Source organism: Rhinolophus sinicus, chromosome 2, assembly GCF_057876585.1.
Source record: "Rhinolophus sinicus isolate RSI-liver-muscle chromosome 2, RSI-T2T, whole genome shotgun sequence".
Taxonomy (NCBI): domain Eukaryota; kingdom Metazoa; phylum Chordata; class Mammalia; order Chiroptera; family Rhinolophidae; genus Rhinolophus; species Rhinolophus sinicus.
In genome coordinates, this window is record NC_142502.1 from 144,515,220 (window position 1) to 144,634,636 (window position 119,417).

At 42.8% G+C, this 119,417-nt stretch overlaps 3 protein-coding genes and 1 long non-coding RNA gene across 6 annotated transcripts; 2 read left to right on the forward strand and 2 right to left on the reverse strand.

The window, feature by feature from the left end:
• The first annotated feature begins 6,857 nt into the window (after positions 1-6,857).
• Positions 6,858-35,012, forward strand: RAB1A (RAB1A, member RAS oncogene family). Its single transcript, XM_019718073.3, has 6 exons — positions 6,858-7,085; positions 21,650-21,722; positions 26,065-26,160; positions 31,447-31,542; positions 32,818-32,949; positions 33,198-35,012. The coding sequence occupies exons 1-6, from the start codon at positions 7,063-7,065 to the stop codon at positions 33,393-33,395; spliced, it is 618 nt and encodes a 205-aa protein (XP_019573632.2). The 5' UTR covers positions 6,858-7,062; the 3' UTR covers positions 33,396-35,012.
• Positions 34,854-62,317, reverse strand: CEP68 (centrosomal protein 68). 2 transcript variants are annotated; one of them, XM_074332067.2, is made up of 9 exons: positions 62,171-62,317; positions 60,185-60,280; positions 49,636-50,013; positions 46,544-48,058; positions 44,996-45,118; positions 42,578-42,674; positions 39,205-39,377; positions 38,234-38,303; positions 34,854-36,172 (listed from the first exon to the last, which is right to left on the reverse strand). In XM_074332067.2, exons 3-8 carry the CDS (start codon positions 49,975-49,977, stop codon positions 38,280-38,282), a joined length of 2,274 nt encoding a protein of 757 aa, XP_074188168.2. In that variant the 5' UTR covers positions 49,978-50,013; positions 60,185-60,280; positions 62,171-62,317; the 3' UTR covers positions 34,854-36,172; positions 38,234-38,279. The 2 variants fall into 2 exon arrangements, with proteins under 2 accessions (XP_074188168.2, XP_074188169.2); XM_074332068.2 differs by lacking the exon at positions 60,185-60,280 and having other exon boundaries at positions 62,171-62,313.
• A 141-nt stretch (positions 62,318-62,458) lies between these two features.
• On the forward strand, positions 62,459-104,453 carry LOC148758929 (uncharacterized). Its single transcript, XR_016020446.1, has 2 exons — positions 62,459-62,849; positions 102,432-104,453. It is a non-coding gene; the product is annotated as an uncharacterized LOC148758929 (long non-coding RNA).
• On the reverse strand, positions 88,403-114,741 carry SLC1A4 (solute carrier family 1 member 4). Of its 2 annotated transcripts, XM_019718060.3 has the most exons (8): positions 113,893-114,735; positions 103,778-103,820; positions 101,937-101,999; positions 99,807-99,973; positions 95,179-95,412; positions 93,736-93,930; positions 93,272-93,406; positions 88,403-91,324 (listed from the first exon to the last, which is right to left on the reverse strand). In XM_019718060.3, exons 1-8 carry the CDS (start codon positions 114,417-114,419, stop codon positions 91,090-91,092), a joined length of 1,599 nt encoding a protein of 532 aa, XP_019573619.2. In that variant the 5' UTR covers positions 114,420-114,735; the 3' UTR covers positions 88,403-91,089. The 2 variants fall into 2 exon arrangements, with proteins under 2 accessions (XP_019573619.2, XP_074188167.1); XM_074332066.2 differs by lacking the exon at positions 95,179-95,412 and having other exon boundaries at positions 113,893-114,741.
• Between the last annotated feature and the right edge of the window lie 4,676 nt (positions 114,742-119,417).

Below are 119,417 nucleotides of genomic sequence, written 5' to 3' on the forward strand. Positions count from 1 at the left end.
ATATTAGAATACAAATTACAAGAGGACTTACTTTTTTATAAGGCTTATCTAGAAACTTCACTCAGTCAGCATTTACTCAGCACTGAAAACATCCTAGGCACTGTGTAAAGTGCTTTGAGATATAGGAATAATTTTTAAAAGGCACTTTAAAAGCCTCCTGAACATATTCCATTATGGAGAAAGATGACCAATGACCAGTGTGTTCAGTGTAATGGACTATTTAATATATGTGTTGATTTCACAAGCAAATCAAATACTAGATATGCATAGAATGTCTATTTTGGGCTAGGCCCCGGAGACACAAAGAAGTATACAATCCTCCACAAGCATACATGGAAGGGTAACTAACAACTCTCAGGCCAACAGAGTGCTGAGGGGTTCAGGACTGTGGCAGTAGAAGTTCAGAGGAGAAGGGGATCTTCCCACTCAGCGCTTAGGAAACACTTCATGGAGAGAAAGGGGGCCTTAAACTGCATCTGTCAAATGGGTAGACTTGGAGGAACGAAGAAAGGAGGTGTATGTCAGGGCTACACGCCAGGGAAGGAGGCAAGGGCAGAGGTAGCTGACAGTGTTGGGGCCTCCTCCAGGACAGGCACTCCTACAAGCATTGCCTTTGTCCAATCATCTCAGAAAATGTGGAGGATAATGATGGAAATGAGGTCCCTCCGCTCTCATGGGTGTGAGTATTACACTTACAATGATGAGAAACCAATAGAAGATGTTAGGGAAGAAACTGCTGGACTGAGTATAATCAAATGTGGTTCAGCTCTTGCTTCCTAGTGGATTTCTGGGAGAGAGTAGGATCCAGTGACTGAGTCCAAAAGCCCTCTTGATTGAGGCTGTAGGAGGTATGCTCTGAAACAGGTCCAGATTGGCTAGCTCAGCCCTTTCTCGCCCTGAGCCCAGGATATCTGGAAGGGTTCTGAGACCTATTTAGAAAATTATCAATCTGATTTTGACACACCTGTTGCCCTGCCCTGCTGATTGCTGAACACTGGGTGGCCTTGGCAGCACCCTGACCTCACAGGAATATTTCACACTGGGGACACATCCATGGGAGGTGGAAGTCAGGGAACTAGGCATCAGACAGAAGTTCTTTTCAGAGGATTGAAGACCTAGAGTTTGATATCTATGGCAGACATAGTACACTTTAGCCAATCCCTTTCTTTGCCCTTTTTACCTGCTGGCCATGCCTGGATGGATAGGAACTTTTTATCTGTTATGCTTCACTGCATTTTTCCTCTTTCTGGGAAGATGGACTGAACTTTACTTTTGGGTGAGGAAAAAAAAAAAGTAAGTAATCCTAGGGCTTACTAATAAGGCAATTGTTGCCTGAGGACCCAATCAATAAATATGTTAGATATTTATTAGGTACAAAGCGGTGTGTTAAGTGCTGTTGGGAAAGGGTACAGAGTTTGATAAGGTATGCTCCCTGCCCTCAAGGAGCTTATCGTCTAGCTGAAAAAATAACACATACATAAAAATTTATAATAGTATGTAGTGCTGTCCAGGAGAACCTTCTTCAGTGCCACGATGGAAACATTCTATAATGTTCATTGTCACAGGTGGCTGTTGAGCACTGGAAATGTGGGCAGTGCAACTGGAGAACTGAACTGAATTTTTAACTTAATTAATTTAAATAGCCATACGTGGATCATGGCTTCTGAGTTGAACAGCTTTGTATGAAGCATTACAGGAGCACTAAAAAAGAACTGAGGTAAAAACGAGGACAGAGATCGCCCACTTTAGGTTTGTTGTGGACAGGGAAGGCTCCCAGGAAGGGGTGTGATTAGAGCTAGGTCGTAGGAATGTGTAGGATTCGCATAAGGGAATAAGAAGAAAATAGTACTAGCTTTCGGGAATTTTCAGAGTACAGTTGGGGGTACCAGAGAGTAAATATTGAACAGAGTAGAGTCTTCTTCTGGTTTTCATTTCATCTCTTGTATTAAAAAGATGGTTTTGGGTTTGCTTAGAAAATTATCTCTATTTTTTTTTAATGTTTTTATCTTATTTATTTATTTATTTATTTCCCCCCCTCCTTCGCTCCGCCCCCCATCCCCCCCCAACTCGAGGTCAAGCCATTGTTCTCAGTCGAATTGTGGAGGGTACAACTCACTGGCCCATGTGGGAATTGAACCTGCGACCTTTGGTGTTGTGAGCACAGTGCTCCAACCACCTGAGCCACCCAGCAGCCCAAAATTCCCTCTATTTAGTGCTCTCTTGACACTTCCTTTCCAGGAGCCTGAGCAAATAATCTGAAGGCTAATGGGAAAAGCACTAGAATGGGAGTCAGGTGACAAGGGTTCTACTCCTGCTGTGTCATTAACTCATCCACAGGGCTTCGCTTCCTTGTCTAAAAAGAATCAATGATTCTTTAGTAAATGTTCCCCAAGGTTCTGTCTTGTACCAGTGTCCTCTGATTCCCATCACATTTTAGTGGAACAGGACGGTGTAGCCCAGTGCCACTCAGCTTGAATGAAGTCTTGTTCAAGGAAAAGAGAACTTGAGGGGGGGGGGGGATATAGACATGCAAGAGTCTAAATCCTTTATACTTTCCTGTCTTGGAGGGAGAAAGCAGAGGTGAAGGAATGGTAAAAGTATATCTCACCGTAAGACAATAGGAGATCTTCTACAGGTTGGGGGTGACTGGGGTGGGGATAGGTAGAGTAGGAGTGGAAACATTTTCCAACTTCACAGTTTCCCTTGAGATTTTTCACCATGGCTGCCTACTATTTGTAGATTAAATGTGGTGCTTTAGAGCTATTGAAATAAAGGGATGTTTCTCACACGATCATTGGACATCTTAAATCCAGAGTGCTGTCTGACAGTACAGTTGACAAAAACTCTTTCCTTGACCAAACTCTGGTCAGGCTCCTTTGAGACTTCTTCTCAACTAGGTTTCAACCTTGGCCAATAAAAACTACAGACTCAGCACAAATGATTTTGTCCACTCACCCACCCACACACTTGACGTTTGAACTAACAACAGGATAGTTTCTAACATCTCAAGGCCACTCCTTAGGATAACCCCTACCCCCTTAAAATGCTAGCATGAGCAAGGTCAGTGCTGCCTGGAGAATTTACTGTTTGTTCCAGCCCAAACCTGGTGATAGGCAGATAGGCCCCAGAACCCCTTCTTAGAGCAGTTACTTTAGAAAGCTTGCAATTATAAATCTTTTCTTGCTTCCTGTCTCTGAAATGCAAACATTCCCTCATTCCCAGCCCAGTGCTGTCTCCTGCACCACTGCTTCCTAGCATAAGGATACAAGAAGTTTGTCTTCCAGGTAAATGCCAATTAACGAACCCAGATGGCCTAGTCACATGGACCACCCCTCTCAACACCCATCAATGCCTTTTCCTTAGCACATCGCAGCTTTTAAAAAGTCTATTTTTTGTTTTAGTGACTTCCACATCAGGGCAGCTTTAACCCTGACCTTGAACTGCATAGTGCTACCCCCGTCTTCCCCCTTCTTTACCCCACTCCAAGCCCCTCCTCCCCTGCTCTCTGACTTGGTAGGGGCCTTGGTCCCCTTGCTGGCAGGTAAACTGGCTATGTCTGGGTCACTTTTAGCTCCTCCTTTCTCTCCACACCTTCAGATGCTGTCTTCTCTCTGGAATCTCCTCGCCTTTCCATTCTTGATGCAGTTGCCCTAGGTCAGCACACATCATCTCTTGCTAAATGACTCGAATTACCTTTTAACTAATCTCCCTATCTCCAGTCTCTACAGAACTCTGAAGTGCTCCTTTTAAAACACTGAGCTGATCACCTCACTTTCCTTCTCCGAAATTTTCTTGACTTTCTATTGCCTACTGAATAAAGCTGAAACTCCTTAGCAGGCATTTGGGGGCTCCCATGATCTCACCTTCACCTCAATGTCTCCTACTGCATCTTCCATGGAACTAGTCTTTAAACACATGTGTATCTTCATACTTCTAGGGTTATGCTCACATTCTTTTGTCATTCTGGGATAAATGACTCCCTTGTCCCCATTTCTGCCAAAGGTCAAAATTTTAAATGTCTTCAAGGCCTAATTCAAATATCGCTTCCTTCATGAGAGCATTCCCAATAGTTTGAGTTGAAATTGTTTTCCTCCTCTGTACTTCTACCTCGTATCATTTTTTTAATGTCAGATTCATAATTCAGGTATAATTTATATACAGTTAGATTCACCCTTTTATTATGTTAAATACTTTATTTATTTAATTAATTAGTTAATTTATTTATTTATTAAGGAGGGCACAGCTCACAGTGGCCCCTGCGGGGAAAGAACCAGCAACCTTGGTATTATTAGCACCACGCTCTAACCAAAAGAGCTGACCTTCCGTGCAGTGGAAAATTCGTGTATAACTACTGTATTCCCATCAAACAAAAAAGTTATCTTCTGTCTCTGTAGATAATTCCCTCCTCCCACTCCTAGTTCCTGGCAATCACTGATCTGATTTCTGTCCCTATACAACTCATATAATTTTAACTTATTTTTGCATTTTCCCCTGTAGGCCTTGTTTGTGTGTACATCTTTCTCTCACTGGGTTGTAATCTTCTTGCAGAGAGCTGTAATTATTCACCTTTGTATTCCTCATGGTTCCAAGCACAAGTTCCAAACACATTTATTACATGCCAGGTCATAAATATTTGATAAAAGGAAAAGGGAAGAGAAAAAAAAAAGGAAAAAGAAAGAAGAAAAAAAGGAAGAAATGAATGACCCAAAGAACAAATGGACAAACAGCCCTAGGAGAGTTCAACTAATAGGACTCTTGCTAGTTTAATGAATCATTCTGAGTTACTAATCTGAACTATAAAAGTAGCTGCTCTTAAACATCTACACAAAATATATTGTCTGAATCAGAAAAACTGAGACTTTAAGTTGAGAAGGAAATCTTAATGTAAATGACATATAAGTTGCAGTAGGATGTAGGAAACAACTAGCCACCACTCCCAAGCTAAGCTGCGTCTGATCTCCTTGCATATTACACTATAAGATATGAGGCATTCTGTCCTTGGTATATAGCAAGTACACTTAAAAGTTTCAGGAAAGTTAAGGGAAGAAGAAAGGCAATGAACATTTACCAAGTGCCCCCAGTCATTGTACTACATTGTAGTTTTCTTACAACTACTCTCTCACTTAGGTTAGAAATTATTAGGAGGTATTTTTCATTGAGAAAGGAAATAGACATTCAAGGTATACCAAACAGGAGAGGGGAAGGTTAAAAATTGTATTTTTGGCTCAGGATGAGTTCTTCAGAGATTTTCTGAGTTTTCCTTCCGTGAAATTACAATAAGCAGGTAAGGACAAGAGTTTAGGTAATAAACACTTTGATGTTGATCCTTTCAGGATACTTCTGCGATAGTGACCATATTCATTTCAGGAGTCAACAATGAGGTGAAAGAATTCTAATGTACTGTTTGATGAGGTTGTCAACTGAGGCACGTGGTGGAATTTAGGAGTTAAGGAGTGTAGTTACTAGTAAATGGGTAGTAATAAGAACTGCCTTCATTCCATCACTTGGTGTCATGGAAATTTAAAGTGATTTTGCAATCACTCTTGGGGGATACTTTTCCTGGTTCTTAGACAAGTTGGAAGATAAACTTTGGACAATGTATTATACTATGCCCTTTGTAATTAAATAACCCAAGATAATGTGTTAAAGTTTAGTGGAGATTTAAATTCCTGAGTTGATTAAAGAGAGTTGTTAAGAACAACTGTCATGTAAATAAAAATGTGTTAATATTACTCCCAGTTTCTAGGTATTATATAGTGATGAACTGCAGGTTTATATAGCTGATTACTTTCCAGTCTTGCAGAACAGCTCAGCATTAAACAACTAAAAATAACTACAATTCAACTTGAAGGCTGAGACCAGGGAACACCTTGAATTTTTGGTTGACTCTGGACTGTGACCGGTTCACAGAACGTGGAGCCACTAAAAGTTGAGCGGTAGCGATGGAAGTGCAATTCCAGCAAGATAAATCTGGCTGTGTGTGCAAATGGCCTGAAACAGAGAAGAGATAGAGGCAGTTAGTCCACTCCGAAGCCACTGCAATATCCAAGCTGCGGAGGTCAGAGCAGGGCTGAAAGGGAATGGTAAGAAATCAAAAAAGAAAATGGTAGTGCCTGCGGCCAGCACTGGAAGATGACCGGACTCAGTGGGGTTAGCTGAGTGAGGAAGAAAACTGAAAGAACGGCTTCGTGTTTTCCAGAGATCCGAAGTTTTCAGCAGGGACTCCCTGACTCCTCTTCCGTTCTTAGAGCGGACGTCCTGGGATCAGCCGAAAAGCTCAAGCCTCAAGCTGGTCAGGCCAGCAAAAGGCGCACGGGAGGCAGGACCACCCCGGAGTGTCCTCCAGCACCACGTCCTTCCCCGCCTCAGCATTCCGGCGTTCCTTCGGGTTCCGACCCCTCTCTCCCAGCCCATCCGAGTCCCCGGATCTCCCCCACCCCCATCCTCCATCTGCAGCCAGCACCGCCTCCAGCCCCTTTCCTCCCCCTCCCTCGTGGGGTGCTGACTCGCCCGGCTGCCACGTCTCACTGATGACATCACTAGGGCCGCTCGGCCTTAGCCAATCCGCTAGGGGGAGTCCGAGCGAAGTCCTGGCCAGCGAGTCAGCGGGGAGGGGAGCAGGGAGGGGCGGAGGAGGGCGGTAAGAGAGTGGGGAATGGGGAGGGCGACTACCCCTCAAGTACGCATGCACCAGAGGCGCGGGGCTTGGCGGGAAGTTGAGTCCTGGCCTCCGCTCCGCACCGTCAGTTCCCAGCGCCCACATGCGCTCTAGCAACTCTCTTTCCCGGCATGCCACGCGGTGTGGCCGCCCTCTGGGCTGTGTAAAGGCCCTTCGGTCTAAGGCTTCCCTATTTCCTGGTTCGCCGGCGGCCATTTTGGGTGGAAGCGATAGCTGAGTGGCGGCGGCTGCTGATTGTGTTCTAAGGGGACGGAATAGGGGAAGACGTTTGCTCTCCCGGAACAGCCTATCATTCCTCTCCTTCGATTACCCGTGGCGCGGAGAGTCAGGGCGGCGGCTGCAGCAGCAAGGGCGGCGGTGGCGGCGGCGGCAGCTGCAGTGACATGTCCAGCATGAATCCTGAATAGTGAGTGCGGGAGAACACCGGTCGGCTGGGTCCGTGGGCCAGCTTGGGAAAGCTTAAAGGGGGCGAGGAGGGCGGGGATGGGCCTCCGCCGGGGTGAGGGGAAGATGATGGGGCAGGAGAGGCAGGTGGACCGGAGTCGGGCCCCATTATCTGACGAAGGAGGGGCGGCCTCGGGGAGGGGTCCGGCCGGAGGGATGAGCCACCCGGGCCTGGACCAGGTCCGGGTGGAGGGCCTGAGGGCCGGGCTGATGCGGAGGAACAGTGTGCTGAGGGGGGTGGGGCGCTCGGGAGTCGGTGGTGGGGCGGTGGGAAGGGGTAGCTTCTCTTGGAGGCAGTGACTTTTGAAGGAGGACTTGTTTTTAAGGGGAGAGGATGTGGGGAGAGCTCTCCTAGAGGGCACTGTCAGACCCTGCGCCGGCCCCTACTCTGCGGAGCTGTCAGAATCGTCTGGGTGGAAACCAGCTTTACTTGTAAATCTTGAGCTTGTTGGCTCTCTCTCCTTCCACCCTCCCCGCCAGGTTGCAGGTAATATGGATGCTTTTCAGGACTGCGTGGGATTGAAGGGAAAGAGTAGATGGTGAGAAGTGATTTAAAATTTTTAGTTCTCTGTTTTAGTTATTTCCTGGAGTTCTTTTAAGAACTCGCCGGGCCCACTGCCTTCCTAAAAACCTGGGCATTTGGGAGAATTTTTTTTTTTTAGAGGACACTAAAGTCATTTTGTTTTGTGTAGGTCAAGGAAAAACATGATTAAAAACGTAGGAACGTCTTTCTGATATTACCAAATTAAAGAAGCTTTTACTGTCAGGTTGAAAGAGAAACGAATGGGCCCTATGATAGATCTGTAGGTTTTGTATTACCTACTTGAATGTTTGCAGATAGGGAATGAGGTTCCATGACGTGTCATGAAAAGTTAATGCATTTCTTTTTCTTGCTTACTCAAGAAGTCACCACAGCAGATGTGACACACCTGGCACTTTTCCTGGGAATTGGTGTTCACTTTCCTTGGGAAGACTTTGTTGGGCTCTCCTTAAGGGCCTTAAAAAAACAAACCCTCCAACAGTTTGCATATATAAATTAATGACTAATCAGAGGAGATTTCATTGGTATTCCTCTTTGGTGTCAGAAGGCTTTGGCGGAGAGGGTGAAATTTGTTTAAAGCAAAAGTCAGGCTTTATTCTAAAAGTTGAGTTTATTTGCTGCTTTGGTCAATTACTGCTAAACATTTTCCCTAAAAGGGTCATCCATCAGTTTAGCTGACTGTCATGTGTGTGTCACATGGCTCTTGCAAAATGCATTCTGACTTCAAGTTTTGTAATACTGTGGTTTGATGCTGACATGTCCCCTTTTTGTGTTAAACAGAAGCTATAGTTTTTGTTAAAATTTTATCAACTTTAAGTTGAGGATACTCTTCTAATAGTGCCATATTTGCTATGTTGGCAAATTAAAACTTTTTAATTTCTTTATGAAGGGCTCCAAGGACAAAGTTGGTTTTGCTTAGTTGGACAGAGTTGAACTAGAGGTCCCTAATGGAGTAGTTTTCCTGGCAACAATAAAGTAATGAAATTGCCATTTTCTGGGGATTTGTAAACCACCTTTGTTAGGACGTTTCTTCATGTATTTAGTACTGTAAATAGACCTTGAAGATTAGTTGAGCAGAACCGTGACATTATGTAGCCTCTGAATTTGTTGCTCCTTTTGTAAAATAAGGAGATAGGAGTCATTATTCCTGTCAAGGTGGTTGTGAGGTTCAAGTGTATGTGAACGAATTTGGAAAACTATAAGAACAGCCTAGGTGGTGTACATTCATTACATGTAAGATAGTCTAGTAGTGCTAGGATTTAGGAATAATAATCCTTACCCTCCGGGAACTTATAATGGAATATAAAAAATAGATTGTATGTATGTTAAATACCAGTAGATAACAGCAAGTTCCAGATGTGTGGCATGGTTTGAAGCAGTAAGATTTCAAAGGAGGGTAGTGGGTTGTGGTTGGCTAGCTGGGTTCAGGAAGGCTTTACAGAAAGACCTGTTAGGGAATTATTAGCAGTAGATTTGGAGAAGCAGAAGGGAATGAGGAAAATTTTTCAAGGGGAAAGAAGGAAGAATGGTTAATAAGTGGCAAGTATTGTAATTCTTGAGTAAATACAGTGCCAAATCATCCTTTCCTTTGAATACTCTAGATCAGGGGTGTCCAAACTGCGGCCCGCGATCCATTGTTAATTGGCCCACAGCAAATTCCAAAAATATATTTAGTTTGCTTAAATAAACCAGGTGAAGCAATATGTACTTCACCTCGAGTGAGTGGCCCGACTGTTTGTATATTTTACCGCGTATGGCCCTTGGTAAAAACCGTTGAAAAAAGTTTGGACACCCCTGCTCTAGATGAATGACCTCAACAGAATCAAACGCTGAAATCATGTTTACATTTTTTTCTGTCATTGAATATGCCAGTACCTGGCCTACTATATATTTTATATTGTGTCTAGTAAAATAATATAGGAGTTCAGGAAAACTTTGGAAAAGTATTAGTGAAAATAACGAGGTTAGAGAAAATTATGGATATTTTATTAGGGAAGGTCACAAGAGCAACGAGCAAAAAGATTTTTAGCAATCTGACTTCAGCAGTTTCTTCTTTTTTCCTTGAATGAAATTTGTTACTATCACAAAAGTAATTAGAGAAAAATTGGAAAATAAAGAAGAAAAGGAAAGAATCCTATTTTATCACCCACATATGAATCTATTTACTTTAACAGCTTGTTCTAAACTTTAAAATCTTATGTTTTTTCTTAAATTAAAACTTTTAATGGGTGGATGCTGCCTTTCATGATTCCATGATGAGTTCTTGACAAAAGGAAAAGTTTGGTTCTTAGAGGGAACAGGATTTTAGATTTATATTGGTTGACATAAGATTACCTGTTGGTAGCTTTATTACTGAATGCATTTGCCTTATGATCTTTAAGTTGTAAGCTTTTGGTTTGGGAGTGAGGAGAATAAGAAGCGTATCAATCACTGATTATTACATTTTAAGCTGTCCCTTTGACTTTTCCATGTTATTTACCTGATTTGGGAGAATTGACAACTCTGGGTTATCTTTATAGTAGAAGTTAAAGATAATGATTGACTCACTTCATTTTCAAGTACGAATAAAAACAAAACAACTGGAAGTAGAATCTGAAAAGTGGAAAAAGTAAATAGAGTCAGAACTTTCTTTCTTCTGGAAAGCTGAAGAAAGATTTTGATTTTCTGAGCTAGGTGGTGAAGCAGGCAATGATTATTTCAGCACACTGGTTAAGAAATACTTAACATTATTCTCATACCAGAAACATTTTTCCTAATCCATTAGTTTCTAGTGGGATTTTTTAGTGTCAAGAAAATCATTTTGGCTGCTTCATCTATAAGGAATGTGTTAATGAAGTATGTGTACCTATCGTGAATATACCAGGTAACTACAGTAGAATAGTCTACTTGGGTCAACTGTGGTTCTTTAATGCACGAAAATTTTTTAATATTTCCCTTGTTTATAGGTTTTTTTTTTCTTTTTTAATCATGGCTCCAGATGATATTTGAGATCATGTCTCAAGATTTAGTCAGTCTTTCAAACTTTGTTCTTCTATCATGGTAGACACAAGGAACGTTTGACTTTTGTTTTTTGCCAGTATTGTGCTTTGAATAAATCTGTCTTTTAAGGATTTGAAAAGGACAACAGCAAGTTAATCAGTTCTGTTATCTGTCTGACAGTGTATTTCATTAATAAGTATATCATTACTGGCTTCCATATGATTTTTAGTTAGGATTTTTTGTTAGAAAAGATGCTGAAAATCTACTAAAAGTAAGTTGTAGTTTTGTTGGTTGTTTTGATGACTTTTTTGATGGTGTTGGCAGTGGTTTGAAAAATTCAGAAAAGTTAAAAGAAAAATAACCAGTAATTTCACTATCCAGAATATGATTCCTTAATGTCTAGAGAATCAACAACATATATAATTCTTTGGGTAATGTAAGTTTCCAGTAACTACATAGAATCTCCACGAAATGTATCTTATGTTTTGTGTCAGTGGATGATCATTTAAAGATAACTGATACATTTTGCATTTAAAAATGTCCTATTCCTTTTCATCATAATTAAGTTAAAATAAGGGATATTCATAGTTTCTTAAATATTCCAGCAAGTCTTTTAAAGTTTCTTTAAAAAAATGTCTTAAAGATGGAAGAACTTCAGAATCAAGTGTTCTCTTGCCAATTGTAGTTGGCTTTTAAAGAGAATTTTGCTTTCTGAGTAATTTTATTTCTTGGATGTTTCAGTCTTTTTAAAAAATTTTTTTTTATTTTTTATTCTGGAAGCAGTCTTAGTAATTTCCCTATGTGCTAACATCTTGTTATATTCACATCCTATTAGCAATCCTTTGGCTGTGTATGTGTGTTTTCTTGTTGGCAACTTGTAACTGTATATATACGTGATGTTTTTTATTTTTTTGCAGTTGTAATAGTTAAGTTTCACTTTTGATTAAGAATAGCTTCCTTTTGCTAATGTTATCTACTTTTTGTCTCCTAATATATGAACATATTTAAGATTAAATAAAATGCTTTTTAAGGTTTTGAGATTTTTAAAGATTTGCGAAAAGTTTTAAGATGAAGAGAAACCAAAAATTGGTATAGGATGCCAGTGCATGAGATATTTTAGATGTGTGACTTACCAGCTTTTTACCACTTTGTCTGAATTACATTTTGGAGTTTTAGTAAGAGATTCAGGCAAAATGCCCACACTTTTTTTTTTTTTTTTTTTAAATCTCACAGGGAGGGTGGAGCTGTTAAGACTATTCCACTGTTTTCCTGTAGAAGGTGGGGCTGAGACTGCTTCTTTGATGTCTGGAATAGAATTTAGGACGAAAACCTAGGGCTTGGCTTTTTTCTTTTTGAAACCATCCTGTGAGTGTTTTAGATTATAAAAGGGTAATGATGGAATAATGCTTGGGGGGAAAAATACTCGTGAGGCCCCAGAAGCCAGAGAACAAGTGTTTGTTGGTTTGTTGACTGACTTAAACATGTGAAGAAATAGGGTACAACTAAAGATAGGAAATGGAAATTTTTTTTGGTACTTTGTGACTGGTTGGCTTGGTTGGTCAGAACCACCTTGTTTTATTAAATCCAAGGCTGTGATAGGTTCCAGTAAAGTTGATTCTGTTCCATGTTTGTAGATTGCTAATTCTGACAAGTAGTATTAAGTGTGAGTGCCTTTGCTCACAAGGGGAACCAGTCTTTGGAAACAATTTTTCCTAACAATAATGAGTGCTTTGTGTGCTAACCACTCTGTGAGGGTCTTTACACAGGGCATTTTATGTAGTCTGCACCTCCAACCAGTGAGCTTTACAAATGAAACTGAGAAAATTGTATAATTGAAGTTTTCCAAGAGCAGTGATGGATTTAACTTGTCTGAATGTATTTCTTTTGAATAACAATAGAACTTAAGTGGAATTATTCTTTGTCCTTTCCTCTCTGTCTGTAGGTATTTTCTAGTAGCTTGACTTAGGACAGTTATTATTAACCCAGTTATGGTCATGTACCCCTAGGAGCACTGGATGGACCCTGTGGACCGGCTCCCTGTGTCATAATACTCATTTTGCATAAAGTTGCAAGCTGTTCACACTGCTTGAGCCTATTCATAAACCGCAAGTTAAGAATGCCTTATTTAGGAGATTGAAAACAGAAAAGAGAATGTTCACTACCACGCTTGAAATATGGAAACCTGGGAGTGACAAGAGTTTAATTTTAAATCTGAACTAATTGATTTTAAAATGTGAGATTTGTTTGGGCGTGGCTTTATTTTAATGACTTAGTCTATACTTGCCTCTTCCTTTCTTTTTTAAAGTGTTTACCTTTCTCTTCCTCATTAAGTTACTCATATATGGAGTGTTTCCAAGAGTCTTGAAAAAAAGGCACACACCAAATTCACAGAACAGTAGCTTTCACATTAAGAACAATAGGTCATCTCTGTAGTGTCTTTACTACTTTAAAGTCTGTGTGGATGTAGTTAGGATAAATGCCTAGCCGAGTGTAATGTAGTCTTACTTCAGTGGCTTAGATGGAACTTATTAAAATAGTTAAATATCTAGATTTATAAAAGGACATTTGAAGCAACTTGGTGAAATACACACCAGGGATAATTATTTAGTGCTTTATTTGTAGATTGGTGGCTATCACCCACCTGTCCTTGTGAAGAACATTTGGGTTCATCACATACTAAAGCTAATGAAGTCTGAACTCCTAAATTTACCATGCTCTTTTGAGCTGAGCTAACTTATTTACTAAAACAAATGTTCTAAGTTAATTTAAGCTGTGAATCACACTTTCCTTTATATTTGGTCAGGTCCTGTGTCCTAGTTCATAGATGCTTTGATTCATTCTGGTAGGTTTTATATGTAGAACTTACATATTTATGACATTTTAATCATCTGATTATATGAAATATATCGCTGATGGAATGTGGTATGATAAAAAGAACATAGCATTTGGAATGGTAATTCCTAGGTTTAAGTTCAGATTGCCACTTAAACCTCATACAAGTCATTTATGCCTTTTGAGCCTGTTTCTTTATAAAATGTGATTAGTTTCACCTCAGTTTTGAGTCTCAAGAGTAAACTGTATAGCGCTATACAGACATTATTTGACATGTACATTCTAGTAAGGGATGTTATATGTGTAAATGGCAGGTGGTGTCAAGTTTTCCTTACACATTTAATCATTATGGATTTATCTCTGTCTTTGCTTTAACAGTTTTTTCAGTACATACTTTTAAAATCTTCCAGTGAATTTATACGCAATATATATATATATATATATACACACACACACACACACACACACACACACATGCATACATGTGCGTGCACATGTGCGCGCGCGCACACACACGGCTAAATTTACCTTGGAAGAAAGCTCGGTAAAGAAAACAGCCAGCTCTTTCTTTTTCTGTCATCAGTTAGAATATGTTAGGAGGTGAGGGGTTTTTCGTTTTTGTTTTTTAATTATGAAATGTGAACTCTGCTTCCAGGTGCTTACCAATTAGTTAAGAAGGTGACAGGAATAATCAGTATAACAGTATTAGCACAAATAAATATTGTGATACTTTTTTAGGATGGCAAGATAGCGTAAAAGATTTGGGGAAGGGACCTATGATTTCTGTTATTAACAGAAAGGTTTTGTTATGTTTGATGTAGCTGAGGAGTTCCAGAGCCCTTGATGGATGCTCGCTAGTGCTGGTCATATAATAACAATTTGAGTTCCCACCACCTGCCAGAAAATGTATGTATGTACATTACTTCTCTTAATCCTCTGAAGAAATAGTGCCCTAGTTTTACAGATGAGGAAAAGGAGGCAGAGTTGAAGTGGCTTGCCCAAGGGCATTCAGAGGAAGCAGCAGAGTTGGAATTTTAACTTAAGGACCTGTGATTTCACAGTCCAAATATGCTGTTTCCAGTTTACTGTGTGTGGTTAACTTCTAAAATTTAAAATTTAAGCCAGTTAATTAGACAGCTAACATTTTTGTTGTCAATTACTTTAAAATTCATGATTAGAGAGGTCTTTTTAAAAATGTTAAGGGTTTGTGAGTTACATATTGTGAAGGGACCTTTGACTTTCTCCTTTACATCTTGTTTTGGGTTGATATTTAAAGCTTCTTTAGGCTTGAAGTTAATTATTGTATCCATTCTCAGTTTTTCTACCCTCATGACTGTCCTTTAAATATTTATACTTGGGTCCTTAGAAATCACGGATGTCACTGTGAGTAAAGCAAACGAAGCAGAGAACTGCCGTTCTCTTGCTGGAGAGGGCACACGCTGCAGACTATGTTACTATGTATGTTGCCAAGCTTTGGGAGTTGTGATGGGTGTGATTATAGTACTTATAACTATTAGTTGGTAATTTTTAAACTTTCATTTTAAATTATACTGTAAACTCCCGTGATGCCTTGTCATCCATCATCTGAACAGAAGCTTTGGATAAGTAGCTTCAAAGTTTTTGTCTATAGCTCTTAAGATTTTTCAAGTTACCTCATGGTTTGGATGGAGGAAGGAAAAATAATTGCCACTTATTGTGCTCCTATAATATGCCAGACAACTGTGTTAAGAGGTTTTAGAGGCATTATTTCTAATCCTGATAAGAAACCCAATTGGGTGGTAGAGGATGCTAATACAGTCTTCTTACAGATGAGGAAATTGAGGCTCACAGTGGTTGAATACCTTGCCTCAATTACAGCTAGTATGAGATGGTTCCTGCATTCTAATGCAGATCTTTCCAGCTCTAGAACCTATGCAGGCTTTGAAAGGTAAGGAGTTAGAGGTCATTTACACCTCCTCCTGGGCAGGTTTCTCAGCTAAATATTTGTTGTTACATAGGTTGTAAGACCACCTATTCTTTTGTCCTCTTGTATGACTTGCCACTTCCTTCAGCACTGCCAAAATTGCCCTCATTTTCGGAATTCCAGCGTTGAATTTTTGGAAAATTAATCTATTGTCTATAAATATCAAAGAAAAACATCCCTTTTAGGTGTTGATTATGGGGATAGTTTTTAAAAAATTGCTTGGCTAATTTCTTAAATTTGGAGGAAAGACTACTGCCTTCTCAGATTCTTGGTAATTGATTATTTTGACTAACAGGTTGCTTCTGTCTCTAGCTGGATGCATATTTATATTTATTTAATCACAAAACTAACATGTGCTGTATAAAATTCAAACAGTATAGAAGCATATGAAGTAACTAAAAGTTCTTACCTCTTTTCTCCAGCCTGATAATCAATTTTGAATTTTCTGTGGAGCATACGTAAAGTAAGCAAAAAAGAAAAGTGGATGTCAAACACAATTATTGTAACTCAAGTTTTTATTAATCCTTCCATACCCCAAGGGCTAACAGAATAGTGTGTAGTTTAATAATGAATTAATAGTGAATTATATAATACAATAGTTATGATTTTGTTTTAAATTTGATACGTGAACTTAGTTTTAGGTATTTTCAAATGTGACATGTATGAAAGTTAAAAATAACGTGAAGGTAAAAGTAATATTCCTCTCATGCAAGTGAAGTAGTTCTAGATGAAAGAGAACAAACTTAGTTTCCATTGCACTTTTTAAAATATCAGGCCTTTGTTAAGGTATACTTATAGCTGACATTATGAAATTGGTATTTTGCGGGTACTATTTGGATAAAAACAACTAGACAGTATAGTCCTCCACTGTTTTACTTTGTCTTCTCATTCTTGGTATATGTTTCCAAAGGGTGGAATGTTGAAAGGTACGTGTTAATAATGTCAGTCAACTTTCTCTTAAAAAATATTCACGGACGTGAACTATGTCTGTCTGATAATCCAAATTTTATTTCATAAAAGAAAAACTGTTTATTCTAATTTAATCCAGAAAGTGACTTTATGTACTTGTGGTTATATTGAGAATATGCCAGTGCTATCTACTTACGACCTTGACCTACTCTACCTACTTAGAAATCATTTGTGTTATGGCAGGTGAGCCGAGCGAACTTGGCAAAGGTGTTAAGTCATTGAATAAACACTCTGATTAAAAAATTTTCCTGTCCCTAAGTAACCTTTTTTTCTGGTTATAAAAGTAATACAGGCTTACTGCAGACTGTTAAAAAAGTATAAAGAAAAGTAGCCATCAATTGTAATCCTACAATTTAAAAGTGTCAATTTTTCCAAATCTTTTATGTATGTGCAAAATTTTAAAAAAACAAAAATGGGTTATACTAAATAAAATGTACTATAATCTTTTCACATAACAGTGTTTCACGTAGCAGTCTCTTTTGAGATTTTAGAATTTCCAGTAGCATTTTAGAGGCAGAAACAAGTGGATTTATCCCATACTTCATGTTTAGTATACATAGTTTGGTAAAGGAAAGCAGTTACCTAAATAGAATTTTGAACTGAGATCTGTTTTAGTAATTTTTTAAAAGAATATTTTTTCATGCTTTCACAGTAGTGAGTTTGTTAAAGGTGTAGAAAATATTGGTGCTTGCATGCAAAAATGGCATAGGTATTAAGATTATGTTCATTCAGATCATAAATCATGGAAATAGAGAATCTCCAGTAATGCTAAAGTAGACCATAAGTTGACTTACAAGACGAACTGTTAGCAAAAATAATTTTTTACTTGTTATTATCTTTGATGCCCCATCATCCAATTGTGAATAGCCTGTTAATTTCCCTCTGTCTACCCCTTTCTATCTAGCTTTAATCTATGTCAGTCTTAACTTGTCTTAGTTTTCTCACTGAATTATCTCCTCTTTAAATGAAAACATGATACTTCTTTATGGTGTTATAAATTTAAGCAGTTCAAAAGAATTTTCTCTAATACTAAAAACACTTGCGCCTCAAAAGCAGCTGTCGTTTAAGTTTTTATTTTACAGATTCCAGCATAATTTATGATTCCTTGATTTAACTTGAGAAAACACAAAATATCTCATGTTTAAAAAATATTAGGAGCTAGATTTTCTAAGAGATTGTTGTTTGTACCCATTTTACTAATGTCCTCATAGGTTTTTTTTTAAACCTTGTTGAAATAAATTTAGATTTATAGAAGAATTCTAAAAATAGTATAGAGAATTCCTATATACCTTCACCCAAGTTCCCCAAATATTAACATCTTACATACCATGGTACATTTATCAAAATTAAGAAGTTAACACTGGTACATTATTAGCTAAACTATAGAGTTGTATTCCAATTTCTGTACTACTGAATGTCCATTTTCTGTTCCAGGATTTAATCCATGATACCATGTTGTATTTAGTTGTTATATCATATTAGCTTCCTTCAATTGTGCCTTGTTTTTCATGATCTTGACACTTTTGAAGAGTAATGCAAGGTATTTTGTAGCACGTTCCTAAGTTTACATTTATCTGATGTTTTTTCGTGATTAGATTGGGCTTACGGATTTTGGGGAAGATACCACAGAGGTGAAGCACTCTTCTCATCACATCCTATCAGAGGGTACATGATATCAGTACGACTTGTTACAGGTGATATTCACCTTGATCACTTAGTTAAGGTGGCATCCATTGGGTTTCTCCCGTTGTAAGTTTACTATTGTTTTCTTTCCGTAGTCTGTTAGAAAGCAGTCATTAAGAGCACACACTCCAGCCAAGGGAATTAATAAGCTCCATCTCCTAGAGGAAGGAGAATTTAAAGAATTTGTGAGCATGTTAAAACCACCACAGTAATAAGTAAATATTTTGGAGGACATTCTTTGAAGCCATGCAAGTATTGCTTCTCCTTAAAGTTGCACCCACTAATTTTAGCATTCATTGGTGGGTCCTGCCTGCAGCAGTTACTATGGCGATGATCTGCAGGTGATTTTCTGTTTCGTTTCCTCTACAGGTGTTATTTGGAATCCTCATGTAAGGAAGGTTTATCTCTTCTCTCCCACTTATTTAATCATTTATACCAGTAGACTCATGGATATTTAGTTTACTCTTTGGGTTTTAATACAATACATGGTTGTTTACTTTATGGCTCAAATTGTTCTGCTTTGGCCATTGGGAAAAATTTCAGGTTGGCTCCTCCTGTGTCCTGTGTGCCATGTGCCCGTCCATTTTCTCCCCCTATTATTTTGCCTGAAGTGTTAATCAAGGATGGCTATAGCCATTGGCTGTATCTCAGGATGAAAGAGGCTGATTAAAAACGTAAAGTTAAAATGCCCTCTGCATTTTTAGCGCATGCTTTGTAAAAGGCACAATGCTAGATTTTGGATACACAGATGAATAAATCAGTTTACCCTCACACTCAACAGGTAGGTATGTTGAATATAAGAGTAGGGGAAAATAGACTCCAGACTACTTAGGGGGGGAAGTATGAAGTGTTATAGTAAATTAGATGTAAAAAAAACTAGAGGAAGCTCTGATATGGGAACAGTGGAAAGGATTTACTAGAATAATATAGGAGAATGTTGATTACAGTTGTAACGCTAAAGATTTCTGAATTAGCATTTTTTCGCTTAAGTCAAAATTGTATTGTAGACTGAAAACCTAATCCAAATTCTTAAGGAATAAAGGAAAAAATGTATTTAAAGTCACCATGTGCTATATTATTCTTGACTCTGTACCAAAATTCTCACCGCGTGCTTTCTAATTTTAGGTGTGCACATTGTCAACATTTTTACTGTTTTGTTCTGTAATTATAGTTAAAGAAATATATTTAAGGAATCTCAAATCTCTGAATTCTCTTGAACATTCAGTATATTAATAGTTTAGAAATAAGCTACTACAGTAGTAGGTAATTTTAAATGTGCCAGTGCAAGTAACATACAAGTAACACTCTGGTGTGTATATTCAATAACGGGAGGAACTTTGTGAGTTAGACTTTGTTTGCGATTCTCCATGTCTTCTGTCATGTTAGTAAAGCAGATGGTTTGGAAGAGAACGAAATAATAGACCTTTGAACAGTGTGGAGGTTAAGGGCTCCCACGGTGCAGCACGGTCTAAAATCCCCGTGTAACTTAAGTCGGCCGTCCGCATACATGGATTCCCAACTGCAGATTGAAGATACTGTTAACCCTTAGACAATGTGGATTTAAAAAATTTGTGTATAAATGGACTCATGCACTTCAAACCCGTGTGTAAGTCTTGTTTAGCAGTGATTATTTCATTGCAGAGTACTCAACTCTTCATGTTATATATAATGACTGTGACCCTTAAATTATCCGGAACTCATAAATTAATGTTTAAAATAACACTGTAACATTTAAAAAGAATGTGATAATTGAAAAAAGGTGATTTAAAAAAAAGACTATTAATTTCTTGAAACCATAATGTAATTTGTAGCACACTTACGTAGGAAGCATTCATTACTCTGAAATAGAAAAGTTCATCTTTAAGGTAATGACTGCAACCTCCGGCGACATCTGTGGCCCAGTGCTGTCAGGTATTGTAACAGGGTCACATACAATTGATTGAGGGGATGTTTATTGAAGGTCTGTTAGATGCCTGGCACTGTGCTCGGGGACATTGGTAAATTCAGGGCATCTCTGGTGTTGAAACTTCTGTTAAAAACTAAGGAACTATAGTAGTATCATCCAATGGTGTGATTATTCATGCGAACTGAAATGTTAAGTCCTTACCATGTACTCGTCACTAATGTTCAGGATTCATCATTCTTAAGAATTTGGTCTAATTAAGGAAGAGGCTGTGAATAGTACTAAAGTCAGTCAGCAACTGGACTGCCTGATAGAAGCTGTGTGGTATTAAGTATCAATCATTAAAGGGTAAAATTTTACAGTCCTTCTCCCCCCCCCCCCCTTTTTTCTTTGGTAGCTCAAACTGGAAAGGATATTATTTAGTTCATCCTGTGCTTCAGTCACCTTAAAGACTTGTTTAAAAGCTTATTTCCTTCTATGACCTTTAGTTTGCTGCTGACTAGGGCACTTTGGATTTTTTGTTTCTTGGGATATAATTAGGGACAATAAGTCTACTATGGTACGGTAACTTGGTATAAGCAAAATGATGTATTTTAATACACATCACTGTAAACCTATGTAACAATTGATGGATATTCACAAAGAAGATTACTGCCAAAAGTTTTACATCTTGCTTACAGTGTAAATATAATTGTAATGTAAATTTAAATTGTGAGTGATACTTGGGTTACACCTGAAGTAGGTAGCATTTTTGAAAAACTAAGTCACAAAGAACAAAATTGTAACTCATGTTCCTATCTTCTAAAAAAACCCCTATAAATTCTGGTTATTTTTATCTTTTTGGGATAGCTTAAAAGAACATATAGAACTGGTCAGAGTTAGGAAGAATCTGTGAGGGATTCCTTTGGAAACCATGGGCAAAGTCTGTTGTCTTCAGGTCCATGAAGGAATCCTGTTCCATGAGGGAATCTTTGAGTCAGGCCTGGCAGTGGTCAGTGTACCTAAACAGAGCCTAACTTTCAGTGTTTTCTGAAGAATGCTTTAATACAACCATAGAATGTAAAGTTGTGCATTTGCGTAAACGGCCTTTGATTTTTTACCATATCTTCAGTTTAAAATGTTTATAATGCAGGCTTTCAGAAGTTAAATGATTCTTTTTTTAAAGGGAGAATTTTCAGGTGGATTTTAGGAAAGAATCATAAAAGCCCCTTCATTAGAGGATTGCTATGAAATAATGATTTGATCTTAGAATTTGAAGGAGATATTTATGTTTCATTGGCAAGAACAATGGAAAGTTAATTTCCTATATTCTAATACTGCAGAGGGAGTGGGATTTATCTCGCATAGTTTTTTCGGCTCTCCAAGAATATGCATCACTTAGGTTTCCTTTTATTCTTTCCTTGGAAGTGGAATGGAAGTTCACTGTTCTCAGAGATGATGGGTAGCACTGTGTATCTTTTACATAATTCTGTCCTGTTCAGTGATTCATCAAAAGGGCTTCTGCTGTTGGTTGCAATTTTGGCTTCCGTTCAGGGCTTTTCGGGAACTATAGTCTTCCTCGGTGAGCTGCTTGTTATTGTTGCTATAGTTTTGTTTTTGCAGAATTTACAATGCAATATGATTTTTATTAATGTGACTTTCTTTTTCTTTTTGCAGTGATTATTTATTCAAGTTACTTCTGATTGGAGACTCTGGAGTTGGAAAGTCTTGCCTCCTTCTTAGGTTTGCAGTAAGTTGAAATTGAAATGCCTTTAAAGAAATTAATGCTGTGTATGTTTTCTAGGTAGACGAAAGATTAAATAATTTTATTCAGAATAAATTAATTCTTCTAGAATTTATGTATTTAAAGCCTCCAAGTATACATCCCAGTGATATCTTGGAGTCCTAAATAAAAGAAATGCTGTTGCTCTTAAATTCAGCAAATTGTGGTTATAAAGTCAAAGTGATAGTTTTTGTAGAGGTCAAACAATGTTTCATTCCACCATAGATAGTGAGGTGAAGGGAAAATAGTTGGCCTGTGTTGAAAGTGACTTGATAGAAGATGAATCGTCAAGTAAAAGTTTAATAGTAGAACAAAAAGTAAAAGCAGGGCCTGGTACAAACTTTTCTGACAGTGGCACAGTGTTCTATATACTGAAATTTACAAACAGATGTATGACTTTCAATCTAATGACTAGAATTCACGGTCTCCTTCATAGTGTTTATGTGTGTTTATCAACTGCCTTCAAATTCAGTATGTTTTCCTTCTCAGTATTTCAATCATTGGTTCTCAGAGTATGGATTAAAGACCCCTGGGGATTATCAAGACCCTCTTAGGGGTCCATGAAATCAAAACTATTTTCGTACTAATATTAAGCTGTTAGTATTTACTAAGTAAATAATTACTTAGTACTAAGGCAAAAGACATTTGCCTCTTTCTCTGTGTTGACATTTGCTCTGACGCCGCAGAAGCAGTGGCGGGGTAAGAGTGTAGGTGCCTCGCATTGCTTAGCCCACACTGCTCACACTCATGGTCTTAGCTCTCTTCACCCAAAGCGGAGTGGGGGCGGGGGGGGGGGGAACCGTTTCCACTTCAGAGAGTCTGGTGAAACAGTAAAAATGAGTAAGTTTTAAAAATCTTGATCCTTGAGGATTTGTTTTTAAGCATTATGTTGTGAAGAAATGAAGAGTATGCCTAAAGCACTTCTACTGCTTAATAGAGTGTTTTGGTTGTCTCAAGGAAAAGAAAAGCAAAATTCTTTTTTTCACTTGAAAGAACAACTGACAGACAAACTATAGTTATGTATTATAGATTGGGTATTGGGCAGACATTTCTTCAAATGAACCGAGACTGTCATTTCAAGGAAAATATTTGATAGCATTTGCTGCCTGTAATAAAATTCAAGCTTTCAAGGGAAAATCAGAATTTTAGAAAACGTATAATTCACCACCGTTAAGTTGACAGCACCTCAGATGCTTAATATGACTTTTCTGATTACATGAATGATAATATTAGCGTCATTTAAAAAATATGTATACTTTTATTATATGTCATAGTTTAAAAATGAAACCATGAAGTACCAAAATAAAACATAAGTGATTCTTTAATCTTGTGAAAGTATTTTCTAACAAAAAATTAGGAAAAAAAAGATGGTTAAATTTGATGGCATTAAAATTAACATCAAGCACATAAAACTATTAGAAAACAAATGACAATGAGCAAAACATATATATGAGGAAAGGGTGATATTTTCAATATACCAGCACACCTACACATTAATAAGAAAAAGATGTCCTGATAGAAATATGGGGAAACACGTGAGCAGGCAGTTCACACAAGAAGAAATATAAATTGCCAATAAATACGAAAAAACATTCAATTTTATTTGTAATTAAAGGCTTAAAATTAGATTTTACTTAATTTTTATTAAATTGGCAAACATTAAAAATAAGAATGATTTCTAGTATTAAATCAGCAATTATAGGTAGGTGGGAAGAATCTGGCATCTCTTGATGAAAATGGCTAGATAGCCTGAGGTATTTGTGCTGCCAGGAAAATCCTCTCTGGGACACCTATTGATCTAAGTTACAGGTTTTGAGTGCTACCTACACAGTAAAATCACCTGGGAAACATTTAAAAAAATACTGATATCTGGATCCCCAAAATAGAGATGAGCTACAAAAGGTATAATAAAGAAATGCATAATAAGCTATGGGAGTACAGAAGGAAGGATCTCTTTAACCATTGGCTGAGGAATTGGAGAATGTTTGGACAATTAGTATTGCCTTTGCTCAAATTGAAGTATAAATAAAAATTGCCATATGACCCAGGGACAGGGGAATAAGGGGTATGCAGAAAGATATACTGAGAATTTGGACAGAAGGAAGAGAGCATGTGCAGTGGCTCAGAGACCTGCAGGTAAGGATCATTTAGGGATTTATAAGAGTTCTCACAAAGCATTTGTAAGTATTTCTAACAAAATACCTGGCATGTAGAAGTGCCAAGTGAATATTTATTGCATTCATTTTATTCTCTGTCCACTTTATACAGTATCTGATACTTACTAGACATGCAATTAAAAATAAATAAAAATTTTCAAAATGAGTGTCTAGTGATGATGAGCGGTTTGTCAAATTGCATTCAATTCTTTAAATATGTAATTTCCTTTTACCAAATGATTCTACATGTGCCTAAGTGTGAACATGCGAGGAAGAGAAGTCAATATAATTATACCTCTAGCCACTTGGAACTCCCTCTGATTACATTTTACAATTTTCTTTAGTTTTTTTTTTTTTTCCCCCAATCCCATATATGCATCAGAGTCAGCATTATCAAGACATGCCCACACTGGCTTTGTTAATGATTTTTTCCCCTTCTCTTTGTTGGAATGTTGTAATGCAGATCTCAAACATGTCATTTCCCCCCTATATACTTCAGAATGCATTTCTGAAACCTGGACATTTTCATATAAAATAACATTGCCATTGTTGATTTAGAAAATAAATTTCCCTCATTGTCTCAGAAGTGTTGGTATTACAGTTGGTTTGAATCAAAGTTCAAACATGGTCCACACATTCCATTTGGTTGTTTTGCTGCTTAGTCTCTTAGAGTTTTTCCAATCTCTTCCTTTTTAATTTGTATATTTTTCATGTCATTTACTTTTCGTAGAAACGGGGGCAGTTTTCCTATAGATGGTATAACATTTTAGATTTGTCACTTTGCTTCCTTGTGGTATCTTTAAACTGTTCAAATCCCTTGTGTTGCTATAATTAGAAGTAAGCCCCAAGCTGTGATTTCCTTATGGTAACTGCTAGCCCCATGCAGCTGTATACATTAAAATTAACTAAAGTTGAAGAGAATTAAAAATTCAGTTCTTGTTCTCACTGGCCACTTGGGGCTAGTGGCTCCTGTATTGATTGGCTCAACTTATAGGACCTTTCCATCATCAAAGAAAGTTCTTAATAGCTTTGGGTTTAATTAGATTTTGGCCCATTTTTGTTGGCAGAATATTTCCTAGGTGGTGCTTTGTGCTTGCTAAGATTGTTCAGTGGGTTTAGGTGGTGATAGCCTGATCTCTCCATTCACATATCTTTTCATAAACATTTTCACTTAAAGAAAAAACAGTTTTGTTTCCATTCTGGTAAAATGGTCATAACAGATATTTGAGAAAAATTAATTTTTATAAAGTTTAACATTGGGTTAAACATTGTTATATGAAAACTTGTACACAAATGGTCGTAGCAGCATTATTTCTAGTAGCCAAAAAGTAGAAACAACCCAGATGCCCATCAACTGATGAAGGATAAACAAAATAATATACCCACAGCCATCAGAAGGAATGAAGTACTGATACATACTATAACACGGATGAACCTTGAAAACTTTATGCTGAGTTCAAGAAGCCAGACACAAAAGGCCACATATTGTAGGATTCCATTCATATGAAATGTCCAGAGTAGGCAAATCTATAGAGACATAAAGCAGGTCAGTAGTTTCCAGGGTCTAGGGGCAGAGGAGGAAATGGAGAGTGACTGCTGCTGTGTAAAGGGTTTCATCACTGAGTGATGAAAATTTTCTGTAGTTAAATAGTAGTGATGGTCGCACAGCCATGTGAATATACTAAAAATCACTGAATTGTACACTTTTTAAAAGGGTAAATTTTATGTGAATTTTTAAAAGTCATAACTAGGAAATAAAATTGACTTCTAAAAAATTCCAGGAGAGTGACATGATCATTGCTTTGTGGTGAATAAATTGGATGAGGGGAGGGAGAACAAGAGTTTCACTGATTAGCAATTAGGAAAATCATTCATAATCATTGAAAATATAAAACCTTTTTCTGTATAATGTATGTAAAAAATTTGCCAAGAGATTTGGAAAAATTAAAGAATAGCTACTGAAAAAAATCTTAAAAAGAAACTACTGTTAAATACTGCTTTGTAATCAGAACACGAACTGAGTATTGGCGCAGGATGGAGTGGTTGTTCTCAACGTATTATGCCTTATAAACTATCAACTTTGTAGATAAAGTTAACATGTTATTTACTCTATTGAGCGTTAATTTTAATCATTAACTTTCTTTTCCCTTCAGGATGATACGTATACAGAAAGCTACATCAGCACAATTGGTGTGGACTTCAAAATAAGAACTATAGAGTTAGATGGGAAAACAATCAAGCTTCAAATAGTAAGTAATCTTTGGACGAAGTTTTTTATTGAAATTATTTTGGTAAACTTAGAATGTATTTGTTTTCTAATATGTTAACGAAATTAAATTTAAAGTATCTTTAAGACTCATACATCTATGATAGTGGTAGAGTAAGAATTGTTTAGATTAAAAATGATTTCTCTAAGAGTACCTTCCTCATTGAATTTTCTGTTCATAAAGCAGAGAAATTACATGTTTTAAGTCAAACTTAGTCCTAATTCTTTTTCTTGTGCTTTTACCAGCATAGTCTATGTTGAAGTTTACCTTGTCTAATAGTGAAAATATATCGAGCATTTTATTTGTCTTTTACAGTGCTCTGAATATTGTGCAATATGAAAAGAAACCTGGGGGAGGTTCTTCGTACGTGGCTTAGGTGAAGTGTTCAGTTGACCCTTAAACAACAGTTTTAACTGCGTAGGTCTGCTGATACATGGATTTGTTTCAATGACCGTGATGTTCAGTTGACCCTCACAATTGAAACCCGCATTGTCCAAGGGTCAGCTGGCGGTTGGGAATGCGCATATGTGGAAAGCAGACTTAAGTTGTATGTGAATGTTTTACTGCCCCGATCGTGGGCACCCCAACCTCTGTGTTGTTCAAGGGTCAGCTATATTTATTTAGTTCAGTTAGATTTATTAGATAGTATGTACCAACTCTGAGAAACATAGAATTTTATTGGAAAAGAACTTTGCTTTTCTAACATGTTTTACAGCTCAGAAAATGGATGCTGAGAGATTTAATGACTTGATTACAGTTACTAGCAGAGCCAAGTGATTCAAACCTTCTGTCTTCAATATTGTGTGTCCCTGTGCCATCCTAGCCCCTTATCCATCCTTACAACCCTAACGCCAAGTTAAAAACAACAATCATAGTATAGTAGTTCAATTGTCATTGCTTTAATATGGGTCTGGGACTACCAGTGTGGACATGTGGATATAGCTGTGGTCTTAAAAATATTAATCTCTGGGTATCTTTAGAGTTGACTAAAAGTATAAGGTGGCATAGAAAACCAGTGACTATTGTTTTCATGAAATGGATAATATACTGAACTGAGAGTTCCAGATTTGGAGGTAGAAAACTTGGATTCATTGTCTTCATTCTGGCATTTATTAGAGTCATGGGTTTAACTCACTTTTCAGCCTTTTTCCTGAGACAGTTTCCTATCTACATATTGAGTGTGGTGCTACTGGATTTACTAAATCATAAGGTAGTTGTGAGAACCAAATGTAGTATCTCTGTGTATGTGTATGTGATAATGTATATGAAAGCGCTTTGTAAACTTTTGGGCAGTACAGTAGTCCCCCCTTATCCATGAGGGATACGTTCCAAGACCCCCAGGGGATGTCTGAAACCACAGCTAGTACCGAACCCTATATATACTATGTTTTTTTCTTATAACTATATACCTGTGATAAAGTTTTAATTTGTAAATAAGGCACAGGAAGAGATTAACAACAACTAACAATGAAATAGAACAGTTATAACAATATAGCATAATAAAAATTATGTGAATGTGGTCTCTCAAAATACCTTACTGTACTGGACTCACCCTGTGGCAATGTGAGATGATACAGTGCCTGTGTGATAAGATGCAGTGAGGTGGATAAGCTGGGCACGGGATGACTCATGTCGGGGTGGGGTGGAGTGCCACGGCACGAGATCTTATCACACTACTGAGAATGGCATTCAATTTCAAACTTAGGAATTATTTCTGGGATTTTCCATTTAATATTTTTAGACCACGGTTGTCTGCGGGTAACTGAAACTACAGAAAGTGAAACCGCGGATAAGGAGGGGACTATTGTGTACAAATGTTACTGATAATATACCCACATGAATGGCTATGATAGGTAATTTTTTTTAGTGGCTCCCTTATATTTCTTTCCCTGGTAAGGAACAGAAAGGTACATTATAAAAGAATTGTGGATTTTGATACAAGTGAACACACATGATACTCCACATTAGGACTTGCAGGGATATAGTTATCACAGATAGCTTGCAATACTTTAAGCCATAGAACAGATTACTTTCCATATTGATTTATTTCCCATTATACATAGCACTTTATACTTGGCACCATAAAGGATTTTTCAGAAAGATGTACCCAGCTTCTAACTACTGATATGAAATGATTGTTATATGTGATCATTTGTCTCTATAGGATTTGAGTGTGTATTCGGGAAACATGCATATACTGCTACTTTCCTATGGCTGGAACGGATCTTAATAGGTCACTCACTCAGTCTTCCTTTCATCTTCAGTAGGAATTTCCTTTCCATATCTGGTGCCTTCCTTTGAACATTTTAAGGAAGCTCACCATTTTTCAAAGACGCTAGTTCCGTTTATAAATAATCTCTAATTTTTAATTCTTTATATTGAGCTGAAGCCAGTTTCCTTTAACTTCTGTCTTTTATTCCTTTGCCTTTTGGAGCTGCCTGAATGAGAGTAATTCCTTTTCTGTTGGCAGCCTGCCCTTTAGATTGATTTTATCACAACCTTTACCTCTGAAGTCAGTTATTTCTTTCTGGAAGCATGTTTTCAGAACCTTTTACAATTTGAGTTACTCTTGTGTTTTATAAGTGCCTTTTATTAAGATGTGATTTCTAAAATCAAATACAAGATATAGTGCAGCCAATGTGGACTACATGAGGTAAATCCTCTCTTGATTTGGACTCTGAATTTTTTTCTCCCCGTCTTGGACTTCGGGGACTCATGGCCTTTTGTCATCATTAATCCATTCAAGGTTATTAAAAAAAAGCATCTAAATTTATCACATTTGCGCTGTCTCATTAGCCAAATTACCTACTAATTTGGCTCTTACAGCTTTGGGTTAATTTTTGTTTTTAAAAAGTCTTATACTTTGTGACTGTTTTTAAAATCTAAGTGCAAAATTTTACTTTTGCCCCATTGCATTTCATCTTGCTTGGCTTGAGTTGTTATCCTTCCAAGTTTTAGGTCTTTCAAAGTGTTTATGTTGATCTATGTTTTAATTATCCTTTTAGCTTTTCCTTTTCAAGTGTGTCATCTGGGTCTTTTTTCAGACTTAGTGATTACAAAACATTCAGCAGAGCAGGGCAAGTACAATCCAGTCCCATATAATGGAAGGCATCTTTCTATGATTGTTCCTTCATTGATGAAGTATTTATGGAAATGCTTATGTTACACCAGGTCTTCAGATAGATTTGAGGTTACAGAGATAAATGAATTATAGCCCCGGAGGAGGAGATGCCATTTAAGTGGGAGAGATAAACATGGGAAAATCAGTTACCCTGCGATTATGAAGGGTAATGAGGATTAGATACAAAGAGTGATCAGTTACAGGGAAAGGACTGTTAGGATATGGAGTTAGGAGACTTGAGTGTGGCAGGGAGATAACGGAAAGTTTACTCTTTGGATGCCATTGCTTAGTCAGCTAAAATTCTTTGTAAACACTTATTCAGAAACGATTTATTTTCTTGTGCGATCTTTGTGAAGGGGGTTAGTGGGTGGAGAAGAGAAGGAAGAACTCTCTTCTGTGTCTAATCCTCTTTACCCCTCATAATCACAGGGTAACTGCTTTTCCCATGTTTATCTCTCCCACTGAAATGGGATCGCCTGTGGGGCTGTTTCATTCACCTCTAACCTCGAATCTACTGAGTGGTGTAATGTAAACATTGAACAGCTTCTACAGTCAGGCACTGTGCAAGTAGTTTTACAGACAGTAGTTCATTTAAACCATTTAGCAATTCTATAAGGCGAGTGAGTCCTAGGATTTATAGATAAAGAAACTGTTAAGTGACTCTCTCTAGCATTAAATAACCAGGAAAACTAGATTGGGTGTTTGAAGTCAAGGTGGCTTGACTCCAAAGCTCATGCTTCTTCTCCAATGAGATCCTGAAAGACTGATGCTCCTTCTGAGCTCTCAGGCTAGTACTTTGCACAAAAAGGTAATGAAACTGGGATTTTTGTTTTACATTAGCAATGTTAACTTTATTTGCCTCATTATTTTTTCCCCCTGGAATATGTTAAATTACAGACATTAGGAGATTTACTTGAAACATATTGGGTAGTATGCATCTCTAATTTACTATGTAACCATTATCACATTTAACAAAATTGACACTAATGCCTTAATGTTATCTAATATTCAGTCTTTATTCAAATTTCCCTTAAATTGCAACTTGTTTTTTAATAGCCTTGTGTTGGCTGGGTCTTAGAAATGATTTCACCGAGTGCTCCTGAATTTTTTTAATTTTTTATTTTGCTATTTGCTATTTAAAGCGTTAGTGGACATCAATGTCAAGTTCACTGATATACGTACTCCAAAACTTTGTAATTCTCTCCTTCTAGAAGGCTGTTGCATCTTTTTTTTCCCTTAAGGCTGTTGCATTTTAATCGCCACTCGTCTTAGGCTTCAAGTCAATTTTTTTTTTTTTTTTTTACAGTAACTGTTCTATTAATTTTCCCATCAGTCAAGACCTTTTACCAATATCTTAGGTAGCTATTCTAATTATATAATTTTTTTTAAGGCCATTGTCTAAGCAATTTAAACAAAATTCTCATTGCCCTTGTTAAAATCAGGCTTTTAAAATCTAAAAATTGAGTTTTCCTCTTGATAGTTTTAATAGTTTTTTTAAAAACTCAGACCTTTAATGTAGTAATGTAAGCATCTCTCTTTTTGGCGTTTGTGCCTAAATGGTTGAATATATGGCAAATTGCTCTTAGAATAATTTTATAAAAGTAGCTTGAATCATCTTCCTTACATTGTTTTCCCTAGGATTAAGACAGTATCTTCTGGAGATGGTTAAAGTGCTATCTTCGCTGGTAATTATCCGAATTAGGTCCTTTCAGTGCTTACTATGATGGTAACTGTGCTGGCAAATGATTTTGTCTGTGTGCGTGTATATAGTGTGCTAAAGGGGTGTTAGGCCAGTAGCCTTCCTAATCAAGTCAGCCTGTTTCTCCATTCATACTGAATGCCTCGCACAGTATTAAGGGCTGTAGGGAATATGAAAAGTATGACATCGTAGTTCCTAATCTCAAAGAGCTTATAATATTGGTAGCATTACCACAAGCTAAACTGGAGGCACTACCTTCTTTTCTGGACCTTCAGGTATTTGGCAATGACCATGCAGTTTAGTACTGTGAACACTGAGGACTGATGTTTCCATATGAAATCCCGATCATCTCCGTAACTACGTAAACTAAATTGCTCCCCTGCTCCTGTCCTTTCCCCCAACTCTGTCTTAATGGAATTGTTTGGATTTCTTGATTGTTTTGTAATAGTGGGATACAGCTGGCCAAGAAAGATTTCGAACAATCACCTCCAGTTATTACAGAGGAGCCCATGGCATCATAGTTGTGTATGATGTGACAGATCAGGTAAGTTCCAGGAGGAAACTGTGTTACAGTGACAAAGTAGGACATTACTGTTGATAACTATCAGATTCTTTCACTTTGCATATAAGCTGTCAGGATTATTCAAATGGCCGAAAACTGTCCATCCCCAAATAAGTGAATCATCCCCAAATACATGAATCACATAAAAATTTGTTTTAAAGCAATCTTTTAAAAATAGGTACATTATTTTTCTCCCCTCCATTACTAGAGTACCTAATGAATTGGTCAACCAAAATTTCTTATTTTCCTGAAATAGAAAATTCAGTAATTGGTTTTACATTTGCTTTCAAGGGACTCTGGTTATATTTATTAGCAACTAACTGATCATTTTGACAAGAGTTTATGGGGAACTGTGAGTTTGGTTTATACTATGTTCTTGGTGTTAAATATTAACAGGAATTTGCCTGGTAATTAGACTCGTCAGAATTGCCAAGAGAGACTGCAGGTCTCTCCCTATAGAGGATATGGTTCAGAAATAGGATGAGCTAGAGGAAGAGTTTGAGAGGACAATGAAAATCTGACGATTAGTTGTTGAGAGAAGGTAGGTGGATGCAGGGATAGTGTGAAGAAGGTGGTCCAAGAGCCATAGCTGGTCTCTCAATCAGAAAGTAAGAAAATTTCAGGGTTTTTTTTCCCTATCAAAAGATAAAAGATAAACTTAGAATTTATCTTTCTTTTAGCAAATGTTGAATCTCACCTCAACCATGAAATCATAGCTAATTCGGAAATAACTGGAATCATATAGACTTTAGAGTCAGTGCCACTAGAAATATTGGGTGCTATTAACAGAAAAAAATGGTGCTAATTTAAAAAATCTCAAGTCATTACCATGAAATATTTAAAAGTGAAAAATTTCCTAAATGACTGGAAAACAAGCATCTTTCCTTTGGACTCATTTAATAATATTCTTTGGCATCTCTAGTAATAACGTTTAGTAGGCTTATTCATAAACCAAGATGATCAAATTTCAAATTTATCAAATTTGCTTGAGCTACAGTTTGATGCTGAGTTGTATTTCCCTCTCGAATAAGGTGTTTTCATCCTTAAGCTTTCAAATTCTAATGTCTTACTCATCTAGGCACAGTCATTTTAATGTATCAGTTCACTTTGCCAAGCACTGTAGGTACTGTTTTGTAGCTAGAGTTGTCTCACTAGCTCTTCTTAGGTCAAGAAAGACACTTCTGTTTGTCATTTACTTCATTAGAGCACTTGTGTCCAGAACTATATGATCATTCTTAAAAATGTCTGTCTTTTTAGGAGTCCTTTAATAATGTTAAACAGTGGCTGCAGGAAATAGATCGTTATGCCAGTGAAAACGTCAACAAGTTGTTGGTAGGGAACAAATGTGATCTGACCACAAAGAAAGTAGTAGACTACACAACAGCAAAGGTATGTTTAAAGTTTGATTTTTCAACTGAATTTGAAGGTGTTGGATTTGAACTATGTATGGGTGTGGAGTCATACAATGATCACAACCATCTTAGCTTTCAAAGTACGTATGTGCACTAGAGTACTTTGAGATAACAATTCGTGTAGTGTCTGTTTGAGTAAACTTAGTCTCCTCACTGCCCATTTCAGATAGAAATGCACTAAGTGAGAAAGATTTTTCAGTGTTAATTGTGCCCTGTTATTCTCAGGAATTTGCTGATTCCCTTGGAATTCCATTTTTGGAAACCAGTGCTAAGAACGCAACGAATGTAGAACAGTCTTTCATGACGATGGCAGCTGAGATTAAAAAGCGAATGGGTCCTGGAGCAACAGCTGGTGGTGCAGAGAAGTCCAATGTTAAAATTCAGAGCACTCCGGTCAAGCAGCCAGGTGGAGGTTGCTGCTAAAATTTGCCTCCATCCTTTTCTCACAGCAATGAATTTGCAATCTGAACCCAAGTGAAAAAACAAAATTGCCTGAATTGTACTGTATGTAGCTGCACTACAACAGATTCTTACCGTCTCCACAAAGGTCAGAGATTGTAAATGGTCAATACTGACTTTTTTTTTATTCCCTTGACTCAAGACAGCTAACTTCATTTTCAGAACTGTTTTAAACCTTTGTGTGCTGGTTTATAAAATAATGTGTGTAATCCTGTTGCTTTCCTGATACCAGACTGTTTCCCGTGGTTGGTTAGAATATATTTTGTTTTGATGTTTATATTGGCATGTTTAGATGTCAGGTTTAGTCTTCTGAAGATGAAGTTCAGCCATTTTGTATCAAACAGCACAACCAGTGTCTGTCACTTTCCATGCATAAAGTTTAGTGAGATGTTATATGTAAGATCTGATTTGCTAGTTCTTCCTTGTAGAGTTATAAATGGAAAGATTACACTATCTGATTAATAGTTTCTTCATACTCTGCATATAATTTGTGGCTGCAGAATATTGTAATTTGTTGCACACTATGTAACAAAACTGAAGATATGTTTAATAAATATTGTACTTATTGGAAGTAATATCAAACTGTATGGTGATAAGTATTGTTTTAATTCTTATGGTTAAAGGGAAATAGAGCCTTGCATTAGTCTTAAAACAGCCATCTGTTGTGTGCAACCAGGGCATTGTAGACCTATCTTAGAGCAGCATCCAATACGCTTTCCAGATAATACACCCAACTGATGACATAGGGAGGCTTCTGTGCTGGGTAGGGATTTAACCAAGCTTAGTGGTGCAGGGAGATTAAATTATATGGAAAACAAGTGTAGGATGTATGCTGTCTACCCTATTATCTCTGATCCTTTCTCTAAAATCATTTGAAATGGTTCCTTTGATCAACATTTTTTCTGTGGCAGAGGTGGAAAGCAGCATACCTGTCCTAACTGGCAAATAATCAGACTAATGCATGTGCTAGTATTGTTTCTTCCATGCTGAGTCAGATGGAGGCTATTTTATCCTTCACAATTGTATAACAGGTTGGAGGAGTTAAAGCATTAAAGTAGAAAGCCGGAAAAATTTTATTGTTTGATTGCCCTAATTTTAGAAATTATATCCCTAAAAATTAAATGAAAACATGAATGTGGGATGGGAATGATAAATGAAATATATTTATTTCAGTGGAATTTTGCACATGTGAAAATTTTGTTAAATAGGACCTTAAAGATCCTAGGGTTTGCTTTTATTGTGGGAAACCAAAATCTTTTGCTAACACTAGCATTTTAAGATGATAAAAATCACAGCCTGTTTCCTTGGGGTTGAAGTACTTGCCAAAACATTCTTTACTTAGGGGCTTGGGGTGGCTGTTGGCAACACATTTTATGGTGGGGTCTTGAATTCAATGATAAAATTTAAATTAAAAGCAAGCCAAAAATTATAGGTTTTTTATTTTCACTAAACAAGCAATTGAAATACATGGTACAAAAATAAGTGGTAAGATTATTGTACAATGAAATGGACAGAAATATTCAATTTAATTTTCCATCTATGAGAATTTCACAATAAAATCATAGTTTACTTTGTATTATAGATGTGCTTGTTGGATCTATTCATCCTCACATAAGACAACTAAAAAAATTCCTCAAGTTTACCACATAGTTATATGCGTGAAGATTTTAAAAAATGCTCAAGGGTTTTTTTGCCTTACAATACAGGATAGTATAAAGGGGAAAAGAATTCAGAAACTATTTACCACAGTAGATAAATGACAGCAAATGTCAGACACTGTGAAGCCTGTACTTCAGTTTTATACAGCAAGTTCAAACTCACTTATTCGTCGTCAGTTACAAACAACATTACATGAATTTAAGATGTAATCATATGTACATACTTAGTTTTGAAAATTCTGGTGTTCTTTCCCATTGCAGTCAAGACGGGCTTACCACAGGATGTTTCAGCATGCTCTACCATTTGCTTTTACGAATATGCCAATAAATGCAGTTTTGAAAAAAATACATTCCCATTCCTACCCCCATTTTCAAGTACACACATTTCAAACTACTATGGGCTTTAATAATCTTTTCACTGTAAATGGCTGCCATAAATTAACTCACGTAAGTTACGGCTGTTCTAAACTTAAGCGGTGTAGTCTCTGGGAAATCCTTGCAGAATGACAGCCATTCTGGTCTGAGCAGTAAGTTCTTGTTCTTTGACCTTGGACTGACATTTCCTTTAGCATACATACATGTTGCCATTGCAGCATATTTTACACCAGCCCTTTTTTATCTTCCCATTTAAGCTTCAAAACAGACATTGTCTCCATTTGCAAATGAGCTTGGCCATGGAGCTGCAGCAAGAACCCAGGTCTTGAAACTACCAGTATAACTCTTAGTATTGCCACTTCTCTGTGGACTTAAATTCTACTAATTGAAAGGAACTACTAGGAAATTTTACGACAGGTAAACTTGGGATTTCATAACCACACTTACGTTACTACTATAGGCCACCGCTGTCCTTAAGGCTAATGTGTACCACTGCACACTGGCCGGCCAGGCTGCTTGAATCTAACCTGGCCATGTCTGCTTATGGAAATGCTGCTGGCAGCATCCTCCTAGGCTGAAACAATTTCAGGTTCAGTTTTAAGGGAGGTCTTCAACTTTTTATAGCACTGCTGAAGATATAATTAGTTGTGTTGATATTCTTCAGTGGTATTCACAGCTAGGTCCAGAGTAAGCACCCTTCAGTCACACCTTATTTCAGAGGAGACAAAAACAAAAATATCTTAGATCATCTCTAGGTGAAGTACTTTCTTGGGAAAAAGGGTATTTTGAAATACTCTGTGTAAATTATAATTACTAGGCTGACTGGGAATAGAATGGCATCTTCCGCAATTACTGTAACATCGGCCAGTTTGTTTCTAGAGTTGTCATCTTTAATTTTTTTTTGCTAACAAATACAGACTTATTTTCATGCTTATCAAATACTAGTAACTAAATGGGTTTAACTGCTAAGGGTTATCCTGTAACATACTCAGTGCAAAGGCATGTACCGATTTATAGCCACATCCAAGAGAAGGGGAAATATGTCAATTGAAAAAGAGGCCCTTAGACACATCTGCCTTTTAAACCAATTCTAGCCTTTTAAGATGGTTTCACACATACAATTATTTGCTAAGGGTGTTGTCTTCTCTTTTTAAAATCTATGTATGGAACCACGATAAATATGGAGACTCATAGGTAGCATCATAATGCACGGTTTAACTCTCACATGCCCTTAATTAAACATTGTGGGAAATCCTACCTTAGTAGCAGCAGGCACTTCTAATACTGAATTTTATAATCTTTAAATGTTAGAATTTAACATCTCATTTTCCAGTGACTATAAAGTCTGAGAAATTTTAAAGCAGAAAAGTTACATTTAATAACAGGACTTTAAGAGGCGGATGAGATGGTGTTCAGATTATGTGGCTCAGCCCCCAAAACTCAAGTCCTAACCTTCATTTAAAGAAGGTAATTTTGTATTAAATGTTTTGTTCTGAGGGGATCTCATAGGTCTGCTTATAGAATAACTGCTCCAATATCACCTTTGGGTTCAAGATGATGTGTTCATTTTTTTTTTACAAACTTAAAAAGATCTTACTTTCTTAAGCATCTTCCTCCAGTGAGAATCTGGATGGAGTATGAAAATAGATCTTTAAGTGCTTATCTCACATAGACTGAAGTGTGAAGAACCTACCCTTGTCTTAGCTCACAGTAATACTAAAAACCTGGGGGGAAATGTGCTTTCTTACATGTTCGTTCATGGCGCAGAACTTTTCTAAAGTGCTTTTTTGTTTTTGCAGCATCTGTGGTTACCAGCAATAGTCGATCATTTTGCTTTAAAAAGCTACAGTATTGATGGTTTAAAGGGATCACCCGTAAGTTTATTTCTACCAAGGTACTTACATGTCAACTCCTGAGCAACAAAGAATTCCCTTTTTTCCTTCACTATTGACAGCCTTAGTTTTTGTAGTTATCCATGCCTTTCCCTTCCCTGATCATGGACCATTCTACCACAGCAGAGTAGGAATGGAGGGGTGCGTCATCCTAGCGGTACCCTTAAGGGCAGGGGTGTCAAAACTGCGGCCCGCGGGCCAACTGCGGTCTGCAATCCATTGTTAATTGGCCCGCAGCAAATTCCAAAAATGTATTTAGTTTATTTAAATAAACCAGGTGAGGCAATATGTACTTCACCTCGAGTGAGTGGCCCGGCTGTTTGTGTATTTTACCGCATATGGCCCTTGGTGAAAAATGTTGAAAAAAGTTTGGACACCCCTGCTTAAGGAGGATAATTAGTCAATGGCCCTGCTGAAGCTCAGTGGCAGTTCTTCAAATCTCTGACACATTTTCCTTTAAGATACCAGTTAAGTAGGCAGATGGAGCCCTAAGCACTGGCCAACCATTTACTTTTTTCAGTCTCGGGTCCTCTTGTGTGCCTGAGAGTACCAGGTATTTGGTATCTTCCTTCTCATACCAGCCTTCTTTAAATGATCTCAGCAGGTGGACTAGTTTAGGAGCTGTCTGCTCTTTGTAACTGGATAGAGGGGGAAGGAAAGACCTGTAAGCCTTATTAGCATTATTTTATGAAAAACTGCAAAGCCACAAACATACTCTTTGTAGAGAAGCACCAAAAGTAAAGTTTTAGTTTTGGAAGGATTCATTTTAAATAAAAATAGTAATTTGATAGCCCTTACTTCAGGGAAGAGAAAGGCATTATGAAGCTAGTACATTAGTTAAATTTTCCCCTTGATATCAATGTTAAATGGCTCTTACAAGGACTTCGTGAAAGTTTCCCACCAGCCACGTTTTGGCTGACAGATTACATCTCTGTCTGAGAAGATGCCTGAAAGAGAAACAGAAGCATTTGTTACAGGCAGAATGCTGCACAGGAAGAAATGACAGCAGCCATCACCTGCATTCATTCTAGAACTAAAATGACTCTTACTCGAATTTCTTTGATGCAGTTACATGGAGTTCCTGCTCTTGACATGCCTGGATTTTTATCCTTTGCCTTCCTTTGTCTACAGAGAATTCTAACCTAGAAAATCCATGAATTAAGCAAGACATTTTGGTGGTAGGAGAGGCCGTTTCAGAGATAGTATGGTCCAACTGTGGAATCATAAAGGACGTCGGGCGGTGACAGTCCCACAGTGGATACCAACCCCCTCCCTCTGCTCTCTTCGCCCCCCTTTCTTATCATTCCCTGTTTGACTTTCCAAGGTCAAAAGAAAGTTGTACTGTTAAGTTTCCGGGCATGTTGCCCCTAACTGTCGCCCCAGCCCATTTGGGAAGGGAGTGGTATGGGAAGTTTGCAGAGACCCTCTGTGGGAAAGGGAGGTAAGTCTGGTGCTGTCAGGAGTTACTTGGAGACAGAGGACCCAACAAGTTGGGCAAGAAGAGCCTCAAGTGTAGATGTGCAGACATAAAAAGGAGGCAGAGATAAGTTTTGTAGCTGTTGTCCTCGGGTGGTGAAGGGACTGCACAGAAATGGGAGCGTGAAGCCCTCTAATCTTCAGCAAGCAGCAGGGGTGAAACTGAGTAACGGAAAGCAGTGCAGTGAGCCTTCGTCACCACAGGAAGACCTTCCAACCTTCTTCCTGGCAGTGGTAGCACCTCCCTTGTTCAGTATCAGGGGCTTCTCCCGGCATCTCATGTGTTTCAGTAGCTCTTGGCTCAAGCTTCTAAGCAGCAGCCAACTGTTAGAGCAGGTCTGAGGAGAGATGCTCTAGGGTTACTCTACTTACCAGACTAACCCCAGTCACGTCGGCACTCCTGTGCGCCACTGGTGTGCTGTCAGGGATGAGGGTGCAGCCGGCCAGCGTGTCCAGAGAGGCCAAGATAGTGTCATACAGGTGCTCTGCGTGGCTCTCCAGCTCGCCGGGCTGCTTTGAGATCCTCCCGAGGACGTCCTGTAACACTAACAAACGAGGTGCAGAGCAATTAGGCTAAAAACATCTTGCAAGTGTATTTTCGAAAGAACGAACGATGGTGTAGCATTTTATACAAACTAGGAATATGGCAAGTTTCAGAATGTCCACTCTTTTTTAACAGTTACCCTCAAGGAACTGCTATTGCACGGAGGTCTGTTAGCTGCTGATTAAAGCTGCGAGTTTCACCGGCTCCACTTTGGAATTATGTAATTCACAAAAAGGCAGACTTGGTTCTTTGGTGACTGGTGTGATCTGATTTTTAGAGATGAGACACAGGACACACCCAGGTCCCGTGGGGCAGAACGATTAAATGAAACAACATGCCTAGACTAGGGCTCTGGGTCCTGTTCCCAGGTCCCACCAGCTTCTTGGCTGGGGGCTGACGCTGAGCATGTGTATGGCTGGCCTGGTAGCATACGTGGGGCTTCTTGGGAGCCCTCTTTTGTGGGTCCTGCATCAACAGACTTCAAAAGAAAACTACCTGAAATCAGGGCAAAGACAGGGTGGGTAGGGAGGCCAGGATTCCCTCCTGCAGGCCAAGTGTTCATTTGAGGAAGGGATGGGCTAGGTTCAGAATGCATCATACACAGCAGGCTTGTTTTTTCCTCTGAGAGACTATTTTGCTTTGTTAGACACAAAGCCTGCTTTAGCTTCCAGTGCCTTTATCAGCTGTTAACACTCTCCCTAGTTTCCTGCCACAGCTGCGACATGTGCCAGCAGCGGAAGGGAAAGGGGAAGCTGCCTATCTGCAGAGGCTGCTGGCTGGGGGGTGGAAGGAGCAGCACCGGCCCCCGGGAAGCCCCAGCACTGCACCCTCGGTCAGGCGGTGCGGCCGTGACAGCTCAGGGGCCGGCCAGACCCGGCAGAGGGATGCAGCGGGGCACAGCTCGACTCTAAGGCAGCTGGGGGGGAGGGGAGGGTCGCCCCTCCACGTTCACCAGGTCCCTTGAGTCAGTGGAATTCGGGGGACCTTTATTTTTTTCGAACTTTTACTTTAGAATGTTACAGTGCCTGGGGTTGAGTAAAAGGAAAGCTGGGAATGGGAATGAAATCTCTCCCGGTGAGATTTTTTTTTAACTGATACATGCATATAGGGTCCTGGTTCAGCTTCATGCCAATAGGTCCCAGTCATTTGACCCAGTACAATAAGGAGTTTGTGTGGGAGACAGGACTGTGAACTCATGCACGAAAATGTAGTGACGACCTGCCCAATTTCCCAGAGGAGGCCTTTGGCAGGAGCCTGAATCAGGACGTTGTGGAGGGGGAACAAATTTGGCTTCCTGTACCTACAGTTACACTGGCAGAGGAAGACAGCAGGCTCTCACAGTGTGTTCTGGAGCGAACAGGCACGCACTGAGCCTCACCTGAGACACCCCGTGAATATCAAGGGGAACTTGTGATTTTCACAAAACAGCCAGGTTCCTGACTGCCAAGCAAAGGACGGGAAGGGGCAGTGTGTCCATCTGCAAGAGCCTGGATTCCTATCTGAAAACCACAGAAACCCAAGCCTCTTATTTGGACAGTAAACTACTTCTAGACTCCTTTCAAGAGAAAGGAAAAGTGGGATATTCTTATTACAGATTAAGCACGGAGAAATACTACTGAATTGATTTTTAAATGATGGTCGGAGAACCTGTAGCTTTCCAGAGGCCCAGTGTTACATGTGGCCTCGGGGAAGAGCTCCCTGGTATCGGGCTCCTTCCCTTCCTGCTCAGGCCCCTGCACCTCCACACACACAGCACTATGGGAGGCAGCACAGGGGCTGGAGCCAGGCTGCCCCTCCTCGTGTGGCCCAAGGCAAATTCACGACTCCAGTGAAGGGAGAGTAATAACATCTGTCTCATAGGGCTGTAATTAAACAAACAAAAAATTGATATATCAATGGCTTCAGCACAGTGTATGGCACAAACTTCAGTAAAATGCTGGTGTAACTGCAGGTAGTGGAGGAGCTGGAGCTTGGCATATTGAATTTCTGTCCCAGTGGAAACCCCAAATCCCCAGTGCAGGAGAACACCAGAAGAGAGGCCGCCCAAGGGCAGGGGACTGATTGCAAGGGGCTCACATACCTCACCCTGGATAATCACTGCCCTGTGGAAAACCCTGCAGTGGCTCCACGACTCCTAGAAACCCCTCTGCCCGTTCTGTTCTCAACCCTGGTGATTTTTCTTCACAGGGGACATTTGGCAATGTCTGAAGATATTTTGGGGTGTCACAACTAGGGAGAAGATACTACCGGCATCTAATGGTAGAGGCCAGGGATGCTGCTAACATCCTGCCGTGCACAGGATGCCCGGACCCCCCACAACAAAGAACTATGCCGCCTAACGTGTTAGTGCCACGGCTGAGAAACTCCCATACGACCTCCCTAACATGCAACAGCCTCCCACTTCTGGTCAGGGAAGTGCAACCTCATTGCCTCAAGACCCGTATTTGCTTATGCCGCTTGCTTCCAGAGAAAACCCCACCTCGCCCCAAATCTGAGGCACTATACAGACGGGGCTTTTAGCACTTGGATGTCAGTCTTACAGGAATTCGAGACTGCGTTCACTGCTTTAACCTAGTTAGATTCTAGGTCATCCTCCATGTTATATCTGTCCTCAGCAAGGGCAACACCAGTCGTTAAATCCTTGCTCCCTACACGACGAGATGTAATCAAAGCCTGTAATTTTTACATTGTCTTAAATTGGGAACCCATCCTACAAAATGGGCTCAAGTTCAGTTTGTGCACCATCGCCACCCTATCCCCTCTCCTAAGTTCACTTCTTCCTTCAGTCTGTTCCCAGAAAAAAGACCGACCTCTCTCAAGTCCTAAAACAAAACCTCCCCCAGGGCAGACCAAACGGATTCAGCCTGCACTGGGAAAGGAGAGGAAGCCCTGAACGCTCCCCAAGGTACACATGCTAGCAAAAAACCAAGGAGCTGGATTAAAACCAGTATTCCCACCCAGGACACCACCAGGAAAAGAACAGAAGCAAGAGTGTCGTTCTCACAGGCTGACGCCAGACTTCTACTCAGCTTACCATGACTTGTGGGTGCCTCACGGTGCGGCTGCGGGGGCAGTGACGATGTGGGGGGCTGCCAGACTGTCAGGGACTCTAAGGCAGTGGGTGCGTGTGGGAGGGGCTCCCGGGCCCCGCTGCTGAGAGGAGTTAGGCGCTGGCTAAATTCAAAGCCTCAAGCATCTCACCTGGCGTGTTATCCAACAGGCACTGAAGAAGAATCTCCCCTTTCTGTAAGACATTCTCCGTCAGGGACTGGTGCTCAGCTATGTCTTTCTTAAATTGCTTAAAGCGCATCAGAAAAAGAAAGAAAAAAGCTTCGTTACTATGGCTTTGTGAAAGTTACTAAAAATGACCCCCCGCAGGGCAGCTTATGCCCCTCTAACCTGGGGGACAAACCCCCGTCTTCAGAACTCTGCAAGCTTAACTTCACCTTCTCTGAACCCAAGGTGACCACAGTCAATCCGTTTCTTCTGTTTCTAGTCTAACAAAAGAGAGTTCTCCTTGGCAAAGCCTGGCTCATCCACGGCTTGGAGTCAGGGTGTCCTTCTGTACCACACCCCATGGGGTTCTCTCTAAACTCCAGGGCTATGGGATTCTCAAAACACACATCTTCGGGACCTGGTAAGAACCGCAAGACGTGCCGTTAACTGGACCACAGGACCGGCTGCGTCCCCCCACGGCCTCCCTCAGGCTCCTGCTTTCAGGACTCAGGGAGGTGGTGGGTCTCCTAAGCAGCTGATTTGTTTTCCCCTCGCAGGTACCAGGCCTGTGTGGACTGTTTTTGACGTTCCTTTAGCTGCCATGAAGTGTACAGTCAAATCCATGACCACCGTTAGTGTAGCGTACAGCACCTGGCCCACATCCTGGAAGTTGTCATTTTACTCTTGGATTTACTACATCCCTTTGCCCTAATACCTGTGCTTATTTTACTCTTTATACTCTTTGGAGCTTATATGCTGCCGCAAACATACTGTGTTATTAGGACAAAATGTATGAGACAGTGCCACAGGTAAGAGACCCGCATGCGTACCCACATGTGTGCTGATGTTAAGTGCCTGAGCTTGGGTCAGGGTAGCGCATACATATGCATGAGCCGTGCACCCTTCTGGTCCCAGTTGTGTGGGTGACACCAGGCTAGGCTTCACTGACGTGCAGGGTAACTACCAGCTCAGACCTCCGCTCTACCCACAAAACAAGATAGTTGCTTCTGGCTAGACAGCAAGTTTAGGCACAGGACGGAATGAGGGACACAATGGAGGGAATGGCCCCTGCTCTGATAGGGATGTGTGTCATGCCTGTGGAAAGGCCACCGGGTAAGTCTAACCCAGGCAATTTCCTCTCCCACAGAACCGCCCCTGGGCCTCCTGGGGGTGGGCCCTGCACAGCTGTGCACACACGCCGGGGGCTGCACACAGAGGACCCTCATACTCAGCATTCCTCTCCTTCCTCGGTGTACTCCAGGCAAGAAACTCATGGCAACCTCTACTCACAGCAGGAAACAGCATTCCCACTGGGGCAGGGCAGCTGGCCCACCCAGGCCAGGCCCTTCCCCTATATTTTAGTTGGCTCCAAGTCGGAAAACAAAGACTTCCCTCCTGCCTTGGGGTGGGGTGGTGGGAGTTCTGAGTAGGCTCAGGCCTGCGGGTGGGGCCCCTGGCACCATCACTAGTAAATCACTCCCTCCTGTTGAAGGCACATGGTCAGGTTATAAAGTAGAAATTCAAAGAACTGGCCCAGAAAACCCTTTCTAGACTAGCATCCTGCTCAGACCACCAATACCCCTGCTCCTTCAGAAAAGGTGATAAAGGCTTGGCCAACCAGACATGCTAAGTCACAGGTAGTTCAACCAAGGTTAGTGTTGTATTTAAGGTGACTGTCATCCAATTCAGAACACTTTTGGGAATGAAGGGGGATCTACTGATAATTATGCCAGGACAGCAGGCAAAAACTTACCCTAAATACACCTATCTAAAGTTGTCAACTAGAATCACAAAGAGATTTTTAAAATAACAACTCAGTGAAAAAGAGGCCAAAAACCTCAAAAAACAAAACAGACTGAGAAACAAATTAAGTCGTATTTTTGTTTAAATACCATCAAAATGCCCTGTCTATTCTGGAGTCAGTACAATTGCAGCTCAAATACTTCAACAGCGCTTTGTGACAATGGAAATGTTCGGTGTGGCCGCCCCTAGACCAGTGCGACGACAAACACCTGGAATGTGGATAGCGCACCTGAGGATTCTAAATCTTTAATTTTACTTAAATAGTCGTATGTGCCTAGTGACTCCATAACAGTGCACATCTATGCTTGTCAATTCCTGAGCTATTTGGAAAATTACATTGCTAATCACCTGTAAGTATTTTTGATTGAGGATAAATATACTGTATTCTCTCCAGACTCTATACAGTGTGGGAAATAACTCCTACATTTTAGTTTTTTAGCATTAAGAATACGAAAAGGGCCTCTGATTAGACTTCAGGTAAAAGTCAACTAAGCCACAACATATGCTTTACACATCAGTTATTTGACCTTTTACTTTGTAATCAAGTAATTTAGCCACCTCTCTTGTGAGTGGTGGCCAGAAGCCAGGACCACATATTACCCGGTAAAGCTGCAGAGAAGACTTGAGACCTGTAAGACTGGACTTTGGTGGAGTCAAGTGGTTGCTGACATCTGCTACGTTATACAGCCAATGGATCAGTTCTTCCAGCTGACAGCAAAATGTCTATAGAAAAAAGATATATGCTGTTTATATTTTCAAAAGGCTAAAAGTATCCAGGGGATTCCCAGAGATGGGAATATGCACCTTTCCAGAGCATTCCTTCACTTGAGGCTTTAGTCTCCTCTCTCCTCCCCTGCCTGACCCTACCCCACCTTGGTTCTGTCTCCCCTCAGCCTGATGTGACACGAAAAGTGCCAGGCTGAGAAAAGCCAGCCCTGAATGTGGAAACAGAGCAGCGAAGGTGAGGGCAGGGACGGGGAAGCCCAGGAGAGGAATGCCTACCACAGAAACCAATTCTTGCGTCAGCACCACTGCTAACTATCAAACTGTTCCTGGGGAAAATGTGAACATAAAATAAAACTATAATCATGACCAACCTGAATGTATGGCTGCAAACAACTGAATTAAAACTGCGTGTCCCTGTTCCGCTCCCACACTGCTCTGGGAACGGGGCCCCTAGACTCCTGCCTGCCACTCACCCAGGGAGACTGAGCCACGCACTTGACCTCCGCATCTCAATCTCGTCACAAAGAAGGGCACCTGCTAACACTTGTCCTGCCTGTTTCCCAGTTCAAATAAAATCACCCACAGGACCTGAGGGGCAGTGCTGGGAACAGTCTGTGGATGGGCTCACGGACACGGCCCTCTGGCCAGCTGCCCTCCGGCCATACAGATGCGGCGTCCATGTGCTCCCCAAGGGGCAAGTGTGGGGCTGTCAGTGTGCGAGAGCCACACCCCTGGACAGCCCCGTGTCAGGGACTGCACAAAGCCCTCAACATGAACTAATTTCATTTAATCCACACAATACCCCAGAGGCAAATCTCTACATTTTAGAAATGAGCAAACTCAAGAGACTGAGCTGAAATTCCAAAGACAGCAGTGCCATCATTCAAATTCAGATCTGCCTGACACTGACAACCTGTTCCCCTGAGTATTCATTATATCTCCAGGTCCTCCTGGGTGGTCCACGAGAGAGGGTTCAGTGGCCAGCACGTCTAGGAAACGATCTATCTAATGCTCTACAGTCACACCACTTGATTAAATGGAAGCTCTGACAAGTCCCGCAGTTGAGAGCACTTACTTTTATTTAGCCCAGTGTTTCCCAAGTACAGGCCCTTCTTGTGCAGAGTGCCTCTTAATCCTCAAGGTCAAGAGCCTTGGGAAGCAGCCTGGGGTAGTAGTTACGAGCTCAGGCTCCAGCCCTTGCTAGTTGTGAGTGGGCAGGTTACCTACCCTCTCACAGCCTTTTTCGCCAATTGTGAAATGAGAAGTCCTTACTGGGTAGAGTTGTGAGGATTAAACAGGACAAGGTACGTGCAGTGCCTGGCACATAAAACGTGCTCAGTTTTACTAAGATTTATCCTAGCAGTGGACTGGGGGAAGGAGATGAGACACCTCCACGCAAAGCCTCTGAACTGCTGAGTTTACCTTCACACACTGCACAAGTGACTCTCTTCCCTGCTCTCCTCCTCTCCTGGGAGGCAGTCCTTTAGCATCTGTGTCCATGAATGGCCGCCGGTCCAACACAGCAGTGAAGGAGGAGCACGTTCTCAGTGGCCCAGAGGAGAGGCCCAGCGCATGGCTGCTCACCAGGCTGCCGTCCCCTGCGGAGTCCCTTGCATGGATGAAGGAGCGCAGCAAACGGTGGGTCTGGCCGTCAGGGTCCCCAGACCCTCTGAGGGCAGCCCCCGAGGGCAGCTGGCTTTGGCTGGAGTCCGATGGGAGGGAAGCAGGCCCATCACTGTCCGACACATCCAGGGAGCTCTGCCCTTCAGCAGCCCCAGTGGGTAGGGTCAAGGTGGGAATGGAACCTAGATACGAAACCAAGCTAGAAACCTGTGTCAGCCGAGTGGGCAAGGCAAGATACTCGTCGTCACTTTCCAGCTCCTCTTCTGGTTTCCATCCAGACTCGACGCAAGGAGGGCGCTGGGTACCCTGGCTGGCCCCCTTCTCTCTCTCTGGCCTGGGTGAGGGCCACCCTCTGTCCCATGTCCTCAGCTGGGGAGAGCCCACCTTGAGATGCTTGCCCACAGGTCGCCAGTCCTTCACGCCCCTCAGGGCTGGCTCTCTGCTCTCCCAAGGAGTGTCCTTACTGCCTGGGGCCCTGGGCGTAGACGTGAGCTGGCTACAAGATGCCATCCCCACACTGCCCTGCTGATGGGGTACTGCAGAGTGCCACTGCTTAAGGCTTTGCTCTCTGGGCCCAGAGAAGGGCAGGGCAGTGGCCTCCATTGCTGGGCAACTGTGGGAGACGTCAGTGGGTGACTTCAGGGTGCTTGCTGGCGAGACAGAAAAGCTATCCAGGTCTACTCCCGAGTCCTGCAGAATGGGGTCAGCCAGCACTCGGCTGTCCAGGCGCTTGGGGAGCAGAGACCTGGGCCTAAGTGGGTACGTATAGTCTAGCAGGTCTTCGTACTCTTTGTTTGGGTTCCAGAGAGGGGAGTGGCGGTCAGGGGAAGGGGGCAGGGAATCCGGCAGCACGCACGCCCAGTACTCGGCCTGGAAGGACAGATGCCTCGCGTCACGCCCGGAGGACATAGGCTGTGGAGACCACTGGGTCCGAGGCACTGGCCCCACCGTAGACATAGATGGGGCCGACTTGGGGACGGCCAGCTCTAGGGAGGAGGAGACGTTGGCAAGGGGGTGACTCTGAGGCTCCGCCCTCTCTTGGTGACCCTGCAGACTGCTGCCCTGCGATGAGGCAGAGACACTGCAGCTGGCAAACTGAGGCGCAGGGGCACCTGGGCTCCTCACGGAGCTCCACTGGGACGAGGAGGGGAAACCTGAGATGCGCGGCTGCCGGCTGAGGTCCAGCACCCGCGGTGACTCCACCGGGGACGGGTCCTCTTCAGTGTCAGCATCATGTCCTGAGCAAAGAGCTGTAGCTCTGGGAACAGTGAGAGTCTGAGGTAGCTCCTCTGACGCAGGAAGCCTGGTCTCCATCTGCAATCAGAAGGAAGAAAAAGCATCCAGGTGAGAAAAGGCAAACCAAATTTCTTTCTTAGATGACACATCAGTAGTTTTCTTTGGGGGGCCCAGACGACATTCGGGAGAAGTCAACATGAAGAATCTGAGCCCTGATGGAAGAATCAGAAGGGAGTGCTGCTAGGACAGCCCGGAGACTCACCCGGCTCTTGGCAGCAGACCGTCCTCCCCAGACTCATCCCACCCTCAGTCCTTTCAAACGTGCTTCCTCCAGACACCCTGCCTGTGAGTGAGCAGAATTCAGAGTGCTCTGTCACTCTGCAGCTGCCTAACCTCTGAGAAGTGTGTCCTGGGCAGATGAAACTTCTATCATTCTGGCACAGACAAGAGACACGTCCAAACCCAGCAGGCCCCACCCGGCTTGGCTCACAAGCCCATGGTAACTGAACACTGGCAAAATGAGTCACTCATCTCAGCCTCTTCACTTTGAATTTTTAATTTGCTCCATGAAGAACTTGCCCTGAGGGAGGCCGGATAGCACAGTGGGTAAGGGCATGGGCTTTGGAACCAGAGAGACCTGGCACCAACCCCTGCCACTTTCCAGATGTATGACTTTGAGCCTCACTTCCCACACCTGTAAAATGGGGATAATAATAGTACCACTTCCCCAGGACACGGGGAAAAGCAGAGTGCGAGTTCAATAAACCAGGGCCGTTACAATAAGCACCAGACTCACTCATGAAACAGCCCATTTGTGTTTGCTTCTTTGCTTCCTGCATCACTGAATCTAACTCACAGGTGCCCAGAGCCTCCCACCTGGCTCCCAGGCAGGTGGGCCCACCTTGTTTTTCCCACCGTCACACTCAGAGGATCCTCACAGGATTGGGCTCCATAGGGACAGCGTGCTGCAGCCAAGGCCACAATGACACCCAAGAGCTCAAAGCTATTCCCATGAAAGGCCTCAGCAAGCAGAACTTAATAGGATGTCAGAACTGGGAGGGAGGGGTGACACATGTCACCTTCCCCGTTATACTGAGGGCCTGAAGATTTGCTGATTTGCCTGAGGTCACCTTCTCTGTGTGACTCCCACTAGGTAAGGCTGCCCTGCAGTCAGGGAGGCCCAAGAAATGCTCCTTGCCCAGGACAGGGCTGCTTACCACAGGGCCTCCAAGGCTCTGCCAGGTTCCCTCGGTCCCAAGGGGACACACTCAGAGCCCTCAGGAGTCCACAGCCCTGAACCCTCATTCCCCAAATCTCAGGGCCCCCCTGAAGCACCAGATCACCAAGTCAGAAGTAGGACATGGCTCCCTGTCAGAACTCTCCCGATAGGCAGTATGTCTTGGCCATAGCATCCCTGGTCCTCAAAAGGTCAGTCACACCCTTGGGGACAGCAGATGCAGTGGACAGAGCTCCCTGCTGGCCCCAAGGCCCAACCTCCCAGGTGAACCTATACACAGAAACCGTCGCACCCTGGCCCCTAGTGCTCCCACGTGCACAGGGGCTGGGAAAGCCTGGAAGATGGTGACAGAACGCTGGCGCGCACTCCCGAGGACAGTGCCAGGGAAACCTACAGCCCCACTTGCCTGAGCACCCACCTGGCCGCCCTCAGAGGGCAGATCTCCAGTCCTCATGCAGGAAGGAGGAAGCAAGTGGCCGCGGGCTTGCTGACACGCACCAGCTATCGTTTCCCCGCAGGTGTTGCTGGCCTGTGGCTGGCAGGCTCCAGAGGGGCAGCAGGCAGGGGCAGGTAGCCCCTCTGCCCCCCACACAGGGGAGGCAGGTCCTCCCTCAGCTTCCAGGCGCGGCAGCTGCTCCCCACTCACAGGCCCTGGGGTGTCTACCTCGGGTTGGCTGCAGCTCCACCTCCCACAGGACGGGGCCTTTGTGTCTGTGGATGCCTCCACCTCTGCCTTTTCTTCTCCCAGGGCCATTTCCATGTCCCTAGGCCAGGGTTTCCTGACGCCTTCAGCCCCCTACAAAGTGGGAAAGGGAGAGAAAAAGATACATTTTCTACATCTGTATACAGGAAATCTTGCTTTTTAATGATTACAGAAAACACTTTTTGGCCAAAGAAGAAAAGAACAAATTATGGCTACTTCCTCAGAGCATAACAGAGGTCCAGTTTTCCCTTGGCGCAAATCCTTCCACAGGGAACGCAGGAGCACAGCATTTGTCCTCTGCTGCTATGCGGCCTGTACCAGCCCTAGCGGCAGTGCCCAGGAAAGTCAATGCAGAGGCCTAAAGCAGAGTCAAGGCTCGGCCCTGACGAAAGTCACCTTTGCTTCCCTGTCCCTTCAGCCCTGCCCCCTGGCTAAGGCCCGGTCCCTGCCCGTGCCAGCCCTGCAGCAGATCTGCTGTCGCAATGCCTCTGTCAGCAGGCAGCTCCGGCCTGGCTCTGACCGCTCTGCTCTGGACAAGAGCAAGTCGGGGCACGCCCAGGGTGCTTCCCCAGTGCCCACTCTGCCCTGCGGAGGAGGCAGGGCCTCTCAAAGCACAGAAACCACACCCCAGGCTGTGGAGCAGGTGGGGACTTCCCATCTGAAGGATGGCAGCTGACCAAAGAGAGAAAAGCACATTAGGCAGCTGGCAGGCAGGGAGGGAGAACCAGGATGAGGGAAGAAGGAACAATCTGGGAGCTGGATCTGAAAATAGGGCCATTCCAGTAAGAGCTTTGGGACAACAGAGGGAGAGCCCCTCATCATAAGTGTGCAGGCAAGGGCTGCTGCTGGGAGCACAACTCCGGGAGGGTTTGGAAGGGCAGGCATGGGAACCATGAGCACCAAGGATTTCGGCAGCCGCCTGGAATGACCAAACTCAAAGCTCAAACCTGGACACAAATAGCCTTGTTTCCTCAGAGACCAGAAGGTGAAGCGATGGCAAGCTGGTGGCAGCAAAAAGCCTGAGAAGGTGTAGGAGGCTGTGGATATGAGCTCACCCTGCTCAGCTTGCACACCAGGAAACACAACTGCGTGGGGACAGCTACACCCTGAGACAGCCTGTACCAGACGGTCCTGCCCTGCGTGCCCGGGCTCCAGACCAATCCAGAGCCCACCCTGGAGAAGAGCATACACTTCTCATGCACTCTCATTTACTTCTCACAACCGCCGTACGTGGCAGGAACTAAACAGAAAAACAGTATTTTAGACAGGTTCAATACAGGGTTCAAGTATAAAATGCACTGCAGATCAAGTGTCCCTCCAACTGTGCCCCCATTCCTCTCTACAAGCTGGTGCACGGCTCAGGGCGACAGTGCTGGGTGCCTCATGCACACCCAGTGTCAGCTCGTGCCAGCACTTCACGGGGCGGAGGGCGGAGTGACAAGTCACCTTCCAAGGAACAAAGAAGTCCAACGGGGAGAAAAAGCAGCCAATTTTTCATATAATCAAGCAAAATATGTACTACTACTCTCACAGAAACAGGTGAACAGTCTCATTAATTCTGTGTGTCTCTCTCATCTCCTGGTGCATATGCAGACAAACACAAAAATCTGTTTCATCCTTCTGCCCCTTTTTACATAAAAGTAGCAAACTGTATAGGACACGCTGTTCAGAACCATCCTTTTTGTTCCTTCACTTTAAACAAAGCATCTTGGAGCTCATTCCTTAGTGACATAGAGCTTCCTTTCTTTTTATCTCTGTCCAGTACTGTATTCCATTGTAGGCTGCACACTAGTTTATTTCACTGGTCCCTTACGAGTGGATAATTGGATTATTTCTAATCTTCTGCTATTACAAACAATGCTGTGATGAATAACCACACACACACAACACTTGCACACATGCTGTGCAGCACACCCACGTGAACAGCCAGAACTGCTGAGGCAAGGGTACCTGCATGTGTACTTCCGGCATATGCTGCCAAGTGACCCTCTACCGGGTGGCATCTAAACTTCAACTCCCATCAGCAGCATGCAACGGGGCCAGTGCGCAGGTGCTCTTATCCTCAATTCACAGAGGGGGAAACCAAGGCTCAGACAGATTCAGAACTGTGTGACTCCAGAACTCGAGCTGTTTATGAACCACTTATGGAACAGGTTACAAAACAGGCACACAAAGTAGAAGAGGGAAGAGACTGGCAGAGGGACAGATGAGTGACCAAGTCATGCTGAGACAGCTTTTCATGGAGCCACATCCTCACCTTGTGGCTATTTAAAAGACTGCACATGAAGATGCTTAACAGGCAAATCGCTTTCACAACTATGGGAATAAGCTGAGCCCCTGAGCTGGAAAAATTAGGGTGATTGCTAAATCTAACCCATAGCTTCTACTTTTTTTCTGACATTAAAAAAAAAAGTAACATTATTTTTATAAGATAATTTCAATTGAAAACAGAAGAAATACCTTCAATTGAATATTAATTCAGTAATTTATAAAACGAATCATCCAAAAATAAAAAAAATCATCTGGAAGAGCACAGGAGAGCCTTATCTATAGTCATACAGAGCTGGAGACGATACCATTAAAGATAGAATTCTAAACCAAAATTCTAACAGCAGCAAGACGTGGTGAGGAAAAATGATTCAAAGAAACATTTCTCTGCTGCTTTCCAACAATTCCTCCGACTTCTGTGTGAGCTCATTAGGGCTATTTGGTCATACATTGGTTCCCAAACTTGATTGTTTGTATCAGAATTCAATACAATGCTGAGCCGAAGCTACTAAGCTACTAAGTATTAGGTAGAGAGCTTTAAAAAAAATCAAATTCCACTTCTCACCCCAGACCCACTGAATAAGAAGCCCACTTGGCAGAAGTTTGGGAATAAGAATCTGGGTTTAGAGGGAAAGAAACTGAGATTATTGCAGGATGCACAGTTAATGGAGACACCTCCCTTCCGTGCTCTCAGTGTCCAATTACCATGTAATCAGGGAGCAAATGCTGTAATACGTCTTGTACCTCACTTTATCCCAATGCTTAGAACTCTCATGATACACATTTAATAAACCTGTTGGATAGAATGAATGATGCACTTCACCTTAAACTATAAATGTTGATTATATATCTTCCCCACAAGCCCCACCGCGTCTAACTAGCCTGCAAGATACTTGAGGACCTGAATTATATCCTTTATTTTTATTATTTTTTAAATGGTAGGTTTAAAAAAAAGATTTTTATTAAAATATACAGCTAATATACGATATTCTATCAGTTTCAGGCGTACACCATACTTATTCAACATTCATGTACCTACAGAAGTGATCACCGTAAGTCCAGCGCCCACCTGACACTGTACCACGCTGTCACAATACTGGCTATGCTCCCCATGCTGTACGTTGCATCCCCATGACTTACTTGCTTTATAGCTGGAAATTTGAACCACTTGTTCCACTTAATCTTTTTTAATTTCTCAATTACAGTTAACATGCAATATTATTTTAATTTCAGGTGTACAGGATAGCGGTTAGACATTTGTGTTAACTTAAGAAGTAATGCCCCCGATTAGTCTAGTACCCACCTGGCACTATATACAGCTATTACCACGTTATTGACTATATTTATTCTCTATGCTTTACTTTACATCCCCATGACTGTTTTGTAATTACCAATCTGTACTTCATAATCCTGTCACTTTTTTCACCTTCCTCCAACCCCTCTCCAAACTATCATCCCAACAAATCTAGTACCCATCTGACACCATAGTTTTTACAATATTATTGATTATATTCCTTGGGCTATATCCTACATCCCCATGACTATTTTGTAACAACCAATTGGGTGTTTTCTGCTACCTTGTCTTCTAAATCAATTCAATCCTCTGCTTCATCTAGTCTGCTGGTGATTCCTTCTAGTGCATTCTTCATTTTAGTTATTGTATTCTTCACTTCTGACTGGTTCTTTTTTATGGTTTCTATGTCCTTTTTTATGCTTGCTGTCTCTTTGTTTAAATTCTAAGTTCCTTGAGCATCCTTATAACCAGTATTTTGAATTCTGCCTCTGGTAGGTTGCTTGCCTCCATTTCGTTTAGTTTTTTTTCTGGCTCCTTCACATGGGATGTATTTCTGTTTCCTCATTTTGGCTACCTGTGTTTTTTTCTAAGTATTAGGTAGATCTGCTGTGTCTCCCAGTCTTGCCGGGTAGCCTTATGTAGTAGGTGTCCTGTGGCGCTCAGTGGCACAGTCTCCCTGGTCACCTGTGCTGAGTGCTCCAGGAGTGTCCCTTGTGTAGGTTTTGTGTGCCCTCCTGTTATACTTGAGCCTTGATTGCTATTGGCACATCAGTGAGTGGGACTGACCCTCAGTCTGACTGGCTATGGGGTTTGGCCACGTCTACAGCTTCTGGGCTGCTGTACAGGGGGCCTGCTGCACAGAATGGGATTTGCCCCAGTGGGCTCTGGTGCCTGTTGAGATCACCCTTTGGGTATGTCACCTGTGGGGCTAATTGGGTGGTGCTCTGCTGGGGTCTGAAATCAACCTCTAAGTATGTTGGTTCTGGGGCTTTGGGAAGGGATCTGGTGCAGGCCCAGGTCAGCCACTGCCTGTGACCAGACAGGGACTACCTGGTAGGAGCTACAGAGCAATCCGCAGTTGTTCATTGCCTCTGTTACCCCTGGAGATGTGTGGGAGAGGCCATGCTGTGAACCAAGAATGGCTGCCACCAGTACCAGCTCTGGGGTAGCTCTGCAAAAAGCTAGGACACTTCATCTGAGGCCTGCTACAAACCGCCAGCTCCCATAAGGTTCAACTGCTGATAGAGCCTCACGTGATACACAAGTTGGGTGAGGCAGGGTCTCAGGCAATCACCAGAGTGTGAAGAGTTGTGGTCAGCAGGTTAATGTAGGCTTTGATTTGGTGCTGGTTGGTTTGGTACCAGTGCTGAGCCGAAGCTACTCAGCAAAAGTCTCAGAGCACACCAAGGCCAGTGCTGCCTGCCTGGGGCCCCCCGACTCTGATAGTTTTCCAAGAAAGAGTGCAATGTGGGCGGGGCTGGCCAGCCCAGAGAAAATGCCTCTGGTTTTGGGGGAGCTGGGTAGAGCAGGGTCCCAAGGAGTCAGCAGGTCGGAGCCCCAGGGCTCACCAGATCAATCAGATTCACATTTGGCCGTAAGCGCCTGCTGTCTGCATGGGAGAAGGACCCCACACAGGGAAAACGGCAACTATCTTCCAGCCCTTGTGCAAAGCCACATACCTCAGTCTAACCCCCATATGTCTCTGATGCCACCTGAGTCACTGTCCCTTCCCCAGAGCCCAGGGTGTCTGCGACAAGTCTGTACGAGGCCTTTAATAGGACATCTGGGATTCCCACAGCCTTCTGTCTCACCCAGGCGGTCAGAATCCCCAGTTTCTCACAGCCAGGTGTTACGGGGGCTCCTTTTCCCAGCACCAGTACTCCAGTCTGGGGAGTCTGATCTGGGGAACCTCTGTGGCCGAGATATCCCTCCCACTTTTCATCTGCCACACAGAGGCTTGGGGCCAGCCCGTTTTGCGTCTCTGCCCTTCCTACCAGTCTTGATGTGGCTTCTTCTTTATATCCTTAGTTATAAAACTTCTGTTCAGCCAGACTTCAGATGGTTCTCCAGGTTGACTGTTCTATAATTTAGTTGTAATTTTGACGTGTTCACAGGATGAGGCAAGCACAGCATGTATCTACTCCACCATCTTAGATCCTGCCCCGTCTACTTCTTGCTCCATTCCTAAACTCTCTCACTGGCCAGTGTCAGGCTGTGATGGTTTACTAAAGGGTGTGGTCCGGCTACGGAGGTGGGGTGAGGTGGGGGGCTGGAATAAGATGATACTGGGGCAAGAGAGCAGTGCAAACAAATGATCTCTGTCTTTGTTCTGATGAGAGGCTTTTTGTCTTGTGTAGATTTCATTATTCGAAAAGGTATCCATTTATCCCTGGGGGGTGGCAATTGATGAGGCAGAACAGAATTACAAACTATTCAAGAGACATCTCTAGGTAACTTTCAAGGATGCACACAAACCTGAACTAGGTTAACAGCGTTGCCAGAGGCCCTTCAGCAACCAGGTAAGAAAGATCTGAAATTCAATTATTTTCATGGAAATGGTATTTCTGAAAAGATAATTATATAGATGATTATTTTCTCAGTCTGGATAAGCAGTCCCTTTATAATGTTACTTATTAATCTGCCTGACAAATCTTGCCTTTTCCCCAGCACTACATGTTTATTAGGAGAACTAAGAGATACACGTGAAAGAAAAGAATAAAAAGAAGTCCATGAGAGTTCACTCTGCATTGTATTAAGATGCTACAGAACACAAAGAAAGGGGAGAAATCAACTGGGGTAGAGATAATCAGGGAAAACTCCTTCAAGTACTGACTGCTGAAGGCAAACCATTTTGAAAACCTCAGTCGTGTTGAAGAGAACAATGGCCTAGCAAATATACAGTTCTGAACTTCTGGGGCTTCACTGTCTGCATTTGCCAGGTGGGCATCTGTAATGCTGCTTGAAGGTCCAACCCTCGTTTCCATAGATTCTAGATTTTACACATCATTCTTCCTGGCCCTCTGGGGATGAGGGTGGAAGAGTGAGATTCTGCTCGGACCCTCTCAATGGGAGACAGCTTACTTTTCAAGGCACTGATGGACTACTGAGACCGATGAAAATGACTTGCTGGGCTGGAACAACACTGTCTCCCAGGTCAGGAGCTTTAAACAACCTACTATTCTTTGTGGGGCCTCCCTGCTCTCAGATCACACATCTAACAATACTCCTGGGGGCTAGCAGCTCTGGAGGGCAGAGGCCTCAGTTAGCCTCCTTCCTAGCAGAGAAGCACCAGGAGACTGGACTGAGTGACGAGGCCGCAGAGCACAGACAATGAACAAAGAATTCAGCCCTCCCATCTGAGAAAGGTCTGTACACACCAGATCGGCCCTGTCCTTGGCTAAACCAAGAAACAAGTCACATAAGGTTCAGGATATTCTAGGGAACACCTGGACTTTGCTGTCAAAATTCCCCACGAGTTTCCAGGACTTGCAGAGGCCATACGACCTACCAGATATAATTAGGAGTGATCTAGGCTTGGCTTACTCTTGCCCTACAGTAAAAATATGCTCACACATCACGTATGTGGTAACACTAACTCCCTAAGCCTGGACATCTGACCCTGGTATCTACTGAACCACCCTCGTGTAGTCCTGTCACAGCTGCCAAGCCTTCCTCCCACTTGTTCCCATCCAGGATGGAGAAAGGAGGAGCAGGAATTGGGGGTGGGGGGAGGGGGCAGGGACATTGATGTTCCTCTTAACTAAACCATTCAAATCTACCAATGAGCAGCTAGAGAGCAATCCTCCTCTGATCAAAAAAAGGATTCTTTAAATCATGAGCTCCCTTTGAAACAATCTGATTTACACAAATTTTGTCTGGGAAGCTCTATTCCTGCAACGGCCTGTCTCTCTACCCAAATGCACAGAAAGCCACCTGTTCCAGCCAGAGGCCAGGTGTGGCTTGACAGAGCAAGCCCTACCAGTTCAGGGGCTAAAGCCTTGACACTCCTCGTTGTGTTCACAGGAGGCCACAGGTAGAAGTGGTAAATGCCATGCGCACAGTGGCAGAATCTGGCCAGAGAACCAGACAGAGGCTCGCGGTGCTGCTCTCTCTCTAAAAACATGAAACTGCCCACAGTGGAAGGAGAAATGGGTGGGGTAGGACCCAGCACTGTCAAGAACCAAAAAGGTTGCTGGAAGCTTCTGGGGGAACGAGATTGATAGAAGAAAGGAGCTTACAGACAGAAGCCCAGGCGTGGGAGGCAGCATGAGAGGGGGTAAAGACATGTGTGGGGGAGGCTAACAAAAGGGGCAGTCAAGAGGCCCAGGCCTGCCTCAGAGCACAGTGGGTGCTAGCAAAGCTGTGGCTGGAGGTTTGAGACTGGGAGGCCAGTGGCCAAGCGCGACCACCATTTCCATGTGCTCCTTCCCTGGTTGTAGAAACCCTGAAGCCCTTTAGTTCTCCACACTGTCTCTGTCTTTCCCTGGAAGGCAAATCACTCTGAGTGTTGTGTCACCCTCCTTCACAGGTAAAAGAAAGAAAAGTGAAAAGAAGAACAGGCTCAAACCTGCGGAGGGGTAGACGTGTCTCCCATGGCTTGGCAATGAGCTGATGTCACCTCAGGATCCTCGGGCACCAGCCATCCCTTTCCTTTCCCTTAGGGCTATTTCCCTACCTTTTGCTTAGTCCAAGACAGGGTCCTCCAGCGCCCTAGGAGGAGCCACTGGGGCCCTCTAGATCAATGCGGTGGCCAGGCTGCTTTCCCCTCGCTTTCTCACGTGCTCACTCACCACCTGGCTGACTAATGGGATCACCAGACAGCCTCACAACAAGGCCAATCCTCTAATTTGTCATAAGAAGTCTTTCGATGGCCTTCAAAGAGATGCAACTGCCACATCTATAAGGAACTTGACTGAGCTCCGAGCCACCCCTCCCCTCAACCCCAAACTCTCAGGCCTCTTCAGTAGCCAGCATCCAACAAAGCTCCACCCAACAAAGCTCAAAGTATAAGGATGATGAGGACTGAACATGTCAATCAACTGTACCCTCTGTTCCCACCAAAGGGCAAGGCAGAAAAACAGAGTTCCTGTAACAAATATCAATCCTAGTGTCCCACAAAGCTGACCCTGGACCACATGGTTGCAGTTCCACAGGCCACTGCTTTTATTGTAGTTAACAGTTCGCTGTGAGCCTGTGAGGCTACATGTGTGAAGATTGGTAAGAATCTTATGATTTTTTTCAAGAGATGCTATTAAGAATGTCACTCCCTATACCAAAGTGTCCTCTTTGGAGAACCCATGCAGGAAGAATTCTCTGGTCTCAGTAATAAATAGCTGTTTCACTGAGCAACCAGTTGGTTTTTACTTTATAGGTATTGGCAAAACTGATTTAAAAAAAAACAGACTTCTTCGCCTTGGCTGCTAGGAAGCTCAGGACCAAATCTGCACTCCCACCCAAGTAAAATATATAGGACAGAGAGGCACTCACTTTTTGTACTCATCTTACCCTTGACATCCTCTTACTTTTTATACCCTACCTGCCTCAACCACTGTTCTTAAAAACCTTGTTACACTGAAAGTATCTTGGAAAAACTCCTCAAATCAGTTGGGAACAAAACAGAGGAATCGTCGTTAAAACAGAGTAACAGGAAAAAAAGCTCCTAAATCCAAGATTTCATTCCCAAACCATAAGAAAGCAGAATCTGTTTATCAGTACTTCTAAAAAGCAAATGCAGATATTTATGTTAGTACCTTTCTACTCAAAAGTGTGGTCTGTAACCAGCAGCATCTGTGTCACCAGAGCTTGTTGGGAATACAGATTCTCAGGCCCCACCCCATAGTCTTGGAATTAGAATCTGCACAATGATGTTTCAGGACCACTAGGTTAGTAAGCCTGTTTTAGCACCCTGAAGAGGTACAACTAGAATGGCTTTACAAGCATTCATTGAGTGCCTATCTTCTGCCAGGGACATATGAGGAGGAATTTATGGTCCTGTCCAACAGGACACTAGAAGGTCTTTCCAACAGGACACTAGAAAAGGTCTTTCCAACAGGACACTAGAAAAAGCTCACACCTTGTGGCAGGTTTTTAATGGCTAATTATAAAATCTCATAGCTGGAAGGGAGTCCCCAGAAAGAATACCATTCCCTAGAAAGGACTCAAGATTCTTTGTGGCTACACTGAAAGAAGAATCAGAGACCAGAATTCTCTTCTCACTTGATAATTACAAGAGAGGAGTGCTTATTTGTTTTGGAAACTCCAAATAATTTGAGAAACTGACATGCAAAGAGGACCTACAGCTGGAAGGAAATGTACAAGTTAGCCTGCTTCCTGCAACCAGAAAGTGGTACAAGAAAACCTGGAAATGAGGCAATATCCTCTAGGGGTTGTATCTGCCATCTATAGGTTAGCAAATAGGTCTAGAGCCAACAGAAAGACCTCTTCCACTTCTCATGATATTTTTGAACAACTTTAAAGATAGGAACTGGTTTCTTCATGACAAAGGATTTAAGTTATAAGGAGAGAAGCCACTGCAGGCCCCTTTTGATTGATTCCTCTGCTCATGTTGAGTAACAGACCACATTTTGAGTGTATTCACTACTACTGTAGTACTTGCCAAAATGTTATTTGGCACTTCATCACTCTCTAGCAGGTAGTGAGACGAAAAGCATAGAGTTAATTTTGTATGAATTACAGGCATACCTTGGAGATATTGCAGGTTTGGTTCCAGATGATGGCAATAAAGTATCACAATAAAGCAAGTTGTAATCTTTTTGCTTGAAGCGTCTTGCCTTCAATCTGTATAAAACACATTTGTGAAGCGCAATAAAATGAGGTATGCCTTTATGCACTTTTACTGAGGTAGGGGTATCTGGAAAGGTTTAAGTGATTTTTTTTAAATCAAGAAACACATAAAGACCAAAAGGCAGACAGATCCTGAAGGGTCAAGTATTATACAGATATTTAGTATTAGTGAATCTGTTTATTTTTATGCTAACAACTACTGAACATTTCCTTTGTGCCAGGAACTACGCTAAGCATTTTATGTCGACATTTTATTTAATCTTTAGAACCCATGGAGGAGGTACTATTATAACTACCATTTTATAGATGAGGAAACTGAACTGTAGAGAAGTTAAATAACTTGTCCAGAGTTAGTAATATGGCAGAGCTCAATTCTGATTTGACTTGAGAGCCAGAGCTCAACTGTCTCCCTACCCTGTGTAAGAATAACTGGTGCAACAAGTTAAAGTTATTAAAGTTTTTGTTTTGTCAACTTTTTGGCTACACTGCTGAGTTTTCATTTTCTTTTGGCTTCCTTTAATCACTCAGTGACTTCTGTGTTCCAAGCATTGGACTAAGGGCTGGGGAAACCACAATACAGCGTGATGTATATAGAGGCAACAGAAGGGAGGCCAAAAGAGGGAGCATTAGTTGTGGGGTGAGGGAAGAGCTTAAAAAGCTTTCCAGAAGAGGTGACCAACTGAGTTCTTTGCTCTTTTCTATACTGAGTGGCCCAGAATTGGTTGATCTAGGTGATGGAGTTAAAAAGGGATGAGAAGTGATGACCTCCATTTCTTTTAACCAAGCTCTAGACCCTTGACTTGTTGACCTGTCACACTTCGTTATGCCTTTTAACATCATCCTTCATTCGCTAGGTCTAGAGGGTAACTATTAGTGTATTAATGCTACGTATCGTCTGACTGCCTCTCCCCCCAGTGAATTTCCAGTGAGGTATAATCTGCTCTGGCAGTTTTCTGCTCACTTTTTTTTTTTTTTTAACTTTTATTTATTTTAAGTGTGTTTTTCCAGGAGTCATCAGCTCCAAGTCAAGTAGTTGTTTCAATCTAGTTGTGGAGGGCGCAGCTCACACTGGACCATGTGGGGATCCAACCCCCAACCCTGGTGTGGGGAACATTGCCTTCTAACCAACTGAGCTAACCAACCGGCCCCCTCCGCTTATTTTTATATTACAAACAATACACCGAACTCAACCTAATAATTATAAAGGACCTGAAATAGGTTTTGGACATATGCCCCTAGGCTGCTGAAAACGGTTCTCGTGGTGACAGTTGGAAAGAGTGGCCCTTCTGGGCAAGAGTGAGACATCCTGCCTTTTCCCCTTGGCAGCCGTGGACAGCTGCATCCAAGAAGACAAGAGAGCATCATTCGTCTCCATCTTTTCAGTGGGAATGAGCACTAGCTGGTGAGGGACGATGTCTGCGTTCGAGCAGTGCCAAGTCCCTTACTGCGGGGACAACTCGCCCCGGCCAGGGCACAGGGTAAACAGGGCACGCGCCGGTCGAGGCCCTGGGGGAAAATGAGTTCCCCCGCGATAGGCCGATCAGAGGCGCAGCCGCGAGGATGCAAAGACACGCGCCCCCTACGCCCCGCCTCGCCTCGCCTGCTCAGGCTTTTCCAATCCCGACCACCAGGCCGCGACCCGCCCCCGCCATTCCGCCTGCAAAATGGAGGCGAAGGCACGAGATGCCCCCGCCCCCAGAAATTCTCTGTGCCCTTCCAGGTGGGGTACGTGAGGCCTGGCGACCCGCCTGGCCGGCCCGGCCTTGCAGACCAGGAAAGACCGCAAAGCAGAAGGGGGCCGGGCCGCACAGGCTGGGGCTGCTGGGGCCGCCGCCCCCTGCGCCGCGGATCCCTCGACACCCGCGCGCGCCGGCCACTACCTACCGCGCCTCGGACGCTTCGGACGTCCTAACCGGGCCCGCGGCGACTCCCACCGCCCTAACAACCCCATGCGGAGTCCCAGACACTGGGGTCCCAGTTAGAGACCGCGGCCCGCGCGAGCGACCCCGAGCGCTTGGGGCGGGACCGAGCGCAGGCCACGCCCTTTGTACCCGCCCCTCCTCCACGCGAAGCCGGTCCCTTGGAGAAGCGCGACCAATCCCAACCTTCATTTCGGAGTCTCGACCAGTGCGCGACCCGGTCGTGCAATAAGAGCCCACCTCTTGTGCCGTCTTGGCCTATGGGAGGCCGGATCTTCTTTGGGCGCGCGTCCTCCCTCGTCCTCCGCGCTTGCGGCGCACGTTCGGGTGTTCTGTGCTAGCGGGGTCGTGCGAGGGCGCGCCGTTCAAGGCAGCGCAGAGGGGTGGATGCGGTAGGGCGCTCTTTCCCTGCCTGTAGGCCTGACTCTGACTCATGCATTCGTTCATTCATTTTGCTCAGGGCGCGCATCTGTATTCCAGGCGCGCCACTGCCAGGAAGGCGGTCCCACAGTCTTACTGCGTGTTTACATTCTCATCTAACAACCAAGCTTGTGACCAAGATCCGAACAGGTGCCACGGGCCCTTAGCTCCGGAGGAGGGCGATGTCTCCAGGCTGGGTGGTTGGAGACGGCTTCAGGAGGAAGGTGAGACTTAACGCAGGCTCGGAAAGGATGGGAGAAGTGTGGGTAAATACCCGGGATCTGCTTAGTGACTTTCTGAGCTTCCTGGTCTGACGGGAAATAGGTGATGGAGTCCAAGGGGAAGTGGGAACTAGCCGTGGGAGGCCGTGATGCACATCCCTTTCCACCACCTCCCCTTCCTCTCCACCCCCTTCAACAGATGGCCGAGTTGCCTAAAGATACAACTCCAGCTTTTCCTGCTCAGGGGAATCCTGGGGCACATTGGAGCCTACGTCAGACCCATTCCTCCTTTCTGATGCTTTTCTCCCCTCAGCACTTTCAGCGATCTGGCTTCCATTGAATGCCTCACTAGTTCATGAAACAAGTTTGTAAATGCTTGAATCCCAATTGTGGGCAATATGAACCCCAGTGTACAAATTCTTTCCCTCGGAGCTCCGGGACCCCAGGCAGTTCAAGAGATACAGACTTGCTGGGTTTTCTTGAACCTATCATGATAGAGATTTTGTCTACTCCAGGAGTCACAAACTTTTGACAGCAAACCAGAAACTAGCCCACAGATGGTTTTGCTTGGGCAGCACATTGGTTTTATTTGTTAATAAGAATTCAAATCCCACAAGCAGCACTTGTGTGTTAAGTAATAGCCAGCCACTTCACACATTTGTTATCTGCCTGACATCTGAAGGCATTTGTGTTTGTCACCCTTGGTCTTCTCTGAATACACAGAAAACCTAATCCCACTGGCTGAGACGTGGGTCTTGTCTAGCCAAGACACCCAGCTGAACAGAGAACAGGGCCAAGTCCAAACAGGCAATCAGGAGAACCAGCGCACCAAATCCAAGTGAAGGGAACTTGAGAAAAAGATCAAGGCCAAATGAATAAGATCTCAAAAGACCAAGGAAGTTGTGGGTTGTGGAATCGGATGTAAGCAAACTATGAGCAGAAAAGTAGCAAAAAACTAAAATTTGAAATTAGCAAAAAGCCAGCACCGTCCTGACCCACACTGTGTGTCAGATCCCAGGTCAAATCCCACTGCCTTCATCAAGCCCACCCTGATATCCTCAACCAAATGTGTACTCTCCCTCCTTTGAACTCTGCAGCACTTGGTATGTGCCTTTCTTATGGCCTTTATTGTTTTCTACCCTGTATGGTTTCCTCATCTGTAAGAGGGGATAAGAGAGATGACTCCTGAGGTTCCTTTCAGCTCTGATATTCTGTAATTTTGTGTTGTGAACATCTTTTGGTTTTGCCTGACAGGTAATCTCTCCTTTGGGGAATTGCCTGAAACCCCCTGGATCAGATCGTTCTTAAGGGTATCACACTTCCCTAGCCTCTCAAGGCAGGAAGGGTGGGGAGAGAGGGAGGCATGAAGCCCAGGGTTGGCCAAATCTAGCCTCCCTCCTCTAGTCCTCATAGATATGACCCAACCTGAGACGGTCTGAGCCCTTGTCTCGGCTTTTAGAGTTGAGGCTGGGAGAGAGGCTCATTCTTTTCCTCTGGTGTCTCTAAGCTTGGGTGAAGTAAGCTGAGAGCTGTGTATGGTTATAATCTATATACCAGAAAAGCGGGAGAACCGGTCTGGAAATGGTAGAAACCCAGCAAGGCCAGGCAGCAATATGTAGCCATGCTCCTCAAGTGGTCTGATTAGGGTGCATGCCTGCATTTTGGTGTTACCATGAATTACTTTTCAACTCTTCTGTGATTTTAAGTATCCATTAAAGATTCAAGTTTTGGGCAGGACCATTGATTTGGCCTAGTCTCGATCATGTGCCTGTTCTGGCTGCCAAGGGCAAGGAGAGTTCTGGTTTCTGCTGTGGCTTTTACTGGACACATTGGCTTCTAATGAGGAGGAGCCCAAGACTCAGAGGAGGGCTCCCCGCAATTTTGAAGGATGTTCATATGCTTGGTAGCTAAAAGGAACTCCACTATAGTCCATCCCTTAGACCAAGGAATGCCCAACATCCACAGACATGCTTCATCTCTTGCTCTCAATTTTAAATAAAAATGCTCCCATCCAACATAATGCAACTATCTCTCTTACAACAACGATAAAAATGCACTCATCCCCTCCCCAAAGGAGGACAGCTCAAAGTCATCAGTTATTGTATCTGGCCCCAAGTCCATACTGTAGGTGATGGTCCATTCTTCCTCTAAGTTTCATCATCATCTTATTTCAATGTTGTAATGTATAGACTAAATTTTAAAATTAACCGTCACTGATATACTTTAAACACAATAATGAAAATAAGAGAGGTGAAAAAAGAGGACAATTGCTAAAAACTCATGATACAGCAAGAAAGGAAATACCAGCAGAGGCTACAATCCTCATTTTTATAACTAGTAATGAATCTGTATTAGCATTTATGATTTCCCTTCTCCACTACCCATTCCAGGTTCCCCTTACCTTCAAGCTGGCCAGGATTCTTTACCTGGTGGGGTTAACCAAATCTTCATTCTTGAGGAGTTTGTCTTGGTGGGCCTGCCTGTACGAAGAGCAGTACCTTTTCATGAACTTGTATCCCTGGCACCAGGAGTGAGGAGGTGCCATAGAAGACCTCTGGGTTCCAGTCATACTTGTCTTCTATCCTCTTGATAGTCGGGACCAGTCACCAGCCAATGCTGTAACCTCCAGTGGCATGAGGAGACCTCATCAATCTCAGTTTCAGTCAATAGGAACCACTGTTTTAGGCTCTGGTGAAAGTACTGCACTTAATTATCTAAACCAGCTGATTTGAAGAAAAAGGAAGCATAAATTTTGGAGAATCATTAGGTATAATTTGAGAGGTGCCCCACCCACTTTCATCAGCTGGTTCACAGACATCTACCTTCTGCTGTGCAAATATCTATTGGTCCTTGGTTCAAAGTGTACACTTCATCCATCAGGACGATACCACAAACTCTCAGAATACTGTCTCCCAGCAGGCACTTGAGCTAATCTTTTTTTTAATTACATTTTTTAGTGTTATTAAAGTGATATGTGTACATATTCTCTTTAAAAAATCATGTAGGGGTGGCCAGATGGCTCAGTTGGTTGAAGCGCGACCTCTGAACAACAGGGTTGCTGGTTCGATTCCCACATGGGCCAGTGAGCTGTGTCCTCCAAACTAGATCAAAGACAACAAGCTAAGGCTGAGCTGCCAGTGGGGTGGCCGGATGGTTCAGTTGGTTAGAGCGCAAGCTCTTAACAATAGGTTGCTGGTTCAATTCCCACATGGGATAGTGGGCTGTACCCCCCACAACTAGATTGAAAATGGCAACTGGACTTGGAGCTGAGCTGTGCCCTCCACAACTAGACTGAAGGACAATGACTTGACTTGGAGCTGATGGGTCCTGGAAAAACACACTGTTCCCCAATATTCCCCAATAAAAAATTTTTAAAAAATCATATAGTACTAAAAGACTCATAAGACAAAGGATCCTACTGCCCATTTACCCCCTTTAGTCTCCTTTATCAGAGGCTTTTGCTTTCACATTTTCAGCTTTCTTTTCTGTTATTTTCATATATTTCAATAATGTACTTATACTGTTATTTATTAATTTATGAATTTGAGACCGGATCTATTGACTTTTTATTATGTTATATGAGGATTTAGCCCTATTATACCCCCTTCCCATTTTCTCTCATCTACCTTATATTAATATTTTCTACATACAATTTTCATAATTTAAGTCAATAGACAGCATTTATGTCATTAAGACTTTGTAAATATTGTTTACTGATGAGCTGAGCTTTACACTATGGTTATGTTTCCTTTATCTTACAACTTTTTGTTTTTCCTGGAGCTAATGATTTTTTTACCTGTAAAGATTTCACTGTATTTATCCTTATTTTTTCCATTAAATGTGTCATATTTCTACTATTAGTTTGTTTTAAAATGCTCCCGCTCATCATATTCTACTATTTCTATTTTCCCCCAGAAATTTCCTTCCTCCCAACATCTTCCTCCAACCTTGACCTATTTCTCTTAGGCCTCCTATACGGCCATCTACTCTTGGTAGAAACACTTGTTATTTCTGGTTTAGGAAGATCCAAGACTTTTTGAAATAAACAGAAGACAGCAACTGGCATCCATATAAAAGCAACTATAAGAACAAAATAATAGGTTCAGGTCTAGATGTGCAGTAGACAAAAAAATAAAAAAATAAAATAAAATGCATTGAGAATTAAAAAAAAAAACAATAGTAAACCTTTTTAGCTGATAAAAATATAACCAAAAAGCAGAGAAAAACTGTAAGATAGCATTTTAACATGAATTTAATATCATTTAGCAAGCGACAGCAGCTATAAAGAATCTAAAAAGTCAAGACATTTAAAAAGCTTAAAATAGTAGTGGACACAAAACAGAAAGCTGCAAAATGAGAATCAACTGAATTCAGGAAAAAAATAGAAGAAAAAAATAATCTTAAGTATGGAAACTAAATTACATGGTGTCCAAGGGAAAACAGTTAGACTAAGAATTCAATAAGGGACATTGAAAAAAAAAAGTTAAACAATCAAAAGAACCAAAAAAACTTTGGAAAAGAAGTAAAAACACTAGACAGTTAGAGATACAGAAGACAGACAAAGAAGAGCCAACATATGTATCACCAGAGTTCCCAATAGAGAAAAACGTAACAGTAAAACAAAGCTATAACAGAAGGAAATTTTCAAGGAAATATAAGACATGAATTTTTGAAAGGTACCAAAGATACCTGAAAAAGTGGGCTCAATATGATTAGCCTCAGGGAAATGTAAATCAAAACCACATTGAGATATTAGTTCACATCCACTAGAATGACTATAAGAAAAAAAGGTAATAAAAAGTGTTGGAGAGGATAAGGAGAAATTGGAACCCTCATACAAAATGGTGCAGTCACGTTTAAAAACAGTCTGGCAGCTCCTGAAAAGGTTAAACATACAGTTTCCATATGGCCCAGCAATTCCACTCCTAGGTATATACCCAAGAGAGATTAAAATATATATTCACACAAACACTTGTACATAAATGTTCACATGCAGCATTACTCATAACTGCAAAGAAGTGGAAACAACTCAAATTTCATCAATGGATGAATGAGTAAATAAAATGTGGTATATCCATAAAATGGAATGTTATCTGGCAACAGAAGTGAATGAAGTACTGATACATCACAACATGGATGAACCTTAAAAACACAATGTTAAGTGAAACAAGCCATTTGCAAAAGGTCACATGTTATATGATTCCATGTATATGACATGTCCAGAATAGGCAAGTCTAGAGAGACAAAGAGTAGGTTAATATGTAGTTGCTTAGGGCTGAGGGAGTTGGGGGGGGGGGGGGAATGGGAAGTAACCACTAATGGGTAATAGCTTTCTTTTTGGCATCTTGACATCTGTAACTTATTTTTGGTTGTTTAACCAAAAAAAAAAAAAATGTATATACAGATATATACATATCTATCTGTCAATCAATCACTGCCATATCTACATAACGGGGAGGAGAAGCAAACGTAGTAAAATGTTAACAGTCAATGAATCTGTGGTTGGCAGAGTCTAAGACGGCACTCAATGAATCCTGCCCTTCCTTTCTGGAATTCACACCCTGTGTAACCCCTTTCCTTGAGTAGGAGCTAGGTTTAGTGACTGGCTTCTAGCAAATAACACAAGGTGAGGCAGAGATAATGGGATGTCACTTCTGTAATCAGGTTACAAAAAAACGATGGCTTCCACCTTGGATAGTCTCTCTTCCTCACTGGCTCAGATGGAAGCTGGCTGCCATTCTGTGAACTGGCCCATGTGGCAAGGAACTGAGGGTGGCCTCAGGCCAACAGCCAGTGAGGAATTGAGACCGTTAGTCTGACAATCTGTAAGGAGCTGAATCCTGCCAACAACTGTGTGGGTGAGCTGGGAGGCACATGGATCCCAAAAGCAGCCTTCATGCGAGAATGCATCTCCATCAGAACCTTGGTTGTGACTTCGGGAGGAGACCCTGAGCCAGAGGCACTAGCTGAGTGGTGCCTGGGTTCCTAAACCACAGAAAGTGTGGCATGATAAATAATTGTTCCTTTAAGCTGCTTTGTTGTGGAGTAATTGATTTTACAGCAAGTGTTTACTAAGTAAAGAGTGGATCTCTGTACTCTTTCCATGTTTCTGTAGATTTGCTGTTTTTCTCACCACAGGGACAGTTCAGCCTGCACACTGCCACTGGCACTATGGCTACTGCATACCACATGCTGCCACTGCTGACATTTGATTCTGCTGCAGTAAATTATTTCTCAACTGACTTTGAGTGTTTGATTCAGTAGCGGGATCATCAGGTGCCCAAGTTTCAGCTTTCAGGGTGTGGAGCCAGGAGGTACCTGAGTCTCTGAGCTTCCATAGTGGGGATTGTGGCCCTGCCTTCTGCCAGAAATCATACGATGGGGCTTCCCCCTCAAATTGGGAGGTTATTTAGAAGCTAGGTAAGGGGAAAGAGAGAGAGAGAGAGAGAGAGAGAGAGAGAGAGAGAGAGAGAGAGAGAGAGAGAGGGAGAGGAAAAGGAAAGGATAAAGAAAAAAGAAGGTAGGAAGAGAGGGAGGAGAGAGAAAAGAGAAGAGAGGAGAAAACAGCTCCTATAGTACTTCCTTCTACTTCTCTACTCTTCAGTTGTCAGGAGAACTCACCGGCTGTAGGGCAGGATAACATCCACAGAGAGTTCCTGAAGACTAAAATTCTTAGGTACTCATTATGGTAGCTGAACTACTATCAATCCCCATCTCTACTTTTACTCTCCTGCTAGTCTCAAGCCCCTCCGTCTGGCTCTTTAAAGGCACCAGAGAGATGATTACTATTTAATAGAGCGTGTTCTGCTGGTCAGTGCTTTCACTCCAAGCTATTTGAGAAGGTCTAAGTGGCCACTAGCTTGGGTGCCCTTGGGATGGGGCTCCATCCAGTCCATTCATTTGCCTCTGAGGTGGTACCAGACAGAACAACTTCTGCAAAAAAAGCCCCAAACGGGGGACTTCCGCAGTCATTTTGAGGCTTCTAGAAGGAATCAGTGTAGAGGAAGGAACTTGGTTTTGATAGGGTAGGTAGATAGGTAGATATGAGCAGGAGAAGGAGAAATTTAGCCTCAGTTAGAAGGCCCCTTGCTGCAGCTCCTACTTGGGTCAAGACCCCTGGCAGCTGCTCTGCAAGATTCCAGGCTTACACATAACTCCAAATCAAAGAAATATGCTGTTAAATGTACATCTGAAACTAAAAAAAGAAAAGAAAAAAAAATACTGAATGTCAACTGTAAGTGAAAAAGACAAACAAAAAAAAGTTCTTGGGGACCTAAAAAAAAAAAGTCAGAGAATGGGGGGGACACACATCCTGTTTGTCAGGACCATCAATACCTTACCAGCCCAACAGCCCAATAGGATTCCAGGTTTTCACACACCCAAAGGTACGTCTTTACACATGCTGCTAAATCAAAGAAATGCATCACTACATGCCAAAGGATGAGGCACCTCAGGGGGAGAAAGAGAGATAAGGGAAGAGAGAAAGGGAGGCAATTCTAGCCATAGAAATAAAAGCCTCCATACAACGTAAGGCGGTGCTGCTTCCCTCTCCTGGGTCAGCCCCTCTATGTCTCAGAATGTACTTTCTTTTACTAAGAAACTTCTGCTGTTCATGCTGCGCAAAGTTCTGTCTCTTGACGATTGAAGTCTTTCCTTCAAGAAGACAAAAACCGAGGTTTCAATGTCATTTCCCGGTAACAGCTTGGCCTATACACTCCCATTCACTGGCAGAAATAAGACATGCACAGAGGAAGCTGTCTTAGGGTAAAGACAATGAGGTTGATTTTAGACAGAGAATGACAATGAGATGTCCAGGTGGTGCTGATTTGTAGTCAGTTGGAGACATGGAGCTGAAGTTCAGAAGTCAGGGCTGGAGACAGTGGGTCATATAGATGTGATAGCCAAAGCTACAGACAGGACAGAGATTTCCATAGGCATAGAAGGGACCGGAGAGCTGGAAAAGGCAAAGGAAATTAATGAAATTATATTTATTTTTCGACCCTTTTCACCACAACTTCAGAAATGTGCATCTAGCGTAAACAAGTAGAGGGAATAGATTTTGCAAACTAAACTGTCAGAAGTCCAGACTGTCAGCAGCTGTGTGTCGCCCACAGACTTCACGTCTAACATTCACTTTTAATGACATTGCCTGACCATTGAGCTTCTCAAGGGAGGATCATTTTTTGTGTGATACAAAGGTGGGATTTCCCCTTTCCCCCTCCTCAAGCAGGTATCTGGCTCTGTGTTTACTTTCCTTGGGGAGGTTTGGGGCAAGCTGAAAGAAGTTGCCTGCAAAACACTTCTCTTCCTGGCTTTGTTTTTAAAAGTCTAACCCCACTGAGGTAACTTAGTATACAGGAAAAAGGAAATGGCTCTGAGGGGAAGCTGAGCAGGAATTGGTGGATTTTCCCCAGGCTAAAAGATGTCCTCAGGCTAGTGGGGATGTTGCAGGTCCAGGCTCCTTCAACAGCTGGGACCTGGGACCTGTGCTCTGCTCCTTGACAACACCTCAAGGAGGTGTCCAGACCTTAGAAAGGAGCAGTGAGGGGTTCCCAACCTCACCAAATATCCATTATATCCCAAGGGTGGCCTGTAAGCTAGTGGGCTATTAGAACTGAGAGAACCAGGTAAACAGAGATGCTGGAGGCCTTGGCAGTGACCACAGATAACCCGTCACTGCAGGGTGTTCCAAGGACCTCTAAAGGATGTCATGAAGCAGAATTTCCTGTTGGTTTGGAGTTGAAATTAACTTGATTGAGATCATTTATTCCATAGGGAGTTTTGTAAAAGTTGTAGGGGATGAGTATACTACATCAATAACACTGCTCTGACCATCTTTGTGTGTCTAGCTCTTTCTACATATACAGGGTTCTTAGGTAGATTCATAGAAGTAGAATTGCTGATTGAAAGGGTGTATACACTTTTAAGGCTCTTGGACATAGACCTAAATGTCCTCTGGATGGGATGTGCATTTTCAGATTTGGATTTTAAAACTGGGACATCTCTTCAGTGGGGTAGGATTGGGGAGAGATTGGAAACCTAGTAGGAGGCCATTGCAATAGTTCATATGAGACATGAGGAAGGGCCAATGTAAGATTATGGCAGTGGGTAGAGAGGACGGGACCAATTCCAGTGTCATTTAGGAGGTGATAATAAACCATCTCCGAATATGGGTGAAGGAGAGAGAGCGATCAAGAACGCCTTACCAATTTCCAGCTTCAAAACCTGAATAGATGAGAATCCTACCAAGAGGCAGTGTGGTTTGGTGGAAAGAACTTGTTTTGTGGATCTAGTTGACCTAGTTTAAATCCCAGCTTCCCCCTGATTGGCTGTGTGGCCTTGGGCAAGTTATTGAAACTTGGAGCTCATTTGCCTAGATTTACTCATTTGTGAAATGGCCATAGTAACAGTTGTCAGTCTCCCAGGTTTTTGTAAGGATTAAATGTGAAAAGCACCTGGCCTATTATGGCTTTGAAGAAATTAAAGAAAACCAATAATATTGACAGAATAAAGATGTAGAGACTTAGAGAATGCAGAGTATATTTGGTTTGAGATAAATTGTGTTCAAGACGTCAGCATGAGATTCCACACAGTAGACTTTATCTTGGTATACTTTTTAAAGAGACCTAGAGGTATGAGAAAGACTAGGAAAGAGGGGGTGGTGATCCTGCTGTCCTTGGGGGTAAACCAGAGGGCTGTGGTGCATTACGACCACAAGGTGGAGTCCGTTTTGTCACAAAGAGCTTCTTAAACTGTTGACTGACGGGATGGGAGTGCAGTACGTATTTATCAGCAAAACATCCACGGAGCATTTTCCCCCCGTGCTGGCCTCTGCCTTCCAGAAGCGCCCTGACTTGTATGGCGGGACTGCAGCTGATGGGAGGGCTGTCAGCTGCCCCAAAGCATGGGGTTTTACGCTTTGACCTGATCAGGGAAGCTTTCCTTCCAGGATGGTCACTGATACATCTGACTAAGTGTAGAGGCAACTGCACACCGGCTTCCATAAGAGCTAGAAGTACTTTTCTATTTCTGAAAATGGACTTAGAAAAAAAGGGGATATTTAACAGAACTCAAGAGATTTCTTGGGGTGTTTTACTAAAGCTCTTTCCCACCGCCCCACTTTAAAAAACAAACAAACAAACAAACAAACAAACAAACCAAGGACATTGTCACATTTGAAAAGGGGAACTCTGACTGAAGGTACAGATCTTCCCTGAAAGAGTGTTGGGGGACAGTAAACTTTTATCTAGAGAAAATAAATATCTTATTAACAGGAATTACACTGTTATCCGCATTCTTAATCTAACAATGTTGGAAAGAAAACTGGGTTTACGTTATAATCCATACAGCAATTTTTGTTTTAAATCCCATCATCACGCTGGGTGGTGGGGGTAAGTAATTCTTCCCTTTCGCCTGCATGTAACTTTGCAAGTCCCATTATTTTTCAGGTCACTTTAAGTAAAAAGAGGTCATCACTTTAAATCATAAACACAATCTCAATTTAGCCCTTAAGATGTCAGTCCAAGTAATCAGAACTCCCAAACGTGATTTTAAATCTTCTTCCCTCTCCCTACAAAGGCATACTATGAGATGTGGGGTGCAGGGGAAGGAGTAATCTGTGTCCACCTGTTCCTAGCTCCAGTCTTATGCCCTCCACCCCAGCTTTCTAACTGCTTTTGGACCCCTCTGCATTACAGGAGGTAGGAGTGGGAGGGTGCCAGATCCAATTTTACTGGACTGGCATTATAGCAGTATGACTTCGTGTTCTCCAGGCCTGGAGGTATTTAAGTTGATTTTCTCATGGGGTTCTCTTTTGAGAACCCTAACACTGCTGGTTTCACATGTATTCTCTTGACCTGGGAATCCAGCAGTTTCTTTGTTTCTTTGCTCCTTTCACCGTCCCTAAGAATACACTTCAAACTTCTTTTTGCTGAGGATCATTGTTCCTCTAGATCAGGGATGTCAAAAGTTTTTTCAAGGTTTTTTACCAAGGGCCATATGCGGTAAAATACACAAACAGCTGGGCCACTCACTCAAGGTGAGGTACATATTGCCTCACCTGGTTTATTTAAGTAAACTAAATATATTTTTGGAATTTGCTGCGGGCCAATTAACAATGGATTGCGGACCGCAGTTGGCCCACGGGCCGCAGTTTGGACACCCCTGCTCTAGATGGTCCTATTGGTTGTCTAGAACAACAATACTGGTTCTCTCTCTCTCCCTCTCCCTCCATAAGGTCCATGAGACACACTCTCACTCTCTCATTGTCCTTGCTCTGAGAAACTGGGTGTGCAGGCCCATCCCAGTGCAGCAGCACCCCTTCTTCATTCTCCTCCCAAAGCAGCTCATCAGCCCACCTCTTGCATCTAGATTTCCTGAACGAGAGCAAGACATCATCTACTCTGCCTCCATAGCTGTAGGGGACACACACCCTGCTTTCCAAGGGCTCTGGTTGAAGCCCTTTTCACTTAGCCTGAGGGAAGGCAGGCACTGCCCCACCCAATCAGTCAGGGTCCAGTCAGGAGACAGAAACCACAACAGTATTTTAACTGAGAAAATTTAACGTAAATAATTGTTAATTAGGTATTGAAGAACTGAAAAAGCCACTGGAGAAGATTAAGATAATCATGGAGGTAGAAACTCCAGGAGGCCACTACCACACCTAGGGCTGGGAGCACAAAAAGAAGCAGTTGAAATTATTTAAATGAAGGCACTTGTTAGAGGCGCCTATGGAGCCAAACCTCTGAGGAAGGGGTACCAGCCAGCTGGTGCTGGGTGTCCAAGGGAGAGTGATTAACTACATCAGGGAGAGGTGGAAAAATTATAAATTGATATCAACTACTGCTATTGGAATGAACTGTCGCTGCCAAGATGAAGAAGCATTGCTAGGGTGAGGGTCAGGATTAGTAAGCAGACAGGAAGGAAAAAATCCTTCTTCCTCCTCCAGCCCTGCGATCTCCTCTAGCACCCCCTACTGGCAGAGCCTAAAAGGAGCAGCGGGCAAAAGAGAGGCCCCACCCCATAAAGCCTGGGGCAGAGGGTGGATTTGAAGCTGAGAAACCATAGCTTAATGACTGCCACATCCTTTATTTAGTATTCTAAAACAATGCTCCAGGAAGTCTCTCCTCATTTCCAAATCCCAGTACTCTTTGATACACTCAATCTGGATAATTTGTCTAACAGATCTCAGCCCTCTACTTTGAAAATCCTACAGATTAGTGTAACCCACAATTCACATTAGCATGAAAAATCTATTGTATCTTGGCACTTCTATTGAAACTTCTAATTTATTAATAATATCCATTACAATAATAGCTAACATTTAATGGGCATTTCCTGTGTACCAGGCAGTACTAAGCAATTTATATATTAATAAATCTCATTTAATTCCACCAACAGTTTTATGATTATCATCAAATACTATTTTTGGAATTCATGTACTTTTCATCCTCATTTTATAGATGAAGAAACTAAGGGGTTTAGAGATTTAAGTAACTTGCCTAAGGCCATACAACTAGTAAGTGATGGAGCCAAGATTTGAACCCAAGCAATCTGATTTCATAACCTGCATTCTTAACCACTACATTAGATTACATTATGGGCTGAATGAATGTGTCCCCTCTTCCCAAATTCAAATGTTGAAGCCCTAATCCCCAGTGTGTCTGCATTTGGAGTAAGAGAGTAGTAAAGATTAAATGAAATCATAGTCTAAAAGAAAGGTGAAAATAAGCATAGGAGTAACAAACACAAAACATTGTAAGGCCTGGGATATATGTCATTTGGTGTGTCATGCCAGCCACCAGCCTTTCATTCTCCTTTCTCTGGAACCTGTCCCACCTGCTTGAGGTAGGGGCCAGCAGCATCTGATGGCAGAAAGAGACCCTGCTATGAGAAAAACAAACAAAAAAAGAACAACAACAACAAAATGGAAAAAGAGATGGAGTATGTCTATAGACATGTCTCTACTTTTGTGTCCAAAGAATTTATAATCCCAAAATGACTTTTGTGATATTATACCTGCTTGGATTTCCCACTGATTCTAAATTACCATTTATATCATTTATATAGTTAATCTACACTGTGCTTTTTTCACATGCTAGAATAGCTTTTAAAAATGGTTTTCAAGTTAGTTTATGTGTCCATTTTAATTGTCTGTCCTTTTTCATAAGCCCTCTACATCATAGAGACTTTTCCATGAAGACTTGTTTACAAACTAGACCGGGCTTCTGAGAATTCTGGCACACTGACGTCTGCTGATTCGCAGGTGTAAATGTTTTCTCTATCTCTATGTTTAACTAGAGATATAGAAATATATAGATAATGTAGATATAAAGATTTATCCATTGCCTCTTTCTATCTCAAAAGATTATTGACTGCTTTTCAGCTGGGTGACCTTAGACAAGTTACTTAACCTTTATTTCTCATTTGTAAAATGGCAAATATAATAGTGCCAACCTTGCTGGGTTGTCCTGAGGATTAAATGGGATTATTTGTGCACAGTACCGGGCACATCAGTAAACCAAGCACTCAATCACAGTTGGTAGCTACCCAAGTAAAAGGAATGAAGAGTATCTCTGAATGCTGGCTGCCATGGGGTGATCTCTAGCACGTATTGTGAAGTGAGAGAAGCAAGGTAGAGAAAGGTATCTAGAATATGCCACCATATTATATGTAAATATTTAAATATGTAATTTAGAAATATAAATATTTGTAATGATCATGATATATATTTATAATTATATATTTAAATATTTGTAATATATAACCAAATAATAGAAGGATAACCAATAAAATTAAAAATGGTTACCTGTAGAAGACAGGCACAGGGCTCATAGGGCGAGACTTCTTTGAACATATCTTTGTTTGTAGATTTGACGTTGCAGCCATGGAAGTAATTTACATAATTATAAAATAACATTCAAAAATTTTAAAGCCACCCCTAAAAATAAAAATCAAATCAAACAACAAACCAGTTTTGGGGCTTAACTACTCAGGAAAGGAACTCTTCTAAGTGACTGTAACACCCAGTCATTTAAATGTATATCCCTGATTGGCTAGACCCAGAGGACAAAAAAAGGACTGCCAAAATGAAAATATTATGCTGTATAAAATAATCATACTTTTGCTAGCAGAATTGATACTCTGAGATGGTTGTATGTTTGTTGTGGTATGATAAAGCAATACAATATGTGACATTGTAATTCACTCCCAGCATAAATGAGAACCAGAATTCTCAGTGTGGGAGAAAGGAGATAGGGAAGTAAGATAGAAGAGGTCAAGTAAAATCCCTGTGGTCCTGATTTTGCATCAGTATGAATCCAGAATGTATTTCTTGGCTCTGTTCATGGAAAAGACCTAGAAATAATGACCACCCCTGTGGTAGTGAGTACTCTTAGCCTCCAGATTGTGGTCTCATGTATTAAAATGCACCCACAGGACATTAATTTATAGAGGTGACTGAGTGATAATGACACGGAGAGGTAACGTCATAGGAAGAAGACTTATTACTTCCATTTCCCAAGAGAAGGAGCATGCCATGCCATGCAGGGCCATGTGGGGAAGCATCACGTTTTATCAGGAGGCAGAAAGAGGGAAGAGAAAGCATGGTCCAGAGGCTTTAATGTGTTTTCTGTGGGAAAGGCAAGGCAGGGTAGGGTAAACAGTTTAGGTCTGGATAGTCTGAATAGTGTTGGTGGACTCTGGGCTAGAGGGGTGGGCTCTGCTTGTCTGGTACCTGGTCCTGGGTTGATTTAGGACAAGATGGGGGGAATATTGGCTTGGTGTGTGAAAGTTAGATAAAGGAGATGGTCGGGGGTATGGACTGAGGATTGGTTTGTTTACTTATGAAAGGTATGTTTATAGGTGAGTAGTTTATGATTTTAGGAATTAGCTGGCCCTGGGAAGGGCAGTCTCATCCCAGTCAGCAAGGCTCCCCAAGATGTCGAAACATCATAAAATGACAACATGATTAATACATGTAAAATACCATTTCCCACTAAAAGGAGACAGTAGTCCTTGGAAAAATTGTTGGCTCTTGGAAATGATAGGAGGTGAACCTGGAAGATCTTGTCATATTAGAGAGTAAGGAAGCTTTCAAAGATGACTTGGATCCTACCAAGAGGACTCAGGAGTCCACTTGAGCCTCCCACTGGCTCAGCATCAACAAGGATAAAAACTGCAGTGGATTAGAACACATCAAATATATTTAGAGTCAACTTGGTATTTTGAAAACTGATAAACAAAGAAACTGCTCTCCTGTATGAACTGTACCACTGGGTAACCAAATAGTAAATGAAGGGTGTCTTTGTTTAAGTGCTATTTGGAGAATGATGGAATTAGACTGTCACCGTTTGATAAGACTTAATGTATTAAAGGTTCTAAGTGTTGAGTGTCAATACCTGGTGTTACAACAAAAAGAGAGAACACCAGACACAAAGAGCCTCCTGCTAGAAGAACACGCCAATCCCCAGGAAGTAGTCTTATGAAAACCCTGCACCTGAATTTGAAGGAGCCTCTAGTTCCAACATCCAATTTATAAGAAATTCAAAGGAGAGGAGAGAGAAATACATGAAACGATGCCGCCCTAGAGTTATAATAGCAAAATCCAGACTGTGGGAAACTCTCTAGGCCAAATGCTCTGCTATATTAAAAAAAATTAATTTCATTGAAAAAATGTTAAATAGGGCAGGGGTGAGTGGGTGGGGGACATATAATTCGGGTGCAGTGTGGACCTGATACAGATCCTAATTCAAATAAACCTTTTAAAAGTTATAACATTATGAAGCAATTGGAAATTTGAACTCTGACTAGATGTTTGATTATATTAGAGAATTATTATTAATTGTTTAGATATGATCACGGAATTTGGAGGATTCTTTAGAGTCCTTACTTGTTAGAGATACATACCAAAATATTTATGGATACAATTATATGCTGTCTGGGATATGCTTTGAAATAATGCAGGAGGGGAGCGTGGGTGGGTATAGATGAAATGGAATTGGTCAGTGGGTGACCAATACATAAAGGTTCTCGGTGCTATTCTGTTTACTTTTGTGTATATTTAAATTTTAAAAGGTTAAAAAAAAAAGAGAATGTGAGGTAACAGTAACAAGGAAATTTTAGCAATTATTCCCTCTATGCCCAGCCCCACATCTCCAGTATAGCCCATTAATGTTAAAAGACTCAAAGACTAGCAGTCTGTTTGGGCAATCAAGATTCAGTTTTCAAATTCTTCCTTAATAGAACTTTCCAGGCACACTACAGTATCCTATTAATTCTTATGGAAATGAGATAGTCTAGATTTAATTAATTATTCAGGCAACTAAAAATGATCCCTTTAAGTTAAATGCTAATTATTTTGATTAAACTTTTCCTAAATGTCTTATATCATTCCGTGTCATAGGAAATTGAGTTACTAACAACTTACTTTTTTTTGTTTTAATTTTATGACTCCAAGTCATTGTCGGGAAACCTCAGGCATTGTACTGGTTGTAAGCCAGCCTAGAAGGCTAATTATCTGGTGTTATTAGTGTAATTCAAAGCTCTGAGCCTTTTATTCTTTTATTCTACCTGGTGATCTTCCTATTTCCTCCTTCTTGCTGCAGTCAGCATGTCAGCTTCACCCCCGCACCCCACCATGTCTGTAATTGTAATCTGCTCTCTGCTTATCCCTTTTACACTCCTCATCAAAGCCTAGCAGGGTAGCTTGGACACAGTAAGCATTCAATAACCACTTATTGAATTGGATTAAACTTGGGAAGAATGGAAGTCTGCCAGAGGAAATCAAATAATTAAGCTTATTAAATCATTAACCTTAATTTTAGACACATCACTTCAACTGCTGAGTGTGTAGTTAGGGAATTCATACCTGAGCTCCAAATGGTTGAAGTTGCCAGGAGTCTGGCTGCTGAGTTAAATGGGGTGTGGGGTGGCTAGGGCTCTATTACATATTAAAATGTATGTTTGCAGGCACACATAATTGCTGCTAATTGTACCACAAGGAGTAGCAAATTGATAAAGGAGTTCTATTTCTACGTCTAATATGAAGAATAGCCCTTGATTACCTTAAGACAACCCCTACCTTCATTGTAGATACCAGTGTATGAAAATATTATCTGTGAAATTCCAAGGTACTTGTTGACATTAAAACACATTTTTATAAAAGCAGACGAAATATTTTGACTAAAACAAAGAATTAGTTAAATTATGTGGAAGGAAAAACAACCCATAATCTTCACGTAATTGGTCTTTCCCACTAAAACATTTGATCTTGAACTATGAGATACATCTTAAGCACATTTTTAGTAGGCACTTAATTATAGCTCATTAAATATAGTTTTGCTCAGGCACAAAAGCTTGGAGTCATCCTAGATTCCTCTTGGCATCCAATCTCATCCATCTCATCTTGTGGCACTCAATCCATTTGTAAATCCTGCTGATTACCTTTGAATTGCCTTTAAAATCCACCCAGAACCCAGCCATCTCAACACCTCCACTTCTACACCCAATCCAAGTCACCAGGCCCCTCGCTAGAGCTTCATTTTAGCTTCTGATCTGGTCTCCTACTTCCACCACTGTCTGTTTTGGGGCCACTATTTGTAAGAACATAGTCTTATCATATCTCTTCTCTGCTCAGTACCCTCCGCTGGCTCCCATGACACACCAGTCCTCCTCCCGGTCTACTTGTCTACACAACCTGGCCCCACCTGCCTCTCAGAACTAATTTCCCTCAATCTCCCCCCTCAGACACCCTGCTCTGATCACATAGGCTTTCTTGCTGCTTTTTAAACACACAATAAATATTTGTTGGATGAATGAAATACAATAGTGACTGAGAGAATGTATGAGTTCTATAGTAATTATAATCAATAACAATTGGTAAAAGTTGTTATGGTAGCCCAGCCCAAGGAGATGCTTTTTTACCCAACTGGTCTAAACTGGTGGTTCTCAGACTTTACCTGGGAATCGAATCACCTGGAGGGCTTGTTAAAACTCAGATGACTGGCCCCATCCCTAGAGTTTCTGATTCAGTAGGTCTGGGGTGGGCCTAAAAAATTGCATTTCTAATAATTCCTCGGTGATGCTGATGATACTGGTTCAGGTACGTACTTTGGCCTAACTATTCTAGCCTGGAAGGCCGATTGACCATTCTGAGCAGAAATTTGGCAAATGCTGTCCTTGTGTTCCTGTCTGCTTGTTGTATCAAAAAAATTAATTGCAGAAATGTATGACGGGGGGAAAATGCTGGATCTCATTTTTGGACACGTAGCCACAGGGTGGCCCCCTAGCTCCAGTAATGACTCCACTGGTCCCCAATGATTACCGCTTTTGTTAAATGGAGCATTTCCAAATATCACCTCTTAAAAAAAGCGGTGAATTCAGCTGTAGGACCAGTGGTTTGCTGTTCACAAAAGGCTGACATGAGACATGTGAGTGGCTTCCTCAGCAATGTAAGATTCTGTGCTCTGTTAGAAGCCACTACTGTCACTCAAATGGAAGCGACACAGGGGAAAGGAGGTTTGTAAGTGTGAGAAGACATGTCAGAAGATGAAAGGAGATTTTGTTATGGCCACCAAGAAAGGAAGCATACGCAGCACAAATACCCACTTTAGTGTCCACCGTGGCATTATGCACACAACAGACACTGCGTATGGTGGTCAGCCGCTCACATCCCTTCACAGCCCTCCAAACCCCTCAGTACTGTGGTGAGGAGCAGGGGGCTTTTCCTTCAGCTGCCAGCTGCACTTCCGTCATCTTCACCCACACACAGCCAGACAAGGGGGCCCGGGCCCAGCAGGAATGGAGGCAAAGAAGGAGGAGGATTGAGGGCCTGGGCTTGCTGCCTTCCTGGGCATGGCCTTGGTAGCTGAGCAGGAGCTGGGCTGGCAGCTGATGGGCCAAAAGCAACAAGGGTTGGAAGTATTCATTCACTCATGAAAGTCTGCATTTGTCCTGTGACAGACATTTAGGGGAATCCAGACCTTGTCTGGAATAGGGGGATGTATCCTGTAAATGGGAGCTGTGACAGACCCTGCCCACTGGCCTCTCAAGGCCCATTCTAACTCCCCTACCTTCCTGAGCTGTAGAGGCTAAAGAGCCAGAAAGCACTTTCCCAGACTTCCTTGAAGCTCTGCCAAACAGAGGCACCTGTATGAAACTCAGAAGAGAAGTCTGGGTAGGTGGAAGTGAGGACTATAGGGTAGAGCTACATTGGGAGGTCAGGTGGCAATGGCTCTGGGAGGTGAGGGGGTTGGGTTCCACTGCCAGGTTCCCAGCTGTGCAGGGGTGGGCAATGACAGCAATGGAACTTCTGTTAGAACAGTTCTGGAACTCAGAACTCTTAGCTGCATTGTTCCTGGCGGTTAGCCACCCACCTGTTTTCCTATCCTTCTCAGAAATTCTGTACAGTCCTTGTTAATACCCTGTCATCAATGCTTTTATGCTTGTCGCAACTAGAATGGATTCTGTTGACAACTTGGAATCCTTACCAAAAGATCACTCTATCCAAATCAAAACGCTTCAGCCCGGGCTCAAGGAGATCTGTTGTGATATTATTTTCTTCAAATCCCCTGAACTTGTGACCTGTCTCCGATACATTCTCTTTAGTTACTGTTCAGTTTTGATCTCTTCCTTTCATGTTTGTCAGTGAGAGGGGATCCAGCGCTCCCTACCCAACTCTGACTTTTGCTATTTCCTCATCCGGTTCCTTGAAGGTCTTTATCTTGACATTCAGCCTTACACTCTTCCTTGAAACTTTTGTGGCACCTCCAGCACTGTCACGTGGATGTTTTCTGAGAGCTGTCACCATGAGAACACAAACACCATGGAGAAGTAAGCACAGTGACTTGCATAACTCAAAATAGGAAAACAAAGCACAAGGGCTCATTGATCCCGAACTTACAGTATGGCATGCCATGCGCGGTCTCATGGCTAAGGGCATACGATATACTCCATCTTCTGGCTAATGGGTACTGTAACAAACAACAACTCTATGTTAACTCTATTCTTCAATACTGTAATTCCTCATGTGAATGGCACTACCAGCTTCACATGTAATACTAGGGTAGTACACTTTTATTGTACAAAAAGGCAGATGGCAAGGAAGTTAAATATAGCGACTGAAAGCCACCTAGAGGTGCCTCTTGTCACTAGCAATAAATAGACAGTGAGAGAATGCACCTGTGCTAACAAAGGACCTAAAGTGGCTAACTGCAATTCTAATACTACCAAACTCTAGTGTGTGTGGGAAACCTCCCACATGACCACGCAATTCTCCGACATCAACTCAATTCTGACACTATCTACCTGTAGGTATCACCAGCTCCCTCAGGTTAAGGGCTCCGTCCCACAATACTGCCTCCACTTCTCATGCCAATTGCAAGCCCAGGTTGACTGACTGGCTACAAATCAGGGGTTCCCACGACCCCATCCTTGGGTTCGATTAATTTGCTAGAGTGGCTTACAGAAATCAGGAAACCTGTTTACTCACTAGATTATTGGTTTATTATAAACCATCCAGATGGAAGAAATGCATAAGGTGAGGTCAGGAAGCTTTCACACTCTCTCTGAGAGCCCCACTCTCCCTGCGTCAATACACATTCACTCACCATCTTGGAAACTCTCCCAGGCTCACCCTTTTGAGTTTTTTATGGAGGCTTCATTACATAGGCATGATTGATTAAATTATTGGCCATTGGTGATTAAGCCAACCTTTAGCCCCTCTCCCAAGGGGTCAAGGGATGGGACTGAAAGTTCCAACCCTCCAATCACATTGTTGGTTCTCCTGACAACCAGCCCCCATCCTTAGAGGCTTTCCAAAAGTCACCTCATTAACAAAAACCCAGTTGTGGTGAAAAGGGGCTAGCTGTGAATAACAGGACACCCATTTCACCTTTATGACTCCGAAGTGATTTTAGTAACTGAGGACAAGGGAACAAATATGGTATTATAATAAAAGATGCTACCATTGCTCTTATCGTTCAGGAAATTCCAAGGATTTAGGGAGCTGTGAGCCAGGAACTGTGGACAAAGACCAAATATATATGAAAAATATATTTTAGTCACCTGAATGACCAAATATCTATTTCTTATAAATCATAACATTGCAATACCCCAGTGGTTCATAGCCTTGGCTACACATTAGCATCACCTGGGACTTTTTAAAAAATGTAAATAACCAGGCCCCAAACTAGGCCAATGAAACCAGAATCTCTGTGGGTGGGGCACAGGCCTCTTTTAAAATCTCCCGTGATTCTAATGACCCCTCCACTGGGTAAGGCTTTCTTCTTTGCCCCATTTATACTTGTGAATCTGGCTTTTTCTCCTCTCTCTGAGGGCATCTGAGGATTTAAGATGAAGTAACCACATAGGTTTTTCTAGTAAGTAGATTTGTGGCTGGAGACCAGCTTCCAGTTTAGACTGTCTGTTTCACAAAGATCAGGCCTTTTTGATGTGAATGGGAGCTGGACAAGGGTATGAACACTAGCAGTCAGAGATCACTGGGGGCCACGTGAGAGTCTCCCTCAGACACGTGCTTTAGTTTGTCTTCCAGATAATAAACATTCCAACCAGACAACCAACAAACGTCAGGCCCTTGTCCTAGGATTGGGATGGCTGAGCTCTATATCCTGGGCTGAACATTATAGCATGGTTTACATGGTTTCCCAGTTCCCACCAAACAATACTGTGGCAAATGGATCAGGAGAGTGGGGAATTATTTTCTTTACAGCAGGAGTTGGCAAAATTCTTCCATAAAGGACCAGATAGTAAGTTATTCAGGCTTTCTGGGATAAGAGGCAGAATCAAGGATATCATGTAGGTTCTCATACTGTGTTTCCCTGAAAATAAGACCTAGCCAGACAATCAGCTCTAATGTGTCTTTTGGAGCAAAAATTAATATAAGACCCAGTCTTATTTTACTATAAGACCGTGTATAATATAATATAATATAATATAATATAATATAATATAATATAATATAATACGCGGTCTTATATTAATTTTTGCTCCAAAAGACGCATTAGAGCTGATTGTCCGGCTGGGCCTTATTTTCGGGGAAACACCATACAACAGAAGAGAAAAACTCTGCTCCGCCGCACCTACCCAATTTGCCTAGGGTGGGCCATCCCCAGTGATGGACATGCCTGATACCCAGTTGCCATCAGATGGAGACATTCTCAGGACAAAGAGCCACTGGCCTGATGGGCAGGGGCTTGATGGACAGTGTGGGGAGGGGTTGGCTATCACAGTCAGTTTCACTCTGCTAGTCCACCTAGACCCTGGAGAACAAGTCCAGTCAGCTCACCTTGGGCCACTGGCCAGAGGGGAGGCAATTTGCCGAGTTGCTGACTCCTGGACTGGGATTCCACTCCCTAGTCTGCAGCAGGTGCCAACAGAAAGGCCCCAAAATGGAGGTGGTAACCAGCACGAGCCCCGGGCAGGGAAAAGATGCAGCCACCAACCAGGGAGGCTGGTGCTGGGAGGGAAGGCAGAGCAGAGGCCAGAGCCATATATGACTTTCGTGGGCTCCTTGTACTTTTGCCTTCGTGGGCCTTTCCTCTATTGAAATATATAAAAGATTATGTTTTATAACTGTGTTGGTATAAAGACAAATATAATTAAGGTTGGAGTGCATTCTTTTCTTCTGATTAAAAAAAATATATTTTTGTGTGCCCCAGGCCCTGTATCTACTGTGCCTAATGGGTAAGTCGGCCCAGACATGGGTGGAGGGGGCCCCCAAAGCTTGGTCTAGCATGTAGTCTAGATACATAGACCTTCATCAATTTTACGTGTGTGGGGAAGAGGGTCTTCAAATTAGTTAAGTGTTTTGGTTAATCCATTAACCAGAAATCTTTTTTCCCCCCAAAAGGCTAAAATCATTGTCTGTATTTGGTGGTTAAGGGTGTGTGTGGGAAGAATGAGTGTAGTGGGGAGGTGGGTGATGACCACATTTTGAACAATTTTCCTTATCTGGGATGTATCTATAAAAGGAAATATCTATGTCTATATATATGAAATGTCCAGAATAGGCAAATCCATAGAGACAGAAAGTAGAGCAGTGCCAGAGGTTCTGGGTTTCTTTTTGGGGTGATAAAAGTCTTCTGGAATTAGAGTGTGGTGATGGTTGCACAATTCTGTAACTATACTGAAAACCACTGAATTGTACACTTTAAAAGGGTTAATTTTATGTTATGTGGATTATATTAATATCTCAATAAAGCTATTATTTTTAAAAGTGAGGATAAAAAAAAGTGAGGAGACACTGAACCTTCACTGACCTCAGGACACCCCTGAAACTATCTTTTCCAAAAGGAACACTTTCGAACTCTGTACATGATTTTCCTTTTCTCCTAAAGGCAGAGCCTGGGGGCAGTTGTGCCCTAGGACCTGGGGCAATTTCACAAGTTCGACCACCACAAGAATCCCAAAGCTGTCATCTGAGTCTCACATCTTGCCCCAAATAATCCTGAATCTGCTCAAAATCCGGCCCAACACTGACATATTGTTTCTAAAACAAATAATTCAGGTTTGAGACTCTGATTTGATCAATTTTAGGATACTTAGTTCCAATTCTCTGAAAAGATGAAAATCCAGTGAGGACTCATGGCCGTTTTCTTTTAAGAGGGGCAAGTGTTCTTTCAAATGACTTAAGATTTTCCCTCTTCCTATGTACTCTCACTCACTGAGAACACAGTAAAGGGGCCTGCAGGTGGGGGGCCCTGAGACTGGGAGGCAGACCAGAGCCCCCACACCCCAGCCTACCTTTGGCTCCCCTGAGTGTGACAAATAGGGGTTGAGCTTGGGCCAAATTCCTCTCTAGAAGGCAAGGTATTGGGGGGAGCTGTCTGCATCCTGAGTTGCAACTTGGGCGGATATAGCTGAAGAGAGGAAAGCATAAGTGGAGGCCTTCTTTTGTGAATAAGGACATTCATGTGTATCCTGACAATTGTTTACACGGCCTGGTTCCTTTTAAGCAGTTGTCTAAATATTTTTAGAACAAATATTGGAAATGGGCCTTCTCCCGTACTACACAGGCACGGATCAGCAGAGGGGCCCATGAGTTGAAATAGATCTTCCTCTCTGTCAAGGGGAAAAGGGATCACATATGAGCATGGCACTGTTGGGCCCGGACACAAAGGGACACAGGCCGGTCGGGAACCTACCCGCCACGGTGTCTGATCTGAGAGGCAGCACTGACAGACCATGTCCCATGAACCAGGCACCTTTCTGACCACTTTACAACCAGGGGTGCCAAAACATTGTCTACAAGTGGACACTTTGGTCAGCATTGCTCAAGCAGTAGTTCGCTGTAATCAGAAGTGTCTGGAGGCTGATGGTAACTACTTTGAGCTCCTCTTATCACTGCAGAAGTCAAATGTGACTTGTATTCATATTCTGTTATCAGTATATATCAAGCATTACAATTTAATACAGTTTTTTCCTTTCTTAAAATGTGTATACATTTTTTTGGCACCCTCTGTATATTAACTCCTCTAGTCTTCACAACAGCCCATGCCATTGGTACACTCATTGTCCCCATTTTAAAGATGAGGAGACTGAGGCATGGAGAGGTTATTGTGCCCAGGGTCACACAGTAAGCAAGCGGCAAAGCTGGGACTGGAACCCAGACAGTGCACGCTCTTCCTTGCTCTGGGTTTATGCCATTCATGATGTCCTTGGACCCAAGCCTCCTCTGAGAAGTCTCAGGTAAACTCCAGCGCTCTTACTGCTCACTTGGAAGAGGCGGAATTGCTCCTCTTGATTTGGCCACATTGAACTATGGACTCACTGTGTACTAACTTCGGCCTCCAAACATCCTCCATAAGACAATTAAGACAGCCATACTCCAGACGGGAACCTAAATGTCATTAGTAACAGGCCCCATCAGGCCCTAGATCTGTGCAAACACCCTCCTCATCCCTTCGAAACTTGCCCAGAAATCAAAGCCAGGTCTTGTATGACATGAAGAGCTGAAAATGTCCGGGTCGGAACAGGGACTTGTTTCTTCAGAAGCCCCACGGAATGGAAACTAACCTTCCAGTGTGAGCTTGCAGGATAATCTTCCTATAAAAGACTCCTAAATTCCCTAGTTGTGCTGGAATGCGGTGTTGCTGGAAACAGGATTATATAAAAGAATGGGCTGGGTGTGGTGGTGATGATGGTAGAACGATGGGCAACTGCCTTATACTGGGACTTTCTCAATAATTCTATGGAGCTTGGCTCTTGGCTTACAGTAGATGCTCAGTTGAGGCCTGCTGACCTAGTTGTCCTAACAAGACTTAACTTTATGGATGTAGGTGGCAATACTACTCACCGTTTGCAAGAGCCCTGCTGGTTTTGAATGGGAGAAGCCCAGGAGCAGCTGGACTTCACCAGCTACAGCCTCATCAGTGACCAGAGCAACTTTGCCTACCAGCGGGTCTACTCTGCCTCAGAGGGTCATGCTGGCTAAAAGCCAGAAAAAAAAAATCAATTCAGTTACCCACAGGCCATCCCCTGGAAGAGCTCTATCAGGAAATGCCACTTCAAAACAAGAAAGGAATAAAGGAACATGTAGATCCTAGTAGAAATACTGTATTTTGGAGGACTGCTATGTTTAAGGCAAATGTCACGCATACAAAACAGAGATGAACAGTATTTGAACAGTTTTTACGACGTGTTAGAAGAGTGAGGGGACAGCCTCAGACAATGTGAAAGTGGGATTTTCCCCAACTGGGTCACTCCTGGTCTGATTCCATTGGTGGATTGAGAAACAGGAAGAAAACAGCACCTTCTCCCTCCCACGGGAAGGGGAGAGACCACCATCAGGGTGTTATACGGAAGAATCCTTCTCCAGGTCACAGCTCTCTCCTGGATGTACTTCCAGCACCAGGATAGAGGATGTGCAGGCACTGGGTCTAACTGTCCAGCTCTCATTTCCACGTTTTGTGAACTTCACCACTAGAAACAGGAAAATCAGGATGCCAAAGACACACAGCTTACAGTGTGGTCATGTCTATCCAAACTCAAACTTGCTTTGATTGGAGCTAAAACAATATACATACACACACAGTGTAGGCAAGTGCATATACAGCCACATGTATGTGGAAGCGGGAAAGGTGACGTATACTAAAGCCTGAAAAACAGTGAATGCTCATTTACAGTTTGGAATCAAACAATGTGATTGTTTCCCTTTTGAAAACAGAAGGGTATTAGCAACAAGCTCTAGCCAGAGGGTAAAGGATTCCAGGCATTTCTCAGCTCAGTTCACAGTCATTCCTGGCTTCACAGGAGAAGGGAATGACTTCGCTGGTATAGAGTTTGGAGGGAGTTGGGCCTTCGCACTGGCTGGTCAGCTCTGTGCCCCACGGCTCTTCCCCACCCCTTTCACTCAGGTGCAGGCCCCTAATTTTAAAATGAAGGAGCTTGACTGTTTCTGTCCTGTCCACCCATTCTCATCGCAATGGGACATACAGCATAATGGTGTGTTCCCATTCTCTAGGGCCTGGGTGATGGCAAAACCACAGCAACAGGGCAAACAAGGGAATGAATGAGATGGAAAGTTTGGGAGCTTTGATGGCCCGCTGTGGGGCAGCAGACACGGTGCCTGTACCTGGGAGTCACAGAGGAGTCAGGTACCCAGAAATGCGATGGGAGATGGGATGGTTCATTGATGAACATTTGAAGGAGTTGGGAAGAGGCTGCCTTTGATACTATCAAATAACTACAAAGAAAGCAAGTGGTACGATGAAAGTGGCTAACGCACATAGAGAACAAAGCACTGTCTTCACCAGGAGATTCAGGCCTATGTGGAGGAAGTGGTGTCTTTCTCCACATAGGGGTGTTATTAAAAAATAAAAGCATAGGGGTGTTAGTACTTGATATCCAAGAAGTGAAATGGTTGTCTTCATGGATTCACTCCGTTTGCCTCACCAAATCCCGCTGAGGTAGGAAAGAGGCAGGTGACATCAGCCCCATTTTACAAATGGGGTAAAGTGAAGCCCCAGCACTTGCTGCAGGTCACACCTCAGATACACACCAACAGCCACAGTGACACAGCAGTCTTGTGCCTTCAAGGTCTTCCTGTCACGGGCAACTCCAGTCTTCTCCATACAGCCCCCTCGTCTTGATTTAAACCAATCAGCAGGTATTTGGAGGAATGTGGACGTTTGGCTTATAATGTTAAACTATGATATACTGGCAGGAAAGGCAACCAAGCCCCTGGAAATCAGCCAAAGCTAGGGCATCGGGGGACCTGGGAATGGGGACAGCCCAACCCAGTTACTGGGTAGATTTGTGGGGTTTTTGTGTGTGTGTGTTTTTTTTGTTTGTTTGTTTTTGCCAGAAAGCAGCATTTTAGGGAGGGTGTAGTTGAATTAAAAGAGATTGATAAACCAACCAGGGTCCTGAATGTGATGACCACATCATACCTCTCCAGAGAAGAGGCGCCACTCTGGCCTGTTGTCAAATCAGAGTAGATGGGGATAAAGCTATAGTGTTGTCAGAAGCTCCAGTCACGGTGCGGAAAACCTACCCAAATCTGGGATGAGAATGGGGCCAATTGTGTATGTGTCCTGTCCTAATTAGGTTGCTTCCCTTCCCCCTGCACTCTAGACTACCCCTCTTTCTTTGACCTCAGAATTTAAATTGTTTCCTTAATACCACTGACCAGAGCACCAGCAGTGCTAACGCCATTGGGAGTACTTCTAACGTGACAAGGTGCCGTGCCTGCCGCCCACCAGCAGCCAGTGAACCAGAAGTCAGCCGCACCTAGTTGTAGCACAAGCTCTAACATCTAGAGTCCCAGCTCAGCGAATTCCAGCCAAGGCTAAGAATTTGGGAATTTTTTCCAATGACTACAGCTCACAAGGCAATGTGACAGATGACTGCAAACCCCCTGGGTTTTCCGGGAAAGCACTCAGTGTAGAGTGGCTGACGAGGTGCAATGAGAATACATCTGCATTTTTCCAAGCTTTAACCACCAGGCCCCTGTGAGCTTGTTATTTCCCAGAGCCTGGCAGCTCAAGGGCATGTTTCAAACAGAGCCTGGTGCACGCACAGTTGCACCTGCATGTGGATCAAGCTAAATGTCAGTGTCCTGGTCCTCTGTAAGCAGCTCCCACTGGGAAGCCCAATGCCTGTGCGAAGAAGTGATCCTCACACTGGTGATGGGGCCAAAGTATTGCCCGGGAGGCTAAAGTCAGTGAGAGCAGTGCCCAGTGTCAGTGTTGGGAAACCACCATTGGCAGGCAAGCCTGAAGCCCCATCACAGAACTGACTCCTTGGATTCCAGTTCTGGGGCGCTGGCCGCAGGGCCAGCGGGGTTCTGGTGCGTCACCAGAGGTGACGTCTCCTCCTCCGACTTGCAGTTGGGGATGGCTTCCACTTTCACCTCGCTCAGTTCCTGCTCCCCCTTCTTCATTGCCTTCTGATTCAGGTAGTGAAGAATGCCCGCACCCAGGGCGTCCCCTTCCACGTTCACCACGGTGGTGGTACGGTCCCTGGTGGGAAAAGAACAAGGCAAGCATTATAGCCGATGCTGCTTGGAGTTACCGGGAGACAGTCCCGTCACAGGACGCTGAACCTTTGCGGAGAAGCTGTGACCCTGAGGGGCCCTGCTGTTTCCCAGAGAGCATGCTACTAAGGGCATAAGGCCTCACTTTCCTCTAAATGGATTTTCTTTCAATATTTTTTCACTCTTATAAAAGTCATAGATCCTCACTGTAGAAAACTTGGGGGGGAAAAGGAAGTATAAAGAACAGAAGTCACCCACCTACACTTCACAACTCTAAGTGAATCAATACTAAACATTTTGATCTGTTTGCTTCCGGTCTTCTTTCTATGCAAGTTTTGTGTGTGTAAGAGACACCAGCATATAAAAATCACATATAACTGGGATGATAGTGTAGATATGGTTTTGTGTCCAGGTTTTCTTCCACTCACTGTCATACTGTGGGGGCTTCCCTTCTTTTTCTCATCTCAACACTGCATCTCTATTGAATAGTAATCTTCATATGCATTTCATGGCCATTGGCAACACCACCTCACAGAAAATAGCTCTCTTTCCGGAAGCTTGTCTCCCCATAGATGAGCCCAATAACCATCCTTTGTCCCTGGAGCTCGGAGGAAGTATTGTGCCCATTTTGAAGAGATGGGGGAAAATGTGAGATTGCCCGAGGGAACCGCAGAAGCTGAGGGCTGTGGAATCAGAGGCCCCAAGGAGGGCTCACGTGACTTCAGGTCTCCACTGGGCAGCCCCCCTGGTGCCCTACTTTCCTATTCCTGGTTGAGCACCTCTGAGATGCCTGCCTTCCCCATGGGGACGAGGAAGGACATGGGCGTGTGACCCTCGGCTTGGGTCCTGTCCTGCTCACCAGCTCAGGGATGGAGTCCCCCCTGATGATGTCTGGACAGTGTAGGTCTCTGCTGCACATTTCACTCTCGTTGCTCTGAGGAGCTGTAGGATTCCGAGAAGCCCTTTCAGTTTCCAGGGCTTAAGAAAAAAGGTTGGAAACCACCAATTCCCCACCACAGTGGGCAGAGCATGAGCTCAGCGCCAGGCCCCAGTGTTTAGGTTTTGCCATGCCGGGCTCTGGCTGGCCTGGCCAGCAGTGCCGTCGTTCCCGCATGCTTACTGAATGCTTTCCCATGTGCCTGGCACTCTTCTGTGTGCTGTGCATGTGTGAACGCATTTAATCTCCACCACAACTCTGGTGTAGGTTCTATTATTCTCCCCATTTCACAGGTGAGCAGACAAGGCACAGAACAGTCCTAGCACACAGGTAGTCCAGGTCCCTGGGCTCCAGGGCACATTTTCTTATCCGTATGCTCTACTGTCCAACACTAGTGCCTCAGCTGACCTTCCCTATAAACAGGTATTGTTTATATCTGAAAATGTTATCATGCACCTCATGAATCAACACTTAGAAACTGTTCAGCCTTTTCAGGAACGCTGGTGATGGCAGTCTCCATCATACCTCCTTCCTAATTCTCCCCTGAGCCTAAGCCAAGGCACTCACATTCGCTGAGTTCCTCTTCTCTCCCCTCACAGAAATCACTCTTTGGACTTTCCAGGCCAAGGACAATCATTCTTGAAGGTCCACTGCTCCAATGGCTACGACTCCTATGCAGCCATAATCTCCACAGACGTTTATACCCCCTTGGGCCTGTGCTGGGGGCCCAGCCTGAGCCTTGGCCGCATGCTTTCCTGAATGCTCTCAGCAAGTTGTCGATAATGACATTCCATGGTGATTCATGGGCCTTTGACACTCCTGTTGTTTAATTTTTCCTAGCTCTAAATGTTGTCTTGCCAGCACAGCTGTGGGCTCCACCAGGCAGGGAGGATGTTTGAAGTTTCTCTGCATGCCCCAGGCCCAACAGAGTGCCACGCTCCTGAGGACTCAATACAGACTCTCCTTTGCTCAATGCCCTTGGGATTTGCTACTTACACAATCCAGTCCACAGCCAGGATCAGGGAGAGGTCATGAGTGGGCAGCCCGATGGCCTCCAAGATAATGGCGATGGTGAGGACCCCTCCAGCTGGCACGCCTGCTGCTCCAACACTGGATGCTGTGGCCGTCACTCTAGGGGATGGCACAGTAGGGGCAGCCATTAACACAGAGCATGGAGTGGTCACAGAGAAATGCACAACATGGCAGCCATGGCTTGGAAACTGAAAACCACACAATCCTAGATTCTGCCAGCTGAGCCCGTGAGAGATAATCCACTCTCTTCAAATAATGAAGTCACACTATCCTCATTTCATAAATGAGACACCCAAGCAAGTCATGATGAGACTCATCACCAAGTCATGATGAGAGTGGTATTTATGAGTTTTTTTTCAAAGGAAATCAGAAGATATACCTGAAGTGTTGACCTAGGCCTACAGATGAAGGAAAGAACATGAACTTACAGAATGGTAAAAATCTGTCCTGCTTTCAGCTCTACGTTGTTGAGCTGGGCAATGAACACCGCGGCCACACACTGGAAGATGGCTGCTCCGTCCATGTTCACGGTGGCTCCGATGGGGAGGATGAACCTGCTGATCCTCTTGTCGACACCATTGTTTTCTTCAATGCACTTCATCATAGAGGGAAGGGTTGCTGAGCTAGAAATGGAAAAGCAACCAGCCCTGAGAACAGTCTTCCCAAGGGTAACATATTACTCAGCTCAGACCCCAGAACAGAGCAATGAGCACCGTACTAGTTTCTGGCTTTATCTTATGAAATAAGAGAATCAGCATTGTTTCAAAGTTCCTATCACAATGCGGGGGTGGGGGTGGGGTGGTGGTGGTTGTCACCTCCCAAAGAATTCAAAATCTGACTCCCTAGATTTACCTCTTATTTACCTGGATACACCTGCTTTCAAATTTCTCAGGAACCACACATTGCTTCCTGCTGTAAAATGTTCTCAAGAGAACAAAGAACTATCGACTCCACATGTGCATCTCCTTTCTTGAACGTCCTCCGCCCTCACACCCTCAAAGTACAAGACAAACTAGGATTTTTCTTTTTTTCCTTGTAGGCCAAAAAGTAGAAATGGCTCCGAGAGTTTAGAAAGAGTAACTCTGTTCATAGACTAGAAAAAAACAAGATCTGCTCTCTGCAGCTGCCTCTGCAGGCTTTGCAGAGGGTGGCCGACATAGCTGAGAAGTAGGTTTGTTTCTATCTAAGTCAGAGAAACTTACCTCCCTGATTCTCGTACCACCATCACTTTGTTATATAAATAGTACTTCAGGATGGGAGGAAACGTGCAGTAGAGATGCAAAAACTAAATGTGAGTATGAAACGATGTGCTGCCATCCTTTGAAAGTTTTCTTTGAAAGTGTTTGGAAAGCCCCCCTTTTTTTTCTTTTTAAAAAGGATTTCCAGTCACTACAAGGTGTATCTTTTGCGCTAATTTACATAATCCTACAATACTGTGGCCTCCTAGAGAGCTGAGCACACATCCCTCACCATGATGCCATGGTCTTATTTTCTAATTCACACATCCAGAGGGAGAACTGGGCATGTGTCATTCTAGAAACTTCCCTGCAGTGAGTTGTGAGTGAAGTGGCTGCCTTCTTTTACTCAGGCAAAGGACTTATTAATTAGGGTGAGGACCCACAGTTCCTATGGGCTGAATAATGAGCCAGAAGGAGAAGGAATGAGGCAATTCCTCATATGGGCAATCCCAGAAATTTGCTTCTGTAAGAAAGAGCTGTGGAACTGGTAGTACAAAAAAATCAGATGAGATCAATTTAGAGTTTTCAAAGAATTCAAATGTCAAGATGCCAGTTGTGCATCTGCCACTGGGCTCACCTGGTTCCATATTAACTCGGTTCAGGGCAGCCACAGGGCACCCGAAACCCACTCACCTAGAGCAGGTGGCAAATGCTGTTGCAAACGGTGTGAGGAGGCCCAGGAGGAACCTGAATGGGTTTTTTCGTGTAAAAACAAAATATATAAGTGGCAGGACAATTCCTCCATGAATAAAATGGCCCAATATAGATGTGAAGATATATTTCCCAAGGCTGGTCACCAGCACGATGATGTCCTTCATTTCCACAATCTTGCTTCCAACCAGGAACGTGATGCCCACAGGTACATACCTAGGGCATGAGCACAGGGTACTTGTCAGTGAGAGTGACGTGATGAAGGTGCTGGGAGGTGTAGGCCCTTCCTGATACAGAACACAGGCACTTTCAACTAGGTGACCTTCATTTCTCCCTAAGATGACCCTGAGGAACAGAAAGGGATGAGCCCATTTTACAGGCCATGAAACTGAGTAAAATTAACACGCTATATCACTGCGTGTAATGAAGTCAGGACCAGAACTCAGACTACTTCCTCCCTGGATGTAGTGTGTTCTTGGCAGATGGATGCTACCAACCATATGGGCTCCCAGATGGAAAGGCAAGGAACTCGCCAAGATTACGGCCTCTGGGACTGCAGCTTGACTGCTGGCTTTGCTTAGGCTTGTTCTGAGAACTTAGAAACACAAAAGACTAACACCTATTTAGTAGAATTGCTGTGATACGGAACTGAGACAAAGCTGGGACTTTTGTGAAGTTTAAAATTCTTTGTGGTTTGGAAAACATGATACCGTGGGAAAAAATCATTAACAATGACTCTTTGGAAACACTCTTGGCGCGTGAAGATTTTTTTAAATGGGGGATGGGAAAAAGGAAGGGAAGGAATAAACGATGGGAGCTACAAAGAACAAAAGTCAGTTGTTTCGAATTTAATATAAATTGAGGAAGAATTTTATAACCATTGACTTTTTGGGTAAATTTTAATTATATAGTTAATAGTGTCACATAGTTCAAATTTCAAAGGGCACAAAAACATGAATAGTATAAAGTCTCCCTTCCACCTCTGTCCCCCAAGCACCCAGTCTCCTTCCCTGGAAAAAGCCAATGTTACTGGTTTCTTGAGTTTTCTTTCCAGAGATAGTCTAAGCAATATTATTAATTTTAAATCCCATAGTAAAACATGAATACATTCTCCTTTCAAAAAATTAAAACATGATAGATTAGGCCCAAATCCTCTCTGGGCACAACCCTTAAGCCAGGACTCCCCGCTCCCCCACCCACCCACCCCCGTCCCCAAATAACCATTCCTACCTCCTATGCATTTAGATACGTAGGTATATATTTAACTCTATGTTTACTTTAAACCCTACATTGTGTCTTTGAGGTCTTTTCATATCAATACATAGACCTCTACATCATTCTGTTTTTTTAATTGTGGTAAATACTCGTAGGCATAATATAAAATTTACCATTTTAACCATGCTTAAGAATACAGTTTAGAGGCATAAAGTACATTCACACTGTTGTGCAGCCATCACCACCATCCATCTCCAGAACTTTTTCATCCTCCCAAACCAAAATTTTGTGTTCATTAAACAATAACTCCCATTCCCCTCTCTCCTGTCCCGGCAACCACTGTTCCACTGTCTGTCTCTGTGAATTTGACTACTGGATGTACTTCTAATAAATGGAATCATACAATATTTATCCTTTTGTGTCTGGCTTATTTCCCTTAGCATAATGTCTTTAGGCATCCATGTTGTATCATGTGTCAGAATTTCATTCCTTCTTTTGGCTGAATAATATTCCATTGTATGTATATGCCACATTTTGTTTATCCATTCGTCAGTGGACATTTGGCTATTTCTACCTTTACCTCATTATTTTTAAATATCATCCTCAGAACTAAAATATCATAGATTATTTTGCTATTGCCCTGCTGATGGACATTTAAATTGTCCCCAGATTTTCATCATTAAAAATAATGCTGCAAATAGGTCTCTTTGTGCCCACATGCCTATATGTTCTAGGTAAGAGACACCAAGAAGTGGAGCTGCTGAGTTCCGGGGTGTGCATATTTTACATTTTAGTAGATACCAACCAATGGTTTCCCAAAGTGGCTGTTCCAATTCACATTCCCACCAGCTGTCCTTTCCCTGTACCAGTGGTTCTCATTCACGCAAAATTTTGCCCCCAGGGGATATTTGGCAATGTCTGGAGACAGTTTTGGTTGTCACAACTTTGGGGAGGGGTGCAACTGGCATCTAATGGATTGGAGGGCAAAGACACGGCTACACATCCTGCAGTGCACAAGACAGCTCCCCCCCACAACAAAGAATGATCCAGTCCAAAATGTCAATAGTGCTGCTGTTGAGAAACTATGCTCACTCTTACCAATGCCTGATGAAACCAAACTTTTTGTTTCCCTGATTTCTAATAAGTTGGGCATCCCTTAAAATGTTTATTGGTCGTTCACGTTTCTTCTTCTATAAACTGCCTGCTCACATACTTTGTCAATTTTCTAATGGTTTATTCAGCCTTTTTTTATTTTATTTTAATCATCAGAACTCTATATTAGTGCTTCTCAAACTATCATTTGTGAAAGACTGGTATATTTCTATCCAGTTGGTGATGGACCAATATTCTTATAAAAGACAACACAAATTAAATATTAGAAAAATGATCATGTGCTTGGATGGTGCAGCAATACGAAATTGCGATAAAAGTTTTTAAATACTTATTCTCATTTTTCCTATAAATCTCACTGCAGACAGACAAAACAGTTTGTGAACTGGTACCAGTCCTTTGGATACTAACACTTAGAGATTGTGTGTGTGTGTGTGTGTGTGTGTGTGTGTGTGTGTGTGTACACGCATACATACTATATTCAAATATGTATCAATTTTTTTCCTATAAGTTTCTTGTCTTTTAACTTTATTAAGGTATCTTTTGCATGCAAACATTTTATATTTTGATATTGTCAAGTTTAGCAGCTTTTTATGACTTTTACTTTTTGTATTTTGTTTAGGAGGACTTTCCCTACCCCTATATTTTTTTCCTAATACTTTTAGAGGACTCTTTCCTTCTTTCTCCTTCCTCCCCAGATAGTTTAATGCACGGGTTGGCACTATGAGTTTTACTGGAACACAGCCACACCCATTTGATTACAAATTATCTATGGTTTCTTTTGTCCTGCAATGGCAGAGTGGAATAGTTGCCATAGCGACCCTACTGCCTATAAAGTTTGCTGGCTCTCTAGTCAATCCACTGAGAAGTTATTTCTGTGAATAATGCAGGTGAGGCAGGTGCTTTGATGTTGGAGTAGGTAGTTAGTGACAGAAAGAAAGCAGAAAGAGCTACTGCTGAAGTTCCCTCCCACACCTGGTTGAGATCCTTTAACCAGTTAAGGCATATTAAACCCCAATTCTGTGTGAGACGCACTTTCTGGGCCACAGATCTCGCACTGCAGTTAGACAGCAGGGGCTGCCTTACCGAATACCTGCTTATGTAACTAGTACATCACATTGAAGAAAGGACTGTAAATCAGTTTCCAGATTGAAAACAAGTGCCTTCACATAGAACAGCTCTTTCCTGCACAGAGTTTCCTTTAATCCAAGCTTTGGGAGGACTTTAGACTAAAAAAATAAACCAGGAAAAGAACTTAACCTGTGATGAAAACAGTTTTTCCTTTCTGCAATTATTTGTCTCCCCAGAACAACAACAGTCATATGAAGTGTCATGTTTATAACAAGAGTCAGACTCTGGAATGTTCGGTTGAGCAAGAAAATTTGTTTGAGCAAAATAAACACCAGTGGGGGCTCTGGACTTGGCCTCCCACTCAATTTCAAACGTTCCTACCAAATTCCAAGCTTCTCTCCTAAAATTAGTCTAGCTGCCACCCCAATGCCATCTGAGAGAGAAAGTTCTGGAATATTTAAGAGTTGACGATTAGGAAAATTCTTTGCGTGTGAAAAGGATAAACCAATTTCTCAACAACGAATGGGTGGAAGCTAAAACCCACAGAAATTTGTCTTGAGTAAAACAGAGTAAAGCTTATGAGGGATTGCCACTGAAATTGGTATAATTTCTGAGAAGTTACTTTAAGGGATCTGGTCCAATTTTTACCTTTTTGCCAAAAATTAATCTAACAATTTTTATTAAACAAGTCCACTTTCATTGATATTATATAAAGAAATATTTATGTTAGAAAAAGAGATCATTCTAAGTTTATAGATGCGTGGGGTGAAATGGATCTGTCCTCCAAGTTGTGAAACACTAGAGTAAGGGGCCCCTTTGAAGCTTGAAGTCTGTTGTTTTAAGATAAATGAGTGTTATTTGACGGAGCAGACAGCAAACTTACAGAATTCATTGTCCCACAAGGTGATATGGGCATCTCATATGATATAGGACGATGGTTATAACCCATAAACAGATCACCGACGACAGAACCGTAAGGAGTCCCTGTGGGTGCTGAGGAAGTACCTGGTATTATAATTATGCTACACTCCTGGACAAGAGGAGGAACGGCCTCCACCTCCATCACCCCCTGTACCAGGACCGACCTGTGGTACATCAACCACAATCAGAGCCCTGGGCCAGGTGGCCCCACAGGGGTGACCTAGAACAGAGTCAAGTTCTTTTCTGGATGGCAGGAGAAATAAGAGGGAGAGTAGGCGGCAGGGGACACTCACCACATAATCCATGACACCAGCACCATCGTTGCCTCATTGAAGGCATTGAAGAAACGAATGAGCTCTTCTCCTTCAGAGCCTAGTTTCTTTAGGGCCACTCCTAACACCAGGGCAAAAAGGACCAATCCTAAAATGTTCATCCCTTCGATCTCAGTGCCAATGGGGATCTGTAGGATCAGAGAGGACAGAGGGTCTAAGTTTACAACAGATGAGTGAGAACTAAAGATGCATTTGCTTGGGGTCTCCACCAGACTGCAACACTCTGCCCAGAACGAGAAAAGGTTCGTACATGTGTTTCCTTTAATCTGCAGCAGTTTCACAAATCAAGCAATAGGAAAATCAAGGGGAGATGGAGTCTAAGGATATGGAAGGTCAACAAACAAAAATTCCACCTAGTTGTTAACTCTAAAAGCTGTTCAAAACTGGCATAGGTTGAAGCGGAAAGTAGTGAGCTCCCTGTCACTGGATATTATTCGAGTAGAGGTTGGGCAATCACACTTCAAAGGGTTGCTTTTAAAAGAAGAGCTGGTTGATGAAAAATGCCTTCAGATCAAGGGTCAATGATTATAACTTTGTCTCCTAAATGTCAACAAATTCTTTGTTGCTAGGCTGTTATGATGGCCTCTTTGCTGACAGATTTCAGAAAAGATTTTTCAGGATCAACATGGATATTTTCAGGATATTTGTTTCTAAATCACTGAGTTAAAATGTGTAGCTATGAGGTCGGACAATTAAGTTCGTGAACTCATCCTAGAAAAAGTGCTACATACCTCATTGCTGAATATCACTACGATCACCTTCAAAGTACTCCCCTTGGGAAGCTATGCACTGATGCCAGCGCCTAGTCCACCCTTCAAAGCAATTTTGGAACTCTTTTTCTGCAATGGCCATCAGAGCTCTTGTCGTATTACGCTTGATGTCCTGAATGTCATCAAAATGTCTTCCTTTCAATATTTCCTTTCTCTTCAGGTAAAGAAAGAAGTCATTTGGGGCCAGCGCAGTTGAGTAGGGAGGGTGTTCCAATACGGTTATTTGTTTACTGGCTAAAAACTCCCTCACAGACAGTGCCTTGTGAGCTGGTACATTGTCGTGATGCAAGAGCCATGAATTGTTGGCAAAAAGTTCAGGTCGTCTAACATTTTCATGCAGCCTTTTCAGCACTTGCAAATAATAAACTTGGTTAACTGTCCAGTTGGCACAAATTTATAATGAATAATCCTTCTGATCTCAAAAAAAGGTTAGCAACATCGTTGCAACAAGTCTGCAAACTTAATTGTCAGACCTCACATAATGTGTTCTTTATTTTTTCCAGTGATGCTGAATCTCACTACTGCAAGCGTGTATTAGACAGACAATTTTATTCCATCAAAAAACATTATGAAATTCTCAACAGGAACCATATGTCAGCATGGTGAAAAACAGAAAGAGCATTTTCACCATAGTTCTAGTCCCAGCTCTGATATCAAATAACTTTTCTGAATTTCAAGTTCTTCATCTTTACGATGAAGTGAATTGGACTAAATTAGTAGTTTTCAACTATTTTTTTTAAAGTGGAATGTTTCCTTCAAAGAAAGGCTGATAGCACCCAGAGCCTCTCAGCCTTGGGGAGGTGTATGTTTGGGGTTGAGGAAAGAGCCTCATTCCTCCTTCTTCCCATGATAGTTCTGGGGCTGGAAAAACCCTTAAGGCTCCCTGTCCTTTCCAGTTCTATCATGAAGGCTGGGACCTAGCCCAGTGTCTGGCAAACAATAGGTACTCAAAAACAAAAAACAAAAAATGTGTGAATAAATGATGACTAGAGTAAGTTAAGCCCCTAAGACAATTTCTATATGGAGGGGTAGGTTAAATCACCTATTAATTATACTTCAGGATAGCAGAAGGAGAGCTATAAAATATTTTTGGGAAAAGGGGATGTTAGTTCCAATTTGGTGAAAGGATCCATCGCTAAGTATTCCACAGCTACGGACGCTGGTCTTCAGCGATGTTGGTATATAACCAAAGGAGCAAACCCAGCCTGTGTGCTTCACACAGTCCCCCCCCAACGTTTACAGCATTGTGTATGCTCCTTCAATTAAGAAGCATGATTTGCTTTGTGAGTATCTGTCACACTGACTTTATAAAGAGCTTTACCTTTTCACGGGTCACGTTTCCAGTGCTCGTGTTGTGGATCACCTCTCTATAATCAGTTGCATACTGTGAGCAAGAGAAAAAAAAACCCACTGTCAGTTCACAGGAGAAGATGGACCCAGTAGAACCAAGAGCTCTGTTGGGCCTCTTGCTACTCCGTCAGTATTCACTCCGAGTGTTCTGGGCATTCCTCATGTGGTTGGCCTGACAAGGGCCTCTCAGAACTGTACAAAAGCAACTTCAGGCCCAGGCAACATGCACTCCAAGAGGCCTCTGGGTTATTTAGGAACCCAAGGAAACAGGGAGGATTTCCTGATGTCCTTTGGACAGTGGTTTGGAGGAGGAGGTCTGCCCAATTTCAAGCTGATGGTTGGATATTTCAAACAGCTGACAGTTCATATTATTTGGAGAACCTTGGTTATTAATTCCATAATGCCGAAGTTCACTTTTCAATGTCATTTATTTTCATTCATTTACTTATGCTCCACTTTGTTTCAGAACTTATTTGAACATGACTACTTTTCAGCATGTTTCTAATCTGCCTTAAGCCTCCACTCGCCAAAGGATGACAGGCCAGACGGCATTTTCTGGCTGAGTCTGCAGGGAGACCCACTTCCCAGAGGTGAAAGCTCTCTCCAGCTTTGGCCCTACACTTGACTTCACATACTGCTGCACAACACACACAGGTGTCTCCCTGTGGCATTGGACCCTATCAAGTGGGATTGGTTGACACACCTTCCTGACCTTTCCTGAGGACACCTGACTTCTGAACTGTCGAAAGCTTTGAGGAGCTCTGATCACTCTAGCTTTGATTTATCAAGCTTTCAGACAAGCACAGGTGTTCAGCAGGCCTGTGATCAAGGGTGGCAGGAGAAGCAAAACTCACCCCACGGCTTCCATGACATAAACCTTTTATTTCTCTGCTACTTCACATTATATACTCAAGCCACAGCTGTGCTTATATGCAGATTTCTTTTTTTTTCTTCTAAGAGAGAAGTTGTAAATAGAAACAGAAAACTGTTTGCTTGAAAAGGGCAATCAGATGAGTCCACCTAGTCTAGACCTTTATAGTCCTACTCTGTGTAAAGCATGGCCACAGGGACATTACTTGCAGCACTGGTAAAATTAGGGAAAAACTAGAAACAATCTGAATGTCCACCAACGTGAAACTGATGGAGTAAAATTATGTATGCTCATACCGTGGAAATAACAAAACAAAACAAAAACATTTTTTGCAAATAACATTATGCAAAAGGATATTTACCAACATGAGAAAATGACTACCCTTCACTGCCTTAAAGAAGAGCAGATCACAAAACAACATGTGTAGTATGTGCACATACAAACAATATATGTAGTATCATTATTTTTAAAATGTATGGACATGCATAGAAAAAAACACATCTCAAGCACGTACACCAAAATGTCCATAGGTAGCTGTAGGTAGTGGTTATGGGTGATTTTTATTTTCTTCCACTATTTTGTACTTTATTGTTTTTGCAAATGAGCATGTATTTAACCTTTATATTCAGAAAAAACCCCATAAAAGTGTATTTTTTAAAATTCTAAAATATTTAAGAGCGCTCCAAAATGTAATTTGATGGTATTTCTCAGGTGATTGTGAAAAGATATTGGAACTAGTGAGATATTTTAGAAACATGGTGTTTTTTTGTTTTGTTTGTTTTCATTCCAGGAGCCTCTCTATACAACTTTAGACCAGTGTTACCAAGTTTTATTAACAACACTATCCCTTCCTATTCCATCTTACCTAATTCTATAGCAGTAATTCACATATCCCCCACCCCATCAAAGTTTCATATTTTTCGCAAAGCATTGAGACTTACCGTTCGAAAAGCTGCAACCACAAGATTTGAGGGAAACAGGTTTCTGTTGGAAAAGAAAGCATTTCGTCAGTATTCTTAAAATTCAGCATTTAAAATGTCCATTTTAGAATGCCCATTCTTGACAGCCTAACATACAGTGTTCCCTCTCTCTCCTCCTCCTGCAATTATTTCAGTCTTCTGCTTCATGCAAACATCCAACCATGCCGGCTGCTGGGCCACAATAGATACTTGAAGGCACTGATTTTTACCTCCTTCCCACATGGTACTCCTTGATATTTAAGCGTAACTGTGTCCAACCATACCAGAGTAACTGTATCAATTTCCTTTCCCCAAAAGGTTAAGTCCTATTGGAGTGCTTTTCAATGAGGAGTGGTGCTGCCCACTAGTGAAATCCATAGTGTTTTTGTTGTCTCAATAATTGGGGGGCATTCCTAGAATTGAGAAAGTATGTGTAGGAGAAAGTGCCAGGTCTCAGCCATTTGTTCTGCTAAGTGCAACAAAGTCCTGTACAATAAATGGTCTCAAGACCCTCATGCTTTCCAAAATCCTGTATGACACACCTGTAGATAAAAACCTCATTATAATTACCTGAGCCTAAACTAACTCCACAACAAGCTAGTTTTTGCATAATTTGATCATATACTGAATTTTCTAGGAATAAAACTATTGTGTAAAATGTGGGATGATTATTTTTTTGTTTTGTTCACAATGTTTTCAACAACTGTTCATCTTTCTGGAAAAAATCATATCACCAATGACAAATTGTAGGGTTTGGGTCCTTAACTGCACACACCAGTATCAAGTATCAGCTTGTATTTAAAGCTGTGTCATGAATGGTGAATCTAAATTCAAAAGCAAGCACCTCACCACTTTGTTTTAGAGCATTTATATATTGAAGCACATTATTTTTATTATAAATTTATCTTCTTTTTGTCTTTTATATTACAGCTATATATCATATTGATATTTTGAAATTCTATGTGGAGGTAATTTCTATTTATGGATTTTGTTTCAGGGTAAAAGATATTATAAAATATTTGTTACAAAAGCATGGCAATAGAGCTGACCAAGTTAAGCTATAGTTTGAAACTAAAGTATATTCATGCAAACAGTTTTTACTGAGGGTCTCCTTTGGGTCAGGCTCTGTGCATGATCCTGGGAAAATCCCACTGACAGTCCATTAGTTCTACCCATTTCCTAAAAGAATAAGTCTAGAAGAGTAAACGACTCTGCATCATCCTTTTCAATTTGTGCCAAACACCTGCACTAATTTTTATTTCTGTGGTTGAGTTGTTCACCTAGCACTAGAATCTCTAGGCAATTATTTATAGTGTGTTTAGTTTCAGAGGTAGGCAGGTCTAACTGCAACCCAGCGTGGCAGGAAGAATCTAAGACAGCCTCACGGAAGCCACACCTTTGTGTCATAACCTCCCCTTGAATGTGGGTGGGGACTATGATTTGCTTCTAGCCAACAGAATAGAACAAAGGTGATGGGATGTCACTTTTGTGATTTGGTTACATAAAATTGTGGCTTCCCTCTTGCTAGAAGACTCTCTTGACTGCCTTCTGGGCTTGCATGTTTGATGAAACAAGCTGCCATGTTGGAAAAGCCCATATGGCAAGAAACTAAGGGCAGCCTCTGGCCAATAGCCAACTAGGAACTGAGGATCCCAGTCTAAACTTCAAGGACTTGAATTCTGGCAACAACCATGTGACCTCACAAGTGACTCCTTCCTCAGTCGAGCCTTACGATGAGACCCTAGATGTGTCCTTGTAAGAGATTCTGAAACAGAGGACTCAGCTAAGCCATGCCAGGATTCCTGACCCCACAGATACTGTGAGATAACTAATATGTGTGACTTTAAGCTGCTAAATTGTTGGTAATTTGTTGAACAGCAATAGATAACTAATACACCAGGCAACAGGGTTAATTAATGAGATGCAAAAACGAGTTCTTTACACTCAGGGTGCTACCACAAAACAGCCAGCATGTAGAGACCGCAACATGGCATTTTCCAAACCTACTTGTCTATGAAACCAGAATTGCTTTTAACATATTTAGAGAATTCCAGCAAGTACATGCCTGTATTTCAGCAGACAAAATGTGATCATCAGTTGAATTAACTGTTACAAAATGGTAATCAGAAATTTGAGTTCTATCACAAGCATATGTATTTAACAAAAAAGGTAGAAACATACTAGCAATGTGTATTGGCTATTCTTCAGTGTCTAGATGAACAGCAACTTACATTTGCCTATTATTCCATTACAAAACACCTCTCTTACATATTTCAAATTTGTGGGGTAGGTTTGGTATTTCATTTCCATTTGCTATATTAGAAGCAGAAATAGGTCCTGAGCCCAGGTTTCCCTTTTCTACAACCACCAAAAGTCAACTCTCAATAGTTCCCAGACTGAGCTGGCCACTGGGTTCTCTCCCTAAGAGGGCAGGGAAATTAAGGGATGAGCTGGGTTGGAAGGCCTCCATCTTCCCCACAGGGAACAATTTCCCCTGCAAGTACCTGCATCCTTCAGGAATTAGCAGTTTTCTCAACTGGTGCAAACACAGCCTTTCCCACAGCCTTGAAACACACTCTCTTCCAAAGAGCACACACTATTTGTTTAAACCCTTCCCTCTGGCCTGCCTGGTCTCTTTAGCATGAGTTGTCTCACCCAGAATGGACCCTGACCTTAACCCAATTGTAGACCAAATAGCCACTGACATACTGACCTGTGTTCAGCCAGTCTACAGTATCTAGTCTACAAAATCCAATGCGAACAGAGAGAAATAGACAATACTAGAGGCAAAGCAGCAACTCCTGCCAAACAAAAAAAAAAATCAACTTTCTGAGAAGAACACAATATGTTCTGGCAGTTTCTTATAAAGTTAAACATACACTTACCATATGACTCAGAAATTTGATTTCTGGATATTTACCCAAGAGAAATGAAAAGATATGTCCACAATAAGGATCGGTATGTATAACAGCCTTCTTCATAAGAGCCCAAAACTCAAATGTCCATCAACAGATGAACAAACAGATAATGATAAGTCGACACGATAGACTCCTACTGGGCAATAAAAAGGAATCAACTACTGATAACACGCAAACCAAATAATCTCAGGAATATTGTGCTGAGCAAAAGAAGCCAGACAAAAACAAGTACATGCTGACTGATTCCATTGATATGAAACGCTAGTAAAAGCAAATCCATAGTGATAGAAAGTGAAACTTTTTATCCAAAACTGCCTGGAGCCAGGGGTGGAGAGTGGGGATTGCTGAGAAGGGTCATGGGTGACAGAAACGTTCAGTATCTGAACTGTGGGGATGATCAAATGAGTTATCTTTTTGTTAAAACTCACTGACCTGTACACCTAAAATGAGTGCCTCTTATTGTACGCAAATCATATCTCAAAATTGCTTTAAAAGTTTTAAAAAAGATATAGTACTAACTGCCAAGGAGATTTTACAACCACAAAAGTACATACAAGAATTTACTTGAGATGACTGAACTTTCTTTAGCTCGTATAGCTCTGCTCTCAGCTATTAATCCCTGGGAAGGGATTGCCTGGGGGCAGTGAGCTGAAGATCATGTATCCACAAAACCACACTGCTTTTCCTTGGTCCCTCTGGTTGTCACAGAGCAGGAGCAGGAGCAGTCCCCTTCTGCCTGCACCAAGAGGCAAGGAGCTGAGGCTTTGGGAGTAAAGCAAAACATTTGACAGACTGTGCGTTTGGTATTGTAATAACTAAAAAGTCATTGGCATACCCAAAGTCACCAAGTTTTTTCTCCTTTTATCTTCTGAGAGTTTTGCATTTTACATTTAGATCTGTGATCCATTTTTAGTTATTTTTTATGAAGGATGCAAGGTCTGTGTCTAGAGTCTTCTTTTTTTCTTTCCAACGTGGACAGCCAGCTCTTTTGGTACCATTTGTTGAAAAGATCATCTTTCTGCCATTATATTGCTTTACTCCTTTGTCAAAAATTAGTTAACTATATTTAGGGGGGGTCTGATTCTTGCTCTCTACTCTGTTCCATTGATCTATTTGTCTATTATTTTGCCAGTACCTCACTGTTTTGATTACTGTAGCTTTATTGTAAGTCTTATAGTCAGGTATTGTCAGTCCTCCATCTTTGTTCTTCTCCCTGCACTCCTCTCAGCCCTCTCTCCCGTGGCTTTTAAACATAGATGCTGCTGTGAACTCTGGATGTTTCTTACTCCTGAACGCGCCTGCTCCTCATGTAAGCAGTTCTGGTCCCCAGAGCTGTCTTCAGGCATTTTCCCCAACTCCTCATATTCCCAAATATTTCCTTTTTCTGTTATTTGATCTTGAGAAATTTACTTGAAGTACATAATACCAGATATACATTAGACCAAAATGTCTGAAACATTAGTAAGCCATGAAATTAAATACACTTCTCTAACCAGCATTTTATAAGAGATGTAATACATTGGACAGAATGGAAAAGATCAGCATGTATGAGTATCACATTTAAAATATTTTACGGAAGTCGTGTTTCGGGTTGTGTATGTGGGGTAGGGGTGCATATATGTAGATGCCATAATTTCAAATGTATTTCTTATAGTGGGTCAAAGTAAAAAACATTTGCAAAAATGCCAAGACCATATTACTAAATCCAGAGACCCAGGTCAGACCAAATTGGGAGCAAATGAATGGACATGCCTTTCCAGTGCTATAGGAATCTCTGGATACATTACTTAAGACAAATAGAAAAACTGGTATGAGCAGGGGCTGACCTGGTGACAGTAGAATTTGGGTTAGTGGTACTGTATAGACTCATGCAGCTTACACGATGAAAAACTTTCAAACGTTCCTTCGTTATACATCTGGTACTATTTATTCTTCTGATCCTATTGTCAAGGGTGGTATGCATTTCGCTGTTCTATATGAGAAGAATGTAAAACAATTTACTTTTGCTTAGGTATATTTTTTTTTTCCAGAAGTATTTCCTTTTATTTAAGTTCAAAAATTCTTTACTGAATTTATGAAAATTTCAAAGACTCTTCAGAACAGGATACGGCTCACAGTATGTACACCTGATATTTATTATCCCCGGTGTTTATTGTTACAGAGTCAGTTAACAGGGATGTGCTCCTTCTGATCTTGCTATGGAAGGGTTGGGGGGGTGGGGGGTTCACACTGTGGTGACAGTGGGGGGCGGGGGAAGAAACTCCCCTCTTTTTAAGGCCCACTCCAGTTTTAGATTCCAGCTGGAAAGGTGCCAGGCCCCTGGAGTGGGGACTTTTAAGGAAATAAGGCTAAGAACAGAACCCATTCTCTGTATCAAGTAGCCCCCAGCTGCCTCTGAGAGGCTGGGACACATTAGAATATTATGAGCAAGACACTCAAATATTAACTCGTTTATTCCTCATCACAAGTCTAGGTAGTTGATACTATTTTTAGCCTCATTTTACAGATAAGGAAACTGAGGTAGAGAGAGGTTAAATGACTTATCTATATAGCCAGTGAGTGGGAGAGCTGGACTCACACCCGGGTAGTGCCCGCTCTTAATCACAGCCCATCAGGCCTCCCTGGGTGTATGTTCCTTTTAGCCTCTGAATGATTCAGGTATTCTCTGGGTGGTAGAAGGAATCGTGTTGTGGTAAAACCTTTTTGGTTTTTTTTTAATTACAAGCTGTCATTTTTTTCCCTATAATGACTAGTTAGGCTGAGAAACCTCCATTAATTTGGATCCTTGTTAGATTGGCTAAGTCTTCATCTTGCCCATAGAAAAGGAAGACATAGGCATAGGCCAAACAAGCTGCCATGGCCACCGTGTAAAAGAAATTATTCACTATTCACTCTTTTGACTGTTCTATAGGGGCTACTGTGTTTCCCGAAAATAAGCCCTAGCCGGACCATCAGCTCCAATGTGTCTTTTGGAGCAAAAATTAATATAAGACCCAGTCTTATTTTACGGTAATATAAGACCCAGTCTCATTTTACGGTAATATAAGACCCGGTCTCATATCATATCATATCATATCATATCATATCATATCATATCATATCATATCATACCAGGTCTTATATTAATTTTTGCTCCAAAAGATGCATTAGAGCTGATGGTCCAGCTAGGTCTTATTTTCGGGGAAACGGTAACATTAGATCCCAGCCTCCGACAGGTTTCTTTGCACCTATTAATGTGTTCTTTGCAGCTTGACAGGCATCATATTCACACTAATCCTTGGGAAGGAAAGTAAGTCCCTCACGCCTCCTTTGATGAAGGGAAAGGCTCATAGCACTGTCCACTGTTGAGAAAATGCGCACAAGAAAAAACAACAAAGCCAAGAAAATCAGGCAATAGGCAAAATCTCAGTTGTGCTTACCAGACACAGGGCAGCACCGCTATGCTTCTGCAAAAGACAGCAGCCCAAGGCCATTCTTCTGGCTGCCAAGGCAGGTAGAGCCGTGGCCCAGGACCTCTTCCTACCTGCTCCCTTTGCAGATACACCTCTGGTTTTCCATTCGAAAACTATAAATTTTAGCATCCAGATGAATGTTTAGAAGCCAGTTGCCTCAATCCTTTCCATTCACAGCTGAAGAAAACTGAGGTAAACTCTGGAGACCATAAACAGGTAACATAGGGAGAAAAGGAATTGGAATGTCAGGGACGACAGGTGAGGATTTCTGCCCAATTTCAGAATGGAAGGCTCTTGTATATTTAGTTTTGACTTCTCTCCTTTTTCCAAATTTTCCATAGTGTTGATTCTATTAGTGCAAAATAGTCAGTCACTGTTCACTTTTTCTCCAGGTTCCACGTGGTTCCAATATACCTAGAGACTACATTAGCTGCACGTCATCTTGAGTTCCCCTAAACATTCATTTTCTTCCCATTGACTCTCAATTGTTTAAGAATATGAAAATAACTAATGGGTCATCCCATTAGTTCACATGAACCGGAAAAACCCAATCACTCTTTTGTAATATTGCTCCATTTTTAACAAGAGCAAGCATATATTGGGCCAGTCCTGTTCTAGGAGCCTTACAGATGTAACTCATAACTCTCAAAACAATCCTGTGAGGTAGATACTATCATGATCCCCATTATAAAGATGAGAAAGCCAAGGCACAGGAAGATACAGACATGCCCTAGGACACACAACCAATAAGCATTGTTAGGAACCAAGAACTTCCACAAATGACTGGGGTCCTGATAACCTGTTCCTGTCTCTTTGGTGCCCAAATCATTTTATTTTAGATGAAAAATCACAGCTCAAATCACACCCAGTTTTGAGAGTCCGGTACTGTTCCGAGTCCCCAGGCATAAAGCTCTGGGTGCAGGAGGAGGCTGTCTGTGACTCTGCCACCTGCCACCTGCTACCTACCGTCACTTCTCAGCTCTCAAAGGCCCTGCTCCTAGTGCCAGCATCTCATACCCACTCCCTAGTCTGCTGTGTTATTTCTAATCCATTGTGTGGTAGGAAATCAAACCACTCAGCCATGGCATTCTGAATTTTCTAAAAGACATAATGAATATCTATTGGCTTCATTTCTTTCCAACTTGTAGTTTCATCCTGAAAAAACAAATTGGAAATCATGGCAGAGTTCTGGGGCATTTCACCACCAGGAAAGGTCACGGGCTTTAGCAAAGTCTTGGTGGCAGCTGTACTACACTAAATCATCAGAGACTTTTCCCACTCCTTCCAGGTGTTTAAGTTCTGGGCAGTTACCAAGCGAGGGCCGGCTGGATAACTAAGGTGTTTCCTGGCAGAGTCTCATTTCATTCACATGCCCACAGGCAGAAAGGACTGTGCCCTGCCTTTGTCAAAGAACACACCAAGAGTCACATAAGATCAACATCTGTGAGGTTTCTTTGAAGGAAGCAATTAAAAATTGTCTACCCAGAGACTCCCCAGACCCAGGAAGTATTTCCACATGGCTCAAGACCAACATGAAAGCCATGTCTGAACAGCTGCACACATACTTTCCTTCAGCCAAGGGGCTCAGCCTCTCTGTTTAGAGGAAGTGGGTATCTGCCCTGACCCAATCATACCCTTACCTGGTTCCTCTTTTGGCCCAGAGCAAACATTTCTGAGACAGACAAGCAGCATGCTGTCCTTACTATGGCATGTTGACTTGGGGGATGGGAGAATGGTACAAAGAGAGCCCTGCACTGTGGGGCACAAGACCCACAGTTCTTCTAACCCCTTTTTTGAGAAACCATTCTGTGACCTTGAGCAAATCACTTAATCTCTTGATGGCTCAATTTCCTTAGTTGTAAAATAGGATCATACCACCTACACCACCTTTATCCGTGAGAGGCTGGGTTAAATGAAGTTGGCCGCTGGAAACATTATTGAACACTATCTATTCCCAACAAGCCATGACAAAGGTTCTCTTAATCCTTCCCTGTATCTGCAGCCTCAGTCACTGAAAAGTCTGCATCTACACTGACTGCTAGGCCATAATGCTGGGTCACCATTCACTTCAGCAGCAGGAGCTGAAGGGGCTTAGATCTACAACTAGAAAGCCAAGATCAGGATATAAGAAATCTCTTCTGGGGCCGGTGGTAATAAGGTAACCCCTCACCTCACCCTCACCCTGTTTGTTGGCCACTGCCCCTCTCTTAGAGATAAAACAGTGCTACTGAGCCTCCCTATGGGGGTACAATCAGCACATCACAGCTGGGCAGCCACACTCCTTCCCTGGGCCACTGATCCCTGCAAAAGAGTCCTTTAACCCCATCACCGCCTTCCCTCCTGGGACAGCTGACAGGTATACTGAAGGTAATAAGCCAAAGTCGCTCTCAACCTTAGTAGGCCGTTTTCAGCACCCACCTAAAAGTGAGTCCCAAAACTTTAAGGATCTCTAAAGATTCCAAATATCAAGCTGCCAGACACTAAACAAAGGCTGTGATTTCATCGAAGTCCGAGTAGGCCACCTCCACCTGCCTTCTTGGTAAGAAGTTTTGGTAAGAACTTTCTGGACTGCCTCATCAGAATTTTTCTTTTTTCCAATGCCTTGAACTTTTTGTCGTTGCAGTTTCAAATGAGCCCTCTTCTCTTAAGTGGCAGACAGTCATCACATTTTCCAGAGGGAGAAATGGAAACAGCAGGAAGTCAGGTCACTTTGCCCAGGATTTGCTGTTTTTCACAGCCTCAGCAATGAGGAGTTTTGCCTCAGTGACTCAAGACAAAACATACCTCTCCAAAACTCCGAATCCAGAATTATTGGAAACCTGGAGGGGGAGCCAGCTGAGCTCCTTGCTCAGCTGCACTTGGCCAGGTCAGTAAAGGCCGTCAGGATGCAGTTTTCCCATCTGTGAACTCTGGGCTAATGGAGAAACTAAGAGAGGCTGGTTTGGGTAATCCACAGAAACTACACTACATCTCAAGGGATGAAAAGCAACTTCTCAGAGTCACAGAGAGCAGGCAAAGCTAAGCGAAGATGCTTTTCTTTCTCTTTCCTCTAGAACTCACACCTGCCCACAAATAAAACCCCTTGGAACTCACAATACTCCACTGTGGTCCTGACTATGGGGTGGACAGCATCCTGTCCCAAGCCTCTAGGAGAGGCTTGTCTGGGTAATGGGCCTCACACAACTAACCCCAGCCTCCTTATTCTTGGGTCCACTGACAACTCTTCAAACAATCACCAGCTTCCTCCCAGCCAAAGGGCTGAAACAGAGAAGGCCATAGATTACTGGCCAGGATGGCTCAACAGGCAAAATTTAACCAATGCTCCCAGAAGCTTTCGGGCACTGTGGGGAGAAAATGGAGTGAAAATACCTGGAAATGGTTAAAACGTAGCCAGACAGTATAAAGAGTAAAGTACAGGTAAGACTGCCTGACTCTGCCCTAGCACCCGCAGACACACACCTAGGGGTAGGACTGGCTCTTGCTAAAGGATGTAGCCCTGCTGCTTGATATTGTCCGATGCGACCCCGCTGATGTTTGAAAAGGTGTGGTTAGCATGCAAAGACTCCAGATGTTACTCTGATATTTTAAAAAATGGTAAAGGGTCACCAGCAGGCAACTAAGAATTAACTCAGGAGTATGTGGAAGTTGTGTGTGAATGTGAACGAACTGGAGCGTATGGGAGGGCTGGCGTCTCCACTGCACACTCAGAGAGGTGGGGCATCATTACCTGGTTAGGTCGAGGAAAGAATCCACTGTCTCTTTGGGGACTGGAGGGGGGCCCGACTCCTCCAGCCCCAGGTCGCTGGACTGAAGGGTCTGCGCGCCAGACCCAGGCTTGATGATGAAAGCCAAAGCAACAGCGAGTGCCGAGGCGCCCAGCGTGGTGAGGCCAAAGTAGGCGATGGCGATGCCGCCCAGGCGCCCGAGAGAACTGGCGTCGAGCGAGGCGGCGCCCGACACCAGGCTGCAGACCACCAGCGGCAGGATGATCATGCGCAGCATGCGTAGCAGCATCTCGCCGGGGAAGGCCAAATAGGTGACCTGCGTGCGGTTAAGTCGGAGCCCACGGAGCGCCGCGCCCAGGCCGGCGCCCGCCACCACCCCGGACACGGTGAACAGCACGAGCGCGTGGCGCCGCAGAAAGCCGGCGCACCGCCGAGCGCGTCCCGCTGCGGCCCCGGGCGCGCCAGGTCCCGCTGCAGGCCCGGCCTGGGCGCTGTCTAGGTAGCCGTTGGTTTCGCTGCTCTTTTCCATGGCGCTGCGTGCGGCTCGGAGCAGAAGGAGCAGGAGGACTTGGACTCTAGTAAGAGACCGGGCTTTCAATGAATGGCTCAGGCGTGGCTGGCGAGGTCCACCAGCTGCGCCCCGCGGGTTCTGGGAGCCCGCCCACGGGAAACTCCGGGCCTAGGCGCAGGAGCAGGTGCGGAGAAAGCCGGGAGAGGCGCTGGAGAGCGGCTGGATCCCCGGGCTAAGTGGATCGCGCCGCGCCTAGCCTTCCCACAGCAGCCGCTGGCGGGAGATGATGGATGCAACGCGGGAGCCACTAGGGAGGACGCTGACGCGAAGAAGCGATCGGCCTGGGCCCGCCCCCTTCACACCCGCCGTCCCGCCCCCCGCAATTCTGGCCAATCAGCGCCCGGAAGCCGCTGCCGCCGCTCGCCCCACTGTCCCACTCCAGGCCGCCGACGCGGGGAAGGGGCGGCCAGCTCCCCGGCGCTGCTCAAGGCCTTGGAGCGCAGGTGGAGCCCGCCAATTCCCGCGCCCGCAGCCGCCTCCGGGCCACTCTGATGGGGCCCGGCTGCGGGCGATCGCGGGGAGGCGCGACCTGAGGGACGGTTCCGGCTCGTTAGCACCTGCCGGGGCCTCTAGGGACAGCGGAGGTCTGGACCCTCGGGGTCAGAGGGCCGGGGAGAAAGTGGAACGCAGCCGCGTTCCTTGTCCTGGGGTTTGGGGGAGGGGAGGGGTTTCCTTCAGGGTTGCTGCTTTCGCTCCGCACCGCCCACGGTCGCCCTGAGAACTCGCGGGCCTCTCTTGCGAAGGGGTCACGCGCATTGAGGGGGCCCAGGGTCGTCCTCCTGCCGCGTCCTCCTCTTGTGTAAAATCCCCTCCTCCCATGAAATCCTGTGGGGTTGCAGGCGATAAAACACGCCAGGATGCCCAGCGCAGACCCTGGCCCTGAGACAATACATGGATGGGTGGATGGATGGATGTATTAGAAAATCTTAATCACACGCATTTTAAGGGCTCTGACAAAGCTACACCCCTAAGTGAAACGAGGTTCACGGTGGCACCAAACCCAGCGCCCGACCCCGCCACTGCCACTCCGAGGAGCATGGCTTGGGTAGCCGTTGGCAAAACTCTTCTAGAAGAAACAGGAGCTCTCACGCCACTGCTGCCAATTGCGTTTCAACCACGTAACCTCAGCTGAAACATACAAGCCACTGGATTTTAACCTCTTCCATCCCCCGTCTCACGAAAACGGTGCTGACGACAGTTGTTTACCCAGCCTGTAAAAATGGTTCCTTACTGTTCACATTTGATTCATTTCCTTTTTATTTCAACTTTTATTTAATATTTGATCTGGTTACGGCTAATACAAGAGAAACCTCTGTAGAGTCGTTTTACTGTCACATTTATTAGGTTTTTATGTTTTCTCATTCTACTTTTGAAAAGATTTGTTCTTTTAAGAGTTTTGGGAAAGGGAAATCTTCTACATGTGGCTAACCTGAATTAAGGAGGAAGGCAATTTACCATAGATCTCTTGTTGAATAAGAGTCATCTTAAAACATGTCATGACAGATTTGTGCAAATCAAAATGCCTTCTTAAGGAACTTTAAGGAGCTGTCCAAAATTTGAGACAGTGCGAATTTCGTTGCTTGAAGCCAGCCAGTCAGCCAGACAGCCACTGGCTGGAGCTTTTAAGTCTTTTTGAGGGAAGGAGAGGGGTACACGTCAGGTGAAGAGCTGAACACATTTTTATCTGGTTTTGCACAACACAGCTTATTTCTCTGTGTGCGCTGAAGAAAGAGGAAATTCTAGAGACACACTCTCTATTTAACCGACCAGACTTTCCCTTTGCTTTGACTACCATCTTTATGCAGAAGACTCTCAAATCATTCTCCAGATATGAATTTCCAATTGCCTACTTTACATCTCCACCTGGATATCCCACAGGCATCCCAACTCAATGTGTCTGAAACCAAAATCAAGGTTGCCTTCCTCAAGCCTGCTTATTCTTCTGACCCCCCAATTTCTGTTACCAGCAACATTGACCTCCAGTCACCTCTGCTTGAAACCTCAAAGTGACCTTTGATTTTTTTCCTTCTCTAGTGTCTCCTCTCATCTGATCAATTGCCAAGTCTCACAGACACTCTTTTCGCAATATTTATCACATCCACCCCTCCCATCCGTTCCCACTGCTACCATGCTTGGCTCAGTTCTTATTTCTTCACTTCTTATCTTGACTATGGAATTGTTCTCCTAATTAGTCTTCCCACCTCCAATACTCCTCTTGTTCCAACCATCTTATATTTTACTTTGCCCCAGGCCAATCTTCCTAATAAATAATATACATGTTAGGATAAGGTTCAACTTCCATCCAGGAGGAAAAAAAGAAGGAGTAATGCCCTCTCCCTTTAAGAACACTTCCCAAAAGTTGCATATAATATTTCCTTTATATTTCATTAACCGGAATTTAGTTACATGACCACACCTCACTGCAAGAGATGCTAGGAAATGTAATCTTTATTTTGCATAGGCATATACCCAGTTAAAAAGTAGGGCTTCTGTTACTACAGAAGCAGGAAAGAATGATACTGGACAACTCCTTCATATTATTTCTTGTTCCAAAGCTTCCAGTGGCTCTCACTAAATTAAGAATATGCTCTTCATCCTGTTATTCAAGACCCATCATGATATGGCCTTAGCTTACTCTCCAGCCTTGTGCCCTCTATGTATGCAAAAAAAGTGGGAACGTGTGCTGCTTTCACATTTTCTTGCTTCTTCATTCGGTCCCAGTTCAGATACCACTCTCTTCCAAAGCCTTTCTTAATCCCCCTTGCTCCAACTCTGTTTGCTGCCTATAGCTTTTTGTGCTGTTCTTGTGCACCCTAGACCTGTGTTAATTGTTAACCTTCAACTGGGAGTGGGGCACTCCCTGCGCCGTGAGCACTTTCATTGGATATAAGTGTGGTGCTGAGTGGGAGAGCAGTGTTTGAGGGTGCCCTGTGCTATGCTGAATGTTATCTGCTATCGAACTAGCAAAACCTCTTCTTAAAGAGTACCTGGTCTCGGGGGCTTCCTTCAGGGACTGACAGCCCTGTACTTGCTCTGCCTATATGTGAGGCAAATCGAGAAACAGGTTTCTGCTCCTTGCCTTCCCAACAATTGGTAAAGCATTGCATTTTCTGCCTTCTTTTTCTCTCCTTTCTTTTTAAAATTCCTCTCCTTTTGCTCTTCTATTACACTTTTTTTTTTTTTTTTGGTCTTTTCATAATTTTACATGCCTCATCCATGTTGGTATTTAGTACAAAAAAGTTATTGATTCCTGTATTTAGACACCTCCCCCCACCACAACACTTATATATGTTCTGTCTGGGTTCTAGATGTATAAGTATCAAATGATAGAAATACCTTGAAAGTGGTTCAGTCTGACACCACTCACGATCACCACCACCACCACCATCTGAGTCTTGAATCTCTCCATAGGTTGGAGTATTGTTCAGCAAGTCTCTCCTCTCTTCTTCCTCCCTCTTGGATGGGAGTATACTTACTTACCCTTTTGACTTTGAGCTTGACCATGTGACCTACTTGGCCAATGGAGTGTATGTGAAGCCAGCAGAGGTGTCAAAACGTTTTTCAGGGTTGCTCTTGGGCTTCTGCATACACGTGACCTAGCATGCCCCTGGTAGATGCCCTCCCCCTTCATCCTGGCACCAGAACAAAGACAGAGGAGTGTGTCTGAATCCTGCCTGCAGCCTTGAGCAAGCCCAGCTCCCTTACAGCCTAAGGAAGAGCTCCTCAGGCAATGCACAGATCCAGGAGTGAGAAAAATGAATGCTGTTGTTGAGACCCACCAATTTTTGAAATCAAGTGTTATGCTGCATTATTGTGGCAATAGCTAAGTAATAAAAATCCTGTCTTTGACGTCTGTTCCAGTTATCTATTACTGCGTAACAAACCACTCTAAAATACAGTGGCATAAAACAGCAACCATTTTCTTATGCTCATGATTTTGTAGGCCAGAAATTCAGAGAGGACAAGCAGGGGGTCTCATTTCCACTCTGTGGTGACTGGAGCCTCAGTTCGGCTTAATGGCTGAGATGACTGGGATAGCTTAACTGAGGCCATTTGCCTGCGGCGTTGGTCCTGGCTATACTGTGGGATCCTTGGTTCTTCTACACACTGTATCTACTGAGGCTGGAATGCCCAATATGACTCTTTTTATACAACTGGTGCCTGGTCTAGTGTGGCTGAAATAGCTGGGGCTGGCTGGGAATCTCTCTCTCTCTCTCTCTCTCTCTCTCTCTCTCTCTCTCTCTCTCTCAGTGTGGCTAGCTTGGGTTTCCTCACAGCATAGTGATCTCAGTATCGTCAAACTTCTTACCTAGTGGTTAACTTCCCTCAGAATGAATGTTCTAAGAAATCTAGGTAGAAGCTGCAAGACGTCTTTTGACCTGGCCTCAGAAATTCTAGAGCATTACTTCTTTCACGTTCTGTTAGTCAAGCAAGTCACTAAGGCCAGCCCAAATTCAAGGGAAGAGAAAAATTAGATGCCATCTCTAAAAGAGGGGAGTAGCAAAGAATGTGCAGCCATCTTTGATCCACAATAACACCCTTAAAACTTAAATGTGCATACGTTCTAGATCAGAGCAGCACATATAAGTCACTACTTCCAGAAGTGCCCTTGCTCTGGTGTCTCTTTGGGTGGCTGTTAGAAAGTTCCTTTGGCATCATTTAGTCAAGTTTTTAAAACTATGACTGTGCCATCCATCGTGAAGGAGAATCAGTTTCCCTCATTAAAGCAACACTATGGATTTTTTACTAATGAAATGCTAACAGTGGTGTTTTTCCTACCTTGTCAAAGCGACTATTTATCACTCCCAATATACTTATGTATTAGTGGATAACTTTTTAAATTAAGTTTATTGGGGTGACAATGGTTAGTAAAATTACATAGGTTTATAGTGTACAATTCTATAATACATCATACATATATATCCCATTGTGTGCTCAGCACCCAGAGTCAGTTCT

What these genes read in the sequence shown, in the direction of transcription:
- RAB1A (XM_019718073.3), top strand. Translation starts at nt 7,063, where the DNA reads ATGTCCAGCATGAATCCTGAATA. An exon ending in TCCAGCATGAATCCTGAATA is followed by an intron (nt 7,086 to 21,649) that starts GTGAGTGCGGGA and finishes TTCTTTTTGCAG; the next exon opens with TGATTATTTATTCAAGTTAC. An exon ending in TAGACTACACAACAGCAAAG is followed by an intron (nt 32,950 to 33,197) that starts GTATGTTTAAAG and finishes TGTTATTCTCAG; the next exon opens with GAATTTGCTGATTCCCTTGG.
- CEP68 (XM_074332067.2), bottom strand. Translation starts at nt 49,977, where the DNA reads ATGGAAATGGCCCTGGGAGAAGAAAAGGCAGAGGTGGAGGCATCCACA. An exon ending in CACTTGTGCAGTGTGTGAAG is followed by an intron (nt 45,119 to 46,543) that starts GTAAACTCAGCA and finishes TTTTTTCTATAG; the next exon opens with ACATTTTGCTGTCAGCTGGA. An exon ending in CTTCTCTGCAGCTTTACCGG is followed by an intron (nt 42,675 to 44,995) that starts GTAATATGTGGT and finishes ATGCGCTTTAAG; the next exon opens with CAATTTAAGAAAGACATAGC.
- SLC1A4 (XM_019718060.3), bottom strand. Translation starts at nt 114,419, where the DNA reads ATGGAAAAGAGCAGCGAAACCAACGGCTACCTAGACAGCGCCCAGGCC. An exon ending in TCTTTCCTCGACCTAACCAG is followed by an intron (nt 103,821 to 113,892) that starts GTAATGATGCCC and finishes CTTTTCCAACAG; the next exon opens with AAACCTGTTTCCCTCAAATC. An exon ending in GCATTTGCCACCTGCTCTAG is followed by an intron (nt 93,931 to 95,178) that starts GTGAGTGGGTTT and finishes TTCCATTTCTAG; the next exon opens with CTCAGCAACCCTTCCCTCTA.